Source organism: Pristiophorus japonicus, chromosome 8 (assembly GCF_044704955.1).
Source record: "Pristiophorus japonicus isolate sPriJap1 chromosome 8, sPriJap1.hap1, whole genome shotgun sequence".
In the NCBI taxonomy this organism is placed as follows: Eukaryota; Metazoa; Chordata; class Chondrichthyes; family Pristiophoridae; genus Pristiophorus; species Pristiophorus japonicus.
The window spans coordinates 44,219,576-44,363,754 of NC_091984.1; the positions used below are offsets into that span (position 1 = coordinate 44,219,576).

The following is a 144,179-nucleotide window of genomic DNA, read 5'->3' on the forward strand; positions in this document are numbered from 1 at the left end:
TATTGACATGTTGCAAAACGCACCCGACCCCATATGCTGACACATCGCATGTGAGAACTAGCTTTTTACCTGGGTGAAAGAAAGTCAAAACACTGTTGGAACACAGAAGGTTGCGTGCCTTATTGAAGGCACATTCCTGGGCGTCCCCCCAAAACCAATCCCGCAAAACCAATCGCATCCCTTCCTGAGTAGCACGTGGAAAGGCTCCAGCAGCGTGCATAAGTTTTGCATAAAGTTCCCAAAGTAATTGCGTAGCCCGAGAAAAGCGCGCAGTTCTGAGGCATTCTGGGGCCTGGGTGCCAGGCGAATTGCTTCTGTTTTGGACTCTGTTGGGCAGATTCCATCAGTGGCAATCCTTCTGCCCAAAAATTCAACCTCGGGTGCGAGAAACGGGCACTTGGATTTCTTGACTCGTAGGCCTACCTGATCCAACCGCTTTTGTACTTCCTCCAAATTACAGATATGGGAGTCGGTATCCCTGCCCGTGATAAGTATGTCGTCTTGAAATACAACCGTCCCCGGGATGGACTTGAGCAGACTCTCCATGTTGCGCTGGAATATGGCAGCTGCCGACCTGATGCCGAATGGGCATTGATTGTACATGAAAAAGCCTTGATGTGTGTTGATGGTGGTGAGTAGCTTGGATTCTTCGGTCAATTCTTGCGTCATATATGCAGATGTGAGGTCTAATTTTGAGAAGTTTACCTCCAGCCAATGTGGCAAATAAGTCCTCCGCTCTGGGCAGCGGGTACTGGTCCTGTAGGGAGACTCTGTTTATGGTAGATTTGTAGTTCCCACAGATTCGTACAGATCCATCAGGCTTCATGACTGGGACGATGGGACTTGCCCAGTCGCTAAATTCCACAGGTGATATAATGCCTTCCCGCAGAAGCCTGTCTAGTTCGTGTTCAATCTTTTCCCTCATCACATAGGGTACAGCTCTGGCCTTTTGATGGACCGGTCTAGCATCCTGCGTGATGTCGATTTTGACTTTAGCCCCTTTGAAAGTGCCCACACCTGGCTGAAAGAGATGTTCAAATCGCTTTATAACTGTTGAGCAGGAGGTCCGTTCCTCTAATGACATGGCATGGACATCGTCCCATTTCCAGTTTAGTTTTGCCAGCCAGCTTCTCCCCAGCAGTGCTGGGGGGTCTCCGGGGACAATCCACAGGGGAAGTCGGTTCACTGTCCCTTTGTGTGTGACAGAGAGCATGGCGCTGCCGAGGACTGGTACGATTTCTTTGGTATAGGTCCTTAGTTTGGTGTCGACCCCTGTGAGTTTTGGTCTGTCTCTTTTATGCGGCCACAGTTGTTCAAATTGTTGAGCCCCCATGAGAGATTGACTCGCTCCCGTATCCAGCTCCATGTTGACAGATATCCCGTTGAGTAGGACCCTCATCATTACAGGAGGCGTCCTGTTGTAGGAGCATCAGCCATTGATCGTGTTGACCCGCTGTACACCGGTGTCCCGGGTACTGTCCCCACCATCTTCTGATCCGCTTTCCGACCCATCCGATTCGTATACCAGCCGAGCTACCGTTTTTTGCACATGCGGGCCAAATGCCCTGTATATTCACAATTTCTGCAAACAGCCTGTTGAAATCGACATCCCCTTGACGAGTGCCGACCCCCACACCTCCAGCACAGACCTGTTCCATTGTTCAAAGAGTTCTCAAAGAATGAGCTGCATCTGGCTGATCTCTCTTGAGCTTCTCTCAGTTTGTAGTTGATTGCTCGCATTGTGGGTTGATGAGGTGTGAACGGCCGTTCCTGTGGCCCTTGATGGCTTCTGCCTGCTGTCGAGAACCTATTCTCCCGGTTTTGTCTGTGTGTGGGAGTAGCAGCTTGTTTAGTGCTGTGAACTTCTTGTTCCAATATTTCGTTAGTTGTCGTACCTGCATTGTAAATCAACCTCGTTTCTTCTTCCCCCACCAAGAATGTCTGTGCAACCCGTGCTGCTGCCTCTAAGCTCAGGTTCTTGGTCTTTATGAGCTTTCAAAATATGCCTGGTGGCCTATTCCTTCAATGAAAAAGTCTCTCAGCATTTCTCTCCTCAGTTCATCGGAGAACTCACACAAATGAGCCAACCTCCGAAGTTCCGCCACGAAGTCGGGTATGCTCTGGCCTACACAGCGTCTGTAGTTGTAGAACCTGTGTCTGGCCATGTCTAGGCTGCTCGCTGGCTTCAGGTGGTCTCTTACCAGTGTGCTCAATTCTTCAAACGACTTGCTTGCTGGTTTCTCGGGTGCCAACAGATCCTTCATTAAAGCGTATGTTTTCGAGCCACAGCTGGTCAAGAGATGGGCTCTTCTCTTGTCTGCCTTATCGTCGCCTAACCAGTCTTTGGTTACAAAGCTTTGCTGGAGCCTTTCTATAAAGTCCTCCCAATTGTCTCCCGCATTGTACTTTTCATCTGATCCATTGTTCGCCATTCTATGGATTCTGTAATCCCGTAACCCGTCGCCACTGTAAAGTCCTGTCCCCTCAGTACAGATTCTCACGAGGCATGTAGTGAAGTCAAGATCACTCTGGACCTGCACCTTTATTTCACAGCTCTGGAATGCTGCACATGCCTGAGCCCTGTCCTTATATAACTGTCTCTTGCAAGTGCACCCTGGTGGTTACAGGTCATATCTTATTACAGTCATGTGTAGCATGTTAGGATACAGTTATATATAATAACATAAGATACATGACAAGCGGCAGAGGAGAGGCGGCGGCAGTCGGAGAGGCGGGAGTTCGGGGCGTTAGTGAGGCCTTTAAAGGCCAGCTGCTGCAGCAGGAAGGGAAAAACGAAGTAGAAAGAAATCGAAAGGGGACGTCACAACCAAGGGGGTAAGTGATAGGCTAGTAATTGGTAAGTAGCTTTTCTTTTTTCTTTTCTTTACCAGTAAGTAATATTTAGCATTGTTATTGCCAAATTAAGTTTATCTAAGGGTTAAGTCATGGATAGCTCGGACACGTGTCATGCTCCTCCTGTACTATGGGACGTCAGGGACGCTTCCGGTGTCCCTGACGACTACGTGTGCGGAAAGTGTATCTGCCTGCAGCTCCTGACGGACCGCATTGCGGCACTGGAGCTGCGGGTGGATGAACTCTGGAGCATCCATGATGCTGAGAATGACGTGAATAGCACGTTTAGCGAGTTGGTCTTACCGCAGGTAAAGGGTACACAGCCAGATAGTAAATGGGTGATCAACAGGAAGAGCAGTGCAAGGAAGGTAGTGCAGGGGTCCCCTGCGGTCATCCCCCTGCAAAACAGATACACCGCTTTGGGTACTGTTGACGGTGATGACTCATCAAGGGGTAGCAGCAGCAGCCAAGTTCATAACACCGTGGATGGCTCTGCTGCACAGAAAGGCAGAAAAAAGAGTGGGAGAGCTATAGTGATAGGGGATTCGATTGTAAGGGGAATAGATAGGTGTTTCTGCGACCACAACCGAGACTCCAGGATGGTATATTGTCTCCCTGGTGCAAGGTTCACGGATGTCTCAGAGCAGATGCAGGACATTCTGAAAAGAGTGGGTGAACAGCCAGTTGTCGTGGTGCATATAGGTACCAAAGATATAGGTAAAAAAATGGGATGAAGTCCTACAAGACGAATTGGGGAGCTAGGAGCTGAATTAAAAAGTAGGATCTCAAAAGTAGTAATCTCAGGATTGCTACCAGTGCCACGTGCTAGTCAGAGTAGGAATCGCAGGATAGCTCACATGAATATGTGGCTTGAGAAGTGGTACAAAAGGGAGGGTTTCAAATTCCTGGGACATTGGCACCGGTTCTGGAGGAGGTGGGATCAGTACAAACCGGACGATCTGCACCTGGGCAGGACCAGAATCAATGTCCTAGGGGGAGTGTTTGCTAGTGCTGTTGGGGAGGAGTTAAACTAACATGGCAGGGGGATGGGAACCTATGCAGGGAGACAGAGGGAAATAAAAGGGGGGCAGAGGCAAAAGATAGAAAGGAGAATAGTAAAAGTGGAGGGCAGAGAAACCCAAGGCAAAAAACAAAAAGGGCTACATTACAGCAAAATTCTAAAGGGGCAAAGTGCGTTAAAAAGACAAGCCTGAAGGCTCTGTGCCTCAATGCGAGGAGTATTCGGAATAAGGTGGACGAATTAATTGCGCAAACAGCAGTTAACGGATATGATGTAATTGGCATCACTGAGACATGGCTCCAGGGTGACCAAGACTGGGAACTCATCATCCAAGGGTATTCAACATTCAGGAAGGATAGACAGAGAGGAAAAGGAGGCTGGGTGGTGCTGCTGATTAAAGAGGAAATTAATGCAATAGTAAGGAGGGACTTTAGCCTGGATGATGTGGAATCGGTATGGGTGGAGCTGCGGAATACCAAAGGGCAGAAAAAACTAGTGGGAGTTCTGTACAGACCACCAAACAGTTGTAGTGAGGTTGGGGACAGCATCAAACAAGAAATTAGGGATGTGTGCAATAAAGGTACAGCAGTTATCATGGGTGACTTTAATCTGCACATTGATTGGGCTAACCAAACTGGTAGCAATGCGGTGGAGGAAGATTTCCTGGAGTGTATTAGGGATGGTTTTCGAGACCAATATGTCGAGGAACCAACTAGAGAGCTGGCCATCCAAGACTGGGTGATGTGTAATGAGAAGGGACTAATTAGCAATCTTGTTATGCGAGGCCCCTTGGGGAAGAGTGACCATAATATGGTAGAATTCTTTATTAAGATGGAGAGTGACAGTTAATTCGGAAACTAGGATCCTGAACTTAAGGAAAGGTAACTTCGACGGTATGAGGCGTGAATTGGCTAGAATAGACTGGCAAAGGATACTTAAAAGGTTGACGGTGGATAAGCAATGGCAAACATTTAAAGATCACATGGATGAACTTCAGCAATTGTACATCCCTGTCTGGAGTAAAAATAAAATGGGGAAGGTGGCTCAACGTGGCTAACAAGGGAAATTAAGGATAGCGTTAAAACCAAGGAAGAGGCATATAAATTGGCTAGAAAAAGCAACCAACTTGAAGAGTGGGAGAAATTTAGAATTCAACAGAGGAGGACTAAGGGTTTAATTAAAAGTGGGAAAATAGAGTACGAGAGGAAACTTGCAGGGAACATAAAAACTGACTGCAAAAGCTTCTATAAATATGTGAAGACAAAAAGATTAGTGAAGACAAACATGGGTCCCTTGCAGTTGGATTCAGGTGAATTTATAATGGGAACAAAGAAATGGCAGACCAATTGAACAAATACTTCGGTTCTGTCTTCACGAAGGAAGACACAAATAACCTTTCGAATGTTCTGGGGGACAGTGGGTCTAGTGAGATGGAAGAACAGAAGGATATCCTTATTAGTCAGGAAATTGAGATGGGGAAATTGATGGGATTGAAGGCCGATAAATCCCCGGGGCCTGATAGTCTGCATTCCAGAATATTTAAGGAAGTGAACCTAGAAATAGTGGATGCATTGGTGATCATTTTCCAACAGTCTATCGATCTGGATCAGTTCCAATGGACTGGAGGGTAGCTAATGTAACACCACTTATTAAAAAAGGGAGAGAGCAAACGGGTAATTTGAGACCGGTTAGCTTGACATCAGTAGTGGGGAAAATGTTGGAATCAATCATTAAGGATGAAATAGCAGCCCATTTGGAAAGCAGTGACCGGATCAGTCCAAGTCAGCATGGATTTATGAAGGGGAATTCATGCTTGACGAATCTTCTGGAATTTTTTGAGGATGTAACTAACAGTGGACAAGGGAGAACCAGTGGATGTGGTGTATTTGGACTTTCAAAAGGCTTTTGACAAGGTCCCGCACAAGAGATTGGTGTGCAAAATCAAAGCGCATGGTATTGGGGGTAATGTACTGACGTGGATAGAGAACTGGTTGGCAGACAGGATGCAGAGAGTCGGGATAACTGGTCCTTTTCAGAATGGCAGGCAGTGACTAGTGGAGTGCTGCCGGGCTCAGTGCTGGGACCCCAGCTATTTACAATATATTTACAATGATTTAGATGAAGGAATTGAGAGTAATATCTCCAAGTTTGCAGATATTACTAAACTGGGTGGCGGTGTGAGCTGTGAGGAGGACGCTAAGAGGCTGCAGGATGACTTGGACAGATTAGGTGAGTGGGCAAATACATGGCAGATGCAGTATAATGTGGATAAATGTGAGTTATCCATTTTGGGAGCAAAAACACGAAAGCAGAATATTATCTGAATGACGGCAGATTAGGAAAAGGGGAGGTGCAACGAGACCTGGGTGTCATGGTTCATCAGTCATTGAAAGTTGGCATGCAGGTACAGCAGGCGATGAAGAAGGCAAATGGCATGTTGGCCTTCATAGCTGGGGGATTTGAGTACAGGAGCAGAGAGGTTTTACTGCAGTTGCACAGGGCCTTAATGAGGCCTCACCTGGAATATTGTGTTCAGTTTTGGTCTCTTAATCTGAGGAAGGACGTTCTTGCTATTGAGGGAGTGCAGCGAAGGTTCACCAGACTGATTCCAGGGATGGCTGGATTGTCATAGGAGGAGAGACTGGATCGACTGGGCCTTTATTCACTGGAGTTTAGAAGGATGAGAGGGGATCTCATAGAAACTTATAAGATTCTGACTGAACTGGACAGGTTAGATGTGGGAAGAATGTTCCCGATGTTGAAGTCCAGAACCAGGGAACATAGTCTTAGGATAAGGGGTAAGCTATTTAGGATGGAGGTGAGGAGAAACTTCTTCACTCAGAGTTGTTAATATGTGGAATTCCCTGTCGCAGAGAGTTGTTGATGCCAGTTCATTGGATACATTCAAGAGGGAGTTAGATATGGCCCTTACGATTAAGGGGATCAAGGGGTATGGAGAGAAAGCAGGAAAGGGGTACTGAGGGAATGATCAGCCATGGTCATATTGAATGGCGGTGCAGGCTCAAGTGGCCGAATGGCCTACTCCTGCACCTATTTTCTATGTTTCTATGTTTCGATGTTACCTATGTCATTTATAATGCTCCTTTTCCATCTACTCTTGCTTTCCGTTTGTATGTTTCTATGTTTCTACCTTCCATTTAAAGCAGAAGGTCTGATCATTTAGCCACTCTACATTTTGCCCACCTTTCTTCCTGCATGCCTGTCCTCCTTCCCTCACCTAAGCGCCACTCTTGTACCATTTGTGCTTTCAGGCAATGCCTGCCTGAGGCCCAGCCTTTGCCTGAGCGCTCCTCACCGCCCCCCCCCCCACCCAGTCTGCAGTGGGAAGAAATGGGGTAGGAGGAGGAAGAGGATGATCTAAGCATCGCGTCACTGCTTTTCAAACTCACATGCACCAGCTCAGATACTGGGAATACGCAGCCGTTGCAGTTGAGCTTCGGAGGGGTGTCTGCACTGGGTGATCAAGCTTGGGATGTAGCTCCCTGGAGGGCAAGTTCGTGCACAAGTTCTGTCCCACAGGACTCAGATGACGACCTCATTGCGGAGGCGTTTGAACAAAGGGTAATTGTCTTGAATTCTGACATGATAGGGGCAATGGCAAGGGTGCCCGCGAGCCTGTCGCGAGTGGTAAGGAGTGTGGAGGAGTCCGCCTCCCGCATTGTAGACCTTCATTGCTAGTGTGCAGATGATGGTGGACTCCTGGATATACCTTCCGGATCCAGACCTCATGAGGTATCTCATGTGCGATATGGCATCTTCAATTGTGGCACAGGCAGAAGCAACGTAACATCTTGCTGCTGCAATAGAGTCAATGGTTGCTCAGATTGCTACCATGCAGGCTCAGCATGATGCCATGCAACATCTTGGTGATGTCATACAGTCTCAGCAGCACGCTGTGTCCATCATAGTCCACCAGGGATCACACGGTGCCGCAGCAGCCTAGCAATCTGTGCTCCATCAATTGCTGTCATTCGCATCTCAAGCGTTAGGTAGAGGGGTGTGGTGCAATTTAACCTTCTGGGTGGTGACGAGATGATGCACACAGTGATCACAGAGGAGTGATGCCGGAGTGGGCGCAAAGGCGTAGCACCACCGGCGAACAAGCAATTCCACGTGGGTTGATGTGGCCACCCAACCCGCACGCTAATTCATTACTGCTTCGTTATTGCCAGGCGGAGTCGCTAACTGGCCCTGCCTAAAAGGGAAATCTCATCCCCCAAGTGTTTGCACAGATTAATAATCAGCCTAAATTAACTATTCTACTAATTCATATCTATTCAAGAGACAAGAATATCCCAATGCCCAATGGGTTGGTTAGCAAATTTCTAGATCTGTAATTCAGCATTGAAACTCTCTATTAATCAATTGCAGAAAAATCCCCCAAAAAAGCTGAAAACTAATCTTAGTTGTTTTTAATACATTCCTTGGATGTGGGTGTAGCTGGCAAGGCTGCCATTTATTGGCCATCCCTAATTACCCTTGAAGGTGAGCCACCTTCTTGAACTGCTGCAGTTCCTGTGGTGAAAGTGTTCCCACAGTGCTGTTAGGGAGTTCCAGGATTTTGACCCAGCGATGATGAAGGAACAGCAATATATTTCCAAGTCAGGATGGTGTGTGACTTGGAGGGGAACTTGCAGCTTGTGGTGTCCCCATGCACATGCTGCCCTTATCCTTCTAGATGGTAGAAGTCATGGGTTTGGGAGGTGCTGTCGAGGAAGCCGTGGCTTGTTGCTGAGTGCATCTTGTAGATGGTACACTGCAGCTATAGTACGCCGGTGATGGAGGGACTGAATGTTTAAAGCGGTGGATAGGGTGCCAATCAAGCCAGGCTAATTTGTCATGCATGGTGTTAAACATCTTGAGTGTTATTGGAGCTGCACTCATCCAGGGAAGTGGAAAGTAAGCATTCTATCACACTCTTGACTTGTGTCTTGTAGATAGTGGAAAGGCTTTGGGGAGGCAAGAGGTGAGACACTTGCCACAGATGACACAGTCTCTGAGCCGCTCTTGTTGCCACAGTATTTATGTGACTGGTCCAGTTAAGTTTCTGGTCAATGGTGACCCCCAGGATGTTGATGGCGGGGGATTCGGCAATGGTGGTGCCATTGAATATCAAGCGGCAGTGGTTAGACTGTGTCTTGTTGGAAATAGTCATTGCCTGGCATTTGTGTGGCAGAATGTTACTTGCCATTTATCAGCCCAAACCTGAATGTCGTCCAGGTCTTGCTGCATGCGGGCATGGGCTGCTTCATTATCTGAGGAGTTGCGAATGGAACTGAACACTATGCAATCATCAGCGAACATCTCATCTGATCTTATGATGGAAGGAAGTTCATTGATGAATCAGCTGAGGATGGCTGAGCCTAGGACACTGCCCCGAGAAACACCTACAGTGATGTCCTGAGGCTGTGATGATAGAATGGTTACACCGCAGGAGGTCATTCGGCCAGTCAAGCCCATGCCAGCTCTCTGCAAGAGCACTCTTGCACCCTTTCCCCGTATCCCTGCAATTTTTTTTCCTTCAGGTACTTAGACTCTGCCTCTGCCACCCTTTCAAACAGTGCATTCCAGATCTTAATCACTCGCTGAGTCAAAAGGTTTTTCCTCATGTTGACATTGGTTCTTTTGCTAATCACCTTAAATCTGTGTCCTCTGGTTCTTGACCCTTCTGACAATGAGAACATTTTCCCTCTATCTACTCTGTCCAAACCCCTCATGATTTTGAACACCTATCAAATCTCCTCTCAACCTTCTTTTTTTTTGTTTTGAAATTCAACCTTCTCTGTTCCAAGAACAACCACAGCTTCTCTGTAATGTTCCTAGAATTTCTCTAGACACACACTTCCTGTATGTGCGATTTTGTACATCCTCCTATTTAGGGTGGGATGACCTTGGATCTGGCCTGGAGGCAGCGGAGGTTGAAGAAATTCCCATTTGTTCTATAATTTAGCTCCACTCCCGCGGGGAGCTTGCTAAGAGTGAGATGAAGCATTGCAGCAAGGAAGATCGAAAAGAGCATTGATGCGATGATGCAGCCTTGTTTGACCCCGATCCGGACTTGGATCGGGTCTGTGGTGAATCCATTGGTCAGGATCACAGCTTGCATGTCATCGTGGAGCAGAGGGAGGATGGTGACAAACTTTTGAGGGCAGCCAAAATGGAGGAGGATGCTCCATAATCCCTCACAGTTGATAGTATCAAATGCATTTGTTTGACCAAAGAATGCTATGTACAAGGGTTGGTGCTGTTCCCTGCATTTCTCTGGTTATTGACGCGCAGTGAAGATCATGTCCATTGTACCCCTTAGTGGATGGAATCCTCATTGCGATTCTGTGAGGAGCTCTTCAACCACGGAGAAGACAATTGAGGGGGATTCTTGCGACGACTTTCCCTGTGGCCGACAATGCAGAGATTCCTCTGTCAGTTACCACAGTCGGACTTGTCCCCTTTTTTGAAGAGGGTCACAATTACGATGGCGACGGGATCTGCTGGCATTCTCTCCTCCTTCCAGATAAGAGGAATTTCATCTGCTCCTGTTGCCTTGTTATTCTTCAGCTGATGGATGGCTTTTTCTACCTCGTGCCGGGCTGGGGTTGTACTGAGATGTGGCGGGATGCTGCAGGCCAGATCCAAGGTCGTCCCATCCTCTATCCTTGAACTACAGTACGCAGACAACGCCTGTGTCTGCGCACACTCTGAGGTCGAGAGACAGACTATTATCTGAATGGTGACAGATTAGGAAAAGAGGAGGTGCAAAGAGACCTGGGTGTCATGGTACATCAGTCACTGAAGGTTGGCATGCAGGTACAGCAGGCGGTTAAGAAAGCAAATGACATGTTGGCCTTCATAGCGAGGGGATTTGAGTACAGGGGCAGGGAGGTGTTGCTACAGTTGTACAGGGCCTTGGTGAGGCCACACCTGGAGTATTGTGTACAGTTTTGGTCTCCTAACTTGAAGGACATTCTTGCTATTGAGGGAGTGCGGTGAAGGTTCACCAGACTGATTCCTGGGATGGCAGGACTGACATATCAAGAAAGACAGGATAAACTGGGCTTGTATTCACTGGAGTTCAGAAAAATGAAAGGGGATCTCATAGAAATGTTTAAAATTCTGATGGGTTTAGACAGGTTAGATGCAGGAAGAATGTTCCCAATGTTGGGGAAGTCCAGAACCAGGGGTCACAGTCTAAGGATAAAGGGTAAGCCATTTAGGACCGAGATGAGGAGAAACTTCTTCACCCAGAGAGTGGTGAACCTGTGGAATTCTCTGCCACAGAAAGTTGTTGAGGCCAATTCACTAAATATATTCAAAAAGGAGTTAGATGTAGTCCTTACTACTAGGGGGATCAAGGGGTATGTCGAGAAAGCAGGAATGGAGTACTGAAGTTGCATGTTCAGCCATGAACTCATTGAATGGCGGTGCAGGCTCGAAGAGCCGAATGGGCTACTCCTGCACCTATTTTCTATGTTTCCTAATCTGTCACCATTCAGGTAATAGTCTTCCTTCCTGTTTTTGCCACCAAAGTAGATAACCTCACATTTATCTACATTATACTGGATCTGCCATGCATTTGCCCACTCACCTAACCTGTCCAAGTCACTCTGCAGCCTCTTAGCATCCTCCTCACAGCTCACACTGCCACCCAGCTTAGTGTCATCTGCAAACTTGGAAATATTACATTCAATTCCTTCGTCTAAATCATTAATGTATATTGTGAATAGCTGGGGTCCCAGCACCAAACCTTGTGATACCCCACTGGTCACTGCTGCCATTCTGAAAAGCACCCATTTATTCTTACTCTTTGCTTCCTGTTTGCCAACCATGTCAATACATTACCCCCAATACCATGTGCTTCAACTTTGCACAATAATCTCTTGTGTGGGACCTTGTGAAAAGCCTTTTGAAAGTCCAAATAAACCACATCCACTGGTTTGCCCTTGTACATTCTACTAGTTACATCCTCAAAAGATTCTAGAAGATTTGTCGAGCATGATTTCCCCTTCATAAAGCTATGCTAACTTGGACCGATCCTGTCACTGCATTCCAAATGCGCTGTGCAAGAGAAGAATTTGGCATTTGGGGTACCAGCGGGACAAGGGTTAAAGTGCTGGTTCCTGCACTGACCCATAAGGAGGCACCAAAGCTCCAGAAGGTACTGTTATGGGTTGGGATATCAGATAATATTCCAACAAGAAATGTGTATGAGAGATCCTAAACAGTCCCCTGATAAGGCCTTGTGAAGAGGCCCGAGATAGACTTCATGGCACCAAAGGAAATGTGTAACAAATTCCAACCTAATGATACCATTCTGTATACGGTCTAAGATGGTCACTAGATCATGGCCTGTCAATCCAAGCTCATGGCCTGTCAATCTGAAGTAGTACTGATAAGGTAGTCCAATTAGAGATCTAAGGAGGTCTTGCCCGGGAACGGAGGGGTTTTTGAAATGTATAAAAGTTGTATGATTGTGCTGTTCGGGGAGCATCTCCACTCGCAGGTGGCTGTGATGAGGTGTTCGCAGACATTCGTAATAAAAGATCGTTATACTTTGCCATCCGTCTCTGTCTGCTAACTTCGAGAATTGCTACGTGGGCCGGGGCGAGCGTCGGTCCTTTATATGAGTGGGCCCGCTCTCCCCTCCCCTCTACATTTGGCGCTGTGAGCAGGGTACGGACTTCCCAAACGGGACAATGACCCAGCTGTTGGGGTGAATATGTTTTAATTTACCACCTTCAAGTTAGAGCTGTGGCATTGTAAACCACAAGGGAAGGATATCCGTACAAAGAACCATCTATAGCGAGTCCCGGAGGAACGGAGACGGAGGACAAGGACGATCTAGGAGTGGAGGGGGATCAAAGGTATATCCTAAGACGTGCGCGTGTAGGTAGCGCTGTAGTGTGAGGGTGCGATGCAAGGGAAGATTATAGGGGAAGGTCTATTGACCTGCAGCGGTACGAGCGCACGGTGCAGGGACAAGTGAGTGAGGACATAGAGACGACGTCCCCGCAGTGACAGGATATGTTGACCCAAAGCGTGGCAGTACGAGTGTACGGCGCCAAGGGAAGACACATAAATAACGTCCTGCATACCTAACACAAATTAAAAGGAGTATCCAAGACCCTCAGCCCCAAAGAAGATGGGTAACTCGGCAAGTAAAAGGACAAATGGAGCTAGTGAGGGAACGGGGACCCAGGCCATTAAACAAAGGAAGAAGGGAGAGTGTAACCGGGACCCGAGGGGGTCTCTACTAGAGTTACTAAGTAACAAATACACAACCTTAATGGAAGGAATGAAACGGAGAGGGCGACAGCCCACAGATGCCCCTAATAGGCAGAAAAAATGGTGGGATAGTCAGACCAAAAACAGGGTTAGAATGGCTCAGGCAATTATCCTCACCTATCGGGAACTAATAATGGAAATGGATACCCATGTTGAGCTGATTCAGTGATTAAATATGAAAATAGCAACCTTAGAAAGGGCTATAAGGAGAATGGTAAACCCCTACAGTGTACATCAGCAATACCCAACCCAAAGGTAGCCCCGATAACTGCTCCAATGTATCCCTTCCTGGAGGAAATACCAGTAGGAGAGCCTCCAGATGATGGAACGCAGAGAGAGCCCCCAGCATATGAATACATACAGGCAGCTCCCGTACGCATGACTACCACCCCTGCACACGGGCAGCAACCCGCTGTCATCACTATACAAGAAGTTCCCCTCACCCCGCATGAGACACAGACACTATTAAAGGATCTACCCACACCCAATCCCAATAGCAGAAATCGAGAGTTCTGGCAAAAGGTTGAGGAAATGTTCGATGCACATAACTTAACCTTAGGTGACATACACAGTTTGGTAAAGGCCAAAACCGGTAGTGTAAATTGGCAGAGGGCTACTCTAGGCATGCAAGATGGTGGCTGGATGACGATAGGGAACCGGACCAAGCCATAGCGGTTACTAGACCGAAAACACGGGATGGATGGATGTTAGGGACCTAGAAGAACTAACTGGAGCAGAATATTAAAGATAACCCAGAAGCTAAACAAAACTGTAGGAGAGTATGGGGAGCGGAAATGGCTCGAATACAAGGACCACGCCGGTGCTAATGACCCCGAGAAAGATGACGAGGCATTCCTAGAAATGTTTAAGGATGGGCTGGGGGAGGCGCATCAAAAAATAATTAAACTAGGATTCAAGATAGGGGGTGACTATGATGAGATCTTAGAATGTAGAGGATGTAAAGGCTGAGCAGAAGGAAAAGTGTCTAAGGTGGTGGCGGCAGCACTAGCAACAGAAGGAAAGGAAGGGGATGGGGACCTCCGCGCCGCCCCCTTGTCGTGTTACACATGTCATCAGGACGGACATTTTAGCAGAGAATGCCCGCAGAAGGAGTCTGGGAAAGGGACGTATAGACCCAGGTGCCATAATTGCAATAAACTGGGACATATAGCAAGAAGATGCCGGGCACCGGGAGGGGGGCGGAGGCAGGAAAGGGTCCCCAGCAAACTAGGAAACATACCCCCCAAACCGGGAAACAAACAGGGACGCCCTTTACCCGTGAGGAACTGGTGGAGATCCTCCAGCAAAAAACATTGCCCCCACCGGAGCTATCCTCTAATGAAGAGCTCCTCAACCTGCTCAAACTGACCAGTGGTGGCCGCTAGGGGTTACCGGCCCCCGAAGGAAGGTTGGAACGGCCAATGTTAGATCCCTGTATGTTTATTAGTGCAGTGTTAGGGGGCTGGCAGTACAACATGCTAGTGGACACGGGAGTGTCGGTATCCATAACCAACCTAGACCTCCCCCTTACCCAGACCACGGTCAATATCCAAGGGATGGGGTGGGGATTTTAAAAAGCAATATTGAGTGAAGTAGTACCTCGAGAGATACAGGGCATAATGATACCCACCCAATTCTGGTGCTACCCTAACCCAGAAGGCACCGTAGTAGGGATAGACACTTTGAGGGAAGTAGGGACACTTTATAGACCCCCAGCATAATCGGATTATATGGGGAGAAAAACATCAGACTGAACAGAAGTTCGATTGCCCGGGGCATCCGCAGCAGCGAGTAGCAAGGATAGTCCCAATGCAGCCCGAATGGGAAACGAAGTGCGTGTGGGGAAGTGTCTGCCAACTATACCCAACGCTGTGGGCACGGCACAAACAAGATTGTGGGCTGGCCCGAATGAACCTGGCCAATATTCCCGGGCCGGAGCAGAAGGCCCATAAACAATACCCTTTAAAACCAGAGGCTGATGCAGCAGTCCACCAAATAGTACAAGAGTTAGAAGCGCAAGGGGTAGTGAAGCAAGTAACAGCCACCACTAATTCACCAGTGTGGCCTGTGAAGAAACCCAATGGGACCTATAGGTTCACCGTTGATTATACTGCACTGAACAAAGTCACCCCAGGGGAATACCCAATTGTGGCGAGCCCTTCTACTGTGTTCAACGGCCTGAACCCAGGACATAAAATCTTCACAGTACTTGACATAGCAAACGGGTTCTAGGCCATACCTTTAGAGGAGGAGTCACAAAAGAAGTTTACCTTCACTCTAAAGGGGAGACAATATACGTGGATTAGGGTGTCCCAGGGGTTTCACAATAGCCCGGGAATATTTCACCGGGCATTGCCAGGGATCTTGGAAGCCCTGGACGTAGGGGAAGGAAGCACTGTACTAGGGTTGAAGGCTAACCCTAGGAAAGCCCAGGTCGGAAGAAGGGAGGTTACATATTTGGGATACTTAGTATCCCAAGGGAATAGACAAATGCCCGCCGATAGGAAGGAGACTATTAGAATTATGCCTAGACCAGGGACAGTGAGAGGGGTCCAACAGATATTGGGGTTATTTAATTATTGCCGGAACTTTATCCTAGAATATGCAGAAATGGCCCAGCCGATACAGGATCTAGTGAAAGGAGGTAAACCCTCCCAGGAGCCTGTAGACTGGGGCCGCCCCCAGGAGGTGGCATTCATACAGTTTAAACACGCCCCTATGAACGCACCCACCTTGGGGTTGCCGGATCAGAATAGGCCCTTCCACCTGTATATGTACAATAGTGAGACCCACTACAATGCAGTGGTAACCCAGGAACATGGGATAGACAAAGACCTGTCGCATACTACTCCATGAAACAAGGAGCGGTAGCCGCAGGGCTATCTCGATGTGTCGCAGCCCTTGATTGTGCGGCATGGGCCGTGAGGGCTAGCGAGCATATCATAATGACCGGGCAAATTATCCTGCATACACTGCATACCCTTGTGGAGCTGCTTAACACTGGGAGGCTAAGGACGCTATCCGACGCACGACGCGCCAATTGGGAAGCAATGCTTTTGTCCGCAAATGGCGCCTTGACTATAATAAAGGATAGCGGGAATAATTCCAGGCTGGATAGTCACCGAAGGCAAAGAGCACCAGTGTGACCCCACGGGAAGGGAGCCAGATTCGGGAAACCCCACTCGAAAGGGCAGATATGGATCTTTATGTAGATGGATCCCGTCGATATGTAAACGGAACCCCCCGGACAGGGTGGGCAGTCGTGGACAGCAATAGGCAAGTCAGGGGAAAGGGTGCCCTCGAGGGAAATCTATCGACTCAGGTAGCAGAATTGGTAGCCCTTACCAAAGCATTGAAACTAGCAGCAGGAAAAAGGGTCAACATATACACTGATAGCCAGTACGCCTTCGGAGTGGTGCACGATTACATGACTGCTTGGAAGAGGCGGGGATACGTGACTTTGGGAGGGGAACCCATTAGGCATGAAGAGATAGTCAAGGGATTGGTAGAAGCTTCCCTCCTCCCTCAGGAATGTGCAGTAATAAAAATTAAAGCGCACTTGAAAATCACAGACAGGCACCAGCAGGGAAATGCCTGAGCAGACGAAGCTACCAGACAGGCAGCTGAAGTAGATATGACCAGTAACACCCCGATTGACTCATGTACCACCCAAACAGAAGAAATAAATACTCTCAAAGTACAGGGAGAATCCACCCTGCAAGAAATAAAAGGGTGGGAACAGAACGGAGCAAGAAAGGGGGCGGATGGAGTGTGGAGGAGAAATGACAACGTGGTGGCCCCGGAATGTCTCCGACAGAATCTATTGGGTCTCTACCATGGGTACACCCACACTGGTAGGACCGGCATGATAAACTCCATGTCACGCTGTTGGTGGTGGGACGGAATGGGGAGAGACGTAGAAAACTATTGTAGGAGGTGTATAACATGCACAAAACACAACCCGGGAAACAAGATAAAGGTCCGGCTCGGACACCAACCTCGCCCAAAGGGACCCTGGGAAGCCCTACAAATAGATTTTACTGGGCCACTGCCCAGCCAGAGGGGAAAAATGTACTGCCTGGTAGTAATAGATCAATTTACAAAGTGGGTAGAAGCCTTTGCTACTAGGAATTGCACCGCCGATACAGTGGCTAAAATCCTGGCCGGGGAAATAATACCCAGGTGGGGGATGCCACTGCAGTTGGACTCAGATCAAGGTACGCATTTTACGGGGAAAATCATGAAACAAGCCTGTGCCCTGCTAAGGATTAAACAAAAATTCCACATCCTGTACCATCCGGAATCTTCCGGATTGGTAGAGTGGATGAATAGGACCCTAAAAACCGCATTAGCCAAAGCAATCGAGGAGACCGGGAAGGGGTGGGTGGAGTTACTTCCACAAATCCTAATGAAATTAAGAGCCACCCCGAGCTGAACTACCGGACTGACCCCCTTTGAGCTAATGACAGGAAGAGCCATGAGATTGCCAGAAGTATTAGTATCTGGAAGTAAGGACATAGGACCTTACAAGGACAAGATACAGAAGTTCGTCATGGAGCTATGTAAACAGCTACATGGATTACGAGCGCAAGCGAGGGACCAACAAACCATTAAAGATTTAGAAAGAGATACGAAGGAACAAAGGGTTCAGGTACCCCCCATAGGGAGCCAGGTCATGGTGAGGTTAAATCCCGAAAGACCTGGATTCTCACCAAAATGGATCGCACCCTACCAAGTGATCATGATCAGCGATACATGCGCTTGCATAGATATGGGGAGTATTGGTAGATGAAAGCACTGGACCCAGTTGAAACGATTTGGATTTAACCGACCCGTGGACACCGGAAACGTTGTGTTTTACAGGATCCTATTCCTCCTTGGAGCCGGGACGTCCTCCGACGAAGGAAGCTACAGACCCCAAGGCCTACACTATAAAACATCTGAAACTATTAACTGTGATTAGATAGCCTTGTTGGTGGTAGCTGGTACAACAGTAGATTTAAATTGTAGCATCGGACTAACGGGCATAACTCAACTCAATACGGATCTGAATCAACATTGGGGGTGGAACAACTAGGGCATAACAGTAGTAGTAAACGTGACCGCAGTGTGCTTCGTGCTACAGAAGAAACGGGAAAGTTGCACTTATAGGGAGGGGGCACAAATAAGGTGCTTGCCGGTCTTTGCCCAATTCTCAGGGAGACCTCAACCAGGGGATACCAGGTGGAGAATATGCCCGGCCTCCCCGTGTGTGGGTACAGATCAGTGGTGTTGGGACATTGGGGTCCAGAATAGATCCACCACTGTTGCTCCAACAACCACTCTGGGAACAACTCTTTATAGTACCACCACACATCCCCCTCCCACATGCCCATCCATAAAGACGGGAGTCACAGGGGGACTAGTAATAAAATAATCTAAGAGGATACATTTTGGGGTGCGGCAACGGCTACTTACGGTGGTCCTAAACCTCATTGATTATCATCCTTCCTAGCTTCTGTGGGAATGAGACTAAGTCTGTACCAGAATCTGACTCAGCGAATTCTTGAAGGCCCGGAATCCACAACCATGAGATTCAATATCAGAAAGGGGATAGAACGAGGTTGAACAAAAAGGGATACACTGGAAATGCTGGGCACGGGTTACGCTGCGGGCCTTGCAACAGTGAATACCATAGACCTGTAGCAATAGACGACAGGGTCAAGAACCTGACGCAAATCTTAAAGGGTTTATTAGGGAGGGACATAAATAACCAACCCCTGCAAGCGCGGTTGGGAGATGGCCCATTCATTACAGAAGCATGCCAAGACAATAAATTTGATCCACGCAATGGGGAACGATATAAGTAAACGATTACAAGCTGAGATAGTTTGCTCCGGGTATGGGACCTGGACATAATTTGGAGCAACTCCAGAATGGGGACATACCAGATTGGATCCCAAACAGCATACTTAACAATTGGACTCTAGATAAAAAAATGAATAACACATGCGCGGTACGAAGAAAGTCACACATGGGTGCCAAAATTCAGATGTATTACTGGGCGGGTGAATATGATCGGATTTGTGTTGCCCATACCACAGTATGATGTAACAAAGGGAGACCCCTTATACCAGATCGATAATATCGGTGAAGTGAGAAACCAAACTCGGTTATGTTACCATCACCCTGCCAGATGGGCGATTAAAGTTAACAATAGTACCAAAGGCATTGCCATAACCGACTGCTATAAAAATAACCAAGTGGTTTTACGTCGAGGTACGCCACGAATGACGAATGATGATTGTGGATTCCGCCAGATAAACGGATGTATGTTGAGTATCACTCCTCTTGAACATGATCTTGGGACCATCGCTGTCCCACAAGGAATGGGAGAGTGGTGCATGAGCACGGGGGTAGCCAACCTAACGATTAAGACCTGGGGAGGAGTCACCCCCTGTGTCCACATTAGTCCTAACTTCTGTTTCAGACCCAAGGGAGAAATAGACATAAACGGATATCACATACATCCCGAGAAAACAGAAATCATCCATGGAACAGTCACGAATACCCTGAGAGAGGGGTACAAGGAGGCGGTATGGGGACCGCAAGGCAAACGGATACCGGAATTAAATGAGGAACAATTATGTTTGGTGCAAGGAATCCAGAATCAAAGACGACAGTATATCCGGCTGATGGAAGAAATAGACAACTTAGAGAGAGACACTAACGCAATGCTGGCTGATCAGCCCTGGTACTCAAAGCTGTGGGACATTGGACTTAATATTCAAATTCACCCATGGAAAAGAATATCTCATGTACTTGTAGTAATACAGGGCCTGGTTCTGATGGTCATGATGGGATTAACATGTGCACGAACTGACCAAGCCAAACGACACGGTAGAGCACGCGCTATGATTAAGGCCATAAGGGATGAAAATTTAAGCAGTCCTACAGGAAGGACTTACCTTATGTAACTCTGCGGGAAAGGTCTCGGGGAGGTCCTGAAGCTTGGGAGATGGCCATCCAGGTGAACGGACCTATCTGGAACTTGCCTATCGGGAAATATGGCCAGCTTGGCGTATAGCCAAGGGCCAAAAGGGGGGAAATGGAAGAGAAAAATTTGGCAGCGGGACAAGGGTTAAAGTGCTGATTCCTGCACTGACTCATAAGGAGGTAAAAGGCCTTTCTTCTTGGCCTTGTACATTCCAGTACCAAGGCTCCAGAAGGTACTGTTATGGGTTGGGATACCAGATAGTATTCCAACAAGAATTGTGTATATGAGAGAACCTAAACAGACCACTGATAAAGCCTTGTGAAGAGACCCAAGATAGACTTCATGGCACCAAAGGAAATGTATAACAAATTCCAAACTAATGATACCATTCTGGGTACGGTCTAAGATGGTCACGAGATCATGGCCTGTCAATCCAAGCTCATGGCCTGTCAATCCGAAGTAGTACTGATAAGGTATTCAAATTAGAGATCAAGGGAGGTCTTGCCCAGGAACGGAGGGGTTTTTGAAATATATAAAAGTCTTATGATTGTACTGTTCGGGGAGTATCTCCACTCACAGGCGGCTGTGATGAGGTGTTCCCGGACATTCGTAATAAAAGATAGTTATACTTTGCCATCCGTCTGTCTGCTAACTTCGAGAATTGCTATGTGGGCTGGGGCGAGCATCGACCCTCTACATCAGTGGGCCTGCTCGTGGGAAAAGAAGCCTTCCCATTCTCCCCTTTATTACGTCTTTAATAATTGATTCCAACATTTTCCCCACTACCGCCGTCAGGCTAACTGGTCTATAATTCCCTGTTTTCTCTCTCCCTTATATAATTGTCCATCACCATGTATCAGTTTGTTTAGTGCATTATGATATTCCGGTCTTCAATATTAAGATATATTTTCCCTCACATGTCCCATTACATCAACACAAAATTTACTGGATATAACAGATTAAATTAAATGTCAAATCAGTTCAACAAATCAATGTTTTACAATGAAAAAAGTGAGTGGATGAGTGAAGAGCATAACCAACATATTTCAAACATTACCATTTTAAAATAAAATGAATTCAATGAAATTATTTGTGCGAAATTAAATATATGCCACCCAGTTCCAAAAACTGTTGCTATGTCCCTGAGTTGATCAACATCTACATGGAAGGTTCAGCTGTAAGCAGCTATACTTGAAAGGCTGCTCCAATCATTGATGTGGCTAAATGCCTCCCTTCTTTTGAGTAACTCTTTCCACCTCCCTCATAAAACGCAGGCAAAGTTCATCATGCCAAGGCAAGGCTACACACTGCACAGCTAATGGGAGACCAACAGCTCCTGATATACCCTGAAACACAAGAGAAAGAAAAACATCAAAATAAGATCATCTGCAACCTCCATCCTGCCTCAACTCTGATAAGCATCGCCATATGTGTTATTGCAAAGCTTCTATAGATGTGAAGAGAAAAAGATTAGTGAAGACAAATGTAGGTCCCTTGCAGTCAGATTCAGGTGAATTTATAACGGGGAACAAAGAAATGGCAGCGCAGTTGAACAAATACTTTAGTTCTATCTTCACGAAGGAAGACACCAATAACCTTCCAGCAATACTAGGGGACCGAGGGTCCAGTGAGAAGGAGGAACTGAAGGAAATCCTTATTAGGCGGGAAATTGTGTTAGGGAAATTGATGGGATTGAAGGCCGATAAATCCCTGGGGATGCATTCCAGAGTACTTAAGTGGCCCTAGAAATAATGGATGCATTGGTGATCATTTTCCAATAGTCGATCGACTCTGAATCAGTTGCTATGGACTGAAGGGTAGCTAATGTTAACACCACTTTTTAAGAAAGGAGGGAGAGAGAAAACAGGTAATTATAAATTGATTAGCCTGACATCAGTAATGGGGAAAATGGTGGAATCAATTATTAAAGATGAAATAGCAGCGCATTTGGAAAGCAGTGACAGGATTGGTCCAAGTCAGCATGGATTTATGAAAAGGAAATCATGCTTGACAAATCTTCTGGAATTTTTTGAGGATGTAACTAGTAGAGTGGACAAGGGAGAACCAGTGCATGTGGTGCATTTGGACTTTCTAAAGGCTTTTGACAAGGTCCCACACAAGAGATTGGTGTGCAAAATTAAGGCACATGGTATTGGGGGTAATGTATTGACGTGGATAGAGAACTAGTTGGCAGACAGGAAGCAGAGAGTCGGGATAAACGGGTCCTTTTCAGAATGGCAGGCAGTGACTAGTGGGGTGCCACAGGGCTCAGTGCTGGGACCCCAGCTATTTACAATATACATTAATGATTTGGATGAAGGAATTGAGTGTAATATCTCCATGTTTGCAGATGATACTAAGCTGGATGGCGATGTGAGTTGTGAGGAGGATGCTAAAAGGCTGCAGGGTGAGATGGACAGGTTAGGCGGGTGGGCAAATGCATGGCAGATGCAGTATAATGTGGATAAATGTGAGGTTAGCCACTTGTGACAAAAACACGCAGAATATTACCTGAATGGTGGCAGATTAGGAAAAGAGGAGGTGCAACGAGACCTGGGTGTCGTGGTACATCAGTTATTGAAAGTTGGCATGCAGGCACAGCAGGCGGTGAAGAAGGCAAATGGTACATTGGCCTTCATAGCTATGGAATTTGAGTATAGGAGCAGGGAGTTCTTACTGCAGTTGTACAGAGTCTGAGTGAGGCCTCACCTGGAATATTGTGTTCAGTTTTGGTCTCCTAATCTGAGGAAGGACGTTCTTGCTATTGAGGGAGTGCAGCGAAGGTTCATCAAACTGATTCTTGGGATGGCAGGACTGACATATGAGGAAAGACTGGTTTGACTGGGCATATATTCACTGGAGTTTAGAAGGATGAGAGGGGATCTCATAGAAATATATAAAATTGTGACGGGGCTGGACAGGTTAGATGCAGGAAGAATGTTCCCGATGTTGGGGAAGTCCAGAACCAGGGGACATAGTCGAAGGATAAAGGAGTAAGCCATTTTTTAGGACTGAGATGAGGCGAAACTTCTTCACTCAGAGAGTTGTTAATCTGTGGAATTCTCTACCGCAGAGAGTTGTTGATGCCAGTTCATTGGATATATTCAAGAGGGAGTTAGATATGGCCCTTAAGGCTAAAGGGATCAAGGGGTATGGAGAGAAAGCAGGAAAGGGGTACTGGGTGAATGATCAGCCATGATCTTATTGAATGGTGGTGCAGGCTCGAAGGGACGAATGGCCTACTCCTGCACCTATTTTCTATGTTTCTATGTAAAAAGAAAAGATAAACCATTGTCAAACCCTCCCTCCAAAATAATCTTCAATTTACCACAGCAGTCAGCATTTATGACCTCTATTTAAGATGGCCAATTTAGTCCCGTCACTAGGAATCTGACCAGAAGCTCAAACGTAATTGTATTGAGGAGGAGCAAGGTCAGAGGTGAAGAGAGTGTTCCTCGCCAACTTAGCTGTCTTTCATCTACACACATTTCCAGCAGCAGAAGGTTGAAATAAATAAAATAAATGAAATTAATTAAAATGCCAATTAAATATTTAAAACAAAAATGTCTTTTCCTGAAAATTTGTTTCATGTTTTAACAGGGTTTTTAAATGTAATGAGTGTCATTTTAATGTAATTTAATGAGCGATAACATTTTATTTTTCTATTCATTTAAAACTTTTACACTGGTAAAAGCAAGCCTTATGCCTGTTTTTACCAGGTGTAAGAATTTCAAGGGCATTCATTGGGCAGAAGTTGGCCAAATAGCCAATTCTCCACCCACGAATGCACTTGTCTTTCGGATTCGTACGATCTGTCAAGAGGATTCTTGATTGATCGCAAGTTTAGGGTTTCAGCGTATGCGGAGCTTGCGGGACCCGTGAGTGCTTGCGCACCTTGTACACACCCGCAGGGGCCCTCAAATGGTCAGTACTGGCAGCTTTAAAACTAATGCTGTGCACCTGCAGAAATAAGCAAAGCTCCAGTATTAAAAAGGTGCATCCTGCTGGCCTCCCATCACTAGGCAGCAAAGGTGCATCCTGCTGGCTTCTCGTCGCTAGGCAGCACAGAGGAATTCTCGGAGCAGAAAGCAGATGACTTCAAATGAATGCCTGAATGAGGCTTTCACTGTGGAGCAGTGCAAGCTGCCCATAGACAGCACAACCCCATCAGAAAACCCAGAGCTACTGACTATCAGCACAAAATAGGTGCAAGTCCAAAGATGTCTGTTTTCTATCCTTGAGCTGTCAGCACACGGGAATATTATTTCAGCCCCAGATACGTCAGCTCACACTAGAAACTGGCACCAGAGATCCAGATCGGTTTAAAAGCACGCCTACTAAATACATGCTCATTGAAGTGTTGTACCACAAAGTAGTAGGATGTGGCTATCAAACCTTAGGGAGAGGAAAACATAAACATGAAATAGTAGATGAGGTAACCTGGGCTGATCGCACATAAGTTATGGTTATGAGATGAGCCTTTCATTGCAGGGATTGTGAATCAGGGCTTACAATCAGATGCACTAACCTTTTTGAAAGTCTTGTCCCAGTGATCATTGCAGTACCCTACGTAGCCCTTCAGCTCCTCTTCGTCCTTCTCTGTTACTGTACTAACTGGTACAATACCAGCTGGGAAATTTAATAGGTTGAAAATAACCTTGTAGCTGGCTGAAGCTGTAGAAAAAAAATGTATGGTATCTTTACCTTCCATATTTTAATTTGTCTCAAGTGCATGGTAGATGTCAGGAGTGACTAAAATAGAAGCCATCATTACATTGTATTACAATGAAAGAAAAAAGCAAGAGCCATCAGCCTGTTGAGGTTAATTCCTCCAGTATTCAAGGTTTCATTATAGCTTCCAACAGTTTTTGCAACTCCCCAATAAGAATGCTTTTGCCATCTATAATAATCTAGTTACCATTAAAGGTCTTGATTCAAAACCCATTATTACAATTTGCTGTGGAAATTAATTTTTTCAGTCAGATCCTTTGGAGTTTTGGAGAGTGTAAAAATCTCTTGCTTTACCTATTCTCGCTTGACCATCAGTGATTAAGAATAAAAAAATCTCAGCGCTGGCACTCCTGATCACTATCTAGCAATCCTTGCTGGAATCCTTGTTGCCACTGAACGAGGACAGGATCAGATTCGATTGTGATATCCTACCGTAATCGAATAGCCTGCTCACACTGAACGTCAAAGCTCACAATACAACAATTTGCATTTATTTATAGGGCCTTTAACATCAAGTGTACCATCTACAAAATGCACTGCAACAACTCGCCAAGGCTTCTTTGCAGCACCTCCCAAACCTGCGACCTCTATCACCTAGAAGGACCAATGGCAGAAGGCGCATGGGAACACCATCACCATCACGTTCCCCTCCAAGTCACACACCATGCTGACTTGGAAGTATATTGCCGTTCCTTCATCGTCGCTGGAATCAAAATCCTGCAACTTCCTCCCTAGCAACACTGTGGGAGTACCTTCACCACACGGACTGCAGCAGTTCAAGGCGGCAGCTCACCACCACCTTCTCAAGGGCAATAAATGCTGTCCTTGCCAGCGACGCCCACATCCCATGAGCAAATAAAAAAATAGAAATGTCCCAAGTAAGGAAAATATAGCAGGAAAGGAGATGTGGAAGGGGGACGAAAAAGCTCACTTGATGAGTTTGAGATGTTTTTAAAAAGGTAGAGGGGGCAACATCTGCCCTTTTACCTCCTTCCATCCCACTGTCCAGGGCCCCAAACACTCCTTCCAGGTGAAACAGCAATTTACTTGTACTTCTTTCAAGTTAGTATACTGTAATCACTGCTCATGATGCTGTCTCCTCTACATTGGGGAAAGTAAATGCAGATTGGGTGACTGCTTTGCGGAACACCTCCGTTCATTCATTAACATGGCCTCGAGCTTCTGGTTGCCTGTCACTTTAATTGTCTGCTCCATTCCTGCTCTGGCCTTGGCCTCCTACACTGTTCGAATGAAGCTCAATCTGAGCAAGCAAAACAGCATCTCATCTTTCAATTAGGCACTTTACAGCCTTCCAGACTCAACATCCAGTTCAACAATTTCAGACCATAACCTCTGCCCGCATTGTTTTGGATGCCAGCTGTTGATGATTCTGCTAATCCCATTTCTACCTCTTCTAGACCCATCTTTTATTTCTTTACCTGTCCCACTACCATCTCCTTTCCCCTTGCACCATCATCCCTTTTGTCATTTAATCTCTCTTGCCTTCCACCCCATCACAGTCCTTCCCTTTTGTTCTTTCATCCCCTCCCACTGCCTTTGCACTTGCTTAAAACCTGTTGTATCTCTACCTATTTCCAGGTTGGATGAAAGGTCATCAACTTAAAAAATTAACTGTTTCTCTCTCCACAGATGCTGCCTGACTAAAGTATTTCCATCTTTTAACATCGCTTTGAATCACTGGAATAAACCTAGTCTGCCTGTTCCAGTGATTCAGGTGGATATTAAAGATCCTATTGCAATATTTGAAGAAGAGGAAGAAATTCTCCCAGTGCATCAGCCACTGAAACTTTTCTAAATCAATACTATCAAAAATAGATGAACCCGTCTTTCATTTGATTGATGTTGTATGACATTGCTTTGGGTAAAATGGTTGCTGTCTTGTTTGCCTAAATAACAGAGACAGCACTTCAAAAAGCAATTCAAAGCACTTTGGGCTTTTTGAGAAATGGCCCAATATTAATAACTGTGTCAAGATTAATTCAGCTCTTTTATTTCACTAAGCAGTAAGAGGGCCTCAGTAATCAGCAAGTGACCAAAAATATGTAAACCAACAGAAACAAAAGAGATAAACATTAATCACAATTACATCAAATTGCAATTATACAGCTTGGCTGTAAATCCAACTCCAGCAGTCCAACAAGAAGTCCATTATTGCTTACATGCTTGTGCAAAGCTCTGTTCCAGTAACGTTTAGGTGGTTTGAGAGTATACCTTCTTAAAACAATGAAGTTAGCTATACTTCCATTTATAGGTGCCCAGAAAGACCAACTGACCTGTGAGGTCTTGTTAAAACTAGGCTTGACACCTCGATAGAGTGACACTCTTCGCCAAGCTTCCAAATGGTGTGGCAGTACAACTGAACGCTTGTTTGGCTTTGGTTACCAGAAAGCAAATTATATGCTTTTGCCATAGACACTTAGGTGAGATTTTATTTTTGTGCATCACCAGCCTGGTTGAATGTGATATTATTGTAGTTTTCCTATAATACCTTTTTCTGATAAAGGGCTTATTCCTGAATTGTTACCTACCTGCTAGTTTTCCAGCATATCCAACACTGAAAGCAGGACCGAGAGCTGGGCAGAGCAGGACATCAAGATTCTCGCTTTTCCACAGGCCCATGTACTCCGCACAGTAGGCCTAGACAAAATATCAAAAGTTAGTTTATTTTACAGGTATTTTACAGCATGTAGACAACTGGAAGAAGCACTGAAAGTAGCAAGGGCATAGAATGTACTCTGGGTGGGGGACTTGGTAGCACCACTACTGACCAAGCTGGCCAAGTCCTCAACGACAGCTGGTGAGAGAACCAACATGTGGGAAAAATCTACTTAAAAACCTACTGACTGAAGGGCCGTTTCCAATGGGGCTCACTACTCAGGCCCTTGCTTTTTGTGGTATATATCAATGATTTGGACTTGAATATAGGGTTATGGTAAAGAAGTATGTAGATGATTCTAAAATCTACTGTGTAGTTTATAATGGAAGAAAGCTGTAGACTGCAGGAAGCTATCAATGAACTGGTCAGGTGGGTAGAAAAGTGGCAAATGTGAGGAAATGCATTTGGGGAGGGCTAACAAAGCAAGATCATACTCATTAAATGGTAGGACAGAGAAGTGTAGAGTAACAAAGGGACCTTGAAGTGCATGTCCACAGATCCCTGAAGGTAGTAGATCAGGTAGATAAGGTGGTCAAGAAGGCATACGGAATATTTGCCTTTATTAGCCGAGGCATAGAATACAAGAACAGGGAGGTTATGCTTGAACTGTATAAAACACTAGTTAGGCCACAGCTAGAGTACTGCGTGCAGTTCTGGTCAGTACATTACAGGAAATATGTGATTGTACGAGAGGGTACATAGGAGATTTACAAGGATGTTGCCTGGACTGGAGAAATTTAGCTATGAGGAAAGATTGGATAGGCTGGGGTTGTTTTCTTTGGAACAGAGGAGGCCGAGTGAAGACGTTATTGAGGTGTATAAAATTATGAGGAACCTAGATAGAGTGGATAGGATGGACCCATTTCCCTTAGCAGAGGGCTCAACATCCAGGGGGCATAGATTTAAAGTAATTGGCAGGAGGTTTAGAGAGGATTGGAAGAGAAATATCTTCACCCAAAGGATGGTAAAGGCAGAAATCCTCACCACATTTAAAAAGTACTTGGATGTGCACTTGAATTGCTGTAACCTACAGGGCTACAGACCATAAGAACATAAGAAATAGGAGCAGGAGTAGGCCATTTGGCCCTTCAATCCTGTTCCACCATTTAATAGCTGATCTGATCGTGGACTCAGCTCCACTTCCCTGCTGCTCCCCATAACCCATTAAATCGCTCAAAAATCTGTCCATCTCCGCCTTAAATATATTCAATGACCCAGCACTCTGGGACAAAGAATTCCACAGATTTACAACCCTAGAGAGAGGAAATTCCTCCTCATCTCAGTTTTAAATAGGCAGCCCTTTATTCTATGCCCCCTAGTTTTAGTTTCCCCTATGAGTGGAAATATCCTCTCTGCATTCACCTTGTCGAGCCCCCTCATTATCTTATATGTTTCTATAAGATCATCTCTCGTTCTTCTGAACAATGAGTATAGGCCCAATCTACCTTCATAAATCAACCCCTCATCTTCAAAATCAACCTCGTGAACCTTCTCTGAACAGTTTCCAATATATCCTTCCTTAAATACGGAGACCAAAAGTGTACACAGTACTCCAGGTGTGGCTTCACCAATACCCTGTACAGTTGTAGCAGGACTTCTCTGCTTTTATACTCTATCCCATTTTCAATAAAGGCCAACATTCCATTTGCCTCCTTGATTAAGCAGCTACAGCAAGTACTTACTTTGTGTGTTTCATGCACAAGGACTTCCAGGTCGCTCTGCACTGCAGCACTTTGCAATTTTTCTCCATTTAAATTATAATTTGCTTTTCTATTTTTTCTGCCAAAGTGGATAACCTCACATTTTGCCACATTATACTCTACCTGCCGATTTTCTGCCCACTCACTTAACCTGGATGGATGGGAGAGCAAATTGTCCTCACAATTACACTCGGTCCCTTCATTCAAGTCATCAATATAGATTGTAAATAGTCGAGGCCCCAGCAGCGATCCCTGCGGCATCCCACTAGTTATTTTTTGCCAACCGAACCAAGAGCTGGAAAGTGGGATTAGGCTGGATAGCTCTTTCTAGGCCGGCGCGGACACGATGGGCCAAAGTTGCCTCCTTCTGTGCTGTAAATTTCTATGATTCTATACTTGACCTCATCCTCACCAATCTACTTGTTGCAGATGAATCTGTCCATGAGGGTATTGATAGCAGGGACAATATCCCGGCTGTGGTGCTGAACACTTGTGCTCCAGACCTAGCCGTGCCTCTAGCTAAGCTGCTCCAGTACAGCTATAATATTGGCATCTACCCAACAATGTGGAAAACTACCCAGGTATTTCCTGTCCACAAAAGCAGGACAAATCCAATCGGCCAATTATCAACTCATCAGTCCACTCTCAATTATCAGCAAAGTGATGGAAAGTGTCGTCGACAATGCTATCAAGCAGCACCAATAACCTGCTCTGCATTGCAGCAACTCGCCAAGGCTTCTTCAACAGCACTGCCTAAACCCACGACCCATACCACCTAGAAGGACAAGGACAGCAGGCGCATGGATTTATAAAAGGGAAGTCATGTTTGACAAATTTGCTGGAATTCTTTGAGGATGTAACGAACAGGGTGGATAAAGGGGAACCAGTGGATGTGGTGTATTTGGACTTCCAGAAGGCATTTGACAAGGTGCCACATAAAAGGTTACTGCACAAGATAAAAGTTCACGGGGTTGGGGGTAATATATTAGCATGGATAGAGGATTGGCTAACTCACAGAAAACAGAGAGTTGGGATAAATGGTTCATTCTCTGGTTGGCAACCAGTAACTAGTGGCGTGCCGAAGGGATCAGTGCTGGGACCCCAACTATTTATAATCTATGTTAACGACTTGGATGAAGGGACCGAGTGTAACATAGCCAAGGTTGCAGATGATACAAAGATGGGTGGGAGAGCAATGTGTAAGGAGGACACAAAAAACCTGCAAAAAGACTTAGATAGGCTAAATGAGTGGGCAAAAATTTGGCAGATGGAGTATAAGGTTGGTAAGTGTGAGGATATGCACTTTGGCAGAAAAAAGTGGAAGAGCAAGTTATTATTTAAATGGAGAAAAATTGCAAAGTGCTATAGTACAGTGGGACCTGGGGGTCCTGGTGCATGAAACACAAAAGGATAGTATGCAGGTACAGCAAGTGATCAGGCAGGCCAATGGAATCTTGGCCTTTATTGCAAAGGGGATGGAGTATAAAAGCAGGGAAGTCTTGCTACAGTTATAAAGGATATTGGTGAGGCCACACCTAGAATACTGTGTGCAGTTCTGGTTTCCATATTTAAGAAAGGATATACTTGCTTTGGAGGCAGTTCAGAGAAGGTTCACTCGGTTGATTCCAGAGATGAGGGGGTTGACTTATGAGGAAAGGTTTAGATTGGGCCTCTACTCATTGGAATTGAGAAGAATGAGAGGTGATCTTATCGAAACATAAGATTATGAGGGGGCTTGACAAGATGGATGCAGAGAGGGTGTTTCCACCAATAGGGGAGACTAGAACTAGGGGGCATAATCTTAGAATAAGGGGCTGCCCATTTAAAACTGATGAGGAGGAATTTTTTCTCTCAGGAGGGTTGTAAATCTGTGGAATTCGCTGCCTCAGAGAGCTGTGGAAGCTGGAACATTGAATAAATTTAAGACAGAGATAGACAGTTTCTTAACCGATAAGGGAATAAGGGGTTATGGGGAGCGGGCAGGGAAGTAAGACCTAAGTCCATGATCATATTAAATGGCGGAACAGGCTCGAGGGGTTGTACGGTCTATTCCTGCTCCTATTTCTTATGTTCTTATTATCACCTCCAAGTCACACACCATCCTGACTGACTTGGAAATATATCGCCGTTCTTTCATCGTCGCTGGGTCAAAATCCTGGAACTCCCTCCCTAACAGCACTGTAGGAGTACCTTCACCACACGGACTGCGGTGGTTTAAGAGGGCGGGTCATTACCGCCACCTTCTCAGGGCAATTAGGGATGGACAATAAATGCCGGCCTTGCCAGCAACACCCACATCCCAGGAATGAATGGAAAAAAAAACTGCAAACATGTGGCCCTGATTTTAGCTCAACCCAACCTTGAAAGGGGAGCATGAGTGGTTAAAATTGCAAAAGTGGACTTATTCCCCAGTGACCGGCATGTTTTGTGTGGAGCCGATTCAGGTCACAAATGTACCCACCAGAAAGAGGCAATTGGTGTATGAATGAATTTAAATCGGATTGAAATCGGGTGCCGATTATGTCCTTTGGACCCTGATGCAATTTTAACTGGGCCAATCAGTAGTCATGCACAGAGACAAACACACTATGTAAAATATAGTGACAATTTGCTTTACAAACTGACTGACATGACTGGACACCGCATTTAAATGGTGCACTCACCTGTAGGCACTCAATACATTAAGATCCGTATGCCATCATGAGCAGTGCATTACCAAACCGGTTCGAAGCTTCCTGTTTGCTTCTTTCTAATTTTCCCCCCTTTACTTACCCTCATTAAGCACTTACTGGTTATCATGGGCCCTGGTTTTGCTTCACTCGTTTGGATGGATGAACAGTTGAAGGAAGAAGAGCAACAGCCTGAAGAATAAGGACAGGCAACAACTGGGCCCGTTAGAAGACAGCAGGCAAAGGGAGGTCGCTCATCAAAGGCCGTACCCAGTCCAGAGGGTTTATAGGTCAAGACCTACTTTCAAGGATATTTCTGATGAGCAGCACAGGAGGAAACTGCTCTTCACCAGGCAGGCTGTCACTGACCTGTGCAGCCTGTTGCAGCAGGACCTGCTGGACCAGGGGGCCATGCTGTGCCAGATGCTGTCAAAGTCATCAAGGCCACTACAGAGAACATCACCCACATCTCCCAGTCTGCAGTGCACAGCTGCATCAAACAGGTCACCCATGTCCTTCTTTCCAGAGCAAAGCAGTACATTAACTTTGCAATGGACGCCAGCAGCCAAAATGTGAGATCTTGGAGCTTTGTGGCAGCAGCCAGCTACTTGCCATGTGTCCAGGGTATAATAGACTGCACTCGTGTAGCAATCAGGACACCAGAAGGCGAGCAAGTAACGCAAGTCAACAGAAAGGGCTTCCACTCCATCAATGGTCAACTGGGGTGCACAAATCTCTCTGGCAGCTGTCATGACACCTTCATTTTGTGAAACGTACATCTCACACTTTTCCACCCATCCAGAACGTTAGAGAATGGTCGCTAGGGCAGAAGGGATATCCCTCTACAACTGGTTGATGATACCCCCCTTCATAATCCCCATCACGCCTGAGCAACGCAGATACAATGAGAGCATGGGGACCACCAGCAACATCACAGAGCATATCACTGGCATTTGAAATCAAGAATCAAGTGCCTTGATCAATCTGGGGGCTCCCTACAATATGGCTCCCTGACAAAGTGGGCCATATCCTCGTAGTTTGCTGCATTTTGCACTAGCTGCCAATGCACAAAGGATTGGAGTTGGAGGAGGCACGGCAACAAGAATCATCAGCAGACGAGGATGGAGGCGAAGCAGAACCACAAGAAGGGCTACCACGACACACTGCCGCTAGACAGGTCAGGGAATAACATATTTATATAAAGTCTTTAATGTAGTAAAGGCACTTCGCAGAAACGTTATAAAACAAAAAGCCATATAAAGGAGATATTAGGACAGAAGGTAGGTTTTCAGAAGCATCGTAAAAAGGAGGATAGAGAGGCGGAGAGGTTTAGGGAGGGAATTCCAGAGCTTGGAACCTAGGCAGCTGAAGGCTCGGCCGCCAATGGTGGAGTGATTAAAATCAGGGATGTGCAAGAGGCCAGACTTGAAGCAACTGATACAGCAGCACTTTCAATGACCTCCTCAATCCCCTTACCTCATTCAGATTTGAAAATATGTAAATTAGAAGCAAGAAATGCTGGAAATGGAAAGCAGATTGATCAGCATCTCAAAGATGCAATAATGGGTCTCACCTGTATTGCAACATGCTGCTGCCACAGTTCAGTGATTGATCTGCAAGAACATAAAAAGACGAGAAAGACAAAAAGAGAATGAAAGGTTTAGATTTATTGTATTCACTTAAAGTCTGGAATGCTCCAATATTGCTTAAAAATGCACAACATTGAAACAAATTTCAGTGAACTTAATTTTAAACCGATACATTCAGAATCATAGAAACATAGAAAATAGGTGCAGGAGCAGGCCATTCAAGATGATCATGGCTGATCATTCCCTCAGTACCCCTTTCCTGCTTTCTCTCCATATCCCTTGATCCCCTTAACCATAAGAGCCATATCTAACTCCCTCTTGAATATATCCAGTGAACTGGCATCAACAACTCACTGTGGCGGGGAATTCCACAGGTTAACAACTCTGAGTGAAGAAGTTTCTCCTCATCTCAGTCCTAAATGGCCTACCCCTTATCCTAAGATTTTGTCCCCTGATTCTGGACTTCCCCAACATCATATAAACATAGAAACATAGAAAATAGGTGAGGGAGTAGGCCATTTGGGCCCTTCGAGCCTGCACCGCCATTCAATGAGTTCATGGCTGAACATGCAACATCAGGAACATTCTTCCCGCATCTAACCTGTCCAGTCCCGTCAGACTCTTACATGTTATACATTATAATCCTTTGATTTTAATAATTAAATAATTAAGTATCTCACCGAGCTGCACTAAAATGAGTTTATTTAACTTACTGCAACGAGACCTGGGTGTCATGGTACATCAGTCATTGAAAGATGGCATGCAGGTATGGCAAGCGGTGAAGGCGGCAAATGGCCTTCATAGCTAGGGGATTTGAGTATAGGAGCAATGAGGTCTTACTGCAGTCGTACAGGGCCTTGGTGAGGCCTCACTTGGAATATTGTGTTCAGTTTTGGTCTCCTAATCTGAGGAAGGACATTCTTGCTATTGAGGGAGTGCAGCGAAGGTTCACCAGACTGATTCCCAGGATGGCAGGACTGACATATGAGGAAAGACTGGATCGACTGGGCCTGAATTCACTGGAGTTTAGAAGAATGAGAGGGGATCTCATAGAAACATAAAATTCTGACGGGACTGGACAGCTTAGATACTGGAAGAATGTTCCTGATGTTGGGGAAGTCCAGAACCAGGGGACACAGTCTAAGGGTAAGCCATTTAGGTCTGAGATGAGGAGAAACTTCTTCACTCAGGGTTGTTAACCTGTGGAATTCTCGACTACAGAAAGTTGTTGATGCCAGTTCGTTAGATATATTCAAGAGGGAGCTAGATATGGCCCTTATGGCTAAAGGGATCAAGGGGTATGAAGAGAAAGCAGAAAAGGGCTGCGGAGGTGAATGATCAGCCATGTTCTCATTGAATGGTGGTGCAGGCTCGCAGGGCCAAAATGGCCTACTCCTGCACCTATTTTCTATATTTCTATGTTTCTAGTGTGATGGGGGACAGATTATCTGAAGGAAGGCACTGCCCATATTATCGGGCACGGAGGCCTCAGACTTGCAACACACAAGGCACATAAAGCTGGAGCAGTTCCCCAGGCACACAGCTTCCATTTAGAAACAAGATTGAACAGGAGGCCCCAATTTTTAAAAAAGCCCTGCTCCACCTGCCACTTGTGCCCAGTGCCCCTTGATCTGTGCCACCTCTGTCCATGATTCTCCACCCCACACTGGAAACATCCCAATGGCACTTTATGGGCAACCAGCAGTCCTTAACCGACTGCTGGACCCCAAACGTCCGGTGAACAATGTGCCTGGAGCAGAATAACCTTCTAATGAACTGAGCTTGTGTTATGGAGTGAGATCAGCTCATTCTTGCACAGGTCATGCCGTGCCCAAACAGTGCCAGTACCAACAGTGCAGTGCAAGAGCTGTATTATTGGTCACATAATGTACAGCAGATCTACATCATCACCATTTCAATTAAAGAAACTATAGAAAAAGAATCAGTATTTATACAGTACTGATGTGCTATTACTTGATGGCACCTGTGTATTCAATACTAAAATCACACAAGGTGGACAAAGGCAAAACAGCATTGCTGCACTAAATTTGACTCTGAAAAGGAACATAAGAAACCAGGGGGGAGAAAATTGGTGTCATTTGCGCCTCCCTTAACGGAGTGCAAACGACTTTTTGCCCATGCGCGGCGCAGCTAATGACTCCCGCTAAATTCCGTGGGAGTTTAGCGCTGGCAGTAATGCCCGGTAGCGACATCATCACCGCGTGCAGCCTGGAACAAAAATTTGGTATCGTCCCCAAAACTGCCGGCAACAGCTTCAGGGGGCGCATACACAGCAGCCGGCCGCTCGCAGGATGCTAGTTAAAGGGGAGGTGGCGTACACGTAAATTTTTAAGAAAATCGGCCGAGTTACCCGTTGCCTCCCTGGACGCAGGGTCCGTGCACTCCGCTTGATGGCACGGCAGTCCGCACCCCGGTGGTCCAAGTAGGACCCCAGAGTCTGCAGCTTGGCCCTCCACTTCAGTAACCCCAATTTCGTGAGCAGGGCGGGACTTCCGCGCCTGTCGCAGGAACTCCCGCCTGGCGGACATAACCGCTCCCAAACTGGGTGCTACGCAAATTCCTGGCCCAGGAATGAGAAAAGGCCATCCACCTACTTTGTCAACATATGGGACTTATTCAAACCATATAAAGTCTCTCCTGCCTCGTCACCAAGCCCCACAACGCTCTACTGAGGATGCAGGAATCTATCCTTTTCTTGAATGATTCCAGAGTCCCATTCAATGTCCTTGGTCTGTTTCATAACGTAACGCTAAGTGTGAAGTCATCACTTCTTTGGTTGTCCTTGCTGACACTCATGTCCCCTTGTTCTTTTCTGGTTCAACACAAAGACCTTCTCCATGTCTATCCCCTCAATTCCCATTGTGATTTTATTTTTAAACTTCGATCTTTTTTCCATCCCTTTCAAAAGCAGCAATATTCACCTCAAACTCAGAACCAGAACTGCACTGGGGATCAAGCAGAGTGCTGGTGGTTTCCAAAAAGATGACATTTCCTGACAAAGTATCAACATTTTCAAAGATACTATACTGAATGAGTCGAAACAGAATACAAAATCAAAATAAGGAATAAGCCAGCGTGTTCCATGCCTTACCCTAATCCACACAGGCACTTGCAGACGTCCGCAAGTCTGGGACTCTATAAAACACAAAAAGGAAGGTTTAGTTATTATGAGAAAAGTACTGAAAGCAGCTAAGCCTGAAACCAACAATAATTATTCAGACCTACATCATTGCAAACCAACAGCTGATTAGTTGAACAGCATCCAGACTTGAGCCAAGTGATTGGCATGGGGGAGGGAGGGAGGGGAGGGGTGTAAATACAACAGAGACAGGAGTGGTGAAAGAAGGGGTATATCGTTCAAAAGTAAAAATGCTTCAAATGTTGTAGTTCCCAAAAAGGATTTTGAATTTGACTTTCCAAAATCCTGCAAGGGAGGCTCAAGTATCTCCCTGCCACTCCCAACCCACCTTTCTCTAGCCATCTAGCTCTCTCTATCCTGACAGCACACCCACCTTCCCAAATTAACCCACAAAGTTGAATGGCAACATTTGGATATTCTGATTATTAACCTATGTGCTGAAATATTGGCCCACATCGCTCAAGTAAAGTCAATGTGATGCACTGTGTCACTATGTTGTGGTCTCGTGAACAGGTCCCATTATATTATGACTTCTTAAAAAAAATTGGAATAAAAATGCCACCATTCCAGAAATTCCTCGGAATGCGGCTCAACTGCAACATATTTGTTTAAAATTCTAATTTTAAACAATTCCCTGTAATTCATGCACCCAGTAAATGTCAATGTGATTGGCACAACAGGGAGTGCGGAGTCAGAAGATATACAAACAGCTTTTATAAGTATGGAATAACTAAACTAATGATTTTCCCAGTGATTTTTGCAGCCAAGATGATGGTGTGGTGGGAGAGTAATGATTGAATATATTCTGGAAACTGGATTACTGTGGGGCCAGCAACTTAACTGATGTACTGATAATGATGCGAAGCTGGTAAATGTCACTATTGACAATAGTACCACCAGCAGCTGATTAGCGGTATTGCAGCTCCAAAGACTGACTATGTCAAATTCCATTTTTATTTCAAGATCACAAGATACTTAAAGATCCGGAAGGCCCATCTTAATTCACCTATTCAGAGAGCTCCTAAACTTCCCCTATTTCACCCTCTAATTGTTCCTCAAAATATTCCAGGGTTTTGCCTCCATGACCCGTCCAAGAAGTCTATTCCACATGTTGATCAATTTTGCTCTTGTATTTTCCTTTTACTATCTTGAACCCGTGTCCCCTCATTTTACTCTCACAATTTAATCTAAAGTCAAATTATGGATTTACCTTTCCCATTCCCATAACTATCTTGTATACCTCTGGAGGATCACCTCTCAAATGCCTCCTTTCTAGACTAAAAAAGCCTAAATCTCTCTATTCTTCCCTCATAACTCAGCCCTTTGACACTAGGGATCAGCCACATGTATCATCTCTGAACTGCTCCTTTGGTGGACCTAAGTGAACCACAGTGCACAAGGTGTTGTCTGATCAGAGCACCATATGGTTTGATCCTGGCATCCTCAGACTTGTATTGGACTGTTCAGTCAGTGTAGTTCAACATTTGAATGGAAATGAGTTAAATGGAAAAATGCACAGCGGAGTCGGGAAGTGGTAGCGTGTATATAAAGAGGGGGCCCCACTGGTTCAAAAAACAAAATTAGCTGACTGGCCAACGAGATCCCAAATTATACCTCTGCAACATGTTGAGCTACAGTGATGCCTCAATTTCTAGCCCTGATTTGCTGCAAAATAAAAGGAGAAAGTTTCTCATTGGAGGAGGAGCTAATCTTTCAGAAAAATAACCCAGTTTTCCTCAAGAGACACATTATGTAATGTTTAGCATACTTTGTTACTGGGTATAGTACTTGCCTATACACTGCACAGTACACTCCAGCACTGAAATAATACTCTGCAAAGATTAGCATGTGAGCAAGCAAGTTTATCCAGTATTTTAATGAAGGCATTAACTCTTTTATATAAAATAAGTTAATGCTTGTATTATACGAATTTCATAGGAAGGTACGGTGTTCATTCCTAATATTTGCAAAATGTAAGTTCAAAGCCTGTGTTTTCATGTGCCCAATTACTTTTCTACTTATCGATGTGTTTTCCGTCATATTGAATCATTTTTTAAATGGCTCACATATTTTAGGGGAATGTTTCACTTACAAAAGGCTTGAGGAGAAAGTACACGATCTTCTTTAGTATCCGAGGCATCTGATACATGATAAACAGATCTTTCAAATTAGGATCATACATGTCTCCTTTTCTGGAAAATACAAAGTAAAAGAAGAGAGTTTGTTACATTCACTTCTTTACATGTGGGCAGTCAAAGCATCTACTAACACTGCTGAGAAAGGTCAGGAGAATAAAGAGACCTTAGAACCCATCAAGTACTCACATATTAGAGTTATATCCTGTGGCATTGTGTGAAGCTTCCTAGTTCGCCCCAAATCACCCCTTCATTATACATACACGTCAAACAACAAAACAACAAAGCTGACGACTCAAGAAACAATTTACAACTGAAAAACAGCCTTGAATAAAAGTATATGACCAAGTAAAGAACGCCCTAGTTTCTCAAGTCTCTCCATCAATCCCTGATAAAATCCTATGGCGTCTATACTGTATTTTACCATTCCTTTTATATCCTATCCTTTCTGTAAAAGGGTGCCCAACAATGTATACAATACTCCAACTATGGCCCAAGATCTTGTACAAGTTCAACATTATCGCCTTGCTTTTCGATTTAATGTCTCTAGATATAAAACTATTATTCGGTTTCTCTTTTAATTGGCTTTATCTGCTTACGCAGCCACTTTCAATTATCTGCATATTTGCACAACAACGACCCTCAGCTCCTCGAAAACATTTACGGATGGATTTTCCGGTCCATTGTGCTCTGGGTTTCGCCCCGGAGCGGCGTGAAAGGCGGTGTTCAGGTCTCCTGCGCCCCGTCGCGATCCTCCAATCCCGTTTTGCGGCGGCGCTGAGTAGCACCGCAGGGAAAAGCTGCGCCGGGTGTGCAACGTCCTTGGTTGCGATACTGGCAGTAGTTTGGACTTTTGCCTGATCCGTCCGCCCAGAAGTGCGCCTGCAATGACCACCTGGGAAATCAGTGCGGTCCAGCATAGCCGGCAGTGTCGAGGAAGGTAAAGTGCTCCAAAGCTATGTGCGAGTGTTTTTTTTTGAGCAATGTATGTTGTGGTGGCGTGGGCAATGTTTTGGGAATGTTTTTGGCGGTTTGTTTTTTTTTTTTAAGGCCCCCCCCGCAGGCTTCCCTCGGAGTGTACATGGCCCGCCACTTTAGTTCCCGAGTTCTCCATCCTTGCACCACGGAAAGTGTACAACGCCTCCCTCAGCAATGTGCCCCCCTGATGCAGGGCCCAGATGCCAAAACTTCCTTACCAAAGCAAACTTTTCCCAGTGGTAACTTTCCCGCCCCGCCTCCATTTTCATCCCGAAAACAGAAAAGCCTAAAATCCAGCCCTTAACATCTTACAAGCCAAATTGTATTTCCTTTCTCTTATTTCCAAAATGTATGCTACCTATTTGCCCATCCTGCTAGTCTATGTCCTCCTGAGGTTTATCCATAATCTTTGTCACAATTTATCATACTTCCAAACTCCAAATTTGGTATCAGCAGCAAAGTTCAACATTGTACCCAGAAATCCTAAGTCTGGATCATTTATCTGTATCATAAATACGATTAGTTCCAATACAGAGCCCTGTAGAATACCACTCAACATCCTTTACCCTTTGCTTTCAGTTCTCCAACCATCGCTCCATGCATGCAAGTCATATTCCCCTTAATTCCATTATCTTTGCTATAAGCCGGTTATCAAATCAAGTCTCTTATCTTTATCAAATGCATTTTGAAGATCCATATAAAAATCACACTCATTACATACCCTTTATCAAGTCTTTTTTTTATTTCTCTAAAAAAAACCTCAAAGGTTAATCAAGCATTTTAGAATTCAATTTTAACAGGCTATGATTAACTTGTGTTTCTCCAAGTGTTGAGTAAATTTAATCTCATATTACATGTTCTGGTAGTTTACCAACAACTGAAATAATGCTAACAACTGGTACTTTCCTAGCCTTTCTCAGTCTCCTTAATCAAAGAGAAGTATCACATTTGCCACCCACTAGAGCATCCTCTGGCACAATTTTCCTTTCCAAAAGAATTTTGAAATGTTTTATAGTCAGAGCCTCTGACCATATTCCTTACCTTTGAACCCTACAACTGACCCCTGCAGCAGTGTAATCTTTATATTTCTCATTCAACCTGTCCTTGTTATTTCTGAATCTGAGTGCCAATTGAGATGGTCAGTTGGGTGCTATAAATTCATATCTACTCCGAAAAGACAATGTGTGAAAGGACTGCACCAGACAGCACCCAAGGTGTTTGGCAACACCTAAATCCTTAAAATGTGAGGATAATTGCTGACAAAGTTACATTTTTAAAATTGCACTGGAAAAATATTACCTACAATCCTTTCACCAAAATGAGACTTACAATCTTTCCAGGAGCATATTGCCACCATCTGCCCCGATACCCTTCATAACAAACTCCTTCACTGCATACGGAGTTCTCAGAGGGGTGAAGGGAACCAGCTGAAAGGAAGAGACGGAGAAAAGTTAGAGTGTAGGTGACCAACCGATGCAGGAACTGGCAAAGAGTAACAATTTAATCTGCGAGGAAGTAGCTATCATTCCTTTCACCAACCAAAATAATTTAATACTACAGCTGAAATCTGTAATTTGGAATTATTGAAACTAGTCCCATTTTTACATCTTAGAAAGTAAAATACATTGTTAAAGATCTAAAACATTGAGGGGGCAAAATTGCCCTCTGCCCCAAATGGACCACTGGACCACCATGGAGGGCTTCGGTTGGACCAGTGTTCCGGCACCCAAGAGGGGGTGCCAGGCTGCCTGTTGGTGGCCCAGCCAAACCCATGGCCTCCATTGTCAGACTTGGGAGTTGGCCGACAATTAAAATAAAATGTTAATTGTCGGCCGACTTTAAGGACGAACGTGCCGCCCAGCCACTGACAGCTTCCCGCCTGCCCCCCGGTCGGAAAGGCCTCTTAGAGGCAGTAATGGAACTTAAGGAGGGGGGCAATTTTGGCACCCAAGAATCAACTGAACTAATTTTCAAGGAAAACTGCCAAAGACATCGGGAGCAAAATTCGGCAATGCGGGACTTAAGAAATAGCAGGAGTAGTAGGACATTTAGCCCCTTGCACCTGCTCCGCCATTCAATAAGATCATGGCTGATCTGATCCTTGACTCAACTCCACTTCCCTGCCCTCTCCCCATAACCGTTGACTCCCTTATCATAGACAGATTTTTCAATCTCCACCTTAAATATATTCAATAGCCTCCACAGTTCTCTGGGGTCGAGAATTCCCAGATTCATGACCCTCAGAGAAGGAATTTCTCCTTGTTTCCATTTTAAATGTGCGACCCCTTATTCTGAAACTATGCCCCCTAGTTCTAGATTCCCCTACGAGAGGAAACATCCTCTGTGCATCTACCCTGTCAAGCCCCCTCAGAATCTTATAAGTTTCAATAAGATCACCTCTCCGTCTTCTAAGCTCCAATGAGTATCGGCCCAACCTGTTCAACCTTTCTTCATCTCAGGAATCAACCTCGTGAACCTTCTCTGAACTGCATCCAATGCAAACATATCCCTCCTTAAATAAGGATACCAAAACTATACGCAGTACTCCAGGTATGGTCTTACCAACACCCTGTACAGTTGCAGCAGGACTTCCCTACTTTTATACTCTATCCTCCTTGCAATAAAGGCCGACATTCCATTTGCCTTCCTAATTATTGCTGTACCTGCATGCTAAATTTTTTGTGTTTCATGTAGAAGGACCCCCAGATCCCTCAGTATCGCAGCATTTTGTAACCTCTCCCCATTTAAATAATAATTTGCTTTTTTATTTTTCCTACTAAAGTGGATAACCTCTCATTTTCCCACATTATATTCCATCTGCCAAATTTTTGCCCACTCACTTAATCCATCTAAATCCATTAGCATATTCTTAGCGTCCTCCTCACAACTTGCTTTCCCACCTTTCCTTGTAACATCAGCAAATTTGGCTACAGTAAAGTTGGTCCCAATCCTCTTCACGCTAATATATTAGTCCCAACCCCGTGAGCTCTTATCTTGTACACCTTAGAGTGCTTTCTGGAAATCCAAATACACAACATCTACTGGTTCCACTTTATCCACCCTGCTCGTTAAATCTTCAAAGAACTCCAGCACATTTTTCAAACAGGATTTCCCTTTCCTGAAACCATGTTGATTCTGCTTGACTGCATTATGATTTTCTAAATGACCTGCTATTACTTGCTTAATGATGGACCCCAGCATTTTCCCAATCTTCTTCTTAGGTGGTTCCTCGAATCAAGGATGACTTGCTTCCACACCAATAAGGGAGGAGTTCACAGGTGTTTCAATGAAGGGCTTGATATTCCAGGTCCCGAACTACATGTTGAAGGGTGGAAGATGCCTGGTTGCACATTGACAGAGCTAGGTCTTGGTTAATCCTTGCCACTGGACTAAGATGACTGGAGACCAGCTATGCTGCACAGAGCTTGTGCACACATATATTGCAGTGTGAGCTGGCCCAAGTTGTCCCAGGGCCCTCGCCTCAGCTGGGCCCAGAATTCACGCCTCTCCTGGCCCCCGATCATTTTTCCAACGACAGATGTTAGGCTAACTGGTCTCTAGTTGCCTGCTTTCTGTCTCTCCTTTCTTAAATAGGGATGTTACATTTGTGGTTTTCCAGTCCGCTGGGACTTCTCCAGAATCCAGGGAACTTGGTAGATTACAACCAATGAATCCATTATCTCTGCTGCCACCTCTTTTAAGACCCTAGGATGCAGGCCATCAGGTCCAGGGGACTTGTCCACCTATAGGCCCCTATTTTTCCCAATAAATATTACTGTCATCCACTTTGGTTCTGTCTTCACTAAGGAAGACACAAATAACCTTCTGGAAATACTAGGGGACCGAGGTTCTAGTGAGAAGGAGGAACTGAAGGAAATCCTTATTAGTCAGCAAATTATGTTAGGAAAATTGATGGGATTGAAGGCCAATAAATCCCCAGGGCCTGATAGACTGCATCCCAGAGTACTTAAGGAAGTGGCTCTAGAAATAGTGGATGCATTGGTGGTCATTTTCCAACATTCTATAGACTCTAGATCAGTTCCTATGGATTGGAGGGTAGCTAATGTAACCCCACTTTTTAAAAAAAGGAGAGAGAAAACAGGGAATTATAGACTGGTCAGCCTGACATCGGTGGTGGGGAAAATGCTGGAATCAATTATTAAAGATGAAATAGCAGTGCATTTGGAAAGCAGTGACAGGATCGGTCCAAGTCAGCATGGATTTATGAAAGGGAAATCATGCTTGACAAATCTTCTAGAATTTTGAGGATGCAACTAGTAGAGTGGACAAGGGGAAGCCAGTGGATGTGGTGTATTTAGACTTTCAAAAGGCTTTTGACAAGGTCCCACACAAGAGGTTAGTGTACAAAATTAAAGCACATGGTATTGGGGGTAATGTACTGATGTGGATAGAGAACTGGTTGGCAGACAGGAAGCAAAGAGTAGGAATAAATGGGTCCTTTTCAGAATGACGGGCAGTGACTAGTGGGATACTGCAAGGTTCAGTGCTGGGACCCCAGCTATTCACAATATACATTAATGATTTAGACGAAGGAATTGAATGTAATATCTCCAAGTTTGCAGATGACACTGAGCTGTGAGGAGGATGCTAAGAGGCTGCAGGGTGACTTGGACAGGTTAGGTGAGTGGGCAAATACATGGCAGATATGGTATAATGTAGATAAATGTGAGGTTATCCACTTTGGTGGTAAAAACAGGAAGGAAGATTATGTGAATGGTGACAGATTAGTAAAAGGGAAGGTGCAACGAGACCTGGGTGTCATGGTACGTCAGTCATTGAAAGTTGGCATACAGGTACAGCAGGCGGTGAAGAAGTCAAATGGCATGTTGGCCTTCATAGCGAGAGGATTTGAGTATAGGAGCAGGGAGGTCTTACTGCAGTTGTACAGGGCCTTGGTGAAGCCACACCTTGAATATTGTGTACAGTTTTGGTTTCCTAATCTGAGGAAGGACGTTCTTGCTATTGAGGGAGTGCAGCGAAGGTTCACCAGACTGATTCCCAGGATGACAGGACTAACATATGAAGAAAGACTGGATCGACTAGGCTCGTATTCAATGGAATTTAGAAGAATGAGGGGGGATCTCATAGAAATGTATAAAATTCTGACAGGATTGGACAGGTTAGATGCAGGAAGAATGTTCCCGATGTTGGGGAAGGCCAGAACCAGGGGTCACAGTCTAATGATAAGGGGTAAGCCATTTAGGACCGAGATGAGGAGAAACTTCTTCACTCAGAGGGTGGTGAATCTTTGGAATTCTCTACCCCAGAGGGCTGTGGCGTCTCAGTCTTTGAGTATATTTAAGACCGAGAACGATAGATTTTTGGATATTAAAGGGAATCAAGGGATATGGGGATAGTGCAGGAAAGTGGAGTTGAGGCAGAAGATCAGCCATGATCTCACTGAATGGCAGAGCAGGCTCGATGGGCCGAATGGCCTACTCTTGCTCCTAATTCTTATGTTCTTATCTTAACACACGTTTTTTTCCCTCATTGTTAGCGCCCCAAAAAAACAGCAGTTTCCCCAAATTTAAAGCTATTTTTAGCACCGTGCTACCAAAGTCCATTTCGGGGGGCAGTCCTTATAGTGTGCGCTGAAAATTCACTGCGCACGTCCTTTATTAAAAAAAAACACTGCGCATGCGCTGGCACATGCGTGGTTAAAAAAATGAAGTAAAGCGGGTTGTGTGCGAGGAAATGGATCTTCCAAATGGCGCAGTTTGTCTGGAGTTTTCTCTACGAAGGAAAAGGCTCTTCTTGATGTTGTGATGTGCCTGCAGCTTGGTCTTGGGGGCAAAGAGGATCCTCTGAATGTTTTGATGTGCCTGGAGGGATTTTTTTGAAATTTGCCTGGAGTTGATAATTCGAGGGAAAAGGCTGTTCTGGAAGATCTTTTTTAAATTTGCCTACCGTTTGCTCATCCATGGAAAAGTTTTATTTCTACGAGTTTATTTTTACCTGCAGTTATTTGTTCAGATAAGCATGGAGGATCTTTCGCCAGGGCCAAAGCTAACTCCCTCTTGAATATATCCAATGAACTGGCATCAACAACTCTGTGGTAGGGAATTCCACAGGTTCACCACTCTGAGTGAAGAAGTTTCTCCTCATCTCAATCCTAAATGGCTTACCCCTTATCATTAGACTGTGTCCCCTGGTTCTGGACTCACCCAACATCGGGAACATTCTTCCAGTATCTAACTGGTCCAGTCTCGTCAGAATTTCATATGTTTCTATGAGATCCCTTCTCATCTTTCTAAACTCCAATGAATACAGGCCAAGTTGATCCAGTCTCTCCTCATATGTCAGTCCTGCCATCCCGGGTATCAGTCTGGTGAACCTTCGCTGCACTCCCTCAATAGCAAGAACATCCTTCCTCAGATTAGGAGACCAAAACTGAACACAATACACCAGTTGAGGCCTCACCAAGGCCCTGTACAACTGCAATAAGACCTCCCTCCTCCTATATTCAAATCCCCTAGCTCTGAAGGCCAACATACCATTTGCCTTCACCACTTGCTGTGCATGCATGCCAACTTTCAATGACTGATGTACCATGACACCCAGGTCTCGTTGCACCTCCCCTTTTCCTAATCTGCCGCCATTCAGATAATATCTGCTTTCTTGTTTTTGCCACCATAGTGGATAACCTCACATTTATCTACATTATACTGCATCTGCCATTCATTTGCCCACTCACCTAACCTGTCCAAGTCACCCTACAGCCTCTTAGCGTCCTCCTCACAGTTCACGCCGCGACCCACCTTAGTGTCATCTGCAAACTTGGAGATATTACACTCAATTCCTTCATCTAAATCATTAATGTATATTGTAAATAGCTGGGGTCCCAGCACTGAGCCCTGCGGCACCTCACTAGTCACTGCCTACCATTCTGAAAAGGACTTGTTTATCCAGACTCTCTGCTTCCTGTCTGCCAACCAGTTCTCTATCCACGTCAGTATTACCCCAATATCGCATACTTTACTTTTGCACACCAATCTCTTGTGTGGGACCTTGTCAATGGCCTTTTGAAAGTCCAAATACACCACATCCACTGGTTCTCCCTTGTCCACTCTACTAGTTACATCCTCCAAAAATTCTAGAAGATTTGTCAAGCGTGATTTCTCTTTCATAAATCCATGCTGACTTGGACTGATCCGGTCACTGCTTTCCAAATACGCTGCTATTTCATCTTTAATAATTGATTCCAACATTTTCCCCTCTACTGATGTCAGGCTATAATTACCTGTTTTCTCTCTCCCTCCTTTTTCAAAAAGTGGGGTTACATTAGCTACCCTCCAATCCATAGGAACTGATCCAGAGTCTATCGAATGTTGGAAAATGACCACCGATGCATCCACTATTTCTAGAGCTTCTTCCTTAAGTACTCTTGGATGCAGAACATCAGGCCCTGGGGATTTATCGGCCTTCAATCCCATCAATTTCCCCAACACAATTTCACGCCTAATAAGGATTTCCTTCAGTTCCTCCTTCTCACTAGGCCCTCGGTCCCCTAGTATTTCTGATTTCTGGAAGTTTATTTGTGTCTTCCTTCGTGAAGACAGAACCAAAATATTTGTTCAACTGGTCTGTCATTTCTCTGTTCCCCGTTATAAATTCACCCGAATCCAACTGCAAGGGACCTACGTTTGTCTTTACTAATCTTTTTCTCTTCACATATCTATAGAAGCTTTTGCAGTCAGTTTTTATGTTCCCGGCAAGCTTCTTCTCGTACTCTATTTTCCCACTCTTAATTAAACCCTTTGTCCTCCTCTGCTGAATTCGACATTTCTCCCAGTCCTCAGGTTTGCTGCTTTTTCTGGCCAATTTATATGCCTCTCCCTTGGATCTAACACTAGCCTTAATTTCACCTCTTTTAAAGACCCTAGGATGCAGGCCGTCAGGTCCAGGGGACTTGTCCACCTTTAGTTTGCCTCGGTGCAGCAAGTGTGGAAGTCCTGCCGCGGTAGCTAAATTGGGCAATGTCACGCGCTCCACTTCCTCTTGGGGGCAGGACTGGTGCGCTAACGACGGAAATGTTCCAGCGCTACGCGGAAAGCCGCACAGCGCTGGCAGGAGCACAGGGCCCTCCCCTTCCATTAAAGGGAAGGGCATGCTGTGGACTCTGCATCGGAAAGACGGGACCACCACTACATCATTGGGGAACGGGGTGCCGTGGCAGCAGCCCAGCACAGAAACGGATTGCCGAGCTACAACATCACAGCACGGACCCCACGATTTCAAGAGGCAAAGGCCACGATCGGTAAGTCGGACATTTTTTAAAATTTCGACGCCGCACCTCCCCTTCAATTTTCGCCCCGCGTGCGGACTGAAGCCCGGTTCACGATCCGCGCGGCTGGTGCAGACATTGTCCGCTGCAGCCCCACGGGGAGTTACTGAATTTTCGTTCCGGGGTGAAAACGGTGATGACGTCATCATCGCCGACACAGCAGCCCGGGCGCTACCAGTTAGCACCTCCGCTAACTCCCATGGAATTTCACGGGAGTCGGTGGCGGCCCCGCTCACCAGGCGAGAAGTCGTTTGCGCCCCCGGGGGTGCAAACGGGAGGCTCAAACAATGCAAATTTCTCCCCCCTTGTCTTGACTAGATGTGATGTGGACTCTCTCTCTGAACTGGGCTACATGGTTCTTCTAAATGAAAACTGAATATGCTCCCGAATCCTCTCCTGCTTCACTTGCAGCCAGACATGAGCAGCACATGGATTCACCCTGCACGGTCTGTGCAAGGACTTGGTCACAAATTGAAATAAAATACTTGTAAAACATTTAAAAATACTGACCTTTTTGGCTCCAAGAAGGACAAGGCTTAAGCACAGTTTATCCAAGGTACTCCCCTAAAAGTTAGGTTGGTCAGATTTATGATCTGCATTGCATCAATCTGCTCACCTGTAGCCACCAATTTTGGTGCATCCTCAAAGGATTCCAATAGGTTATAAACTGATGGTTATGAACGCATTTTGACTCTTATTTATTGCTATTCCTCATATTAAAGAACAGAAATCTGATAGGCAGGTCAGCTATGATTTTATGGTAATGCCTGTAGCTTGTTTTACTAACAAGCAGCTATATCAGGATTCTCACACACTTATGCACTCATATTTCAGAGCTGTAACAAGTGGCTGTCCACATCCCCCGTTTAGAAATAAGTCATCTTTTTAGCAGTTTATTTAGAGAGTATTTTGAACCAGATATTCTTAACCTTGTGCTGCCATGTTGAAACCCAGCTTGCACCACTGAACTTTTCATCACTATTGCTTCTTCATGCAATGCATTATTGGATAGATTCCCTCATTGGTCAATATATGTTCTGTAGCTAGTTTATGGAAAATTATTATTGAGATTTGACTGAAACAAGACAGATTTATATTCTAGACAAACTTAGGAATTATTTTTGCCAATTGTTTCCCTTTATTTCTTTAAGGCACTGCTTCCTGCAGGGATATGTTTCGATGCAGACTGGTAGCCTTCTGGTACCTCATCCAAGTGATCAATTTTCATGTGCAAGTGTTGACACCATGACAGCAAGCTACCTGACTTGAGCACAATCATAGATAGTAATCAAAGAATGGGGACCCGGAGCTTGTTTTTAATCCTTCCCTGGTCTACAAGCAATGATGCCAATTGTGGTAACCAGATCAGCACAGGCCAGGTGTCTTTCTAGCATATATTACTTAGTGATAGAACCTTATCCACTAGATCACTGAAGAACCATGGAAGTTTTTTAAAATAATAGTTACACACCAGTCTTCCCAGAAAACATTGCATGAAGAACAGGTACTCTCAATGAAAAGAAAGTCCAAGTCAAAAGGTGGGTTTCTCTACAGACCACCACCAACTAGTTCAGAATGCTAGGATACTGAATATTTTACCTCAATAAACCACTGAAAAGGTGCAATTTAAAAAAACTAGAATCATAAAAAGTAGCACTCAATAAAAACAGATAAAGGGGTATTTTCAGTCAAGAACGAGACAAAATTGGATAAATACTTCATGGAGAAACAATTATAGGGACATGGGGAAAGAGCAGGGGAGGGGGACGAACAATGTTGGTGTTCAGAGAAATTTAGGTGTCCTTGTACAGAAAGTTAGCAGGCTGGTACAGCAAGCAATTAGGAAGGCAAATGGCATGTTGGCTTTTATTGCAGTAGAAGAGTAAGAAAGTCTTGCTACCATTGTACAGGGCTCTAGTGGGACCACACCTGGAGTGCTGTGCACAGTTTTGATCTCCTTATCCGAGAAAGAATATGTATAGCTTAGAGGCGGTACAACAAAGATTCACTGGATCGATACCTGGGATAAGAGGGTTGTCCTATGAGGAGAGATTGAATAGATTGGGTCTATACTCTCTGGAGTTTAGATGAATGGGAGGTGATCTCATTGAAACATAAGATTCGGAGGGGGATTGACAGGGTAGATGCTGGGATTGACAGGATAGATGCTGGGAGGTTGTTTCCCTTGGCTGGCGAGGCTAGGGGGCATAATCTCAGGATGAAGGGTCGGTCATTTAAGACTGAGGTGAGGAGGAATTTCTTCACTCAGAGGGTTGTGAATCTTTGGAATTCTCTACCCCAAGGGCCTGTGGATGCTGAGTCGTTGAGTATATCCAAGGCCGAGATAGATAGATTTCTGGACTCTAGGGGCATCGAGGTGGAGGATTGGGCCAGAAAGTGTTGAGGTCAGAAATCAGTCATGATCTTATGGAATGGTGGAGTAGGCTCGAGGGGCTGCATGGCCTTCTGCTCCCAATTCTTATGTTGTGTTCTTATGAACTGGATTGCTTCTTGAAATAGCCGGTGCAGACTCGATGGGCCTCCTTCTGTGCTGTATTATTCTATGATTCTAAAATACACTTCTTGTAAGGTAGAATCATCAAAGATTTGTTTTCGTTTACCATAATAACATTGTTGTGCCCGTTTCCTTAGACTAGCCTCTGCTATACATCTCCAAACCCACCGTGTGGCCAGCCTCCTCCAGCAGCTGTTTCGTTTCCATAACTGCACGCTTCATGCTGGCACTGGGGATCCAATACCCATCACTCTCATAATAACCTATCCTCAGCGGTGTAGAGCTGGAAAACACCTACAATGAAAGTAAACAGATCAAATGAGCCGAGTGAAAATTATATACTGAGCAGAGCAGCCTTGAGCTGAGCAGGCTGTTGCAATATAATGTCCGAAATGGGTTGATGAATCTGGATTCTGAGGAAGGAGAGATAGAAAGAATGAAAGAAACATCTCCCGCTGACAGTAGTCTGGGGATGGGTGGATTGTCCATTGTCAGGAATGGTGTAGACAGGCCCAGAAGTGAGAGAATATGCAATGGTCTCTGCCTTAACCAATACCATTTCATGTTTCAACAACACTCCGGCTGAAGAAACTTCTCCGAAGCTCATTCTCTTAGTGACCATTTTAAATTCATGACCCCTCATCACTAACTCCCTATAGTTTATCATCCCTGCAGTCAACCTGGTGAATCTACTACAACAACAACTTGCATTTATGTAGCACATTTAATGTAGTAAAACATCTCAAGGTGCTTCACAGCAGTGTTATCAGTCAAATAATCTACGCTGTACATCTTTAATGCCCTTTCTATAATGGCTTGCCCAAATTGTACATGGTATAACTGTGGCCCAACCAATGTTTTGTATTATTCACCATTACTTCTTTACTCTTGCACACTATATCCTTATTTACAAAATCTATATTTCTGCTGGTAATTTTTAATAGCCCTATTTACCTGCACTCACACTTTGTGAATTGTGTATTCAAATTCCTTGACTTCTCTGTTAATTCACACCCTTCAGTATTTTTCCATGAAATGTATATACCCATTTCTTGTTTTTTTTATTACTATTATTAATTTACACTTATCTCCATTAAATTGCATTTGCCACCTGTATGTTGACTTTGTAAACTTATTTATGTCATTCTGAAGTCTTTTCAGTCCTCCTCAATGTTCATGACTAAAAGGAACTCCATCTATAGAGGAACGTAAAAAAGGTAAATTTTCTGAAGCAGACATGTAAATAAAATTAGTTCCAACACTTATTCCAGAGGAAGGAGGGAAGAGAGATCACAATGGTTTATTTTTTGAAATGCAATTTTGTCTAATTACATCACTGAAGCAGTCATCTAAAAATCAAATTTCTACAAAAATTATTGGAATTAGAATTCAGCACAAATGTATAGCGCACCAGCCCAGATATTGGGTGAAATACCAGAAAACAACTTTCAACTCTGAAATCCAAACTAAATCAATGGAATGTTGTTTTCTTTTGTTAGCAAATGTAAGCTTCCTGCATATACTGGCAAAGAAATTGAAATGAGTCTGGGGTAGACTCAAGCCAGTCCCTAATGAGCGCAATTACATGACAGCACAAAACCACCCATAATTCAGCTCTCATTAGTAACCCAGTCAGTGAATGCACAAGAACGGCCTTCAGGGAAATGGAAATGTCTAGCGATACACGAAAGGATGCTTTTGTAAGGTGGTGATGAAGATGATTTCACTGGAGCAGTATAATGGAAAGTTCACTCTACAAGAGTAATTTTAAACTGGGAGCATGTATCAGGAATGAAGGTGTGCACTTCCCATGATTTTCTGCCCATTAAAAAAAAATGTACATGAAATCGTGGGGAGTACATGTCTGAAATCCGAATAAATGTTCGAGTGCATGAAGCTCCATGTTGAGACTGCAAATTCAAAAAAGTCCCCTTATATCGAACAGATAATTTATCCAATCTGGAAATGTTTGATGCTGTGGAAAAAAAAAGTCAAAAGACGTTAAATGATGAACACTGACATCACTCACCTTGAACAACTTATTGGCCCGGAATTTGCGGACAGCGGCAAACTCTGCTTACACTTGCCCACAGAATTTCTGTTGACTTTCATGCAACGATTTGTGGTTATCTGCGGTAAAAGCAGTGCGGCATCTTCTACAAGGGTTCTGGGAGCGGTGAAGGCAGAGCAAGCAACTATGTCGCTTCAATCAGATTCAAGAATTCTTACTGAGGCACGATTAGGCCCGAAAACGGGCATGTGGATGATGAGTGATCAGCCTGTGCCGTTTAAAGTAATGCAGGCTGCACGTGGCATTTGTGCTGCCTGCTAATTTTCATTATTGTAGCGTGCAGCCCAGAGCCGAGAGTGCTGCCGAGTGGCTGAGCACTCGGCAAGGGGCCCAAGTTCGTGCAAGGCGAGTTCTATTTAAAGCTAGCCTCCACTTTTTTTTTTTATAAACGCAGTCTGCAACTCTTAAAAGGGAGGTGCATTCTGCATTCAGCAGCTCACTGAACTGGTCGTCAAGGGAACTGTCGCTCAGTTATGGCTCAACAGGGCACCTAGGATCGCCAATGCAGCACTTGAGGCCTTGGTGCAGGGGGTAGAACGTAGGAGACAGGTCCTCTACACATAGGGGGCAAGGAGGCCCTCCAGAACCATGAAGGCAGTGGGAGCAGATAGCTGAAACGGTCACTGCCAGTAGTCTTGCTCCAAGGGCCTGGATCCAGTACTGAAAGAAGTTTAATGACCTCACAGCAGCTAACTGGCAGGGGGTGAACAAGCCTGCACATCCGGACCCAGCTGGAGCAGACCATGCTTGACATTATTGGAGAGGCCATCACTAAAGCAGTGATGATCAACAAGGCGGAAACCATTGAAGATGCTCATACCTAATCCTCCTGCTCACATTCCACTCCCCCCCCATCCCACAATCAGTTCTCACTTACAAGCTGCTGATGGTATAAGCATGCATATCTTGTTTTCCCTACCTCCCCTTACAATCCGACTCTTGTGCCTTTCTCCTTTCAGATACCCAAGAACTCCAAGCTTCCCAGACAATGCAGGAAGAGTAAGAGGAGAGTGATGGAGAAGAAGAGACAACGTCACGGCATCTGACACTCACCGACACCAGCTTAGAAACTGGCACTGCTCGTACTTTAGAGGGTAGTGGGGTCTGGATGTAGTGAGTCACTGGGCATGCAGCCTGCAGGACAAGAGGGTAGCACAGGTGCCAGCTCCCCAGAGGCCAAGGTCGCACACGGGTTCTGCCGCAAATGAGGACTTCGATGGAGCGGCCTTCAGAAGAAGGGTGATGGGCATGCCCACAGAGTTGCTTGGGGCATTGGTAGGCCTGCCAGAGAGCCAGCTGTCACCGTCAAGGAGCATGGAGGTGTCCGGCTCCAACCATGCACAGAGCTTGGAGTCCATGATTTCTAGGATGGAAGTGATGAGCAACTCCATCAGAGAACTTGTGGATCCAACCAGGATGGAAGATCTGCTGCCTTTGCTCCTCTCAGGATGACAGCATTCATAGTGTCACCACTGCTACTCCACCAGTGCCCTTACTGTTGCCCGCCAGCCAGCCCAGCCTGCTGCCGCCCATACCAAGGTCATGCAGTCCACAGCTGGGGATTCTAGGCCAAGAGCTGCACAAGATCGTCCTGTTGCCAAGCTGCAGCCACTGGGGTAGCACTGTGTAGGAGTAGGAGGACAGGTAAAATGACAAGGAAGACAGGCATTAAGGGAATGCACAAGGACGATTAGTTGATTTTGTTATGTAGAATTGGATTGAGCGATTTATAAATGTGGTATGGAATGTTTGTTTTGTGATGGCTTTCTTGTCATCATTGTGGCCAAGAGGACGCTGTAATGTTCCATGGCAAGGGATGGTAAGATGGGGATCTGTGATTTAATCCAGGGGAACAAGAGTCAGATGAGGCGTTCATGGACTGCCCAACCAGAACGTGAATATGCAGGCTGCCTTCCCTCTTCCTTCTCATCCTCCTTGAGGTGGCCACAGAACCCATGTGGCAAGGGCTGCATCCTCATGATGGCCAAGATGTGGAGAATGCAGCAGACCATCATGAATTGGGACACCCGTTCCAGCCTTTATTGGAGGGCTCCTCCCGAGCGGTCAAGGCTGCGAAACCATTGCTCGAGTGCCACAAGTGGTGGGGTTGCAAAGGGGAGTCATTGACCAGGTGTAGAGCAGGTAGCCTTTGTCGCGAACAGTCACCCTCAGTTCAACATGGTGACTAGAAGATTGCTGGCATAGCGGATTGGTGCAGGAGGAAGGCATCAAGACTGCTTCCAGGATAGCGGTAATTCACCAGCAGAATGTGCTGGAGTCAGAACGTTTTATTCTGCAGCTGTCCAGAAACTATTGGTAATTTTTTCAGTAACAGAAATTCTTTAGGTGATGGGACTGCTGCATCCAGCTAAAAACTGGATGATGATGATGAAGATACAATTATTAATCTATTAACATGATTTCCATCTGTGACACAATCTGAGGATGAAAAACAAATAATCGTGAACTAGTGGAATCACTTTCTGACCCACAGAGAGCAGCCAAGTTTTATCTGCTGTATTCGAAAAACAAATGGTCCGGCCTGCTACGAACTGAAACCTTCCGAACAGCGAGTGGAAATTGTGAAATGCGCAGCACTCCAGTAGATGTCATCCCAAGTCTTCGCAACCTTAAAATCGAGATGCATGGCAGCGTGGTGAATAACTGGTAGGATTCTCAAAGATTTTTATAAAGCATTTCAGATGCAGTAATATAGTTTATGTTAGAACAATGACTTGTTAGAGCTCAGTGTGCAAAATTAAAGCACATAGGATTGGGGATAATGTATTGGCATGGATTGAAAATTGGTTAACTGACAGGAAACAGAGAGTAGGAATAAACGGATCTTTTTCGGGGTGGTGGGCAGTGACTTGTGGGGTACCACAGAGATACATATATATACACACACACACACACACACACACACAACTAGGTGGGATTGTGAATTGTGAGGAGGATGCAAAGACGCCACAAGGCGATTTAGATAGGTTGAGTGAACGGGCAAACACATGGCAGATGCAGTATAACATTGATGAATGTGAAGTTATCCACTTTGGGTTGGAAAAACATAAGGACAAAGTATTATTTAAATGGTGATGGCTTGAGATGTGTCGATGTACAAGAGTGATCTGGGTGTCCTTGTACACCAGTCACTGAAAGCAAACATGCAGGTGCAGCAAGCAGTGAAGAAGGCAAATGGTAGGTTGGCCTTCATTGCAAGAGGATTTGAGTACAGGAGCAAGGATGTCTTACTACAGTTATACAGGGCCTTGGTGAGACCCCACCTGGAGTATTGTGTGCAGTTTTGGTCTCCTTACCTAAGAAAGGATATACTTGCCATAGAGAGAGTGCAGCAAAGGTTCACCAGACTGATTCCTGGGATGGCAGGACTGTCGTGTGAGGAGAGATTGGGTCGACTAGGCCTGTATTCACTAGAGTTTAGAAGAATTAGAGGGGATCTCATTGAAACGTATAAAATTCTGACTGGGTTGGATAGATTGGATGCGGGGAGGATGTTTCCCCTGGCTGGGAAGTCTAGAACAAGGGGTCACAGTCTCAGGATACGGGGTAGGAAATTTCAGACTGAGATGAGGAGAAATATTTTCACTCAGAGGGTGGTGAACCTGTGGAATACCACAGAAGGCTGTGGAGGCCAATTCACTGAATATATTTAAGAGGGAGATAGATAGATTTCTAGAAACAAAAGACATCAAGGGGTATGGGGAAAAAGCGGGAATATGGTGTTGAGATAGATCAGCCATGATCATATTGAATGACGGTGCAGACTCAAAGGGCCTAATGGCCTACTACTGCTCCTATTTTCTATGATTTCTTTGACATAAAGCCACTAATGGGGTTTATATACCGAAAACTAAGTAGCAACTGATTGTGATTAAGCGTTTATCTCATGATTTTTGAGAAGGTGAGATGGCATTACTGTATATATGCTTTAAGTGGTTTTTGTTGCATTTGTTGTTGTAAAGTTTGCTCATGGACAAAAAAGTCGCACTCAGGAGTTCGTGGCCCGTTCAGTACAAATAAAAATTAGTGCAAACATTGCTTACCACGCCGTTAAAAATTCATTTATACTTGAATGGACAAGCCCTAACTTTTTCTCATGAGTTTATTGGCATCTAGTGGGTCAGTATCACAACTTCACGCCCTTCATGTGCTTGAATGCCGAATTTCTCGACAAGATAACCATGTAGCAAAGCTTGTGGAGGAGCAGGGCAAATCAGACAGCAACTTCCCGATTTCTGCGTTTGACTGCACATATGCAGACCAAATTACTCCCTAATAATGGTGAGTGCACATAGCCTCAGTCTTATTGCTACTGCAAAATCCGGTCCAATATAATTATTGGGAGGAGGAAAGCAGGAACAAGCCCACCACAATAATCCTCCTCCTCTGCTGCAGGAATCACCTTTGGAAATCCCACATGAAGGGTGGGGGGCGTGGGCGGCGGGAGGGAGATACAAAGTATAAGATAAAAATATAGTTCACTTCACACAATACCTTATCATTGAAGGGAACAGGCGGCACTGTGGGATCCGCCTGGAACATGTCTTCACATAACAGAGCTTTCATGCACAATGCCAAGCTATCCACATCTCTGGCTAGTGGGCCGACTGCCGCCTCAACTAGAAGACAAATGAAGATTGCGTTACTCAATAACATCTGGAGTTGTGTCGTGTCACTGATTGGACCTATACATAGGTCCAGAGTGCACAGGTAATCTACCAGTTCTAGAGGGAGACTAACATTTTAGGACATGTGTTTTAAGACATGTTTTGTCCTCCAACGTAGAAAATAAAAATGAAAGTTTTATAGTATTGGAGACATTCTATTTTATTAAAATAAAGTCTAAAATGAACAGGAACCAACCTACTCTTTCCCAATACCATGCTCCCCTCTGGGTGCCTTTTTTCTTTCTTTCCATCTCTATTTCTTTATTCATTTTCCATTTTTCCTACCCAATAATGTTTTATTTGCGTTCTTTACTCTTCCTTCTGGTGTCTACTCATCATTTTTGGACATGGAAGCAATTTAGCCCAAAAACTGGGTTTTCATTGGCTGAAATGTTAGAAGAGAAATGGCTGTACCAGAGCTGACTTAGAGGAGGAGCAAATTGGGACTTCATAAAACAAACATTCACTATTCTCAAGAGAAATATAATCGGAGCACATGCACAGGTACAAGCTGGCACAGGCACGCTGGACAGAATGGCCTCCTTCTGTGTTGTATGATTCTATGCTACGACTCTATGTAGATTGTCCCTTTCTAACAATTTCAATGGGACTGTAAACTAGATTTTGAACCCATTCATAATAAATGGGCATATCGCTTAACATAGCGGTTTCTAGTGTGTATTCTGCGATAGTGAGGAAGCTCGAATATCTCTGTTGCACTATTCTATGATTCTATGTCTAACTGCTGGCATTCATTTTCTAAAAATAGCTTCTTACATTGTGTTGTAGCATTGTCAGTGTTTCATAAAATAACCTGTAACAAAATTGGTATCCCACTCCAAGAACAATTCTATGATTTTGTTACACATAATTTACAGAGGAAATCTTCCTCCTCCAGGTGATTTGGAAAAAAATTGTCCCTTTTATTAACCAGTTCTAGAGTCAGTTAACGAACATGGAAAATGGGCTTGCTCAGAAAAAAAATTCTTCATATAAACATTACTAGTTCCAGGCACCCAGAACTACTCTTGGGCACCTTAAGTGCTTCATCAATTTGTGTGAAAGAGATCATTTTCTTCTCTTGCCTGCTGTGCTTTTACAATGAGTCAGCTGGCCTCCCAACGTTGCTGCCTCAACAAGAGAGACCTACGACATGCAATCACAGCAAGGCTACCCAATCCTCCCTATTGCTCTGAAATCATTCTGTTCCCTGTTGTGAGAATGCACATTGGGATTGCTCTGCTTCCTGAGTAGTTTTCATTGAGACCCCAAAAGCAGCACAGCCCAGGACACCTGGATGCACACCAGAGGATACACAAAGTCAAGTGCACAGGGCTCTGGTGAGACCACACCAGGAGTACTGTACACAGTTTTGGTCTCATTATTTAAAGGAAGGATATACTTGGCTTAGAGGTGATGCAACAAAGGTTCACTAGATTGATCCCCGAGATGAGGGTTGACCTATGAAGAGAGAGCGAGTAGATTGGGCCTATGCTCTCTGGAGTTTAAAAGAATGAGAGTGATCTCATTAAAACATACAAGATTCTGAGGGGAATCGACAGGGTAGATGCTTAGAGGTTGTTGCCCCTGGCTGGAGTGTCTAGAACTAGGGGGCGTAGTCTCAGGATAGGGGGCCAGCCTTTTAAGACTGACATGAAGAGGAAATTCTTCACTTCGAGGCTTGTGGATCTTTGGAATTCTCGGCCCCAAAATGTTGTGGATGCTCAGTCGTTGAGTATATTTAAGGCTGAGATAGATAGATTTTTGGACTTGAGGAATTAAGGGATTTGGGGATAGGGTAGGAAAGTGGAGTTGAGGTTGAAGATTAGCCATGATTTTCTCAAATGGTGGAGCAGGCTCAAGGGGCCGTATGGCCTACTCCTGCTTATTTCAAGATATTGGCCTGGAGAGGAAACTAGGAAATATGCATGGAGCTGTACAACACTGTCCAAAATTTGGCACTAAGTTGTCCATCCCACTCAAGGATGCCAAGTTTGAGATATAGACACTAGTTTAATAGGTGATGCTTGTCTAAGAATTTGGTTAAAGTCAGAGGTAGAGGAAGCTTTACCCCAGCAACTTCTCTTAACAGACATGTGAGGCCATGGTACAATGTTAAAGTAAAAGGCTGTTATATATGTACACTATAGATATACACTCTGTGTAGTCACTGTATAGTTGCATAAGATGGAGATTTGTTTACCGGAGGTAACATCAACAAGGTTCACACTGTATACACTATGCTGGCACCACCAGAGGGTGCAACTGGTGGAGGCCCAGAACCACCCCTGTACACCACAGGTACCCAGGTATAAAAGGGAGTCCACCATGTGGTATCCTCACTCTGGAGTTATATTAAACGGACTAAGGTCACTACAGTTCAAGTGCAATACTTTGCCTCGTGGAGTCATTATCAGAGCATCTAAAGACATAACAAAGGCAAATAAAGTATTGGCATTTATTGGTAGCAAGATAACATACAATTAAAAAGATGCTAGGTTATAGCTGTTTAAAATGCTCAGAATACTGTGTGCAGTTCTGGTTAGCTATTCATGGATAGGATATTATAATCCTTGAGTGAGTACAGAGACAAGCAAGAGATGATTTCAGGTATCTTGAATCAAAATGATGATGAAAGGTTAAGCAAGTTGTCCTTGTTCTTTTTGGAAAGAATTAAACTTTGAAATGATCCAGCAGAAAGAACAAATGGGAATTAAAGTGGTTTCAGGCAAATTGTTGACAATGATGAAAGATTCAAATATCAGGCAAAATAAAGGAAACAAATTGAAGGTCAGTTGGAATTTTGGAACAAAGTGTAATCAAGATCTAGAATAAGTTACCAGGGAAAGCCACAAACATAACAGTCTAAAAATATTCAAGAGCAATTAGATGTGTTATTGTTGAGGGAACAAATTGTGGGACATGGCAAGATGCACCACATTCATAGAAAATTACGAAACAGAAGGTGGCCATTCGGCCCATTGTTTCCGTGACGGGTGCATTTGGTAAGTGCGTTAGATGGGCTTGTTAGGCCCAATGACCATTTTCTTTTATTAGGATAACATTCTTACTTAGGGGAAAAACATTGACAAAACTCACCAGCTCTCTGTCCAGGAACGGATGTTCTCGCTCCTTTAATGCTGTATAACATATTGACAAAACTGTTATTAAAAGAACCAGATTCCTCTTCATAAACATTATCTAATGGTTCATTTGAGGGGGTATAATTTAATTTCAAAGCAAACACGTGCACACAAACCTAAAAACAGAATTCCTGGAGCATCCTTCACTAACTGAACCACTGGGTTGAATCGGAGCCCCCAGAAACGGGTGGGTTGGTGTCAGGTCAGACATTAAAATTCAAAAAATCTGAAACAAGAACCCAACATGTCTCAAATCCGCCCATTTCCGGTTTCAATGGAGGCAGGAAGAGAAGCGGGCGACCAATCCGATTGCAGGTGGTGGGCTGGTCATTTCAATATTATAATTAAACTGTCTGTCTTCATTATAACAGTCATTCTATTTTTAAACTCATATCCGCTGGGTTTCCCAGGCCTCAGAAAACCCGGCAGGTGTAAGGAGCTGAGAAGGGCTGAATCCATCAGGTAAGTGGCTTAAGAGCACGACTTGTGGGCCAGGAGGAGCAGGAGTGCTTCCTCCAGGGCCAACAAGCTACTCAGTAAAGACCCCCTCCACCTCCCTACAATCTGTATGCTTCCCCCACCCCGACCAACATCTACCCTATCCATGCAATCGAAACGCATCCACTTCCCCAGCCCACTAGACCTACCTGCTCCCAGCCCAGCTCAGCTGTGGCCTTGTGCTGTAGGCTTCCACGCCTGACAATCAGGCTGGCTGTGGGTGAGAAACCAAGAGAAGAGAGCGTAAAGAGACCCACTGTTTTCAACTGCAGGATGTTCGGGAAACATGCTCTTTCAGGTTTCCCAAACGCAAAGCATCCCCTCCCCACTGCATGGAACGTGCCTCCAGTGTATCTACAGAATCACAGGTAGGCCATTCTGTTCCCTTGTAGCAGATTAAAGATATTCTATAAAGTCCATTTATATTGTGAAGAATAATTTGGCTAGCTGTGTTTCAAGAATGTAATTATTCAGAGAGAAACTATAAAAATTGTCATGTGACCTTCTCCACCCCAAATGTACTAGTCAGCTGTGGCTCTCTGGGTAGCACTCTCAACTCGGAGTCAGAACGTTGTGGATTCAAGTCCAACTCTAGGGACTTGAGCACAAAAAAAATTTAGGCTGACACTCCAGTGCCAAGAGAGTGTTGCACTGTGGGAGGTGGCATCCTTCAGGTGAGATGTTAAACCGAGGCACTGTCTGCTCTCTCAAGTGGACGTAAAAGTTCCCATGTCACTATTTCAAAGAAGAGCAGGGTCGCTTTTCCCAGCCAATATCTATCCCTCAATTAATTAACAAAAAAACAGATTATCTGGTCATCATCACATTGCTGTTCGCAGGAGCTGGCTTGTGTGAAAATTGGCCGCCGCGTTGCCTACATTACAACAATGACTACACTCCAAAAGCACATCATTGGCTGTAAAGCGCTTTGGGACTTCCGGAGGTCATGAAAGGTGCTATATTTCTTTCTATTACTGTCTTGTAAAATATTACAGCCTCTGTTATCCCTATACATTGGAAAAATTATGCCTACATTGCCGCCAAAGATCTTTTCAATGGATAAAAAAAAATTGTGTTTTCTTTAGTGTTCACGGTGTATTATGGATTCAACAAATATGAAAACAGACATCAACAGAGAAGGCCCTTCTCCACCCACAGCCATGCACAAGAGGCACAAAGCTGTAATGCACATTGGGGCCTTGGCTCCCAGCATATTCCCTGTTGGAGTGCTGAAATGTGGACTTGTGCACCATTCTCCATAAGCTCGGTCCTGTTTCCAGCCACAAAGAAGTACTAAATAGATATCAGGCATGTCCTTTCGGGAGGGAAAACTCAACTTGGGCTTTTCTTGCATGTCTTCATGGTCACCTTCAGAGCAGAACCGATAGAGGCCTAGAACTAGGTGAACCCCACTCTCGAGCTGGGATGGTACACGAGGGCCATGAGCATAGAACATAAGAACATAAGAATTAGGAACAGGTGTAGGCCATCTAGCCCCTCGAGCCTGCTCCGCCATTCAATAAGATCATGGCTGATCTGGCCGTGGACTCAGCTCCACTTACCCACCCTCTCCCCGTAACCCTTAATTCCCTTATTGGTTAAAAATCTATCTATCTGTGACTTGAATACATTCAATGAGCTAGCCTCAACTGCTTCCTTGGGCAGAGAATTCCACAGATTCACAACCCTCTGGGAGAAGAAATTCCTTCTCAACTCGGTTTTAAATTGGTTCCCCCGTATTTTGAGGCTGTACCCCCTAGTTCTAGTCTGCCCTACCAGTGGAAACAACCTCTCTGCCTCTATCTTGTCTATCCCTTTCATGATTTTAAATGTTTCTATAAGATCACCCCTCATCCTTCTGAACTCCAACGAGTAAAGACCCAGTCTACTCAATCTATCATCATAAGGTAACCCCCTCATCTCCGGAATCAGCCTAGTGAATCGTCTCTGTACCCCCTCCAAGGCTAGTATATCCTTCCTTAAGTAAGGTGACCAAAACTGCACGCAGTACTCCAGGTGCGGCCTTACCAATACCCTATACAGTTGCAGCAGGACCTCCCTGCTTTTGTACTCCATCCCTCTCGCAATGAAAGGGAGAAAATACCACTATTAAATTTAAAGGGATCTTGGGAAAACATTTGATAAGCTTTTTGTTCATCTTTATTTTCAAACAAAGTAACAATTAACAAATTTAAGTAACTGTAGCGCTATTTGTATCACAACACCATCACAGCATGCCATGATGCTTCATTTTAAAAACATTTTGATGCCTTCACTGCAAGATTAAATCGCCTAAAAAATACAAATCGTCCCCATACTGTGAACAATTGAAAGCAAGTCAGAATAGTAGTCACATTTTTATGATTTACATTATACAATTAAGCAGAACCCGGTTTTCCAAATTAGAAATCTGATAGGAAAGGAATTAGGACGCAAAACTACAATTCATTACTGAGAAATATAAAGGTTATAGTTTGTGTACAGAAAAATATTGGTTTTGAATTTTCCACAAATGTTGCAAAGACCAGAAAGTCAAAAGGACAACATTTTCCAAGACTCAAGGATTATTGGAAAAAAATCACCCGTATTAATGGGGGTGAAATTTTGGTTCGTCAAAAGCAAAAATAACGGCTTAATTTTTTTTTTTACCTTAGTCGTTTTCCAGTTGGTTTGAAGCCACAGATTCCACAAAATGAAGCTGGCACCCGGATGCTGCCACCGATATCACTTCCAATGCCAAGGATGGAGCCACCAGCTGCGATCAGGGCAGCCTCGCCACCAGATGACCCGCCCGGCGTCCGCTTCTTATCAAGTGGGTTGAGAGTTTGCCCAAATATGGGGTTACAGCACTCATAGCTTTGGCAAAGAATAAATCATTATTTTTTTAATCACAAATTGTTTTATATTTTTCTGCCTCTCCCTTATTTTGGACTCCTACAACTGTCAGCATACCACAGCTGAGGTGGTGGGCAAGTGACCCTTCCTAGGTTGAGCCAATTTTATTCAATAACCAGGGCATGGAGGGGATTTCCCCACACGTACGGCTCTCTCCAAGAAAGCATTGAGCCTCTGATTGACTTATACCCCAACAACATAGGTGAGATTAATGTGTAAAAAAATAATTTGCATTAAATAACAGATTGAGAATGAATGTTTATGTTCATCAAGTTGACTGATCTCACTGAGAAATGGAAGATTCATCCATTTGTGGCACTCAATGTCAGCATCAAGAATTCTCAGATCAGGAATAACATAGGGAGCAAGGACACAGTTCTTTCACACTGTCCCAATCAAGACATTCCAGGCCCGGTAGAGCTCAAGTTAGATGCAGAGAAATGTTCCCTGGGGTAGAATTTCATGTTCGCCAGCAGAGTTAACGGCCGCTGAAAATGGCCACAATGCTAACAGGGCAACATTGGTCTGGGGGGGCTTGGAGATTGCTAGCGCAGCGCTCACCTTCCATGCAATGCCATCCTGGTGGTGCTCTTGGAGGTATTCGAGACAAAGTTCCTCAGCAGGAGCAGCGTTGGAGCTTCCCACAGCCTCTGGAATTGAGGCCGTGGAGCCCACAAGGAATTGTGGGTAATGAAGAGGTCTGAGAATTAAAGGGGCCATGCACACTGAAGCAATACAAACTAAAATTAAGTAAAACAATGCAGGTTTCAGCCATTTCTGTCTTTTAAAAAATATTTAACATTAAAAAGTCCCAAATGTGAGCATTGAGCTCTTAAAGTTGAATTACCTTCGGAACATCAAAAATGGGAAAACTGCCCCAACACAAATGGCTCAGCAAGCCAGGGAAGGGGCAACCAGGATCTCGCACGCAGCACTCCAGCTTTGTGAAGGGAATCAACACTGCAAAACAGGCCCTCTACCCATAAGGGCTAGGGGGCACTCAAGAAAGAAGGATGTGGGAGTACATCACCGAGGCTGTCACTGCCAGCAGTTTCGACCCCACCAACTGGCTCCAGTGCCTCAAAAAGCTTCATAAGCTCAGACCACTGGTTAAGGTCAGTGAATGCACTTTCAAAAACCGTCTCCTATCAACTGCACCACTAGTATCACACTAGCTCAATGCATGACCCACTCGCTCAACTATTAACAAGCTGCACCAATCAAGAGGCACATCTCCCATTCCTAGCCTCATTTCACCCCCTTGGAGGTGACTGTGCAGGCCATTCTTGGCAGGGGAATGGGCTGCCATTAGCCAGTGGCAAGGCTGAAAGGATACAAAATGCTGGCATTCTCAAACGTTATCCATGGCACCAGTACTGGGGAAAGAGTGAGATGTTCTGTTGAGACGGGCTCCACTTGAACCTGGCTGGAACCAGTGTCCTGGCGAATCGAATAACTAGGGCAGTAGACAAGGATTTAAACTAATGAAGGGTGGGTGGGAGGATTCAGGAAAGAGTAAATTTAAAAATAGTCAAGGCTCTGGAGCAGAACAGAGTTTTGGGTAAAAATAAGTAGAGTGGATCAGGATGGGATAGAAAGAGTAACAAAGGTAATAGGGCATCACCAACTAAGGTGACATCAGGGAAAAATAGAAAAAAGTCAAAGCTAAAGGCACCATATCTGAATGCGTGAAGCATTCACAACAAAATAGATGAATTAATAGCGCCGATAGAAATTAATAGGTTTGATCTAATAGCCATTACAGAGACGTGGTTGCAAGGTGGCCAAGGTTGGGAACTAAATATTCCAGGATACTGAACTTTTAGAAGAGATAGGCAAAATGGAAAAGGAGGAGGGGTAGCCCGGATAATAAAGAATGGGATAAAGACAGTAGAGAGAAAGGATCCTAGCTCGGAAAATCAAGTAGTAAAACCAGTTTGGGTGGAGCTAAGAAACAGCAAGGGGCAGAAAACATTGGTGGGAGTTGTTTATAGGCCCCCAAATAATAGTGGTAATGTAGGCACAGTATAAATCAGGAAATTAGAGGAACATGCAACAAGGGTAATCATGGTGGACTTTAATCTACATATAGACTGGGCAACCAAATGTGCAGTAATACTGTAGAGGATGAATTCATGGAATGTATACAAGGTGGTTTTCTAAATCAGTATGCTGAGGAAGCAACTAGGGAACAGGCTATTTTAGATCTAATATTGTGCAATGAGAAAGGGTTAATTAATAACCTTGCAGTAAAGAGACCTTTAGGGAAGAGTGACCATAATATGATAGAATTTTATATTGAGTTTGAAAGTGATTTAGTAAAATTCAAAACCAAGGTCTTAAATCTAAACAAAGCAAACTACATAGGTATGAGGGGCGAGTTGGCTAAGGTAGATTGGGAAACGACATTAAAAAGGTATGATGGTAAACAAGAAATGGCTAGCATTTAAAGAATTAATACATAATTTACAACATACATTCCTTGAAGCTACAAAAACCCGACAGGAAAAAAGTGGTCCAACCGTGGCTAACAAGAGAAGTTAAAGATAGTATTCGATCAAAGGAAGAGGCTTATAATGTTGCCAAAAAGAGCAGTAAGCCCCAGCATTGGGAGGATTTTAGAATTCAGCAAAGGAGGACCAAGAAATTTATACAGAAAGGGAAAATAGAATGAGAGTAAACTAGCGAGAGACATAAAAACAGACAGTAAAAGCTTCTATAGGTATGTAAAAAGGAAAAGATTAGCAAAAGTAAATGTGGGTCCCTTACAGGTGGAGACAGGAGAAATTATAATGGGGAATAAGAAAATGGCAGAGACATTAAACAAATACTTTGTGCTGTCTTCATGGAAGACGACATATAAAAAACTCCCGGAAATAGTGGAGAACCAAGGGTCTAGAGAGAATGAGGAACTGAAAGAAATTAGTATTAGTTAAAAAAATAGTACTGGAGAAATTAATGGGACTGAAAGCCGATAAATCCCGTGGACCTGTTGGCCTACATCCTAGGGTTTTGAAAGAGGTGGCTATACAGATAATAGATGCCTTGGTTGTCATCTTCCAAAATTCCATAGATTCTAGAATAGCTACCTTCCAATCTGTGGGAACCAATGTAACCCCGCTATTTAAGACAGAAGGGAGAGAGAAAATGGGGAACTACAGACCAGTTAGCCCAAGATCATTCGTAGGAAAACGCTAGAATCTATTATAAAGGACATGATAACAGGGCACTTAGAAAATAATAATAGGATTGGGCAGATTCAACACGGATTTAAGAACATAAGAAATAGGAGCAGGAGTAGACCATTTAGCCCCTTGAGCCTGCTCTGCCATTTAATAAGATCATGGCTGATCTGATCATGGACTCAGCTCCACTTCCATGCCCGCTCCTTATAAACATTATCGCTCAAAAATCTGTACCTCTCCGCCTTAAATATATTCAATGACCCAGCCTCCACAGCTCTCTGGGGCAGAGAATTCCACAGATTTACAACCCCCATTAGAAATTTCTCCTCAATTCAGGTTTTAAATGGGTGGCCCCTTATTCTAAGACTACATCTCCCAGTTTGAGTTTCCCCTATGAGTGGAAATATCCTCTCTGCATCCACTTTGTCGAGCCCCCTCATTATCATAAGTTTCAATAAGATCACATCTCATTCTTCTGAATGCCAATGTGTATAGGCCCAACCTATCTTATAAGTCAACCCCTCATCTTCAGAATCAACCTAGTGATCGTTCTCTGAACAGCCTCCAATGCAAGTATATTCTTCCCTAAATATGGAGAACAAAACTGTACGCAGTACTCCAGGTGTGGCCTCACCAATACCCTTGCCTTGTTAGCCCTCCCCAAATGGATTACCTCACACTTTTCCGGATTGAATTCCATTTGCCACTTTTCTGCCCATCTTACCAGTCCATTGTTATCTTCCTGCAGTCTACCGCTTTCTTCCTCACTATCAACCATACAGCCAATTTTTGTATCATCTGATAACTTCTTAATCATCCCCCCTATATTAAAGTCTAAATCATTGTATACCACAAAAAGTAAGGGACCAAGGACTGAGCCCTGCGGAACCCCACTGGAAACATCCATGGACCATTACCCTTTGCTTCCTGCTACTGAGACAATTTTGGATCCAACTTGACACTTGGATGCCATGGACTTTTACTTTTCTGATCAGTCTGCCATGTGAGACCTTGTCAAAAGCCTTGCTAAAATCCATGTACATTGCATTAAATGCACTACCCTCATCAACCCTCCTATTACCTCCTCAAAAAATTCAATCAAGTTAGTCAGACACGAGCTTCCCTTAACAAATCCATGCTGGCTGCCCTCGATTAATCCATGTCTTTCTAAATGACAATTAATACTGTCACTCAGAAATTTTTCCAACAATTTGCCCACCACCGAGGTTAGGCTAACTGGCCTGTAATTACTCGGTCAATCCCTTGCTCCCTTTTTAAACGATACATCAGCAGTCCTCCGGCACCGTACCCATAGCCAGAGAGGATTGGAAAATGATGGTCACAGCTTCCCTTGCTTCTCTTAACAGCCTGGGATACATTTCATCCAGGACTGGCGATTTATCTACTTTCAAAGATGCTAAATTCTTTACTTAATGCTTCCTCTCTCACGATGTTTATCTCACCTAATATTACACACTCCTCCTCTTCTGCATTAGCCCTCTCTTGTGAAGATACGCACAAAGTATTCATTAAGAACCATACCCATGTCCTTCACCTCCACACACAAGCTTCCTTTTTGGATTCGAATAGGCCCAACTCTTTCTTTAGTAATCCTGCTGCTCTTTATATATTTATAAAATATCTTTGGGTTTTCCTTGATTTTACTTGCCCTCTCTTTGCTTTCCTGATTTCCTTTTTAAACCCCCCCTGCACTTTCTATAGTCCTCTATTTAGCTCTCGGTATCTGACATAAGCTTCCCTTTGTTGTCTTATCCTACCCTGTATGCCCCTTGACATCCATTGGACTAGATTTGAGAGTCCCACCCTTTTTCTTTGCGGGAATATATTTGTTCTGAACCCTCACTATCTCCTCCTTGAATGCTGATACTGATTTACATTAAAGTAGCGGTTTCCAGTCCACTTTTGCTAAATCACATCTCGGCTTAGTAAAATTGGCTTTCCCAAATCGAGTACTTTTACTCCTGATCTATCTTCGTCCTTTTACATTACCCTAAATCAAACTGAATTTATGATCACTGGCACCAAAATGCCCTCCCACTAATACCCCTTCCACCTGCCCAACTTTATTCCCTAAAACTAAGTTCAGAACCACCCCCTCTTTTGTTGGGTGTGTTATGTACTGCCTAAAAAAGTTCTCCTGAATGCAGTTTAAGAATTTTGCACCCTCTATCCCTTTTACACTGATTCTATCCCAGTTAATATTGGAGCAGTTGAAATCCCCTACTATTACTGTCCTATTGTTTTCAAACTTCTCAGAAATGTGCCTACATATTTGCTCCTCTATCTCCCTCCGATGATTTGATGATCTATAGTACACTCCCAGCAGAGTAACTGCCCCTTTTTTGTTCTTCAGTTCAACCCATATGGTCTCATTTGATGACTTTTGAACATCTCAGCTGTAATTGTTTCTTTAACCAATATTGCGACTTCCCCTCCTTTTTTTATCCCCCTCCATCTAGTCTGAAAACCCTGTAGCCAGGAATGTTGAGCTGCCATTTCTGCCCTTCTTTCAGCCATGTTTCCATATCATATCTCCACATGCCTATCTGCACCCTCAGCTCACCTGCCTTATTCACTGGTGTCCCTGCATTGAAGTATATACATTAAGCACTGCCAAACTCCATTGTTGTCTATTTTCTAGCTATTAATCTGCTATATTATAAATATGATATATTCACATACACAAGAAAGGATTTTGACTACTCCACTTCATTCACAACATAATTTGTGTTAAAAATATGGATTTCCTCTCGCTGTCGAGAGATCGAGCAGCCTTTAACAGCAGCTCAACAGTATATTACCTTAGCATGGTCTGAGGGACATTAGTTTTCAAAAAAGGAACAGCCCCTTGTCTCTTCAGCACTTGGACCACGACGCTGTCCTCAGCCGCAGGCTGGTTTAAGAATTTCCTAAGTCCACAAGTTGAATCATGACCCTGTGTTTAAAAAAAAAAGGGCTTAGCAAAAATATTTTTTACGGTTTTACTTATATAATAGTGGAAAACTGCGAAAAATCATGGGGGGGGTTTGATGTAGAGGTTGGGGGGGGGGAGGGGACGGAGAGAAGCGATGGCCCACAGTTTTAATGTGGAGAAGCACTCCTGGTCCAGCTAGCCTCACAGTCAAGTAAGTATTTTTAACAAACTTACCTTTATGGTGGCAGCCTGCAGCAGTACTTTAAGGACCACTGGTTAGATCACATATAGACTCACCCATCAAATTAGACACTTTTAAACACCTGTTAAATGAGAGCAGCCTCTGCGATATTCTAGGCCAGTATGTTTCTATACATGAGGACCAGACAAATTCTCATCTCAAGTGATTTTTCACTCCATGAACTCCTTTCAGAGCCTTGGCAAACTATCACAGTTCACATTATCGTGCACGGCGTGACAGGCCCAACCCATCAACTTGCCACCCCAGTGGAGCCTCATATTTCATATCAAGTTGCATAATGAGGGCCTAGCAGGTGAAAGTTAGAAGAGACCAGAGTATTCTTTATCAGAAATGTTCAAAATGCATAAATTAGTCTGTTTAGGATGCATGATTTAATGTAGGAGTAAAAAGGGCTGAGCCAAAGAGAGATGATATCAGTAACTGCAGAGAGATGCAATTCACACAGTAAAACATGCAAAGCATTAAGTGAAGCCATGGAGCTAGAATTTACCTTTCCATTTAATATTACGGTGAAAAGCTGGATATTTTTGTTTAAACAAAATACATCACATTTCAAACTGGGGTTGTCACCACAGATGGTAGAAAACTCTTTCCCCACTCTTACTCAACCATTCCCTACAATGCCTTACACTCTCAACTAGGTCAAAGTTAACTTTTCCTGCTCCCTTCCCTCTCCACTCAATTTCAGCACTCTCAGCGGCCTGCTCAATCACCATCGTGTCTCGCTACCATCGTGTCTCTCTACCAACACACTTTCAGACCAAGTTATCACTGCTATCAAGTCACCCTGTACCTTGCAGTCAATGTTGTCCTTAATGCTGACGGGGATCCCATAAAGCAGTCCTTTCCTCTTCCCCTGGAGATCCTGAAGCTGTGTTCGACATTCAGGAAGAAAATCCGTGAGGCAGTTCAGCTGCTTCGTGACTTCCAAAGCCTTCAAAAGAAGAAATGTACAAATCTAGCATGACAGAGCAACTATAAAATAGTAGGTGCTTTAAATAAGCCAAGGATGCAGATTTTACCTTGAGAATCAAACTATGGGATAAATATAGGCTATATATGGTTTACAAACATTGCATGGGGTTCTGCACACTTCATCACAGCATGTTCATTGCTTTAAAATAAATAAGTATCATACTCTGACAAGGAACCCTGTAAATTGGATTAGTAAAACTGTTAGATCATCAAACAGAATATAAATAAAGTGAATTAGATGGTATTTCGGTCTTCCCATCCTATGTACTCTCTCTCCCCCAAATCTCCTCGTTTCCACTACTCAAGTTCCCCTAGCTCCATCAGTTGGTGCATTTGAGCCCCAATTACAAGTTGACGACAAGTTAACGGTTTAAATTGCCATTACCCCTCCCCCCACCCCCTGCTTTCTGCTTCTCACGGAGTTGCTGAATTATCTTCTCAAATTTGCTTTCCGAATTCCCGGACTTCTCTGGACATCAAGACTATGTTTCTGCGTTGGACTACACTGGATTATACCATGACACTTCTGCACTGGACTGCACAGTAAAACTCATGTGCTGCGTCTCTGATTCCGCTCCTAAAATTTGATCTTTGCTACTGTGGCTGTATCTCTGCTGAGCTGGTTTTTCCATATTTGTTGGCTAGTAATTTTACATTTTCTCCGGCGCTTCTGATCTCCGGTTACCTCGAACTTCACGTCAACTTCGCCATCATCTTGCTGCACCGCAACCGCAACCGAACCAATACCATGGCAATAACCTCCACCCTCCAGTTCTCTACCCTTCAAATAGCTTCTGTGTTTCACTTGCCCGCTGCACCCATCTCTGAACTTGGACAACGCTTTGTCGCTGCTCCATGCCAACTCCATCCTACCCATGTAAACGGTTTCCCTCCACAGGGCCTCCGACTTTAAAGCTGGACTCCCTACTATTGTCACCAACTTATTCCATGTTACTACCAGGAAATATGCCTCCCTATAATTGCTACAAAACCAGGCCCTTGTAACTTGATCTTTTCCGTGTCGATTTGCTGCTCCGGACCCGAACTGTTCACTTCTATTTCCATTTTTTTTTCTCCCCTTTTTCTTTTCTCTCTATCCCTCCCTGGCCGCTCTCTCCTGTCATGTCGCCTTTCATCCCTCCTCTCTCAGATACTCTATCCTCCCAAATCCCTACCCCCAACCCTTCATTATTCTTTGACCTTCCTACTCTCCTGCCGCCGTTCCAGGCTCGACTCCCTCGGAGATAAGCCTACAACTTCCCTCTGTGCCTCTCATGGCATCCCCCAAGAGGCACTCATCACTGCTTCCTCACGAGTAGCAACACCAACTGTCCCATCCTACTCTCTTACCAACCTTCCCGGCCAGCATGCCCACTGGGGGCTAACCTTGTCGATCTCCTCCCCATCCAACTCACCCCTCCCAGTGGACTCTGGCACTGGATCAAACATCACCGACCCTCTCTGCATCTCCACGCAAAATGTCTGTTCACTTGCAAACAAGGTCCTTGCCATCCATGAGCTTATCGTGGATGATTGCATCAACATCATGGCCCTGATGAAAACTTGACTGAGGGGGAATGACATCTTACCCTTAAATGACGATGAGATTCAACACCGCCTCCAGTGCGCCAGTGCAGCCTTCGGCCACCTGAGGAAAAAAGTGTTTTGAAGACCAGGCCCTCAAAACTGCCACCAAGCTCATGGTCTACAGGGCTGTAGTAATACCCGCCCTCCTGTATGGCTCAGAGACATGGACCATGTACAGTAGACAGCTCAAGCTGCTGGAGAAATACCACCAACGATGTCTCCACAAGATCCTACAAATCCCCTGGGAGGACAGACGCATCAACATTAGCATCCTCGACGAGGCCAACATCCCCAGCATTGAAGCACTGACCACACTTGATCAGCTTTGCTGGGCAGGTCACATTGTCCGCATGCCAGAAACGAGACTCCCAAAGCAAGCGCTCCACTCGGAACTCCTTCACGGCAAACGAGCCAAAGCTGAGCAGAGGAAACATTACAAGGACACCTTCAAAGCCTCCCTGATAAAGTGCAACATCCCCACTGACACCCGAGAGCCCCTTGCCAAAGACCGCCCCAAGTGGAGGAAGTGCATCCGGGAGGATGCTAAGCACCTCGAGTCTCATCGCCGAGAGCATGTAGAAATCAAGCGCAGGCAGCGGAAAGAGCGTGCGGCAAACCTGTCCCATCCACCCTTCCCCTCAACGACTATCTGTCCTACCTGTGACAGGGACTGTGGTTCTTGTATTGGACTGTTCAGCCACCTAAGGACTCATTAAGAGTGGAAGTAAGTCTTCCTCGATTCGGAGGGACTGCCTATGATGATGATGATGATGATGATGATGACGACGACGACGACAACTTGGGCGGGCGGTATACACCTTCCACCACTTGCCCCGCCCCAGACCGCCGTGGTAACAATGTGGCTCTCATCACCAAATCACACCTTGGTCTGTCCCCCTACTCCTCCTTTAAGCCCCTCACCTTGTTCCAGCCCTCATGTAACATTCTCATTCTCCACAACCCACCCAAGTACCATACAATTTTTATCACTGAGCTATCTTCATTGCTTTCCTCCCTCAGCCTTGGCACCGAGCAACTTCTCATCCTCATTTCAACCTCCATCTCAATTCATCATGCTCTCTCCTCTCTACGTTCACTAGCCTCTTATCCTCCCTTAATCTCTCCCTCTGTGTAAACTCCCCAACCCATATCCACCCCCTTGACCTTGCCATCTCTCGTGGCTTCACTACTCCTATCATGTCAGTCACACATAACACCATCTCTGACCATTTCCTCATATCACTCTCCACCCACATTCCCCTTCCAACTCCCCCCAACCCTACCTCATTCTGTGTCCTCCCCTGGAAGAAACACTCTTCCAACTCTCTTATAACTGCACTTACGAAATCCCAACTGTACCACCATTCACCATGACATATCTGCTCACAACCACTTTCGGTGCCCTGGTACCTTTTAAAACACTTTCTCCTCTCTCGCTCTCTCGCTCTCATCCTGGCCGTTCCCCCTGGTACGGCCCTCATCTTCGCTCTGAAGTCCAAGGGACATTGCCATGTCTGTTCAAGTCTGACAACTGGTTTAGCCATTCAGCGCCAGATCTGGCTGCACCGCATAAAGTATTAACGGGTCCAACTCTCATCTGCCAAAACTGCTCTCTATCCCAGGATCATTCTAATTGCAAAGATAATCACCAGCTTCTATTCTCTACTGCTAACTATCTTCTTAAGCCCCTCTCCCGTCTCCTTCACCCTCACATCCGACAACAAGTGTGAGGAGCTCATGGACTGCGTTGTCTTGAAGATTGAGACCGTCCGATTAGCTGGCTCTGTCACTTCCCTTTCCTCCCTTAGCCCATCGGGCCAAATTTCCTCTAAGGTTTCCCCCTTGCTCTAGCCCTGAACTCGCATCTTTCTCCAGTTTCTCCTTGATCCCCCCTCATGACCTCTCCATGCTCATCTTGTCCATGGTTCCCACTTCCTGCTCCCTCGACCCTATTCCCACTAAACTGCTGACCGCCCAACTTCCTTTTCTGGCTCCCATGTTAGCTGACATTATTAATGGTTCGCTATCCTCAGGTACTGACCCCATCACCTTCAAATCAGCGTCATCATCCCTCTCCTCAAAAAAACCACCCCTGCCCTTGTCCCATCTCCAACTTCCCTCTCAATTCTGCCCCTGCCACAGTACCGAAACAGCTTTCATGAAGGTCAGAAATGACATCCTTTGCCCATCTCTGCCCTTACCTCAGCTCATCTGCTGCTGAAACCCTCATCCATGCCTTTGCTACCTCTAGACTTGACTATTCCAACGCACTCCTTCTTGACCTGTCTGCAGCCTTTGACACGGGTGGCCACTCCATCCTCCTCCAACGCCTCTCCACCATCATACAGCTGGGTGGGACTGCACTCACCGGATTCCATTCTTATCTATCTAATCATAGCCAGAAAATCACCTGCAATGGCTTCTCTTCCCGCTCCCGCATCGTTACCTCTGGTGTCCCCCAAGGATCTACATGCTGCCCCTTGGCGACATCATCCAGAGACACAGCATCAGTTTCCACATGTACACTGACGACACCCAGCTCTACCTCACCGCCACTTCTCTCGACCCCTGCATGGTCGCTAAATTGTCAGACTACTTGTCCAACATCCAGTTCTGGATGAGCAGAAATTTTCTCCAATTAAATATTGGGAAGATCGAAGCCATTGTTTTCGGTCCCCACCACAAACTGTGTTCCCTAGCCAACAACTAGATCCCTTTCCCTAGCATCTGTCTGAGGCTTAGTCTGTTCTCAACCTTCGTGTCATATTTAACCCTGAAATGAGCTGCCGACCACATATCCACGGCATACCCAAGACCACCTATTTTCATCTCCGTAACATCGCCCGTCTCCGCCTCTGCCTCAGCTCATCTGCTTCTGAAACCCTCATCTATGTCTCTGTTACCTCTAGACTTGACTATTCCAACACACTTCTGGCTGGCTTCCCACATTCTACCCTACGTATACTGATCATCTAAAACTTGGCTGCTCGTGTCCTAACTCGCACCAAGTCCCGTTCACCCATCTCACCTGTGCTCGCTGACCTACATTGTCTCCCAGTTAAGCAACGCCTCGATTTTAAAATTCTCATCCTTGTTTTCAAATCTCTCCATGACCTCGCCCCTCCCTATCTCTAATCTCCTCCAGCCCCACATCATCAAATGTGATCGACCACAATATGGCTGTAATGCAAACCATTTGAAATTACATTGGTATACCTTCTCCATGTAAGCATGCAGCACGCCATCGGGAGAAAGTGTGTCATTCTGCAATTGCTCACAGAGCTCCAGAAGGGATAGAGACAGAATCGATTCAGCATCTCCAGACCTGCCCTAAGAAGAGAAGGTTTTTGTTACATTTTGAATGAAAGCAAAACTGTATTTATCTGTGTCCCTGGAATGCAAGTTACTTGCTATATTAAGTAAAGAACTTGCTTGAAAAATGTGAGCAGGCCCCAGGTTCAATTTCTGGTCTGCTCAGTTGTCTCATCTCAATTAGGATGTTGTAGTTGTCCTGAGAACCTCAACTAGGAAGAGGGAAAAAAAATACGTTTCTCACTCCTGATTGCTGTTCAAGCTGAAAACTATATGTATGTGGATGCTGTTGAGGACAATATTGGGCTTGTCCGTGATGCTCTTCATGAGGTAGCACTCTCGCCTCAGAGTCAGAAGATTGTGGGTTCAAGTCTCACTCCGGGAACTTGAGCACAAATATCTAGGCTGATGCTCCAGTGCAGTGCTGAGGGAGTGCAACACTGTTAGAGCTGCCGTCTTTCGGATGGCCCATTAAACACAGGCCCCGTCTGCTCTCCCAAGTGGACGTAAAAGATCCCACGGCTTTATTTCAAAGAAGAGCAGGGGAGTTATCCCCGGTGTCCTGGCCAATATTTATCCCTCAATCAACGTAACAAAAAATCAGATTATCTCATCATTATTATATTGCTGTTTATGGGAGCTTGCTTGTGTGCAAATTGGCTGCCAAGTTTCCTACATTACAACAGTGACTACATTTCAAAAGTACTTCATTGGCTGTAAAGTGCTTTGAAAAGCACTATTTAACATAGAAACATAGAAAATAGGTGCAGGAGTAGGCCATTCGAGCCTGCACCAGCATTCAAAAAGATCATGGCTGATCATTCCCTCAGTACCCCTTTCCTGCTTTCTCTCCATACCCCTTGATCCCCTTAGCCGTAAGAGCCATATCTAACTCCCTCTTGAATATATCCAATGAACTGGCATCAACAACTCTCTGCGGCAGGGAATTCCACCGGTTAACAACTCTGAGTGAAGAAGTTTCTCCTCATCTCAGTCCTAAATGGCTTACCCCTTATCCTAAGACTATGTACCCTGGTTCTGGACTTCCCCAACATCGGGAACATTCTACCCGCATCGAACCTGTCCCGTCTCATCAGAATTTTCTATGTTTCTATGAGATCCCCCTCATCCTTCTAAACTCCAATGTATAAAGGCCCAGTTGATTCAGTCTCTCCTCATGTCAGTCCTGCCATCCCGGGAATCAGGCTGGTGAACCTTTGCTGCACTCCCTCAATAGCAAGAACATCCTTCCTCCGATTAGGAGGCCAAAACTGAACACAATATTCCAGGTGAGGCCTCACCAAGGCCCTGTACAAGTGCAGTAAGACCTCCCTGCTCATATACTCAAATCCCCTAGCTATGAAGGCCAACATACCATTTGCCTTCTTCACTGCCTGCTGTACCTGTATGCCAACTTTCAATGACTGATGAACCATGACACCCAAGTCTCATTGCACCTCCCCTTTTCCTAATCTCCCACCATTCAGATAATATTCTGTCTACGTATTTTTGCCCCCAAAGTGGATAACCTCACATTTATCCACATTATACTGTATCTTCCATGCATTTGCCCACTCACCTAACCTGTCCAAGTCACTCTGCAGCCTCCTAGCATCCCCCTCACAGCTCACACCACCACCCAGTTTAGTGTCATCTGCAAACTTGGAGATATTATACACAATTCCTTCATCCAAATCATTGATGTCTATTGTAAAGAGCTGGGGTCCCAGCACTCCACTAGTCACTGCCTGCCATTCTGAAAAGGACCCATTTACCCAGATGCTCTACTTCCTGTCTGCCAACCAGTTCTCTATCCATGTCAGTACATTACCCCCAATACCAAGTGCTTTGATTCTGCACACTAATCTCTTGTGTGGGACCTTGTCAAAAGCCTTTTGAAAGTCCAAATACATCACATCCACTGGTTCTCCCTTGTCCACTCTACTAGTTACATCCTCAAAAAATACCAGAAAATGTGTCAAGCATGATTTCCCTTTCATAAATCCATGCTGACTTGAACCAATCCTGTCACTGCTTTCCAAATGTGCTGTTATTTCATCCTTAATAATTGATTCCAACATTTTTACCACTACTAATGTCAGGCTAACCGGTCTATAATTACCCACTTTCTCGCTCCCTCCCTTTTTAAAATGTGGTGTTACATTAGTTACCCTCCAGTCCATAGGAACTAATCCAAAGTCGATAGACTGTTGGAAAATGATCACCAATGCATCCACTATTTCTAGGGCCACTTCCTTAAGTACTCTGGGATGCAGACTATCAGGCTCCGGGGATTTATCGGCCTTCAATCCCATCAATTTCCCTAACACAATTTCCCGCCTAATAAGGATAAACTTCAGTTCCTCCTTCTCACTAGACCCTCGGTCCCCTAGTACTTCCGGAAGGTTATTTGTGTCTTCTTTCGTGAAGACAGAACCAAAGTATTTGTTCAATTGGTCGGCCATTTCTTTGGTCCCCATTATAAATTCACTTGAATCTGACTGCAAGGGACCTACGTTTGTCTTCACTAATCTTTTTCTCTTCACATATCGATGGAAGCTTTTGCAGTCAGTTTTTATGTTCCTGGCAAGCTACATCTCGTACTCTATTTTCCCCCTCTTAATTAAACCCTTTGTCCTCCTCTGCTGAATTCTAAATTTCTCCCAGTCCTCAGATTTGTTGCTTTTTCTGGCCAATTTATATGCCTCTTCCTTGGATTTAACACTATCCTTAATTTCCCTTGTTAGCCACAGTTGAGCCACCTTCCCAGTTTTATTTTTACTCCAGATAGGAAAATACAATTACTGAAGTTCATCCATGTGATCTTTAAATCTTTGCCATTGCCCATCGACCGTCAACCCTTTAAGTTTCATTTGCCAGTCTATTCTAGCCAATTCACGCCTCAAACCAAAGTTACCTTTCCTTAAATTCAGGACCCTAGTTTTTGAATTAACTGTGTCACTCTCCATCTTAACAAAGAATTCTACCATGCTATGGTCACTCTTCCCCAAGGGGCCTCGCACAACAAGATTGCTAATTAGTCCTTTCTCATTACACATCACCCAGTCTAGAATGGCCAGTTCTCTAGTTGGTTCCTCGACATATTGGTCGAGAAAACCATCCCTCATACACTCCAGGAAATCCTCCTCTGCCACACTGCTACCAGTTTGGTTAGCCCAATCAATATGTAGATTAAAGTTACCCATAACTGCTGTACCTTTATTGCATGCATCCCTAATTTCTTGTTTGATGCGGTCCCCAACCTTATTACTACTGTTTGGTGGTCTGTACACAACTCCCACTAGTGTTTTCTGCCCCTGGCTATTCCGTAGCTCCACCAATACCGATTCCACATCATCCAAGCTAATGTCCTTTCTTACTATTGCATTAATTTCCTCTTTAACCAGTAATGCCACCCCGCCTACTTTTTCTTTCTGTCTATCCTTCCTAAATGTTGAATACCCCTGGATGTTGAATTCCCAGCCTTGGTCACCCTGGAGCCATGTCTCCGTGATGCCAATTACATCATACCCGTTAACTGCTATCTGCGCAGTTAATTCGTCCACCTTATTCCGAATACTCCTTGCATTGAGGCAAAGAGCCTTCAGGCTTGTCTTTCGAACACGCTGTGCCCCTTTAGAATTTTGGTGTAATGTGGCCCTTTTTGCCTTTGGTTTCTCTGACCTCCAATTTTACTTTTCTTCTTTCTATCTTTTGCTTCTGCCCCCATTCTACTTCCCTCTATCTCCCTGCATAGGTTCCCATCCCCCTGCCATTAGTTTAATTCCTCCCCAACAGCACTAGCAAACACTCCCCCTAGCACATTGGCTCCGGTCCTGCCCAGGTGCAGACCGTCCGGTTTGTACTGGTCCCACCTCCCCCAGAATCGGTTCCATTGTCCCAGGAATTTGAATCCCTCCTTTCTGCACCACTCCTCAAGCCACATATTCATCTGAGCTATCCTGCGATTCCTACTCTGACTAGCACGTGGCACTGGTAGCAATCTTGAGATTACTACTTTTGAGGTCTTACCTTTTAATTTAGCTCCTAGCTCCCTAAATTCATCTTGTAGGACCTCATCCCATTTTTTACCTACATCATTGGTACCTATATGCACCATGACAACTGACTGTTCACCCTCCCTTTTTAGAATGCCCTGCACCCACTCCGAGACATCCGTGACCCTTGCACCAGGGAGGCAACATACCATCCTGGAGTCTCAGTTGCAGACGCAGAAACATCTCTGTTCCCCTTACAATTGAATCCCCTAACACTATAGCTCTCCCACTCTTTTTCCTGCCCTCCTGTGCAGCAGAGCCACCCACAGTGCCATGAACTTGGCTGCTGCTGCCCTCCCCTGGTGAGTCATCCCCCTCAACAGTACCCAAAGTGGTGTATCTGTTTTACAGAGGGATGACCGCTGGGGACCTCTGCACTACCTTCCTTGCACTGCTCTTCCTGTTGGTCATCCATTCCCTATCTGGCTGTGTACCCTCTACCTGCAGTAAGACCAACACACTAAACGTGCTATTCACGTCATTCTCAGCATAGTGGATGCTCCAGAGTGCATCCACCCACAGCTCCAGTGCCGCAATGCGGTCCGTCAGGAGCTGCAGGCGGATGCACTTCCTGCACATGTAGTCGTCAGGGACACTGGAAGCGTCCCTGACTTCCCACATAGTACAGGAGGAGCATAACATGTGTCCGAGCTGTCCTGCCATGACTTAACCCTTAGATAAACTTAAATTGGCAACAATGCTAAATGTTACTTATTGATAAAAGAAAAAAGAAAAACTACTTACCAATCACTTACCCCCCTGGCTGTGACATCACCTTTCGATTTCTTTCCAAAGTCTTTCGTTCGTTCCCCAAAGTCCATGGGGCGACGGGTAGGCATTTAAAAATCACCAGGTCAGTTGCCTGTCCTGAAGCCACTGGGAGCTGACCGTTTGTAATTTTAACATACTCTGCCCAGCAGGTGACCAGGACACCTGCCCAAAGCTGACAGGATCCTTTACACATGCTGAGTGGCTATCACCTGTTTTACACTATCGCACCAAGTCATGATCTACTCCAGATGACATCATTGGGACCCGATCGCCAATTTAAGTGGACGGCCTGAGTGGGAAGCCACTTTGGCTCTCCTGCCAGGTGAAGGCAGTAGGCAGCACGAGCCAGGGACAAATGAATCCCAAACAGCTTTGTTATTTTATAGTGCTGTCGAAGAAGCCTTGGTGATTTTCTGCAGTCCATCTCCAAGACTTCTTCAGCACCTCCGAAACCCGCAACCTCTACCACCTCGAAGGACAAGGGCAGCAGGTGCATTGGAACATCACAACCTCCAAGTTCCCCTCCAAGTCACACACCATCCTGACTTGGAAATATAATCGCTATTTCTTCATAATTGCTGGGTCAAAATCCTGGAACTCCCTCCCTAACAGTACTGTGGGAGTACTTTCACCACAGGGATTGCAGCGGTTCAAAAAGGCAGCACAGAATTTTGAGCGATAAGGGAATAAAGCAACTCGCCAGTAACAGTGACGGTGAGCCTGAAGTAGCAGGAGCGGTGATGTGGAGCACAGGCTGGAACAGAAGCCAGGAGCTGTCATTGGGAGCGGCGCACTGAGCTTTGCACAACACCAAGAAGGTTGGCGGCGGCAGCAGCCTGGTTGACACCTCTCCCCAGTTTTATTTCCATTGGCTTCAAGGCGAGCGGCCCGCACTTGGGTTACACTCTCGCACCAAGTCAGCATCTGCTCCAGAAACAAGCAGCAGCACCCAGCAAACCCAGAGTGCGGCTCCAGAACCCTGGCCATCTGCTGGGACCGGCTCCAACTCTGCTCAGCGATCCCGCTCGGTCACTCGAGCCCGCCCACCAACACTTGGTCCAGTAAATCCCGCCAGTGAAGCTGGCTCAATCCCTACAGCCTCACCGACTCTTTCAACTCCAGCACCGCCCTTTCCATTTTCCGCAAGGCTTTCTCCCGGTTTGCACGAGCTGTTTCCATCTCCGCAAGACAGCTCCTTCTTTCCATCCATCTCAACAGTTTAAACAAGACAACAGTGCAGCAGATCAAGCCAGTGATTGCTTGATAAGTCTGGGGCACCAGAACAAACTCATCCCACAGAGACATGGTACGCACAGTCCACTCGACTCACAAATATGGAAGGCCGCCCCCAGCACACGTCAAATGCTGCTGTGCAGGACTGCTCGTAAATCCAGACATGGATTAATGCACCAGATGGATTGTGGGTTCTATTGCAATACAAATCTTCTAATCCTTTGAGAATTACCGTTAAAGGCAATCCAATGCACCTGCAATCAGGGGCGCACGAGCACACGGGGCTCTGGGGCCATGTTCAGGAGCCACAGTCATATGTGGGGCCCTGGTAAAAGTCACCATAAAAACTGCATCCCTCTGCTGGACCAGATTAATTTAACCATGGTATGTTGTGCTACGATTTGCTTTATTATTAGTGCAGTATGGAAATATACACAGAAGACAGGCTGTACAGAGTGGGGCCGAAATTAAGTGCAACTAGAAAACTGGTGGTGTTGAGGCCTTTTTCCCCTGATTTGTGCCGGCCATTGGATCCAAATCCAGCTTTTTAACCACCAAAAAACTGTTCCAGTCTTGTTAGCCCTTCAAAGCTGAAAGTTTACAGTTGTAATTCGGGTGTTATTCCCACGGGAAATTCACCCTTCGGGTGATGTGGCAGCTGCCATTGCAGCAAAGGCGCGAGGGAATGAGCGTATTCAGTGCTGCTTTGGAGAGGATGGCCATGGCTCTGCAAGAGTCGACGGAGCGTCTAAGAGCTGTTATTTCTGGTGGCTGCTTGCTTGCAGTCTCAGCTGGATGCCCCCTAAGACCTTAGTGCTGCTTTCGCAGGTGGGTCCACCACGGGCCACAGGGGACCTTCCAGTGTGGCGCCACAGCACTGAGCTGAGCTCCTTTTAGATTGGTGGTGGTGGTAATGTGTAATGAGTTATTCAGGCTCCTCAAGCCAGGATATGGATGATGCACTCCCTCGCAGCATTCCTGGCCCCAGGCCTGTCACTCCTTCAGTGCCTCCACGCATGGCCTCGCCCGAGCCAAGTCAGACTGAACCCTCCCAGGAGGGTGTTGACCTGTCTCCAGCCGGCCCTTCCAGGCCCAAAGCTGCTCGAGGGCATCCTGGAAGGACATCTGCAGCTTCCACACAGGGAACACAGCAGCCTTCCCAGACCCATGAGGCAGCCATAGGGGAGACACTGAGGCGAAGTCGCAGGTTAGGCACGCATAAGATCATCAAAGGCAGTCCCTCAAAGTCGAGGATGACTTGCTTCCACTCTAAAAGTGAGTTCTCAGGTGGCTGGACAGTGCAATGCTGGACCTAAATTCTCTGTCACAGGTGGGCAGTGATTGAAGGAAAGGCTGTCTGTGCTTGGTTTCTGCATGCTCTCGGCGACGAGACTTGAGCTGCTCAGTGCCCTCCCGGATGCTCTTCCTCCGCTTTGGGCAGTCTTGGGCCAGGGATTCCCAGGTGCCGGTGGAGATGTTGCACTTTATCAAGGAGGCTTTGAGGGTGTTCTTGAAGCATTTCCTCTGCCCACCTGGGGCTTGTTTGCTGTGTCGAGGCTCTGAGAAGAGTGCTTGCTTAGGGAGTCTTGTGTCAGGCATGTGGACGATGTGGCCCGCCCAGTGGAGCTGATTGAGCTTGGTCAGTGCTTCGATGCTGGGGATGTTGGCCTGAGCGAGAACACTGATGTTGATGAGTCTGTCCTCCCAATGTATTTGCAGGGGATCTTGCGGATGCAGCATTGGTCGTACTTCTTCAGTGCTTTGAGGTGTCTGCTGGAAATAGTCCACATCTCTGAGCTATATAGGAGGGCAAGTATCACTACTGCCCTGTAGAGACTTGGCGTGGTGCCAGATTTGAGGTCCTGGTCTTCAAAAACTCTCTTCCTCAGGCGACCAAAGGCTGTGCTGGCACACTGAAGGTGATGTTGGATGTCATCAGCGATGTCTTGACAGTAGGCTCCCGAGCTTTGGAAAATGGTCCACATTGTCCAAGGCCTCACTGTGGATTTTGATAATCGGGGGGTGCAGTGCTATGTGGCAGGGTCAAGTTGGTGGAGTACCTTTGTCTTGGTGTAAGGCCCATGCTTTTGTACACCGCGGTGTAGGTGTTGACGATGGCTTGGAGTTTGGCCTCTGCGTGTGCGCAGGCGCAAGCGTCGTCTGTGTACTGTAGTTCGCTAGGACGACCTTGGATCTAGCTTGGACGTGGCGGAGGTGGAACCGATTCTCATTTGTTACCGCTCGGAATGCTGAGCTGGGGCAACGGTTCCAGTCTGAGCCCCTGGTTTGAGATTTGAATTTTCTCTCTGTGAATCTCGGGATCTCTATTTTTCTCTCTCTCGTTTTTTTTCCCCTTTTCTCTTTCTCTATTCCTATTTCTCCCTTTCTCTCTCTCTCACAATCAAATTTTCTCATTCTGTTTCTCATTCCCTTTTTTCTTTCTCCTTTCTCTTTTACTCCTCTCTCTCCCCCTCTCTCCCCCTCTCTCTCCCCCTCCCCGAGTTCTGTGCTGAACTCCTCCGGTCCATTGAAGAGGCTCCTGGACATGTTGCTGAGCAATACGGATCTCGCCCTGTCCGGAGCTCGCTGATCTAACCCAGATGATCTGTTATCGGACTTCTCTGTGAGTCCAACTCAGCTGCTATTACTTCGAGGGGTTTGGAACTTATCTTTTTGTCTCTATCCGCTCCCACGGCTCCGAGAGCTGTGCCACTCTGCACCGGCCCTAAAAGCTGGCGGGGGCACCGTCAGCTGAAGGGCTGGCTTCTTAACGGTGAAAATGGGTCCGGGGCGGAGCGGCAGCGATGCGCACTTTTAGCGCGTCACTACTGCCGCAAGCCCCACACCGCCACGAGAGTCGGTGGTGGCCCACACCGCTGCAAGACCTCCCAGGCCGAATCTGTGGGCAGTAATGGTCCTTCCCTGGTCCTAACCGGGGCGCTTCCAGACAGATTGCTAAATTGGGAATTTGGAGAGAGTGTGGGGCCGAAACTGCCCCTTTCTATAAGAGCCATGACTGCACAAAGAGGCTACCACGGGTCGGTAAGGACTCACCGAGAAGTCGTCACGGTGGGGCCGCCATCTTGAAAATTGCCCTTCTTTATTTTTGGAACGGTGTATGGGACCGCCTGGCCATTTTCCCGCCCCGTCGGATCCATGCTGACCCCTTACCAACTGGCGGCGACCACTTTTCCGCCTCGCATGGGAACTTGCCCTGCAGGAGTGGATCAGCCACCCGGTGCCCCCGACAGCTCTCCCCGGCAGAAAGCTTCTTGTGGCTGGACGGCGCTTCCGCCCTTAAAGGGGAGCTCGCACTGCCACTGTTATGTATTCAACACATTATAACCAGCATTCTACCGCCACCAGAGGGCGCATCTATTGGAGTCCCAAGGGATCCGAGCATCTCTTGGGAGCACTGTATATAAGCAGGTCTGCCATACTGTGCCAGTACTCTGGAGTCAGAATAAAGAGAATAAGGTCACACTTACTCAAGTCTACAGTACTCAGTCACATTGCTTTATTTGAGACATAACAACTGGTGATGAGTAATAGATAACGAACCATCACACGAAAATACAGAGAACTGTTGGTATCCTGGAGAATTTCTCAGAAGGTGACAATTGGGAAGCCTTCATGGAGCGACTCGACCAATTCTTCGTGGCCAACGAGCTGGAAGGGAATGAGAACGCTGCCAAACCGTCTGCTGGGCAACAACTTACAGGCATGAAGAATCTTCTTGCTCCAGTGAAACCAACAACCAATCGTATAAAGAACTGTGTACGCTGGTCCGGGAGCACCTAAATCCGAAGGAGAGCGTTCTGATGGTAAAGTATTGATTTTACACATGTCAACGGTCTGAAGGGCAGGAAGTGGCGAGCTACGTTGCCGAACTAAGGCGCCTTGCAAGACATTGCGAATTCAGTGGATTCCTGGAGCAAATGCTAAGAGACGTTTTTGTGCTTGGCATTGGCCATGAGGTTATCCTTCGCAAACTATTGACTGTTGAAACACTGAACCTGAACAAAGCCTTAATGATAGCCCAGGCATTTATGTCCACCAGCGATAACACCAACAAATTTCGCAACATAAAATGCGTCGGCAAGTACTGTACACAAAGTAACGTCGTTTTCAGGCAGGAATGCATATGGCAGAATGTACACGCCTGCAGCTGCATGACCTCTGATGACTCAGAGTCCACCATCAAGTGTGAATGCGAGGCAATTAACACCTTGTTGGCGCTGCGGAGGTGATCATCGAGCTCATCAATGCCGCTTCAAACAGTATGCGTGCAAAGGCTGTGAAACAATGGGACACCTCCAGCGAATGTGCAGATGAACTGCAAACCCTGCAAACCACCACATTGCAGAGGGAGACCGATCCATGACGGATCAAACTGAACTAGTGACTCGAACCGAGGAGGCAGAAGTGTACGGGGTACACACCTTCACCACAAAATGTTCACTGATCATGTTAAAAGTTAAACTGAACGGAATTCCAGTATCCATGGAATTGGACACAGGTGCGAGTCAGTCTATCATGAGCAAAAAGGCCTTCGAGAGGCCGTGGTGCAACAAGGCACAAAGGCCCAAGCTGAGCCCTATTCATACCAAGCTGAGAACTTACACTAAAGAGCAGATCCCTATAATTGGCAGCACAGCAGTAAAAGTCTCCTATGATGGAGCAGTGCACGAACTACCACTATGGATTGTACCAGGAGATGGCCCCACACTGTTCGGCAGAAGCTGGCTGGGAAAAATCCGCTGGAACTGGGACGGCATCCGAGCGCTTTCGTCCGTCGACGACGCTTCATGTGCCCAGGTTTTGAGCAAGTTCCCGTCGTTGTTTGAGCCAGGCATCGGAAATTTCTCTGGGACGAAGGTGCAGATCCACTTAGTTCCTGGTACACGACCCATCCACCACAAGGCATGTGTGGTGCCATACATGATGTGAGAGAAGGTGGAGATCAAGCTGGACAGGCTGCAACAAGAGGGCATCATCGCGCCGGTTGAGTTCAACGAGTGGGCCAGTCTGATTGTTCCAGTTCTCAAGGGTGATGGCACGATCAGAATTTGTGGGGACTATAAAGTAACTATTAACCGTTTTTCGCTGCAGGACCAGTACCCGCTACCCAAGGCAGACGACCTATTTGCGACGCTGGCAGGAAGGAAGACATTCACCAAGTTGGACCTGACCTCGGCCTACATGACTCAGGAGCTGGCAGAATCTTCGAAAGGCCTGACCTGCATCAACACGCACAAAGGTCTGTTCATCTACAATAGATGCCCGTTTGGGATTCAAAGGAACATGGAGAGTCTGCTAAAGTTGGTAATGCGCACTGTGGTTTTCCAGAACGACATATTGATCACAGGTCGGGACACCATTGAACACTTGCAGAACCTGGAAGAGGTTCTAAGTCGGCTAGATCATGTGGGACTCAGGTTGAAATGCTCGAAGTGTGTTTTCCTGGTGCCAGAGGTCGAGTTCTTAGGGAGAAGAATCGTGACAGATGGTGTCAGACCCAACGACGCCAAGACGGAGGCCATCAAGAACACGCTGAGACCACAGAATGTGATGGAGTTGCGGTTGTTCCTGGGACTCCTCAATTATTTTGGTAATTTCCTACCCGGGTTAAGCACCTTGCCAGAACCTCTATATGTGTTGCTAAGCAAGGGAGATGATTGGGTATGGGGGAAATCACAAGCGACTGCTTTTGAGAAAGCTAGAAATCTGTTATGTTCCAACAAACTGCCTGTTCTGTATGACCCATGTAAACATTTAGTACTAGCTTGCAATGCGTCTTCGTATGGGGTCGGGTGTGTGTTTTTTGAAATTCGTAGCCAATCGTTCCAATTCTTTGTCAAATCACAAACGCCAGAGGTCACCTTGCACACGCCAAGGATCACTCTGCGCCAATGCTCTTAGCCAAAAGGCCTAGAGCCACTGCACCGTTCCTGGAAGTACTGCAATACCAGGTTCGTGCCATGGAGATGGATGGGTCAGGTCCCCCACACACCTCCGTGGAGGTGGATGGGTCAAGCCACCCCACCCACCTCCTGTTTCCAAAAAAGCAAGCATATACCTTCCTGATCCAGGGAGAACCACCCGGAGGTCATGGTGGCTGGTCAGGTCAGTTACGCATGATCTTAGCCAAAAGGCCGAGAAGCCTGTTGCCCGTGAACAACAATGGATTTTGTCGGGTGTGTGTTGCAACAAGCAAACGAATCGGGAACATTGCAACCGGTCGCTTATGCTTCCAGGAGTTTGTCCAAGGCTGAAAAAGAAGCTCTGGCATGCGTTTATGGGGTGAAAAAAATGCACCAGTATTTGGGCTTAAGTTCGAGTTAGAAACTGACCATAAGCCGCTCATATCGCTATTCTCAGAGAGCAAAGGTATTAATACCAATGCCTCTGATCGCATTCAAAAATGGGCGTCATGCGATCTGCATATAACTATGTAATTCGCCACAGGCCAGGCACAGAGAACTGCGCTGATGCTCTCAGTCGGCTGCCATTGCCTACTACCAGGGTGGAAATGGCACAGCCTGCAGACTTGTCCTTGATGATGGATGCATTTGAAAACGAAAAATCACCCGTTACGGCCCGTCAGATCAGGACCTGGACCAGCCAGGATCCTTTACTGTCCCTTGTAAAATAAAAAAACTGTGTCCTCCATGGGAGCTGATCCAGCGTCCCAGCGGAGATGCATGAAGAGATCAAGCCGTTCCAGCGGCGCAAAGACAAAATGTTTATGGGGTAAACATAGGCGGACTGTCGTTTATGGGGTAATCGCGTGGTTTTGCCTCAAAGGCAGGGAAACGTTCATATGCGACCTACATAGCACCCACCGAGACATAGTTATGATGAAAGCTATAGCCAGATCCCATGTGTGGTGGCCCAGCATTGACTCAGATTTGGAGTCTTGCGTGCGCCAATGTAACACTTGCTCTCAACTGAGCAATGCACCCAGGGAGGCATCGCTAAGTTTGTGGTCATGGCCCTCCAAACCGTGGTCTAGGATCCATGTTGACTTCGCTGGCCCGTTTCTAGGCAAAATGTTTTTGGTTGTTGTAGATACTTATTCAAATTGGATTGAGTGTAATAATGTCTGTAAGCACGTCCACTGCCACCATCGAAAGCCTACGAGCAATGTTTGCCACGCACGACCTGCCTGATGTCCTTGTCAGCGACAATGGGCCGTGCTTCACCAGCGCTGAATTCAAGGAATTCATGACCCGCAATGGGATCAAGCCCGCATTTAACGGCCAAGCAGAACGGGCAGTCCAAACCATCAAGCAAAGCTTGAAACGCGTGTCAGAAGGCTCCCTGCAGACCCGTTTGTCCCAAGACCTGCTCAACTACCGCACAGGACCCCACTCGCTCACCGGGGTTCCCCCTGCCGAATTGCTGATGAAAAGGGCACTCAAAACAAGGCTTTCTCTAGCCCACCTTGATCTCCATGATCATGCAGAGGGCAGACGGCATCAACAAAGTATGTACCATGATCGCGCAAATTTGTTACGTGATATTGAAGTCAATGACTCTGTATTTGTACTCAATTATGGACATGGTTCCAAATGGCTTGCTGGCACTGTCGTAGCCAAAGAAGGGAGTAGGGTGTTTGAGGTCAAACTTGCAGAAAGCATTTGGACCAAACTAAACTGTGATTCACAGACAGCCATGAGCAACCTGAAGAGGACACCACCAACTTCGACCCTCCGCTACACACACAAGTGGCAACCGACATCACGGTTGACCACGAAGCTGAACTCATCATCCCCAACAGCCCAGCAAGGCCAGCTGTGCAGCAGCCCAGCGAAGGCCCAACCAACTGTGTTTGTACTGAGACGATCGACTAGGGAGTGGAAAGCCACAGATCATCTCACCGTGTAAATAAGTGTACTATTGACTTTTTGGGGGGGAGTGATGCAACACCTTGTAACCGCCACCAGAGGTCGCATCTGTTGGACTCGCAAGGGATCCTAGCATCTCTTGGGAGCACTGCATATAAGCAGGTCTCCCATGCTGTGCCAGCACTCTGGAGTCAGAATAAAGAGACTAAGGTCACACTTACTCAAGTCTACAAGGGAAATTAAGGATAGTGTTAAATTCAAGGAAGAGGCATATAAATTGGCCAGAAAAAGCAGCAAACCTGAGAACTGGGGTAATTTTGTAATAGAGCAGAGGAGGACAAAGGGTTTAATTAGGAGGGGGAAAATAGAGTATGAGAGGAAGCTTGCTGGGAACATAAAAACTGACTGCAAAAGCTTCTATAGATATGTGAAGAGAAAAAGATTAGTGAAGACAAACGTAGGTCCCTTACAGTCAGATTCAGGTGAATTTATAATGGGGAACAAAGAAATGGCGGACCAGTTAAACAAATATTTTGGATCTGTTTTCACAAATAATCTTCTGCAAATATTGGGGACCGAGGGTCTAGTGAGAAAGAGGAACTGAAGGATATCCTTATAAAGCGGGAAATTGTGTTAGGGAAATTGATGGGATTGAAGGCGGATAAATCCCCGGGGCCCGATAGTCTGTATCCCAGAGTACTTAAGGAAGTGGACATAGAAATAGTGGATGCATTGGTGATAATTTTCCAACAGTTCCTATGGACTGGAGGGTAGCTAATGTAACACCACTGTTTAAAAAAGGAGGGAGAGAGAAAACGGGTAATTATAGACTGGTTAGCCTGACATCAGTAGTGGAGAAAATGTTGGAATCAATTATTAAAGATGAAATAGCGCATTTGGAAAGCAGTGACAGGATCGGTCCAAGTCAGCATGGATTTATGAAAGGGAAATCATGCTTGACAAATTTTCTGGAATTTTTTGAGGCTGTAACTAGTAGTGTGGACAAGGGAGAACCAGTGGATGTGGTGTATTTTGACAAGGTCCCACACAAGAGATTGGTGTGCAAAATCAAAGCACATGGTATTGGGAGTAATGTACTAATATGGATAGAGAACTGGTTGGCAGACAAGAAACAGAAAGTTGGGATAAACGGGTCCTTCTCAGAATGGCAGGCAGTGACTAGTGGAGTGCCACAGGGCTCAGTGCTGGGACCCCAGCTCTTTACAATATACATTAATGATTTAGATGAAGGAATTGAGTGTAATATCTCCTAGTTTGCAGATGATACTAAACTAGGTGGCGGTGTGAGCTGTGAGGAGGACGCTAAGAGGCTGCAGGGTGACTTGGACAGGTTAGGTGAGTGGGCAAATGCATGGCAGATGCAGTATATTGTGGATAAATGTGAGGTTATCCACTTTGGGGGTAAAAACACGAAGGCAGAATATTATCTGAATGGCGGCAGATTAGGAAAGGCAGAGGTGCAACGTGACTTGGGTGCCATGGTTCATCAGTCATTGAAAGTTGCCATGCAGGTACAGCAGGCGGTGAAGAAGGCAAATGGTATGTTGGCCTTCATAGCTAGGGGATTTGAGTATAGGAGCAAGGAGGTCTTACTGCAGTTGTACAGGGCCTTGGTGAGGCCTCACCTGGAATATTGTGTACAGTTTTGGTCTCCTAATCTGAGGAAAGATGTTCTTGCTATTGAGGAAGTGCAGCAAAGGTTCACCAGCCTGATTCCCGGGGTGGCGGGACTAACATATGAGGAGAGACTGGATCAACTGGGCCTTTATACACTGGAGTTTAGAAGGATGAGAGGGGATCTCATAGAAACGTATAAAATTCTGACGGGACTGGACAGGTTAGATGCGGGACGAATGTTCCCGATGATGGGGAAGTCCAGAACCAGGGGCCACAGTCTTAGGATAAATGGTAGGCCATTTAGAAATGAGATGAGGAGAAACTTCTTCACTCAGAGAGTTGTTAACCTGTGGAATTTCCTGCCGCAGAGAGTTGTTGATGTCAGTTCATTGGATTTATTCAAGAGGGAGTTAGATATGGCCCTTACAGCTAAGGGGATCAAGGGGTATGGAGAGAAAGCAGGAAAGGGGTACTGAGGGAATGATCAGCCATGATCTTATTGAATGGTGGTGCAGGCTCGCAGGGCCAAATGGTCTACTCCACCTATTTTCTATGTCGATGTTTCTAGAGCACTCAGTCACATTGCTTTATTTCAGACATAACAGCCGCGGCCGCCATTTAAATTTAATTGTTGGACGACTGCAAGGTCGGCCCGACAATGGTGGCCGTAGGTTCAGTCTTTTGGGTACAGGGTCGCTGGCCCAGCCGAAACCCTCGCTAGTGGCCCAGTCTTTGCCACTAAAGTGGCTGCAGAGTTCGCAGCAGCCCTACCCTTTAACTGAAGGAGCGCTGATGACTCTGAGCGATGGTCGTTCCTGCCCGCACTTCTGCCTCATTGATGACACCACATCCACCCCACTGCAAAAAAAATAAAGAGCTGAATTTCGCCAGATTCTCCACCCCATGCATTGAGGTGGAGAAAACATTTTAAAAAATGGTAAGCGCTCACCGTTTGGGGCAAAGTGTAATATGTACTAGGTAATTATTAGCTGTATTATCTGTAAAAAGTGGAATTTAGTTGAACTCTGAGCGTTCGAGTGGAAGGAAGACGTGGAGAAAGAAGAAACATCACAAGGTGAGTCCCCTCAAACTCGAGTGGCCCCCATAACCGCACTCGGCCCAGACACCATATTAGAACATAAGAAAATAAGAAATAGGAGCAGGAGCAGGCCGTTTGGCCCCTCGAGCCTGCTCCGCCATTCAATAAGATCATGGCTGATCTATCTTGGGCTCAGCTCCACTTCCCTGCCTGCCTCCCGTAACTCTACCCTTCCTTATCAATAAGAGCATAAGAAATAGTGACCGTGAGCCCAGCTGGGGGGATCCTGTGCCCGAACGCATGATCGCACCCGCTCCCGCGGCAAATTTACAACCCAGGGATGGGGCTCGGGCCCGGGAAGGGAAAACAGAAGGAGGGAGCGGAGGCGTAGGCAGACACGGAGGTCTCCCTACCTTCACGTCCCTCCGGACTAAAAAGGAGACCCCACTCCTTGGAGACGAAAGAGGACCAAGAGGAGGGAGGTACCTCTGTGCAGGAGGAGCTGGCGCCCTGCATGGGTCCCTCTGCCCCCCCTCCGAAGCCATTACAAAACGCGCCATCGCCGGGAGTTGCCTGACCCTCGGGAGGGTGAAACAGCTACGTCTGTCCAGCCTGTGCTTCCCGGGGATAGGGAAGAAGCCCGGTCCGTGGGGGCGGGGGGGAACCCCCCCGCTTTAAAATATCACGACCATCACTCGTCACAGGGTCAGACGTCTGGGGGCTTGGGCGGGCGAGGCCGATGAGGCTGAGCTCACCCAGTCACACCCCAACATCTCCCAGGAACTGCTCGATCTAGGTGAAGATTTTAATAAAAACACCCCGCCCGCTGGGTCAGTGGGTGGTAGCGGGAAGGGGGGGGGCCCCCTGTCTCCGTCCCTGACTATGGGGCCGGGTGTGTTGGATGAGTTGGGAATGGTTTTCTCCAGGTTTGTTCGTACAGCCCAGCCCCCCGGGGCACAGGGGCACCCCAAGCCACTGCTACCTCCCCTGGCCAAGCACCCCCAGCGGAGCCCAGGGAGGACTCCTCTGCCGTCGATTCTGGGGATGGGATCATGACAGAGGCAAGGCCAGCTGGTGTGGCCACGCCATTCACCACATCCTGTGCGGTGGATGGGTCAGCCGCTGGCGACGACCTCCCGGAGGAGGACGGGGGCTCGGTGGAGGACACGGGATGAATTGGGCTCCATCACCAACGAGGCAGTGGATACTCTCATGTCCCCTACTGAGCCTCCCCTTATCCCCATTGCAGAAAATTGAGAATTTTTGTCGGAATGCCTGGGTCGCCGAAACAAAATCCAGCTGGTCCTCGACAGGTGGTCGGAGCCGGCGCTGCTCATCAGGTTCATCCGCGGCGCTGTCGAGACCATGGCTGCGGACAAGGACACGGGCCATCGCAAGCTGCGCCAGTTCAAGATGTTTCTCACTGGGCTGCTGAGTGAGTGGAGGATAACACAAGACTCCACTCCTTCCCTCCCTGAAGTTGTAGATAAGTAGAAATTGCACTGTGCTCTTGTCATAAAGATAAACATAGCCAGCCTCAACATCAACGGCAGCAAAGAGGCGTGCCGCAGATTTAATCACTTCTCGATCCTAAAGGAAGGGAAGTATGCAGTGTTCTTCCTGCAGGAAACCCACACCGTTCTGGGAGACGATGCTACATGGCTCCTGGAATGGCAAGGCGAGGTCTGCATGAGCCACCTCTCCGCCATCTCATTTTCAGCTAGAGATCTTGGGGGTAAAGGAGGCTGTGCCAGGCCGCTTGCTCCATGTTACTGTTCACCTGGGGGACGTGCCGCTCCATCTAGTGAATGTGTATGCCCCCCAGACCAGTGCGCAGCAAGTGCGCTTCTTTGAAGAAGTGTCTGCTCTTTTCGGCTCCAGCGACGTAGGCGAGTACATTATCCTCAGGGAAGATTTCAACTGCGTCCTCGATGTACACAGCGTGGCGGCGATGGGGAAGTTCAGGGACTTGGTCGGGTCCTTCGATTTGGTGAAGGTCTGGCAGAATCTCCCTCACAACTCCAGTGCCTTTACTTGATTGGGCCAGCAAGGATGCATGCAGAGTTTTTGTGGTAAGGACTACCCGAAAGTTGGCCCAGAGGGAGCCGAACAGCTGGATGCTATACTAAGCCTGGCGGAGCCGACCGGTGCCTTCAACACCGGCTCTCGAGGGGCAAGTACCTGGGGCTGGACGGGTTGTCCATGGAGTTCTAGGATGTCTGCGGGGTGACTACGCGCAGGTCCTGGTGGAAAGTCTGGCGACCGGCGAGATGCTCCTCTCTTGGTGCAGGGCGTTCGTCGTCCTGCTGCCTTAGAGGGGCGATTTCCGCCTACTTAAGAACTGGCACCCGGCCTCTCTCCTCAGCACGGATTACAAGATTTTTGCCAGGGGCATGTCTGCTCGCATTGGCACCGTGCTGGCCTACATGATCTAACCCGACAGTCCTATATGGGTCCAGGCTGGACGATCTAATCCATCTGGTCCGGTACCTAGTCCACCATTCCCAGAGAGCTGGTCTGTCAGTCGCCTTCCTTTCACTAGACCAGGAGAATGCGTTCAACAGGGTGGACCATAAATATTTTTTCGAGACTCTGTGCTCATTCGGATTCGAGACGCATTTCGTCTCCCGGATCCAACTTCTGTACGCCACCGCGGCATGTCTGATTAAGGTTAACGAGTCTTTGACGGCGCCCCTTCGCTTTGGGAGAGGGGTGCGCCAGGAATGCCCCATGTCCAGCCAGTTGTATGCTATCTGCGTAGAGCCTTTCCTGCGCCTCTTGCGGAAGTAGTTAACAGGGCTGTCTCTGCAAGGGCCGGGAGTGGAGGTCGTACTCTCGGCTTACACCGATGATGTGCTCCTCATGGTCGAGGATCCCATTGACCTGTGGAGGATGCGAGTGCCAGATTTACTCGGCCGCATCCTTCGCCAGGATCAACTGGGAGAAATGTTCCAGATTCCCGGTGGGTCAGTGGTGGGTGGACTCCCTGCCGGAGGAGCTCAGGCCTTTTGCCTGGAGCACGACCCATCTCCTCTATCTGGGAGTCTACCTTAGTCCCGACAAGGAAGCCTGGCTGGCGAACTGGAGGCCAAGGTCACCGCTCGCCTAGAGCGCTGGATAGGACTGCTCTGGGTGCTGTCCTACAGGGGTCGAGTACTAATCATAAACTAACTGGTAGCCGCTATGCTGTGGTACCGGCTGGTCACTTTGACATGTCCCCCTGCATTTGTCGCCAAGATACAGGAGAAGCTGGTGGACTACTTCTGCTGCGGTTTTGAGTCTCCCGCTTAGGGAGGGTGGTCAGGTGTTGGTGTGCGTCAGCACCCAGCTAGCGACTTTCCGTCTTCAGACCCTGTAGAGATACCTCTACGTCGAGCCTCCTCCCAGGTGGCGTGCGCTGGTGATGTATTTTTTCCACCAGCTGTACAGCCTCAATTACGACACGTAGCTCCTGTTTGTGAGCCTCAGGGGCATTAGGGCCGCCATGCGGGGGTTGCCTGTCTTTTACCAGGAACTCATCAGGGTCTGGAACAGAGTCGCCACCAAGCGCAGCTCTCCACCGTCTGGAGTGACGGCTGTCCTGCAGGAGCCACTCCTCAGGAATCCGTACCTCCACGACCACGGTGTTAGGTGACAGGTGGATGAGAGGGCTGTGGCTGGCGAGGTGACCAGGGTCAGGGATCTGCTCGATGGCGGAGGAGCGGGCTGGATGGCGCCAGACGTGCTGGCATGGCATCTAAACTGGGTCGACGTCCTGGGCGTGGCCAATGCCATCGAGTCGCTAAAAATAGCGCTGGGCCCTGACCCCAGTCCGGACGGAATTCCTCATCGGCGCCAAGCCCCGAAACCTCCCTCAGGAGCCAGCGCCTCACATTGTCGACGAGTTACAGATCACGAACTTTCACGCGATAATGGCTGCTGTTAATATTCTTGAGAGATTTGTTGAGGGTGATGATTGGGAAGCCTTCATTGAGCGTCTCGAACAGTACTTTGTGGCCAACGAGCTGGACACGGCTGAGACTGCGTTCAAGCACAGCGCGATTCTCCTCACCGTATGTGGGTCTTCGATATATGGCCTCGTGAAAATCTGCTGGCACTGGTCAAACCAACGGACAAGACTTACACAGAGCTGTGCACGCTGGTTCGGGAACACCTCAAGCTGAAGGAGAGTATCCTAATGGCCAGGTATCGCTTTTAAATGCACCATCGCTCTGAGGGCCAGAACGTGGCAAGCTTTGTCGCCGACCTAAGATGCCTTGCAGGACAGTGCAAATTTGCCAGATCTTTGGGGGAAATGTTGTGGGACTTTTTCATGCTTGGAATCAGCCAAGAGGTCAATCTTCGGAAACTGCTGTCTGCTGAATCCCTAGATCTGAACAAGGTCATCACAATAGCCCAGGCTTTCATATCCACGAGCGACAACACAAAACAGATATCTTCACAGCATCGAAGCTCACCGGCAAGTAATGTGCATAAAATAATGCCTTCAGCTGGCAGAACTGTACATGGCAGGGCCTACACGACCATAGAGGCCAGGCCTAAGGTGACTCAGAGGCCACTGTCGTGTGTAAATGCATATCCATTAACACCATTTTGGCGCTGCGGGGGCAGTCATAGAGCCCATCAATGCCGATTCAAGCACAATGTGTACAAGGGCTATGGAACAATGGGGCACCTCCAGCGAATGTGCAAATAACCTCTGACTCACCATGTGGCAGAGTCAGCAGAGGATGACCAATCCAGCGCAGATCACGCTGAACGAGCAGAAGAGGCAACTCAACCTGAGGATGAAGAGGAAGTGTATGGGGTATACACCTTCACCACCAAAAGTCCTCTGATAATGTTAAAAGTTAAACTTAACGACATTCCAGTCTCCATGGAATTGGACGGGGGTGAGTCAATCAATCATGAGCCAGAAGGCTTTTGAGAAACTGGGGCAACAAGGCACAGAGGCCAAAACTGAGCCTGATTCACACAACGCTGCGCACTTACAGCAAAGAACTCATACCTGTTATCGGCAGTGCGGCAGTGAAAGTATCGTACGACGGAATGGTGCATGATTTAACACTATAGATTGTACCAGGCAATGGCCCAATGCTGTTCGGCAGAAGCTGGCTAGGAAAGATCCCATGGAATCGGGATGACATCAAAGCTCTGTGTTCGGTGGATGCCGCCTCGTGCGCCCAGGTGCTAACCTGCGCAGATAGCTGTTAACGGATATAATGTAATTGGGATTACGGAGACATGGCTCCAGAGTGACCAAATCTGGGAACTCAACATCCAAGGTGTTATATATGTGGACTTGTAGTTACTCTGTACAACCACCAGAGGGCTCATCCCCCTGGAGTCCCAAGGGAACCCATAATCCATTGGGAGCACAGGTATTTAAGGAGGCTTCACAGGTTGGAGAGGCACTCTGGAGGCCTGCAATAAAAGACTAAGGTCACACTTTACTTTGAGCTCACCGTGTTCAGTCTGACTCTTTCTCCATCACACAAGGGTATTCAATATTCAGGAAAGATAGACTGAAAGGAAAAGGAGGTGGGGTAGTGTTGCTGGTTAAAGAGGAGATTAACGCAATAGTAAGGAAGGACATTAGCGTGGATGATGTGGAATCTGTATCGGCAGAGCTGTGGAACACCAAAGGGCAGAAAACGCGAGTAGGAGTTGTGTACAGACCACCAAACAGTCATAGTGAGGTTGGGGATGGCGTCAAACAAGAAATTTGGGATGTGTGCAATAAAGGTACAGCAGTTATCATGGGTGACTTTAATCTACATATAGATTGGGCTAAACAAACTGGTAGCAATATGTTGGAGGAGGATTTCCTGAAATGTATAAGGGATGGTTTTCTGGACCAATATGTCAAGGAATCAACTAGATAGCTGGCCATCCCACACTGGGTGTTGTGTAATGAGAGAGGATTAATTAGCAATCTTGTTGTGTGAGGACCTTTGGGGAAGAGTGACCATTATATGGTAGAACTCTTCATTAAGATGGAGAGTGACACAGTTAATTCAGAGACTAGAGTCCTGAACTTAAAGAAAGGTAACATCGATGGTATGAGACGTGAATTGGCTGGGATAGACTGGTTAATGATAATTAAAGGGTTGACGGTGGATAGGCAATGGCAGACATTTAAAGATCACATGGATGAACTTCAGCAATTGTACATCCCTGTCTGGCGTAAAAATAAAACAGGGAAGGTGGCTCAACCGTGGCTTACAAGGGAAATTAGGGATAGTGCTAAATGCAAGGAAGAGGCATATAAATTGGCCAGAAAAGGCAGCAAACCTGAGGACTGGGATAAATTAAGAATTCTGCAGAGGAGGACAAAGGGTTTAATTAGGAGGGGAAAAATAGAGTATGAGAATAAGCTTGCAGGGAACATTAAAAACTGACTGCAAAAGCTTCTACAGATACGTGAAGAGAAAAAGATAAGTGAAGACAAATGTGGGTCCCTTACAGTCAGAATCAGGTGAATTTATAATGGGGAACAAAGAAATGGCAGATCAAGTGAACAAATACTTTGGTTCTGTCTTCACTAAGGAAGACACAAATAACCTTCTGGAAATAATAGGGGACCGAGGGTCTAGCAAGAAGGAGGAACTAAAGGAAATCCTTATTAGTCAGCAAATTGTGTTTGGAAAATTGATGGGATTGAAGGCCGATAAATCCCCAGAGCCTGACAGTCTGCATCCCAGAGTACTTAAGGAAATGGCCCTAGAAATAGTGGATGCATTGGGGGTCATTTTCCAACATTCTATAGACTCTGGATCAGTTCCTATGGATTGGAGGGTAGCAAATGTAAGCCCACTTTTTAAAAAAGGAGGGAGCGAGAAAACAGGGAATCAGCCTGACATCGGCGGTGGGGAAAATGTTGGAATCAATTATTAAAGATGTAATAGCAACGCATTTGGAAAGCAGTGACAGGATCGGTCCAAGTCAGCATGGAATTATGAAAGGGAAATCATGATTGACAAATCTTCTAGAATTTTGAGAGTGTAACTGGTAGAGTGGACAAGGGGTAGGCAGTGGATGTGGAGTATTTAGACTTCCAAAAGGCTTTTGACAAGTTCCCACACAAGAGATTAGTGTGCAAAATTAAAGCACATGGTATTGGGGGTAATGTACTGACGTGGATAGAGAACTGGTTGGCAGACAGGAAGCAAAGACGAGGAATAAACGGTCCTTTTCAGAATGGCAGGCAGTGACTAGTGGGGTACCACAATGTTCAGTGCTGGGACCTCAGCTATTTACAATATACATTAATGATTTAGACGAAGGAATTGAATATAATATCTCCTAGTTTGCAGGTGACACTATGCTGGGTGGCAGTGTGAGCCGTGAGGAGGATGCTAAGAGGCTGCAGCGTGACTTGGACAGATTAGGTGAGTGGGCAAATGCATGGCAGATATGGTATAATGCAGATAAATGTGAGGTTATCCACTTTGGTGTTAAAAACAGGAAGGCAGATTATCTGAATTGTGACAGATTAGTAAAAGGGGAGGTGCAACGAGACCTGGGTGTCACGGTACATCAGTCATTGAAAGTTGACATACAGGTACAACAAACGGTGTAGAAGGCAAATGGCATGTTGGTCTTCATAGCGAGAGGATTTGAGTATAGGAGCAGAGAGGTCTCACTACAGTTGTACAGGGCCTTAGTGAGGCCACACCTTGAATAATGTGTACAGTTTTGGTCTCCTAATCTGAGGAAGGACACTCTTGCTCTTGAGGGAGTGCAGCGAAGGTTCACCAGACTGATTCCTGAGATGACAGGACTGACATACTGAAAGACTGGATCATCTAGGCTTATTTTCAATGGAATTTAGAAGAATGAGAGGGGATCTCATAGAAACATATAAAATTCTGATGGATTGGACAGGTTAGATGCAAGAAGAATGTTCCTGATGTTGGGGAAGTCCAGAACCAGAGTTCACAGCCTAAGGATAAGGCGTAAGCCATTTAGGACCGAGATGAGGAGAAACTTCTTCACTCAGAGAGTTGTGAGCATGTGGAATTCTCTACCACAGAAAGTTGTTGAGGCCAGTTCGTTGGAGATATTCAAAAGGGAGTTAGATGTGGCCCTTACGACAAAAGGGATCAAGGGGTATGGAGAGAAAGCATGAATGGGGTACTGAAGTGCATGATCAGCCATGATCATATTGAATGCTGGTGCAGGCTCAAAGGACCGAATGGCCTACTCCTGCACCTATCTTTTATGTTTCTATGTAAACAAATTCCCAGCGCTATTTGAGCCAGACATCGACAACTTCACAGGCGCCAAGGTGCAGTTCCATCTTGTTTCTGGGGCATGGCCCATTCATCACAAAGCCTGAACAGTCCCATATATTATGCGAGAAAAAGTCGAGATCGAACTGGACAGACTTCAATGAGAGGGAATCATATCGCCAGTCGAGTTCAACGAGTGGGCCAGTCCAATCGTGCCGGTGCTAAAGAGTGATGGGACAGTCAGAATCTGCAAGAACTACAAGGTAACGATCAACCGAGTCTCCTTACAGGACCAGTACCCGCTACCTAAAGTGGAGGACCTATTCGCAACGCTAGCAGGTGGAAAGTCATTCACCAAGCTTGATCTAACCTCCGCTTACATGACACAGGAGCTGTCTGAACTGTCAAAGAAATTGACGTTACATCAACACGCACAAAGAACTGTTCGTGTACCACAGATGGCCCTTTTGGATTCGCTCGGCTGCGGCCATCTTCCAGAGGAACATGGAGAGTCTGCTGAAATCGGTTCCATGCACTGTGGTATTCCAAGACGACATCTTGATCACTGGTCGCAACACCACCAAACACTTGCACAACCTGGAAGAGGTTCTAAAGCGACTGGACAGAGTGGGACTCAGGCTGAAACGCTCCACGTGTGTTTTCCTGGCGCCAGATGTCGAATTTCTGGGGAGAAAGATTGCGGCAGATGGCATCAGACCCACGGACACCAAGACAGAAGCCATCAAGAATGCACCCAGACCACAGAATGTGATGGAGCTGCATTCATTCCTGGGACTCCTCAACTATTTTGGTAACTTTCTACTGGGGTTGAGCACTTTGCTGGAACCCTTGCATTTATTGCTACGCAAGAGTGACGACTGGGTTTGGGGTAAATCTCAAAAGACAGCCTTTAATAAGGCTAGAAACCTGCTATGCTCTTAACAAGTTACTTGTATTGTATGACCCATGTAAACGTTTAGTACTAGCTTGTGATGCGTCGTTGTACGGGGTCAGTTGTGTGTTACAGCAAGCGTGTCAGGCAAACTGCAACCAGTTGCGTATGCGTCCAGAAATTTATCCAAGGCTGAAAGAGCCTACAGTATGGTTGAGAAAGAAGCGTTAGCATGTGTATGCGGGGTTAAGAAAATGCACCAATACCTATTTGGTCTCCGGTTCAAGCTCGAAACCGACCACAAACCGCTTACTTCACTGCTCTCAGAAAGCAAAGGTATCAGCACCAATGCTTCGTCACGCATCCGAAGATGGGCACTAACATTGTCTGCGTATCACTATGTAATCCGTCACAGACCAGGCACTGAGAACTGCGCTGATGCCCTCAGTCAGCTATCATTGCCCACCACCGGGGTGGAAATGGCGCAACCCGCAGACTTGTTTCTGGTAATGGATGCTTTTGAGAGTAAGGGGTCACCCATCACATACATAAGAACATAAGAATTAGGAGCAGGAGTAGGCCATCTAGCCCCTCGAGCCTGCTCCGCCATTCAACAAGATTATGGCTGATCTGGTCGTGGACTCAGCTCCACTTACCCGCCCGCTCCCCATAACCCTTAATTCCCGTATTGGTTAAAAATGTATCTATCTGTGATTTGAATACATTCAATGAGCTAGCCTCAACTGCTTCCCTGGGTAGAGAATTCCACAGATTCACAACCCTCTGGGAGAAGAAATTCTTTCTCAACTTGGTTTTAAATTGGCTCCCTGTATTTTGAGGCTGTGCCCCCTAGTTCTAGTCTCCCCGACCAGTGGAAACAACCTCTCTGCCTCTATCTTGTCTATCCCTTTCATTATTTTAAATGTTTCTACACGATCACCCCTCATCCTTCTGAACTCCAACGAGTAAAGACCCAGTCTATTCAATCTATCATCATAAGGTAACCCCTCATCTCCGGAATCAGCCTAGTGAATCGTCTCTGTACCCCCTCCAAAGCTAATATATCCTTCCTGAGGTAAGGTGACCAAAACTGCACACCAGGTGTGGCCTCACCAATACCCTGTACAGTTGCAGCAGGACCTCCCTGCTTTTGTACTCCATCCCTCTCGCAATGAAGGCCAACATTCCATTCGCCTTCCTGATTACCTGCTGCACCTGCAAACTAACTTTTTGGGATTCATGCACAAGGACCCCCAGGTCCCTCTGCACCGCAGCATGTTGTAATTTCTCCCCATTCAAATAATATTCCCTTTTGCTGTTTTTTTTTCCCAAGGTGGATGACCTCACATTTTCCGACATTGTATTCCATCTGCCAAATCTTAGCCCATTCGCTTAACCTATCTAAATCTATTTGCAGCCTCTCTCTGTCCTCTACATAACCCGCTTTCCCACTAATCTTTGTATTATCTGCAAATTTTGTTACACTACACTCCGTCCCCTCTTCCAGGTCAACTATGTATATTGTAAACAGTTGTGGTCCCAGCACCGATCCCTGTGGCACACCACTAACCACCGATTTCCAACCCGAAAAGGACCCATTTATCCCGACTCTCTGCTTTCTGTTAGCCAGCCAATTCTCTATCCATGCTAATACATTTCCTCTGACTCCGCGTACCTTTATCTTCTGCAGTAACCTTTTGTGTGGCACCTTATTGAATGCTTTTTGGAAATCTAAATACACCACATCCATCGGGACTTGTCTACCTTGAGATCCATTAGCCTGTCCAGCTCTACCCCCCTAGTGAGAGTGATTATCTCAAGGTCCTCCCTTCCCACATTCCCGTGACCAGCAATTTTTGGCATAGTTTTTGTGTCTTCCACTGTGAAGACCGAAGCAAAATAATTGTTTAAGGTCTCAGCCATTTCCACATTTCCCATTATTAAATCCCCCTTCTCATCTTCTAAGGGACCAACATTTACTTTATTCACTCTTTTCCATTTTATATATTGGTAAAAGCTTTTACTATCTGTTTTTATGTTTTGCGCAAGTTTACTTTCGTAATCTATCTTTCCTTTCTTTATTGCTTTCTTCGTCATTCTTTGCTGTCGTTTAAAATTTTCCCAACCTTCTAGTTTCCCATTAACCTTGGTCACCTTATACGCATTGGTTTTTAATTTGATTTGATTGACCAGCCAAGACCCTGTGCTATCACAAGTAAAAAGCTGCATCCTTAATGGGAGCTGGTCGGCGGTTCCGGGGAAATGCAAGATGAAATTAAGCTGTTCCACCGATGTAAGGACGAATTGTCCATCCAATCGGATTGTCTCCTATGGAGGAATTGCGTGGTGTTGTCAAAAAAAGGCAGGGAAATGTTTATACGCGACCTACACAGTACCCACCCAGGCATAATCATGATGAAGGCTATCACCAGGTCGCACGTTTGGTGGCCCGGTATTGACTCCAAATTGGAGTCATGCGTACACCAATGCAACACTTGCTCACAGTTGAGCAACACACCCAGGGAGGCCCCACTGAGCCTGTGGTCATGGCCCTCCAAACCACAGTCCAGGGTCCACAGAGATTTTGCTGGCCCTTTTCTGGGAAAGATGTTTCTAGCAGCAGTGGACGCTTACTCTAAATGGATTGAATGTATAATAATGTCATTATGTACATCCACTGCCACCATTGAAAGCCTCAGGGCCATGCTTGCCACCCATGGTTTGCCCGTTGTCCTTGTTAGTGACAATGGACCATGTTTCACCAGCTCGGAATTCAACGAGTTCATGATCCGCAATGGCATTAAGCATTTCAGGTGTGCCCCATTTAAGCCCACATCCAATGGTCAAGTGGAACGGGCAGTCCAAACCATCAAGCAGAGCTTGAAACGTGTAACGGACGGCTCCTTGCAGACCCGGCTATCTTGGTCCTGCTCAGCTACCGGACGCGCCCCCACTCTCTCACCGGGGTTCCCCTGGCAGAATTGTTAATGAAGAGAGCACTCAAAACCAGGCTCTCCTTAGTCCACCCGGATCTCAATAATCACATAGAAAGCTGGTGGCACCGACATAAAGTTTACCACAATCGCGCGACTGTATCGTGTGATATTGAGGTTAATGATCTTGTGTTTGTTCTCAACTACGGTCATGGTCCCAATTGGATTGCTGGCACTGTTTTAGCCAAGGAGGGAATAGAATGTTTGTTGTTAAACTGTTGAATGGGCAAACGTGCAGAAAGCACTTGGATCAGACCAAACTGTGATTCACTGACAACTAAGAACAGTTTGAAGACTTTACCATCTACGATCCACCAACACACACCCAACCAGCAATCGATCTCGCTGTCAACCATGAGGATGAACCCACCATGCCCGACAATCCGATCAGACCAGCCGCGCTGCCGTGCAGCAATGATCTGACCAACTCACCCATGCCAGGACTTCAACTCAGGCGATCGACACGGGAACGCAGAGCACCAGATCGCCTCAACCTGTAAGTAACTTGTACATAAGACTTTGGGGGGGGGGGGGTGACGGAGTGATGTTATGTATGCACACTTCACCAATGGCAATATTTGCCACCAGGAGGCACACCTATGTAGACCTAAAGGTCACCTGTGTACCCTGGGCAAGCAGGTATAAAAGGCAATCCACCATGATGCTTCCTCACTTTGGAGTTACATTAAAGAGACCAAGGTCACAATGATTTGAGCTTACAACATAGTCTTGTGGAGTTGTTCTGAACACAATAATCACCGATTTCGTTTTTTCCCAGCTTGTTAATGCAGCAGTCATAAAAACAGCTGTGGTGGTCTCACAGTATCTTTCCTCGCCTTTGTAGGCTAAATTAGTCTGTCCTTTCCTAGGGTGCAGCATTCTAAGTCCACATTGTTTATGTATCAGGCCTATTCCAAAGTCTTTACTCACTTCAGTAGTCTCTATTATCCAGTACACTTCCCAAGGTCGACTCCCATTCTTTGTTGACAAGAGTGGCAGTACCAGCGGTATAATTTCCTCATCCCTGCCCTCAGCTTGGAAGGACAAAAATGCCATTCCCATCTGGTGCACCATTTTATAGTCTGTGTCGTGGTTCCTTTGAACTATTTTCTCAGTTGCTCTTCATGAATAAACAAAGAGATTTGATTATCCTCTATGTAGTCCAGTCCCTTCTGTACCACATTCATCACAAATGTCCCATGGAGGCTACACACGACACCTCTAGTAAGGTGCTGATTCTGATTAGCTTCATTGTTTCCCAATGATCTTTTTAATTACCTCTTCATTACCTTATCGTCTTCCCACGTACTTTCTATCTCTATTCTGTTTACTCCTGCTAACCTTGCCATGACTTTTATTCCTACCTATCCTGTAAGCTATTGAGTTCTTTGCGATTTAAACTGATTCTCCTGATGTTCCCCATCTTCGCCAGCCCTTGGTTTCTGTTTTGTATTTGTTACTAATACATCCTTTACTAATTCTCCTACCATTTTGTCTATTAATTGTGAATAACTCCCTTCACATTGACAGATTGAAGCTCATGTTTAACACTTTCGATTCCAATTAACAATGTCAACATAAAATTCCTGCTTCAATTACTTCTAGTCCATTAACATTTGGATTATTTTGCTGGATCGGACAGGTAGAGTTCTTTTTGTGAGGTGGGATGTCTTTTTTAGTCCCACATACGTTTTAGTGTTATGATGATCACCATCAGCATTTGTACTTGGCAAACCAATAGTTAACATTACTTATCAACACAAGACATTCCTTACTTTAAAATAACCTGCTGTCATTACCTTTTAAGGTTGAATTGAAGTATTTTACAATATTCTTGGATCACTTTTTCTCCTAGTTCGATACTAACTCTTAAACTAAACCCGATTAATTCCGTGACTAATTTAGTGTTTGGGGTCAGGGTGTGTCCCGTCCCATCTGGTTCAGGGCAGTCTTCCTGGTCTCCTACATACGGGACTCCCAATCTTCCCAAGGAACCCGCTTTAGGGTTCTTTCTCTATTACCACTGAAACTATGCTTTGGAGAGGCTATACATCGGTTTATCACTGATTCCAAACCTGATCATTTTGAGGTTCTCTGCTCCCTCATGGAGGTCATCTCACACTTGGATCCATGTTTTGTTATGCAACCTGTAAGGTGTGGCCGCCTTGTCTCCCACCTTCAGCTTGTAGCTGATGTATATACAACCATGGCCACCTTGTCCAGCCTCAGCCTCCCTGATTGTTTTTTTTTTAATCTCCCTACAAACTTTCTTTGTTCAGTATTTAGTGGAGGCCTTGAAACCGATGACCAGTCTAGCTGTAAGGAAATCCTAATTTGATCAGCATTGCCTTTACTTTTAATTTGAATGTCTCTGGCAGGTAGCAACGTGTTTAACTCTATCCTGATTATTTCAATGTCAGTTTCTCTATGGAGAATGTGTCCTGGCTAGTATCAGTAATGGTGACCATGAAATTACCAGATTGTCAAAAAAAAGCCCATCTGGGTCACTAGTGTCCTTCAGGGAAGGAAACCTCCTGTCCTTACCCAGTCTGGCCTATATGTGACTCCAGACCCACAGAAACTCTTCTTGGCAACTGAGTGGCTTGCTGGCCATATCAGAGGACATTTAAGAGTCAACTACATCCTGTGAATGAATTTTTCAAAATTAAAAATTGTTTCACTCTCCTGAGCCACATTAGCCATTTCATGTTGTGCTGTTGTCGATAACTGAGCATGTCTGAGACTCATTCATTCACACACACACAACGGTATCCCAATATCTTGCCACACATACACCTGATTCAAGCCATTCTCAGGCTTTCATAATTTCCTTCTATCATTGTGGGGAAATATCCACTCAACATTAAGAAACTTACATTTAATAATGCCCCATATCGATTTACATTCAACAATACAAAAGTGGTTCCTTGCTGAATTAAGAAAACAGCTGTCAGCAGAAAGGGTTAACTTCTTTCCAGGTTTATAAGAAGGTGGAGCAAAACATTGTCTAGTATCATTATGTCACTTCATGTAAATTTAAGATAATTTTCTTATACAACCAAACTCCATCTTTTTTATTTTTTCAAGCAAAAATTATCATCAACATCACTATTAACTTTAAACATGCTGTGAACCAATTCTGTTCCAACTATAGGGTGTCTTCCCCTTTTTTCTCAATCTGAACGTCTCATGTTTGGAACTAGTGACCCTCACACAATTTTAAATAACCAAAATTTCACTGTGACCAAAATGAAAGTTGGATTTTCACCATTTAATAAGTTAGTTAAACTTTAATAATTCCAAATTAATTCAGACCAACATTTTGACTAATAAGCCCGTGCTTATAGTAAATTATATCTTTCCTTTTCTTTCTTCAGGTGTCTTTCCAATGTCTGTAAAAATATTGAATACAACTGAACCAAAAAATTAGTTTTTTCAGTAAAACAAAACTATTAACACTCTGACACAAAATGGAAAAGAGGGCGGAGCCAAGGTGTCACTAAAACTTTCACACAAGTTTTGCACAGAGGCAGTATACTAAAATTTTGCAGCATTTAACAATAGGATGGGGTCAGAATCTTTCCCTTTCTCCTTCTTTGTTCCATCATAGATGGATAGAAGTGGGATGGAGTCATCGTCGTTCTCAATCATCAGCGGAGTGGTGATGATGTCATGACGCGTGTGCATCACCACAGCTCTCCCCTTCACATAAAGGGGAGAGCCTTCGGCATTTAAAAATTTCGGTCCACTGAGCCACCAGGGAGCGTTTTTTTTTGGCGACCCGGCTGATCCCAGGGGTATAATTGTTGACCCGACCCGGCAGTCAGCTGACAAAAAAAACATGGCGGCCGCAACAGTGCACCCTCCCCTTGAAGGACCGTCGCATTGCCATGGCTCACACACTGAAAGCAAGGTGCACTGACAGAAAAAGCTGCGGCAGATCAAAGATTTTTGGAGCTAAATGTAGCTGGAGGTGCGGGAGATCGGCGGTGCGCTCTTTGATGACACACTTCGGATGAGTCAGCAGCAGCGGGGCGGAAGTGGGGACCACCGGAAAACCCCCCGAGGTGAATTTCGCTGGCAGTGGCCATTCGACCACAAATCTGTGGCAACTCGACTCCAACGCTGCATTCCGACGGTAAGAGGCTTTTTCGGGAGGCTGAATATCGGCCCCAACTGCTCCAAGCAGAATTAATCAACACTTCAGGTGCAGATGTGTGGAGACAGAAGATAGAATGATTGGATGAATGAGAGGGAAGGGAACAATCAGAGACATGGTTTATATAGTTAAGGTAAACATCACCATAAAGCTTCTCCAGACTTTATGAAAAAAGTACAACAGTTGAAGAGCAAAAAGACAGGATGGATTTTATGTTTTAAAGAGTAATTTTCTTTCCATTACCCTCAGGCATAAGATCAGAACTAAATGCAGGCTTCCCACATTATCAGCAGGATAGAAGTAAGACAACTGGCAACAACAGAAAAGTGGTGAATATGGTGCCAGAGCCTGATCTGATACTGGTCAGAGCAGCTATTCTTGAATCAAACTGGCTGAACTTTGCTATAATGCTAATAAATGAGATGAAATATCCATGATATTGTGTGTCTCAAACTTTGCAAACAATTGTTTATAAAATGTACCACAAGACAATGCAAATTAGATTTATGCTCAGGATGATATTGTGACCAAAATCCAACACCACTCTTCTGACTACAATTTAACAAGGTAGAGCAGAGGTTGCCAAACACTTTTTATTTAAGGCAGTGTCTATTTAAAGGCAGAGTGTCAACCAATTATCTGTCTAATGCCCATAATGCATAATTATCCAAAACTGATCAAGCATGCATTACACTTTTAAGTGGTTTGGAGGAAAGAAAGAATAAAAGGTGAAAATTGTTTCTGGTTCTTCAGTTTAATACAATACAGAGATCAACAGACATCAAGATGCCGAAATTTCCCCGCACTGGGTTTGGGGCGCATAATTTGAATTAAGTGAAAAGTTAGCGCCGGCCGAGATGGGCAGGAGGAAGTTTGTAATTTCGGCACTTTGTTTCGCAAATCGTTCCGTTGCGTTGTTGGAGCGTTAGGGTTGATGGAAGACAGGGGGCTCATCCGTTTTCCTCCAGCTGGGAGGTCCGCTCCACAGCTTCGCAGAGCTCTCTGGGCAGAGGTGGCTGCCGAGGTGTCGGGTACCTCCACACCCACAGTGTCGGAAGAGGTTCTGAGACCTCACTCGTCTGGTCAAAGTGAGTACATCTTCCCCCAACTCTTACCCATGATCTTGTGAGCCTCTGTCTGTTCCCACAACTCATACTATGAAGCCTCTGTGCAGACTCAGCAAACCAGCATTTAACTCCGGATGTATGCCGACTCACAGTTATTGCCTCATTAGATGCTTTGCTTAGAATTATGGCTGTTTTAGCTGCCCATGCATTTCTTCCATATACATAACTGCAATGTTACTCACCAAGCTTCCTTTCTTTTGCAGGTCAAGATGGCACATAATCGGCTGCAGCAGCAGCAAAAAGGAGTGTGGGGGCGGGTGGCAGCATGGGGGATCCTGAACTGCCCCAGCACACAGACCTGGAGGAGCCCATGGCAGTGGGGACCGCTGAGCTCGCTGGGGCCAACATTGGTAAGTGAAACCCTTCCTCTCAAATTGCAAAGTGCTGCAGTACAGAGGGACCTGGGAGTCCTTGTGCATGAAACACAAAAAGTGCATATGCAGGGACAGCAAATAATCAGGAAGGCAAATGGAATGTTGGCCTTTATTGCAAGGGGGATAGAGTATAAAAGTAGAGAAGTCCTGCAACAACTGTACAGAGTATTGGTGAGGCCACACTTCACTGTGTACAGTTTTGGTCTCTGTATTTAAGGACGGAGATACTTGGAGGCTGTTCAAAGAAGCTTCACGTGATTGATTCTGGAGATGAGGGGGTTGACTTATGAGGATAGGTTGAGTAGCTTGGGCCTGTACACATTGGAGTTCAGAAGAATGAGAGGTGATCTTATTGAAACTTCTAAGATAATGAGGGGGCTCAACAAGCTGGATGCAGAGAGGATGTTTCCACTCATAGGGGAAACCTAAATTAGGAAACATAGTCTTAGAATAAGGGGCCGCCCATTTAAAACTGAGGTGAGAAGACATTTCTTCTCTAAGGGTTGTAAATCTATGGAATTCTCTGCCCAGAGAGCAGTGGAGGCTAGGTCATTGAATATATTTAAGGCGTTGATAGACAAATTTAAGCGATAAGGGAGTAAGGAAGTGGCCCTAGAAATAGTGGATGCATTGGTGGCCATTTTCTAACATTCTATAGACTCTGGATCAGTTCTTTTGGACTGGAGGGTAGCTAATGTAACCCCACTTTTTAAAAAAAGGAGGGAGAGAGAAAACAGGAAATTATAGACCGGTCAGCCTGACATTGGCGGTGGGGAAAATGTTGGAATCAATAATTAAAGATGTAAAAGCAGCGCATTTGGAAAGCAGTGACAGGATCGGTCCAAGTCAGCATGGATTTATGAAGGGGAAATCATGCTCGACAAATCTTCTAGAATTTTTTGAGGATGTAACTAGTAGAGTGGATAAGGGGGAGCCAGTGGATGTGGTGTATTTAGACTTTCAAAAGGCTTTTAACAAGTTCCCACACAAGAGATTAATGTGCAAAATTGAAGCACATGTTATTGGGGGTAATATACTGATGTGGATAAAAAACTGGTTGGCAGCCAGGAAGCAATGAGTAGGAATAAACAGGTCCTTTTCAGAATGGCAGACAATGACTAGTGGGGTACCACAATGTTCAGTGCTGGGACCTCAGCTATTTACAATATACATTAATGATTTAGATGAAGGAATTGAATGTAATATCTCTAAATTTGCAGATGACACTAAGCTGGATGGCAGTGTGAGCTGTGAGGAGGATGCCAAGAGGCTGCAGGGTGACTTGGACAGGTTAGGTGAGTGGGAAAATGCATGGCAGATGCAGTATAATGTAGATAAATGTGAGGTTATCCACTTTGATGGTTAAAAAAAAATGGATATTCTTGTCTCTTGAATAGGTATGAATTAGTAGAATAGTTAATTTAGGCTGATTATTAACCTGTGCAAACACTTGGGGGATGACATTTCCCTCTTACGCAAGGCCAGTTAGTGCCTCCGCCTGGCACTGTTAGATCTCTTAATTTTCAATGAAATGCGAACTCCGGTTGTAGTTTTAATGTAATTTTATTCTAGCAGCTGCAACAAGCTCTCGGCTTTAAGCCAGGGCTTTGTCCTTCTGAGACCACATGGCCAAAATGGCTGTTCTTATGACTGACTCAGTTTACAGAAAAGAACGTGCCTTCTTTGACCATATTGGCTCAATTGATATATTGTTAACCTTTAATTGGCTTGCTACCAAAGGTTCTAAAATGTCAAGTTGATTGATGAGTTAATGTAACATGCTGAGTTGCACATAGCAGCTTTGACTTGGGGTCTGTGAATTCTTACATCCTGTCTGAATGCAGCCTGTTTGAATTCTCTATCAATCTCCCCTTTGATTCTTTCACAAACTGAATCATAAAACATCAGCTATCACTGGTTAAAGATTCTACAAAATAATTTCATACATGTTAATAGAATTTCCTTCTAAAATTTGTTGATGTGTTTCGCCACATGTCCGGACTAGTAGCTTCCACACAAATTTACACCAACCCGAATTCCAGCGTGGCCACAATGGAAGTCTGGTTTTAGTAGGTTAATTAACCTTATTCCAATTTAATCCAAATCAATATCTTAATTCAACCAGTAAACAACCTTCCCTTAAGCATAACATACCCCTGTGCCACATACAGATGGTCTGCTGGGACCTGCTAGGTGTCTCACCTGCGGGACAGCAGCTACAGCCGCCTGGTCGCAACAACATTTAATCAACATAAACAAACAATATAAAAGTAAAATAATTACAACGAATAGAATTAAACCTTCCACCAATGAAGTTCCTATTGAACCTAGCCATTCAGTGGCTCCGCTCCACAAAGTGAATGATGGGGGTTGCTTAAGTTTTTCTACCTCCTTTTGGATATGCTCCGCTAAGTGGGTAATTTCTTCGGAGCTATCTGGGATATATGTGCAACACTCCATTCCGAGTAGGGCGCAAGTACCTCCCTTTTCAGCCAGGATGTAATCAACGGCCAGTCTATTCTGTAGGGCTACTGTGCGGATTGCTACCATTTCTGCATTGATTTTAACTAGGGCCTCTGAGGTATCATTGGCTACCCGTTCCACAACGGATGCCATGTTAATGGATTCCCTTGCCAGTCTGGCGGTCCCATACCTGGGGATCAGAATGGCAAAGAACCTCTCTGTTACTGTGATAGCTCTCTTAGGACGGTGTAAATGTTCCGACAGTGACTTTATATGATACATATAAGGCACAATATAGGCTAAATAGCAGGATCCCATCCAATTCTGGGGCAGCCAAGGGTAGGCCTTGTGGCCACACACCCAATAGGTGCCATTATATGCAATGAAGGTTAGCTGTTTCTTTGTCAGCAACACTCCGGGGCCTGTCCAGGCTTTTCCATCTGTTTTATTCAGAACTCCCACATCGGCCCAGTTTGGACGGTTCCATGGCTTGATTATATTATAATTCCAGGAGCAGTTACTATACCCCATATTTTGGCCTCCTTTGATGTTTCTAATCAGACAGACCGATTCCCCCGGTCTTCCTATTCCCGTTGTATTAGTGATAACAAAAAATGGGGGCCATTTGGAATTATTGGTATCCCCCTTCAAAGGTAGTCAGATTGTAACCTGCTGACTTCCATTTACGTGCCAAGTTTTCCGTATCCTGAAACGCATTGCCTGTTTTGTTTTGATTAATTATCCACTCCGCCATTTCCGAGATATTCAATGGAACTGGCCTCAAGGGAATCCCTCCCTTTGAGTGAATAGGAATATGCACACACACCCAACAACTAGAAATGTTACCTTGTTTGGCATAAATGTATGACATATATAAAAAGGTGTTTACATGTAATTCCCTTGCTACTCTACTATTTCCCTTTGGTGCAGAGGGTCGGCTAGTAAGAAGTAGGCAAATGCCTAGAATACCTACAATCGGTAATACAGTAAATTTATACATTTTGGCAAAAAGTAATTGTCCTTATTAGATTTCAACTTTAATTACGGGTGCTTGTTTAACATGTGAAGCGTGGATCCAGGCTTTCTTTCCTTGGACTTTAACAGCTGCCTGGGTGGTCAATAACACTTGATAAGGTCCCTCCCACTTGGCATCCAAAGGTTCTTTATTCAACTTTTTCACATAGACCCAGACTCCCGGGATGATGTCGTGTCCTCCTTCAGGTGGATTACCCCAAGCTGCCGATACCTGTCGGGAAACAGAACTAATAGCATTGGTTAGGTTCTGACCGTATGATAACAAAGTGTCACTCATTAAGTGAGCATCAGCTTTCTGTAAATCGATAGTTCCTGGCAGCGACATGGGTCTTCTTGTTATAATTTCAAATGGGCTTAGACCTGTAGTTCTGTTTGGGGTTGCCCTAATGCTACATAGCACTATTGGTAGTGCCTGGGGCCATGTTGTTCCTCCTTGGTGAAATTTGGCAAGCCGTTGTTTCAGAGTTCGATTCATTCGCTCTACTTGTCCTGATGATTGTGGATGATAAGAATACGTAATGTTCAGTAACCTACAGACTTCTTGGCAGACAGCACCTGTGAAGTGTTCCCTGATCTGAATCAATGCTACTTGGGACTCCCCATCGGGGAATGTAATCCTTACACAAGACCTTTGCAGTGTGATTGGCTGTGGCTCTTTTAGTTGGGACAGCTTCTACCCATCTAGAGAATCTGTCGACCATGACAAGAATGTTAGTGTATCCTTGGCATAAAGGAAGAGATAGATAATCAACCTGCAGATGCTGGAATGGTCCAACAGGGGCAGGGGGCCTCAGTTGGGGTATTACCGTGATGGGTCCTGAATTATTTTTCTGGCAGACCAGTGGTCTGCTACCAGCTGGGCATGTTTTTTAAATCCCCGACCCCACCAGCTTTTCTGGAACCGTGCCGTCATCTGTTGTGAGACCAAGCGTCCCCACGATCATGTCGAATAGCAGAAGGACAGACAATGTCTACACAGATTCGCGTTATGCTTTTGGAGTCGCTCACGACTTTGGTCTGTTATGATGTATGTTATGCTTAAGGGAAGGTTGTTTACTGGTTGAATTAAGATATTGATTTGGATTAAATTGGAATAAGGTTAATTAACCTACTAAAACCAGACTTCCATTGTGGCCACGATGGAATTTGGGTTGGTGTAAATTTGTGTGGAAGCTACTAGTCCGGACATTTGGCGAAACACATCAACAAATTTTAGAAGGAAACTCTATTAACATGTATGAAATTATTTTGTAGAATGTTTAACCAGTGATAGCTGATGTTTTATGATTCAGTTTGTGAAAGAATCAAAGGGGGGATTGATAGAGAATTCAAACAGGCTGCATTCAGATAGGATGTAACAACTCAGCATGTTACATTAAGTCATCAATCAACTTGACATTTTAGGACCTTTGGTCACGTGCCAATTAAAGGTTAACAATATATCAATTGAGCCAATAAGGTCAAAGAAGGCATGTTCTTTTCTGTAAACTGAGTCAGTCATAAGAACAGCCATTTTGGCCATGTGGTCTCAGAAGGACAAAGCCCTGGCTTAAAGCCAAGAGCTTGTTGAGCTGCTAGAATAAAATTACATTAAAACTACAACCGGAGTTCGCATTTCATTGAAAATTAAGAGATCTAACAGTGCCAGGCGGAGGCACTAACTGGCCCTGCGTAAGAGGGAAATGTCATCCCCCAAGTATTTGCACAGGTTAATAATCAGCCTAAATTTACTATTCTACTAATTCATATCTATTCAAGAGACAAGAATATCCAAATGCCCAATGGGTTGGTTAGCAAATTTCTAGATCAGTAATTCAGCATTGAAACTCTCATCAATTGAAGAAAAATCCAAAAACAAAGAAACTGAAAACTAATCGTTTTTTTATTATATTCCTTGGATGTGGGTGTAGCTGGCAAGGCTGTCATTTATTGCCCATCCCTAATTATCCTCTTGAACTGCTGCAGTCCCTGTGATGAAAGTACTCCCACAGTGCTGTTAGGGAGTTCCGGGATTTTGACCCAGCGACGATGAAGGAACAGCGATTATATTTCCAAGTCAGGATGGTGTGTGACTTGGAGGGGAACTTCGAGGTGGTGGTGTCCCCATGCGCCTGCTGCCCTTATCCTTCTAGGTGGTAGAGGTCGCGGTTTTGGGAGGTGCTGGCGAAGAAGCCTTGGCGAGTTGCTGCAGTGCATCTTGTAGATGGTACACTGCAGCTAAAGTATGCCAGTGGTGGAGGGACTGAATGTTTAAGGCAGTGGATAGGGTGCCAATCAAGCCAGGCTCCAATGTCCTGGGTGCTGTTGAGCATCTTGAGTGTTATTGGAGCTGCATTCATCCAGGAAAGTGGAAAGTAAGCATTCCATCACACTCCTGACTTGTGTCTTGTAGATGGTGGAAAGGCTTTGGGGAGTCAAGAGATGAGACACTTGCCACAGAATATTTAGCCTCTGACCTGCTCTTGTTGCCACAGTATTTATGTAACTGGTCCAGTTAAGTTTTTGGTCAATAGTGACCCCCAGGATGTTGATGGTGGGGGATTCGGCAATGGTGGTGCTATTGAATATCAAGGGGCAGTGGCTAGACTGTGTCTTGTTGGAAATAGTCATTGCCTGGCACTTAAATGGCAAGTAACATTCTGCCACATATCAGCCCAAACCTGAATATCGTCCAGGTCTTGCTGCATGCGGGCTTGGGCTGCTTCATTATTTGAGGAGTTGCGAATGGAACTGAACACTATGCAATCATCAGCGAACATCTCGTCTGATCTTATGATGGAAGGAAATTCATTGATGAAGCAGTTGAGGATGGCTGAGCCTAGGACACTGCCCTGAGGAACACCTGCAGTGATGTCCTGGGGCTGTGATGATAGAATGGTTACACCACAGAAGGTCATTCAGCCAGTCAAGTCCATGCCAGTTCTCTGCGAGCACTCTCGCACCCTTTCCTTGTATCCCTGCAAATTTTTTTCCTTCAGGTACTTGTACAATTCCATTTTAAAAGCAATAATAGACTCTGCCTCTACCACCCTTTCAGACAGTGCATTCCAGATCTTAACCACTCGCTGCGTCAAAAGGTTTTTCCTCATGTCGACATTGGTTCTTTTGTTAATCACCTTAAATCTGTGTCCTCCAGTTCTCGACCTTTCTGCCAATAAGAACATTTTCCCTCTATCTACTCTGTCCAAACTCCTCATGATTTTGAACACCTCTATCAAACCTACTCTCAACCTTCTCTGTTCTAAGGAGAACAACCACAGCTTATCTGTAGTGTTCCTATAATTTCCCTAGACACACACTTTGTGTGATTTTGTACATTATCCTATTTAGGATGGGACAACCTTGGATCTGGCCGAGGTTGAAAAGATTCCCATTTGTTCTATAATTTAGCTCCACTCCAGTGGGAGCTTGCTATGGGTGAGATGAAGCATTGCAGTAAGAAAGAGCATTAGTGCAATGACGCAGCCTTGCTTGACCCCGGTCCGGATGTGGATTGGGTCTGTGGTGAATCCATTGGTCAGGATCATGGCTTGCATGTCATCGTGTAGCAGGTGGAGAATGGTGACAAAGTTTTGAGGGCAGGCAAAACGGAGAATACTCCACAATCCCTCACGGTTGACAAGTGTCAACTGCCTTTATGAGGTCAAAGAATGCTATGTATTAGGATTGGTGCTGTTTCCTGCATTTCTCTTGTTGACGTGCGGAGAAGATCATGTCCGTGTACCCCTTAGTGGACAGAGTCCTCATTGCGATTCTGGAAGGAGCTCTTCAGCCACAGGGAGAAGACGATTGAGGAGGCTTCTTGTGATGACTTTCCCTGTGGCCGACAACGCGGAGATTCCTCTGTAATTATCGCAGTCGGACTTGTCCCCTTTTTTGAAGATGGTCACGATTACAACATTCCTGAGATCTGCTGGCATGCTCTCCTCCTTCCAGATAAGAGAAATGAGGTCATGTGTTCATGCCAATAGTGCTTCTCCATCATGCTTTAGTGGGAATTTTATCTGCTCCTGTTGCCTTGTTATTCTTCAGCTGACGGATGGCTTTTTCTCCCTCGTGCCAGGTTGGGGCTGTGCTGAGATGGTGGCGGGTAGCATGCTGCAGGATGCTCCAGGCCAGATCCAAGGTCGTCCCATCCTTTTTCATTGAACTACAGTATGCAGACGACGCTTGCGCACTCTGAGGTCAAACTCCAAGCCATCGTCAACATCTTCACCGATGAGTACGAGAGTATAGGCCTTAAGCTAAACATTCGTAAGGCAAAGGTCCTCTACCAACCTGACCCTGCCACACAGCACTGCTCCCAGATTATCAAAATCCACGACAAGGCTTTGGACAATGTGAACCATTTTCCATACCTTGGGAGCCTGTCAGCAAGAGCAGACATTAACGACGAGGTCCAACACTGCCTTCAGTGCGCCAGTGCAACCTTCGGTCGCCTGAGGAAGAGTATGTTTGAAGACCAGCACCAAGCTGATGGTCTACGGGGCAGTAGTGATACCCACCCTCCTATATGGCTCGGACACGTGGACTATATACAGGAGACACCTCAAAACGCTGGAGAAGTACCACCAGCGCTACCTCCGCAAGATCCTGCATATCCATTGGCAGGATAGACGCACCTACGTCAAGTGTTCTTTCTCAGGCCAACATCCCCAGCATCGAAGCATTGACCACGCTTGATCAGCTCCCTTGGATGGGCCACATCGTCCGCATGCCCAACATTGAGATTCCCAAAGCAAGCGCTCTACGCGGAGCTTCGACACAGCAAGCGAGCCCCAGATAGGCAAAGGAAACGCTTCAAGGGCACACTTAAAGCCTCCTTGATGTGCAATATTCCCACTGACTCCTGGGAATCCATGGCCCACGACCGCCCAAAATGGAGAAAGAGCATCCAGGAGGGCACTGAGCACCTCGAGTCTCATCGCCGAGAACAAACAAAAAACAAGCGTAAACAGCGGAAGGAGCGTGTGTCAACCCAGACTCCCCACTGTTTCCTCCAACTGTTGTCTGCCCCACCTGTGACGGAGATTGTAATTCCCGCATCGGACTCCTCATTCACCTGAGAACTCACTTTTAGAATGGAAGCAAGTCATCCTCGACTCCGAGGGACTGCCTATGATGATGATGATATCCTATTTACAAATGGGACTAATGGACCAACAAAATGTACAGAAACCATGAACACCACCCATAGATTCCTCATTTGTATTTCCAGGAATTTGCAATCTAATATTGTACTTAAATATCTAATTTATTGTTAACTGCCATGTCAACATCTCCAAACTATCCACATAACAAGTCCCTCATCCCTGGAACCATTCTAGTAAATCTTTCTGCACTCTCTCTAAAGCGTTCACATCTTTCCTAACCCTGCCCGGAATTGGACACAATAGTTGAGGCTGAGCCAGTGTTTTATGAAGGTTCATGATTGGCCTCCAACAACCACAACCATCTTCCTTTGTGCTAGGTATGACTCCAGCCAATGGAGAGTTATCCCCTCCAATACCCATCGACTTCAATTTTACTCCTTGATGCCACACTTGGTCAAATGCTGCCTTGATGTCAAGGGCAGTCACTCTCGCGTCACTTGTGGAATTCAGCTCTTTTGTCCATGTTTGAACCAAGGCTGTAATGAGGTCTGCAGCCAAGTGATTTTGGTAGAACCCAAACTGAGCACTGGTGAGCAGGTTATCGGTGAGTAAATGCCACTTGACAGCACTGTCAACGATGCCTTCCATCACTTTGCTGATGATGGGGCGGTAATTCGCCGGATTGGATTTGTCCAGGTTGTTGTGGACAGGACATGCCTGGGCAGTTTTCCATGTTGTCGGGTAGATGCCAGTGTTGTAAATGTACTGAAACAGCTTGGCTAGAAACAAGTCTTCAGCATGACAACCCGGATGTTGTTGGAGCCCACAGCCTTTGCTGTATCCAGTGTGTGCAGCCGTTTCTTGATATCACGTGGCGTGAATCGAATTGGCTGAAGACTGGCTTCTGTGATGGTGGGGACCTCCAGGAGGAGGCCGAGATGGATCATCCACTTGGCACTTCTGGCTGAAGATGGTTGCAAACGCTTCAGCCTCATCTTTTGCACTCGCATGCTGGGCTCCTCCCATTAGTTGTATAATTGTCCACCATCATGGTATCAGTTTGTTTAGTGCATTATGATATTCCTGTCTTCAATATTGAGAGATATTTTCCCCTCATATGTCCCATTACATCAACACAAAATTTACTGGATGTAACAGATTAAATTAAATGTCAAATCAGTTCAATAAACCAATGTTTTACAGTGAAAAGTGAGTGGATGAGTGAAGAGCATAACAAACATTTTTCAAACATGTTAAACACATTAAAAAAAACTAAATTCAAATAGTAATCTTAAATGAAATTATTTGTGCCAAATTAAATATATGCCACCCAATTCCAAAATCTGTTGCTATGTCCCTGAGTTGATCAACATCTACATGGACGGTTCAGCTGGAAGCAGCTATACTTGAAAGGCTGCTCCAATCATTGATGTGAATAAATGCCTCCCTTCTTTTGAGTAACTCTTTCCACCTCCCTCATAAAACGCAGGCAAAGTTCATCATGCCAAGGCAAGGCTACACACTGCACAGCTAATGGGAGACCAACAGCTCCTGATATACCCTGAAACACAAAGAAAAACAACGAAATAAAATCATCTGCACATGAGATGACAAGTATGCAACCTCCATCCTGCCTCAAATCAGATGAGCATCGCTATGTGTCATTTCCTTTTAATATTGAAAGTGACATTTCTTTTCCAAAAAGAAGAAAAGGTAAACCATTGTCTCCCTCCCTCCCTCCAAAATAATCTTCAATTTACCACACCAATCGGCATTTATGACCTCTATTTGAGACGGACAATTTAGTCCCGTCGCTAGGAATCTGACCAGAACCTCAAAAGTAATTGTATTGAGGAGGAGCAAGGTCAGAGGTGAAGAGGGCGTTCCTTGCCAACTGTGCCAATTTAGCTGTCTTTCATCCACACACAATTCCAGCAGCAGAAGGTTCCAGACTTAGTCGCAATATTGTGAGCACTCAGGAGCTCAGACCTGCTTCGGGCACACCAGCAGCAGAAGGGTATTGTGCCCAGTGCATGTTGGGCTGGCAGTGCATAGGGTGAGCTGCCCCAGGTTTTCTGCTGTCCCCTCACATTTAAATGTAACTGTTGCACTCCCAGCATGTCATCCATCGCACATTAGGACTGCAGATGTTGCCATTTCCTGGGCAGGAGCAGCTTCTTGAGGCGCAGGTGGCAAAGGATGAAGTCAGACATTTTCTATGTATTATGCTGAGATAAGAAAAGAAAGGTTTGCATTTATATAGTGCCTTTCATGATCGCAGGACAAAAGGGAACCAATAAAATTCCAATCCAAAGAAAGAAGCAATGGTGCAATGGCAAGAAACCAACAATAACAAGCAAAGATGAGGGGTAGAAATTGCGGATGGAGGCTTCCCGCGGGCATTCCGACCTGCAAAAAATCCACAAATTCACCTGGTGGTCCGGGAGGTTGGTAGATTTGCACTCCTGGGCCTCTATGCGTGGAGGCTCACGTATCCCAGGAGCGATGCGGTTCACTGGCGCCCCATGGATCATGTGGGCTTGCTCAACCAATAAAAGAAGGGAATCTCCATTCATACTTATGGGGTTCCCGTTTGTGCGGAATCACCAGAAGTATGAATGGGAATCACTTAAAAAAAAATACATGAACACATAAAATAAATAAATATTACATATTTATAATTAAAATGCCATTTAATTAAATATTTTAAACAATGTATTTTCTTGAAAATTTGTTTCATACATTTTAACAAGGCTAAAAATAAACTTAACCTATTGGACAGGGTTTTTAATGTAATGAGTGTAATTTTAATGTGATTTAATGAGTGATAACATTTTATTTTTCTATTCATTTAAAACTTTTACACTGGTAAAAGCAAGCCTTACCAGGTGTAAGAATTTCAAGAGCATTAATTGGGCAGAAGTTGGCCAAATAGCCAATTCTCCACCCACGAATGCACTTTTCTTTCGGATTCGCACGATCTGTCAAGAGGATTCTTGATTGATCGCAAGCTCTCTGGGTTTCAGCGTATGCGGAACTTGCGGGACCCGTGGGTGCTTGCGCACCTTGTACACACCCGCAGGGGCTGCAAATTCAGCCCCGACAGCTCTCTTCAAATGGTCAGCATGGCAGCTTTAAAACTAATGCTGTGCGCCTGCAGAAATAAGCAAAGCTCCAGTATTAAAAAGGTGCATCCTGCTGGCCTCCCGTCGCTAGGCAGCACAGAGGAATTCTCGGAGCAGAAAGCAGATGACTTCAAATGAATGCCTGAATGAGGCTTTCACTGTGGAGCAGTGCAAGCTGCCCATAGACAGCACAACCCCATCAGAAAACCCAGAGCTACTGACTATCAGCACAAAATAGGTGCAAGTCCAAAGATGTCTGTTTTCTATCCTTGAGCTGTCAGCACACGGGAATATTATTTCAGCCCCAGATACGTCAGCTCACACTAGAAACTGGCACCAGAGATCCAGATCGGTTTAAAAGCATGCCTATTAAATACGTGCTCATTGAAGTGTTGTACCACAAAGTAGTAGGATGTGGCTATCAAACCTTAGGGAGAGGAAAACATAAACATGAAATAGTAGATGAGGTAACCCTAGATGATCGCACATACGTTATGGTTGAGATGAGCCTTTCATTGCAGGGATTGTGAATCAGGGCTTACAATCGGATGCACTAACCTTTTTGAAAGTCTTGTCCCAGTGATCATTGCAGTACCCTACGTAGCCCTTCAGCTCCTCTTTGTCCTTCTCTGTTACTGTACTAACTGGTACAATACCAGCTGGAAATTTAATAGGTTGAAAATAACCTTGTAGCTGACTGAAGCTGTAGAAAAAAATGTATGGTATCTTTACCTTCCATATTTTAATTTGTCTCAAGTGCATGGTAGAAGATGTCAGGAGTGACTAAAATAGAAGCCATCATTATATTGTATTAGAATGCAAGAAAAAAAACAAGGGCCATCAGCCTGTTGAAGTTAATTCTTCCAGTATTCAAGGTTTCATTATAGCTTCCAACAGTATTTGCAACCCCTCATTAAGAATGCTTAAATAATCTAGTTATCATTAAAGCTATTGATTCAAAACCCATTACTACAATTTGTTGTGGAAATTATTTTTTTCAGTCAGATCCTTTAGAGTTTTGGTGAGTGTAAAAATCTCTTGCCTTACCTATTATTGCTTGACCATCAGTGATTAGGAAAGAGTAAAAGAGAAACTCAGGGCTGGCACTCCTGATCGCTATCTAGCAATCCTTGCTGGAAGGGAGTGTGTGTTGCCACTACATAAGGACAGGATCAGATTCGACTGTGATATTCTACCATAATCGAATAGCCTGCTGACACTGAATGTCAAAGTTCATAATACAACAATTTGCATTTATTTATAGGGCCTTTTACATCAAGTGTACCATCTACAAGATGCACTGCAACAACTCACCAAGGCTTCTTCGGCAGCACCTCCCAAACCTGCGACCTCTATCACCTAGAAGGACCAAGGGCAGCAGGCGCATGGGAACACCACCACCTCCACATTCCCCTCCAAGTCAGATACCATCCTGTCTTGGAAGTATATCGCCGTTCCTTCATCGTCAAAATCCTGGAACTCTCTCCCTAGCAGCACTGTGTGAGTACCTTCACCACGCTGTGATATCTTCACAGAACACAAGCATACACAGCTCCTAACATGGCAGGCAGCTCTCTCGGAAGCCTCCGGAATCTGCCTGGTTCTGGTTAATTATTAACTCTGCAGTTGCAGTACACAATACGTCCACATCCACAGTGTGGAGCTACAAACATTATAAGCTTACAGACATTACACTTCTCCCTCCTTAATGAAGAAGTTATTATAACAACATCATACAACTTTCATGTTTATACATAACACAGGATATAGACTTATTTTTTTTCCATATTTACAAATTTAACTTTACCACATGTTTTGTTTCGAAGAGGATACCTTCGCTCTCGAACAGAATCTTCCAAACCTGGCGTCGATTTCACACTCATTCGAGGCTCATCCTGAGGATTGTTTACCTCCATGGAATTTCCTTGATTTTCATTTGAACTCAATCTAACTTCAAGCTCTTTGTTTTCCTGACTCGGACTCAGACTTTCATTCTGATTCTCTCCTGGATTTGTTTCCAGTACTTTGGACTTAGGATTTGCTAATGGTTTATCAAAACTATCTGATGAGTCAGAAATAATTGAATCATTCCCATCTTCAACTCCTTCCACATCTGTAGGTAAAATATCAATATGAGCAAACCTAACCTGTCCATTATCAAACATCTTTACCAAATATATGCAAGGATCACATCTTCACCACTCTTCCTGGTAACCACTTTAACCATTTATGGTGATGGTTCTTCACTCACCTTCTGGTTTAATTTCACTGTTCTCTCTTTTAATCTACCTCTATCATGATTCTCTTTCTGTCTTAATTGTGTCCCTTCTACGGACTGTGACAAATTTGGCTTTAACAACGAGAATCTGGTTCGTGGCTGTCGTTTGAGAAACAACTCTGCTGGTGTTCTACCAGTAGTTGTATGAGGAGTATTTCGATATGTAATCAAAAAATTAGCCAATTTGTGATTCAATGACAACTGTCGTTTACTTGGATTTGGATCTAACATTTGTTTTATGCGGGCACATTTTACAATTTGTACAGTGCGCTGTGCTGCACCATTTGAAGCAGGATGGTATGGTGGAACCTTGGAATGTTTCACACCATTTTTGTTCGTGAATTGTGCAAATTCTTCTGAACAAAATAGTGGTCCATTATCTGAAACAATTTCTTCAAGGAGGCCAAATGAAGAAAATAATTTTTGTAAAATGTCCAATGTTTTACTTGTTATTTTCCACATTGGAAACACCTCAACCCGCTTCGAATGGCTATCAATCACAATGAACAATTGTTGTCCTTCTTACTCAGCAAAATCAATATGTAACCTTTGCCACACCCTGGGAGGCCATTTCTATGTCTGTAGTGCTTACCGATTGACATGTCGTACACTGACTCACGATGTACTCTATATCTTTATCAAAACTGGCCACCATAAATAACTGCGTGCAAAACTCTTGGTCAAGCACATTCCCAGGTGCTGGTCATGGAGGTCTCCTAATAATTTGGACCACTCTTGCACTGCACATGATACAATCTTTATCGACTGATAATTCATTCCTACGAATGAAGAATGGATGTGTATCTTTGTCTGTTACCTGGTTTGGCCATCCATTTGCAATATATTCATACACCTTTGACATCACTGGGTCACGGTTGGTTGCTCTACCAATCTCTTCAGCTGTGACTGGCAGTTCATCAATGTATGAAAAATAAAACACTTCTTCCTTATCGGTTGTAACTTGTGATGGGGAAGGCAATCTAGACATTGCATCAGCATTACTGTAATCAGCTGATCGTCTGTATTCAATATCATATGTATATGCTGACAAAATCAAAGCCCATCTCTGCATTCGGGCTGCAGCTAATGTTGGAACTGGGGACTTTGGATGGAGGATTGCTGTTAGGGGCTTATGATCCGTAATGATGGTAAACTTACGACCATACAAGTATTTGTGAAACTTCTTGACCCCCAAAATTAATACCAAAGCTTCCTTTTCAATTTGCGCATAATTACTCTCACTGGCACTGAGTGCGTGAAGCAAAAGCAATTGGTCTGTCCTCCCCACTACATGATACATGAGATCACTGCCCCAACTCCATATGGAGAGGCATCACATGCTAGCTTAATCTCCTCAGATATGTCATAGTGAACTAACATGGTGCTCTCTACCAATTTGTTTTTACACTCCTTGAATGCTGTATCGCATTATTTTGACTACTTCCAATGGACCTGTTTTTTCAAAAGTTCATTCAGTGGATGTAATACTGTAGCCAAATTTGGTAGGCACTTCCCATAATAGTTCAAAAGCCCGAAGAATGAACGAAGTTCAGTGACATTCCTGGGAGTGGGTGCATTTCTAATTGCATCCAATTTTTCCATTGTTGGATGTAGACCATCTTTGTCTACTCTGTACCCTAAGTACTCCACTGAGTTTTTAAATAACTCACACTTACGAGCAGACACTTGTACTCTGTGCTTCTCTAGCCATTTGAGAACTTCATTCAATATATTATTATGAATTTGCATATTTGGTGCTGAAATTAGTATGTCATCCAAATAACATACTACCTCTTCAATACCTTGCAAAATCTGGTTCATCATCCCTTGGAATATGGCAGGGGGCGGAAGACACTCCAAACGGTAGCCTATTAAATTGATATAGGCCTAGATGAGTATTTATAGTCAAACATGACTTGGACTCATCTAGTTCAAGCTGTAAGGCATTCGTAAGATCCAGTTTTGAGAAGATCTGACCACCTGTCAGTGTTGTGAACAAATCTTCTGTATTTGGCAATGTATTGGGGACATTACCCTCTAGAACCTGGTTTACAGTTACTTTATAATCACCACACAATCTTACCTTACCATCGGACTTAGAAACATAGAAAATAGGTGCAGGAGTAGGTCATTCGGCCCTTCAAGCCTACACCGCCATTCAATAAGATCATGGCTGATCATTCCTTCAGTACCCGTTTCCTGCTTTCTCTCCATACCCCTTGATCCCCTTAACCGTAAGGGCCATATCTAACTCCTTCTTGAATATATCAAATGAACTGGAATCAACAACTCTCTGCAGAAGGGAATTCCACAGGTCACCAACTCTCTGAGTGAAGAAGTTTCTCCTCATCTCAGTCCTAAATGGCCTACCCCTATCCTTGGACTGTGTCCCCTGGTTCTGGACTTCCCAACATCGGGAACATTCTTCCCGCATCTAACCTGTCCAGTCCTGTCAGAATCTTATACTTTTCTATGAGATCCCCTCTCATCCTTCTAAACGTCAGTGAATAAAGGCCCAGTTGATCCAATCTCTCCTCATATGACAGCCCAGCCATCCCTGGAATCAGTCTGGTGAACCTTTGCTGCACTCCCTCAATAGCAAGAACGTCCTTCCTCAGACTAGGAGACCAAAACTGAACACAATATTCCAGGTGAGGCCTCACCAAGGCCCTGTACAACTGCAGTAAGCCCTCCCTGCTCCTATATTCATCCCCTAGCTATGAAGGCCAACATACCATTTGCCTTCTTTACCGCCTGCTGTACCTGCGTGCCCACTTTCAGTGACTGATGAACCATGACACCCAGGTCTCGTTGCACCTCCCCTTTTTCTAGTCTGCCGCCATTCAGATAATATTCTGTCTTCGTGTTTTTGCCCCCAAAATGGATAACCTCACATTTATCCACATTATACTGCATCTGCCATATATTTGCCCACTCACCTAATCTGTCCAAGTCACCCTGCAGCTTCTTAGCATCCTCCTCACAGCTCACACCACCACCTAGTTTAGTGTCATCCGCAAACTTGGAGATATTACATTCTATTCCTTCATCATCCAAATCGTTAATGTATATTGTAAAGAGCTGGGGTCCCAGCACTGAGCCCTGCGGCACCCCACTAGTAACTGCCTGCCATTCTGAAAAGGACCCGTTTATCCCGACTCTCTGCTTCCTGTCTGCCAACCAGTTCTCTATCCACATCAATACATTACCCCCAATACCATGCGCTTTGATTTTGTACACCAATCTCTTGTGCGGGACATTGTCAAAAGCCTTTTGAAATTCCAAATACACCACATCCACTGGTTTTCCCTTGTCCACTCTACTAGTTACATCCTCAAAAAATTCCAGAAGATTCGTCAAGCATGATTTCCCTTTCATAAATCCATGCTGACTCGGTCCGATCCTGTCACTGCTTTCCAAATGGGCTGCTATTTCATCCTTAATGATTGATTCCAACATTTTCACCACTACTGATGTCAGGCTAACCTGTCTATAATTACCCGCTTTCTCTCTCCCTCCTTTTTAAAAAAGTGGCATTACATTAGCTACCCTCCACTCCATAGGAACTGATCCAGAGTCGATAGATTGTTGGAAAATGATCACCAATGCATCCACTTCCTTAAGTACTCTGGAATGCAGACTATCAGGACCCAGGGATTTATCGGCCTTTAATCCCATCAATTTCTCTAACACAATTTCCCACCTAATAAGGATATCTTTCAGTTCCTTATTCTCACTAGTCCCACTGTCCCCGAGTACATTCGGAAGGTTATTTGTATATTCCTTTGTGAAGGCAGAACCGAAGTATTGGTTCAATTTGTCTGCCATTTCTTTGTTCTCCATTATAAATTCACCTGAATCTGACTGCAAGGGACCTACATTTGTCTTTACTAACCTTTTTCTCTTCACATATTTATAGAAGCTTTTGCAGTTTTTATGTTCCCTGCAAGCTTCCTCTCGTACTCTATTTTCCACTTCTTAATTAAACCCTTAGTCCTCCTCTGTTGAATTCTAAATTTCTCCCAGTCCTCAGGTTTGTTGCTTTTTCTAGCCAATTTATATGCCTCTTCCTTGGTTTTAATACTATCCATAATTTCCCTTGTTAGCCATGGTTGAGCCACCTTCCCAGTTTTATTTTTACTCCAGACAGGGATGTACAATTGCTGAAGTTCATCCATGTGATCTTTAAATGTTTGCCATTGCTTATCTACCGTCAACCCTTTAAGTATCCTCTGCCAGTCTATTCTAGTCAATTCACACCTCATACCGTCGAAGTTACCTTTCCTTAAGTTCAGGACCCTGGTTTCTGAATTAACTTTGTCACTCTCCATCTTAATAAAGAATTCTACCATATTATGGTCACTTTTCCCCAAAGGGCCTCGCACAAGAAGATTGCTAATTAGTCCCTTCTCATTACACATTACCCAGTCTAGGATGGCCAGCTCCCTGGTTGGTTCCTCGACATATTGATCTCGAAAACCATCCCTAATACACTCCAGGAAATCCTCCTCCACCGCATTGCTACCAGTTTGGTTAGCTCAATCAATGTGTAGATTAAAGTCGCCCATGATTACTGCTGTACCTTTATTGCAAACATCCCTTATTTCTTCTTTGATGCTGTCCCCAACCTCACTACTACTATTTGGTGGTCTATACACAACTCCCACTAGCATTTTCTGCCCTTTGGAATTCCGCAGCTCCGCCCAATCCGATTCCACATCATCCAGGCTAATGTCCTTCCTTACAATTGCATTGATTTCCTCTTTAACCAGCAACGCCACCCCAACTCCTTTTCCTTTCTGTCTATCCTTCCTAAACGCTGAATACCCTTGGATGTTGAGTTCCCAGCCTTGGTCACCCTAGAGCCATGTCTCCGTGATGCCAATCACATCGTATCCATTAACTGCTATCTGCGCAGTTAATTCATCCACCTTGTTCCGAATACTCCTCGCATTGAGGCACATAGCCTTCAGGCTTGCCTTTTTAACACACTTTTCCCCTTTTGAATCTTGCTGTAATGTGGCCCTTTTTGCTTTTTGCCTTGGGTTTCTCTGCCCTCCATTTTTACTATTCTCCTTTCTATCTTTTGCTTCTACCCCCCTTCTATTTCCCTCTGTCTCCCTGCATAGGTTCCCATCCCCCTGCCGTATTAGTTTAACTCCTCCCCAACAGCACTAGCAAACACTTCCCCTTGGACATTGGTTCCGATCCTACCCAGGTGCAAACCGTCCGGTTTGTACTGGTCCCACCTCCCCCAGAACCGGTTCCAATGTCCCAGGAATTTGAATCCCTCACTTCTGCACCATTTCTCAAGCCACGTACTCATCTAAGCTATCCTGCAATTCCTACTCTGACTAGCACGTGGCACTGGTAGCAATCCTGAGATTACTACTTTTGAGGTCCTACTTTTTAATTTAACTCCTAACTCCCTAAATTCGTCTCGTAAGACCTCCTCTCGTTTTTTACCTATATCGTTGGTACCTATATGCACCACGGCAACTGGCTGTTCATCCTCCCTTTTCAGAATGTCCTGCACCCGCTCCGAGACATCCTTGACCCTTGCACCAGGGAGGCAACATACCATCCTGGAGTCTCAGTTGCGGCCGCAGAAACACCTATCTATTCCCCTTCCAATTGAATCCCCTATCACTATCGCTCTCCCACTCTTTTTCCTGCCCTCCTATGCAGCAGAGCCAGCCACGGTGCCATAAGAACATAAGAATTAGGAACAGGAGTAGGCCATCTAACCCCTTGAGCCTGCTCCGCCATTCAATAAGATCATGGCTGATCTGGCCGTGGACTCAGCTCCACTTACCCATAAACTGCTGCTCTCCCATGGCGAGTCATCCCCCTCAACAGTACCCAAAGCAGTGTATCTGTTTTGCAAGGGGAATGACCGCAGGGGACTCCTGCACTACCTTCCCTGCACTGCTCTTCCTGTTGGTCTTCCATTCTCTATCTGGTTGTGGACCCTTTACCTGCGGTAAGACCAACTCACTAAATGTGCTATTCACATCACTCTCAGCATCGTGCATGCTCCAGAGTGAATCCACCCGCAGCTCCAGTTCCGCAATGCAGTCCGTCAGGAGCTGCAGGCAGACACATTTCCCACACACGTAGTCGTCAGGGACACCGGAGGCGTCCCTGACTTCCCACATAGTACAGTAGGAGCATAACACGTCTCTGAGCTCTCCTGCCATGACTTAACCCTTCGATACACTTAAATTGGCAACAACAATGCTAAAAGTTAATTACTGATATATATAAGGACGTGAGAGTGGAGAGCACCAGTTCCAACTGTCGCAGGACGTGAGAGTGGAGAGCACCAGTTCCAACTGTCGCAGGATGGGAGAGTGGAGAGCACCAGTTCCAACTGTCGCAGGATGGGAGAGTGGAGAGCACCAGTTCCAACTGTCGCAGGATGGGAGAGTGGAGAGCACCAGTTCCAACTGTCACAGGATGGGAGAGTGGAGAGCACCAGTTCCAACTGTCGCAGGATGGGAGAGTGGAGAGCACCAGTTCCAACTGTCGCAGGATGGGAGAGTGGAGAGCACCAGTTCCAACTGTCGCAGGATGGGAGAGTGGAGAGCACCAGCTCCAACTGTTTCAGGAGAGAGAGTGGAGAGCACCAATTCCAACTGTTGCAGGACAATTAGGTACAACAACAATGGGTGTAGCCCAATTACATTGATCTATCTTACAAATAATGTTCTCAGTCTCTGGTCTTTTGAGTTCTTGCTCAACTTTCTCCTTGAGTGCATATGGTACGGAACATGGCTTGTAGTAAACAGATCTAGCATCCTTCTGTACCCTGACACTCGCCTTGAAGCCTTGGATCGGACTGCCCGTTTTGCAGAACACCTTTATATATACTTCTTGATAACCTCATCAGTTGATGAAAATCTCACTTCCACACAAAAAATCTTACTCCAATCCAGCTTCAGTGAGCTCAACCAATTTCTTCCTAGTAAGGCAGGCTTGTCTCCTTTCACTACTATTAGAGGCAAGTTCTGAAATTGATCTTTATATTTCATCGGTACGGTGATACGACCTACCACAGGAATTTTCTCTCCCGAGTAACCTCGCAGCTCTATCTTGGATTTCTCCAGTTGGAAATCACACAATTTGTTGAGGTACAGCGACTCCGGTACTACACTCACAGATGCACCCGTGTCAATTTCCATTGGTATCTTGAATCCCGCAACATCTATGTGGATTTTGATGCTTTCCGAATCGCTGTCCGTTAACCTCGTGCTCCTGATGACATGTAACTCTAACATCTCCTCATCCTGTTGTTCTTCCATGCTATGTAGTCTCTTGGAATTTCTAATCATAGCTTTGAACGCTGGACTCATACCTTTGAAAGCTGATTTACCCTTCAGTCGGCATGCCTTCGCAAGATGCCCAGTCTTTTTGCAGAAGAATCACTCTGCCTTCACGTATGGACAACTTTGAGCAATGTGTTGTCCCAGGCACCTATAGCACAACTTCGACGCTCTGTTAGAATTTCCAGTTTCTGAGACTTTGGACCCTCACCATCTTTTACTTTGGACCTGCAGGTGATTTACCTCGGTTGACTGACGACTGTAATTATTATTTAATTCTCAGGAATATTGTTCGGCCATGTCCATCGACCTCGCTGTCTGACAAGCAATCTCAAAAGTCAAGTCATCCGTCATCAATAACTTCCTTCTGATCGCATAATTTTTCACCCCACAAACAAAACGATCCCGTAATGCGCGGTTTTCAAAGTTTCCAAAATTACAGTGCATCGATAGCTTTTTTAATGCTATGATGTAATCACTGATAATTTCATCAGTCTTTTGATTCCGAATCCCAAAATGATAGCTTTCAGCAATTTCTAACTGTTTGGGGTTATAGTGCTGCTCCAGCTTCGTTAAAATCTCTTTAAGCGTTGTGTCCTTTGGCTCGTCGGGTACAAGCAGATTTACAAGGGTTTCGTACAATGCCGGACCTGCCACTGATAAGAAGATTGCTTTCTTACGTTCCAACACAGCCTAGTCTGGACTGCATTGTCTGGAACTTCGATTATGTTATTTGCAGTGAAATACATTTCTAGCCGGTCCACATATGCTTTAAAACGTCCCTGGTCGTGTCTATATTCCCCCAAATATCTGATTATACCTGTCATTTTAATCTCTAGCTGTATTTTACCTCGGATTTTGTAGCTTTTTTCCAAAGACAGAAATTTCCAAAGTCTCTGTCGGCTGGCTGAATCCTTCACCAACAAAATTTAAGCTTTAAATCATCCAAAAAATCCCATCTCATCGCCAAATGTGATATCTTCACAGAGCACAAGCACACTCAGCTTCTTACATGGCAGGCAGCTCTCTCGGAAGCCTCCGGAATCTGCCTGGTTCTGTTTATTATTAACTCTGCAGTTGCAGTACACAATATGTCCACATCCACAGTGTGGAGCTACAAACATTACAAGCTTACAGACATTACACCAAGGCACTCCTGGCTGGCCTCCCATATTCTACCCTGCGTAAACTTGAGGTCATCCAAAATTTGGCAGCCTGTGTCCTAACTCACACCAAGTTCCATTCACCCATCACCCCTGGGCTCCTCGACCTACATTTGCTCCCGGTTAAGCAACGCCTCGATTTCAAAATTCTGTTTACAAATCCTTTCCTGGCCTTGCCCCTCCCTGTCTCTGTAATCTCCTTCAGCCTCAACCACTGAAGATATCTGCGACCCTCAAATTCTGCCCTCTTGAGCATCCCTGATTATCATCGCTCAACCATCAGTGGTCGTGCCTTCAGCTGCCTGGGCCCTAAGCTCTGGAACTTCTTCCCTAAACCTCTCCGCCTCTCTACCTCTCTTTTCTCCTTTAAGACGCTCCTTAAAACCTACCTCTCTGTCTGCCGTAATTTCTTCTTATCTGGTACGGTGTCAGATTTATTTTTGTGAAGCACCTTGGGACATTTGACTGTGTTAAAGGTGCTATTATAAGTACAAGTTGTTGTTGTTGTTGTAATAATAACTTGTATGTGGCCACAGCAATAGCATTCTGTTCAGTCAACAGATACAAAAGTCTGATGAACTTGCAGACTTCCTAAGAGCACAGAATTCCCAATTTGAAAACTTAAAGGGGAAAAAATGCCTGAACATTACAAATTATTTAATTTCTCAATTACCTCGATCCAGAAAGTAAAGATAACCAACCAGGGACTGCAGTTCACATCTGTGATTTCAGCCTTGGTCCAAATATAGACAAAAGGTGAATTCCAAAGGTGAGTTGAGAGTGACTGCCCTTGACATCAAGGAGCCCTAGTAAAATTTAAGTCAATAGGAATCGGGGTGAAATTCTCCACAGGCTGTACAAAGGAAGATGGTTGTGGTTTTTGGAGGTCACCATGGCTAAACACTTCTTCCCACTCCTCCACCCCCATCTATCCCCCTCAGCCATGTAATCTCCTGGGAGAAACAAAAATCCAGAGAAAATTCCCATGGTTAGTAAGGGAAAAAATTACTCTGGAAAATTCTTTTCCGACCCCCTCAGACGATCAAAACCAGTCCACGAGATCACATGGACCAAATGTTATCTATAAAGACTCTTACCTTCTATATGATGTGATCTCTACCTCAATCAGGAACCGGTCCAGCTCCCTCTTGAAGGCACAGAGAGAGTCAGCACCCACTCACCAGCTGGCAATGCATTTCAGAGGCTCATAATTTTCTGGGAAAAGAACAACCTTCTAACATCCAGTCTATTCCTACTCTTACATTGTTTAAATACTGGTCTTCCACAATCTGGTAAATGGGAATAAATTATCAATTGGCATGCTATTAGCCCTTTAATTATTTTATAGACCTCTATCAAGTCACCTCGAAGTCTGCACTGCTCTAAAGTAAATAGAGCAAGGTCATTGAGCCTATCTGAGTTGCTGAGATTCTTTCCTTGACTCCGAGGGTCTGCCTAAGAAGGAGGCTCTTTAAGCTAGGCATCATTCTTGTATTTCTCCATTGGACCTTTTCTAAGCCATTATATCACCCACCATGTAGGGGGACCAAAACTGGGCACAGTGCTCTAGGTGCGGTCTGACCAGCAACCTATATAGTGCCAAAATGTTGTTCTAAACAGAGCCTTATATAACTGTAACATAACTACCATCCCTTTGTATTCCAGCCCCCTTGAGATAAAGGCCAACATTCCCCTAGCCTTTTTAATTATTTTTACAAAAGTGCAGAGTGTGGCACACATTTTGGTATCAGGGTAATGGATTTGTTTCTCTGCTCATTGATATCTGACGTCACCCTAAGTGATCCATTATATCACCTAAGCCCAGTGATTTACACAACAAATCTATATAGTGTATCTCAGAGCAATTTACAGGGGAGAAAATCTGGACACCAAGAAGTAATTTAGGGAACTATGTAAGAATCCTGAGAAATTTCCATTTCAGATTCTCACTTGCTAACATGGACAAAATTAAATAAGCATTATTAGTTGTAGGTTTCAGTTTATACTTGAATAATCGTGCTTTTAAACGAGTGTAATATGCCTTGAGTAGACTAGTTAGATTTTAAAATGGAAGAGGAATGCATGACCAAATATTAAAAATGCAAACTTCAACCAGCCTTGTTAGCAAAGAGACAGTCTGTGAGAATTAACGGAATTCCAGAGATGAGATAAGAGGCAGGACCTGTACAATTGTTATGAATTACATGGTAGTTGTTTTCTTTGAATATTTGTTTTCTATCTTTAGTGATATAATCATCAGTAATAGATTTTTAATTGTGTGTAAGAATTAAATATAAAAGTCTGCAATCATCAACTGTATACAATTATAACCTGAATTATTATATGACATGTAACCCTTTTGCTTATAGTTAAAAGTCTGAGTAAGCTGTAACCAGACAACCTGGGGTGAGAAAGAGATTGCCATAGTCGAATAGACTGCAGTTAGCCTGGGAACCAAGGTTAGGTGCCGTTACCATTGTGCTGGAATGTTATAACATCCTCAGTGAATTATAGAAACAAATTACAACAGCAAGGACCATATCTCAAACTATGGAGACATTTTCCTTTTGTATTGCTATAACTACCTCAGATATGAGTCTTGGTGGTCAAAAACAGATGACATAGGAATGTCATAAGACTAAACATAGAAACATAGAAACATAGAAAATAGGTGCAGGAGTAGGCCATTCGGCCCTTCTAGCCTGCTCTGCCATTCAATGAGTTCATGGCTGAACATGCAACTTCAGTACCCCATTCCTGCTTTCTCGCCATACCCCTTGATCCCCCTAGTAGTAAGGACTTCATCTAACTCCTTTTTGAATATATTTAGTGAATTGACCTCAACAACTTTCTGTGGTAGAGAATTCCACAGGTTCACCACTCTCTAGGTGAAGAAGTTTCCCCTCATCTCGGTCCTAAATGGCTTACCCCTTATCCTTAGACTGACCCCTGGTTCTGGACTTCCCCAACATTGAGAACATTTTTCCTGCATCTAACCTGTCTGAACCCATCAAAATTTTAAACGTTTCTATGAGTTCCCCTCTCATTCTTCTGAACTCCAGTGAATACAAGCCCAGTCCTGCCATCCCGGGAATCAGTCTGGTGAACCTTCGCTGCTCTCCCTCAATAGCAAGAATGTCTTTCCTCAAGTTAGGAGACCAAAACTGTACACAATACTCCAGGTGTGGCCTCACCAAGGCCCTGTACAACTGTAGCAACACCTCCCTGCCCCTGTACTCAAATCCCCTCGCTATGAAGGCCAACATGTCATTTGCTTTCTTAACCGCCTGCTGTACCTGCATGCCAACCTTCAATGACTGATGTACCATGACACCCAGGTCTCGTTGCACCTCCCCTTTTCCTAATTTGTCACCATTCAGATAATAGTCTGTCTCTGTTTTTACCACCAAAGTGGATAACCTCACATTTATCCACATTATACTTCATCTGCCATGCATTTGCCCACTCACCTAACCTATCCAAGTCACTCTGCAGCCTCATAGCATCCTCCTTGCAGCTCACACTGCCACCCAACTTAGTGTCATCCGCAAATTTGGAGATACTACATTTAATCCCCTCGTCTAAATCATTAATGTACAATGTAAACAGCTGCGGCCCCAGCACAGAACCTTGCGGTACCCCACTAGTCACTGCCTGCCATTCTGAAAAGTACCCATTTACTCCGACTCTTTGCTTCCTGTCTGACAACCAGTTCTCAATCCATGTCAGCACACTACCCCCAATCCCATGTGCTTTAACTTTGCACATTAATCTCTTGTGTGGGACCTTGTCGAAAGCCTTCTGAAAGTCCAAATATACCACATCAACTGGTTCTCCCTTGTCCATTCTACTGGAAACATCCTCAAAAAATTCCAGAAGATTTGTCAAGCATGATTTCCCTTTCACAAATCCATGCTGACTTGGACCTATCATGTGACCTCTTTCCAAATGCACTGCTATGACATCCTTAATAATTGATTCCATCATTTTACCCACTACTGAGGTCAGGCTGACCGGTCTATAATTCCCTGTTTTCTCTCTCCCTCCTTTTTTAAAAAGTGGGGTTACATTGGCTACCCTCCACTCGATAGGAACTGATCCAGAGTCAATGGAATGTTGGAAAATGATTGTCAATGCATCCGCTATTTCCAAGGCCACCTCCTTAAGTACTCTGGGATGCAGTCCATCAGGCCCTGGGGATTTATCGGCCTTCAATCCCATCAATTTCCCCAACACAATTTCCCGACTAATAAGGATTTCCCTCAGTTCCTCCTCCTTACTAGACCCTCTGACCCCTTTTATATCCGGAAGGTTGTTTGTGTCCTCCTTAGTGAATACCGAACCAAAGTACTTGTTCAATTGGTCTGCCATTTCTTTGGTCCCCATTATGACTTCCCCTGATTCTGACTGCAGGAGACCTACGTTTGTCTTTACTACCCTTTTTCTCTTTACATATCTATAGAAACTTTTGCAATCTGTCTTAATGTTCCCTGCAAGCTTCTTCTCGTACTCTATTTTCCCTGCCCTAATCAAATCCTTTGTCCTCGTCTGCTGTGTTCTAAATTTCTCCCAGTCTCTGGGTTCGCTGCTATTTCTGGCTAATTTGAATGCCACTTCCTTGGCTTTAATACTATCCCTGATTTCCCTTGATAGCCACGGTTGAGCCACCTTCCCTTTTTTATTTTTACGCCAGACAGGAATGTACAATTGTTGTAGTTCATCCATGCGGTCTCTAAATGTCTGCCATTGCCCATCCACAGTCAACCCCTTAAGTATCATTTGCCAATCTATCCTAGCCAATTCACGCCTCATGCCTTCAAAGTTACCCTTCTTTAAGTTCTGGACCATGGTCTCTGAATTAACTGTTTCATTCTCCATCCTAATGCAGAATTCCACCATATTATGGTCACTCTTCCCCCAAGGGGCCTGCGTAAACCAGGGAGCTTGGAACGTGGCATCTTTATGATTGGATTTTGGGTTTGGGTGTCAGCCAGTGATTGGTTCAGAAGGACTCCATAGGTTTTGGATGAGAGTAAGGGTATTAGAAGAGAATCTTAACACCCACAAATGGTAGAAGATTGCAGGACGAATCAAGGAGACACCCAAGAGACGAAGAGACACACACACACACTGCAGCTTACTCACGGTTGCGGCTTCTACCCAGAGTTTAAGTGGTAACATAAGTCTCAATTACATTCGGTAAACTGCTGCTCAAATAGTGTAATGTATTAAGTCTTTCTTGTGCTGAATAAAGTGAAATCATTGTCCCCAGTACAGGGCAATCTCGAATCATTTGGAACCAGGGTCCCTCTGGGATCTTATACCTATATGAGAAAGGAGGTACAGGAAAATACTCTGGGAAATTCCTCCCTAACCCAAAGGGCATTCAAGCAAGATCTAGGAGACTGCAGTAAGAGCGAACACTAGAGACTTCTAGCCCTACCTACCTTCTAGAACACAAGCTTTCTTCCATATGCAAATACTCATCCCGCTCTCTTTAGAAAGCCTGTAGCTTATCCATACTCACTGCACATCGTGGCAATCTATTCCAGAGGTTGATGACTCTCCGCGAAAAGTACTTCCTGGCATCAAATATAACGGTATGTTTCTTAATTTGTATTGATGGCCCCTACTTTTAACTTTCCTATTTAGTTCAAATAATCTATCCACTCAAGCATAATCTATTCACATAATTGTGTTAAAGACCTCAATCATATCCCCTTGAAGTCTATGGCCTGAATTTTAATAGTTTGGCGGGTTGGGAGTGGGGGAGCGGGAGGGGGTGGGGGCTCGGAAAACCCGGGAGAACGGGTTTCCCACAGGCCCTGCTGAATTTAATGGAAAGGTCTGATTTGCATTGGAAACCTCTGCCATCCACAGCCAGACATATTGAGGCTGGCTGGCTGCAAGCAGGTAGGTATGTGGCAATAGACCATAGAGAGGAGGGAGGGAGGGATCAGGTGGATGTTGGGAGCTCATCAGTGGCTGGGGCAGCTGATTTGAGTTCCAGAGGAGCGGGGGGTGAGGGTCCAGAGCAGATCGGAAGGATCATCGGAGGAGTAGGGGGAACCACGAGTCAGACGACATCAGGAGGCTGGAGCAGCATGGGGAGGGGAGGCCTCATGGTGGAATTGGAGGCCGGGGGATAACATAAGAACATAAGAATTAGGAACAGGAGTAGGCCATCTAGCCCCTCGAGCCTGCTCCGCCATTCAACAAGATCATGGCTGATCTGGCCGTGGACTCAGCTCCACTTACCCGCCCGCTCCCCATAACCGCATGATCGGCAGCCTCGTGGGGGGGGGGGGGCGGGGGTCCCTGATCACCAGAGGGTGGGTTACGCAGGGACGCTGGATCCAGAAGATAAGTGTAAAGGCACTTCCCTCGAGGATCCAGCACTCCTCGCCTTCCATTAGTTGCCGGGTTTCATGAGGCCTACAAAACCTGACCAGCCACTGTTAAATTTTAAATTATAGTTAAATCTCAAACATTTCAGCCTCATTACAATATTTAAATGGACGACCCACATCCTGGGAGCGGGTTGGCTGCTTGTCCCGCATTCCGCCTCTGTTAAAACCGGAAGTGAGTGGTTTGGAGGCGGTTTCTAAACGGGAATCAGATTTTTAACAGTTTAACTTCCCACTGATTCACTTCAGGTGATATCAAGAAACGGCTGAGCTCACAATACAGCAAAGGCAATGGGCCCCGACAGCATCCCGGCTGTTGTGCTGAAGACTTGTGCTCCAGAACTAGCCACATCTCTCGCCATGTTGTTCCAGTACAGGGAGACTTATGACAGATACCGAGGGCTAAATACTGCATAATCTCTAGAGGAGTATAGAAAGTCCGGGAGTGAAATTAAAAGGGATATTAGGAAAGCAAAGAGAGAGTGAAAAATTCTTGGCAAGTAAAATCAAGGAAAACCCAAAGATGTTTTATAAATATATTAAGAGCAAGAGGATAACTAAAGAAAGGGTAGGGCCTTTTAGAGACCATGAGGGTAATTTGTGTGTGGAGGCAGAAGATGTTGGTATGGTTTTTATTGAATGCTTTGTGTCTGTTTTTACAAAAGAGAGGGGCATTGCAGACACTGCTGTCAAGGAGGAGGAGTGTGAAATATTAGCTGAAATAAACATAGCGAGAGAGGAGGTATTAAGGGATTTAGCAGCTTTGAAAGTAGATAAGTCGCCAGGCCCGGATGAAATGTATCCAAGGCTGTTAAGCGAAGCAAAAGAAGAAATAGCAGAGGCTTTGATCATTTTCCAATCCTCTCTGGTTTCAGGTGGGATGCCAGAGGACTGGAGGACTGCAAATGTGGTACCTTTGTTTAAGAAGGGAGAAAAGGATAGACCGAGTAATTGCAGGCTCGTCAGCCTAACCTCAGTGGTGGGAAAATTATTGGAAAAAATCCTGAAGGACAGGATAAATCTACATTTAGAAAGACATGGATTAATCAAGGACAGTCAGCATGGATTTGTTAAGGGAAGGTTGTGTCTGACTAACTTGATTCAATTTTTCAAGGAGGTAACCAGGAGGGTCGATGAGGGCAGTCCGTATGATGTAGCGTATATGGATTTTAGCAAAGCTTTTGATAAGGTCCAACATGGCAGACTGGTCATGAAAGTAAAAGCCCATAGGATACAGGGCAAAGTGGCAAGTTGGATCCAAAATTGGCTCAGAGACAGGAAGCACAGGGTAATGGTTGGGTGTTTTTGTGATTGGAAGGCTGTATCCAGTGGGGTTCCACAGGACTCAGCACTAAATCCATTGCTTTTTGTGGTATACATCTGTCATGTATGGACATGCTATTTGTAGCATGGCGTTATTGTTGGAGGCCACTGAGCAACACGCACATGGTGCTGCTCTGGTATAAAAGGCCAGCCATTTTGTGAGTGAGTCACTTTGGGACTAAATAAAGCACAGGCAAGGTCATACCTTGCTTAGTTAAACATATTCAGTTCGAACCTTTATTGCAGTGCATGGCGACGAGAATACAAGAACCTTTGTTTGCAAAATGAGCACAATTGGATTTTTAGAGCAATTCGTGGAGGGAGAAGATTGGGCAGACTTTGTGAGCAGTTTTAACCAGTACTTCGTGGCCAACAAAATGAAGGGGGTCGATGATGCAGATCGGCGCCGGGCCGTGTTCCTCACTGTGTGCGGTTCAAAGATCTACAATCTGATAAAGAATCTACTCATGCCTAGTGATCCAACAGAGAAAACGTACAAGGCGTTGTGTACATTGGTATGGGAGCACCTCAAGCCAGACGATAGCATCATCATCATCTCGAGATACAAGTTTTATACACACATTCAATCGGAGGGCCAGAGCACGGCGAAATTCGTTGCCGACCTGAGACGTCTAGCGGGACCGTGCAAGTTGGGGACGGGGTGGGCAGACATGCTGCGGGACTTCTTTGTTATCGGTATCAACCACGAGGTGATCCTGCGCAAACTTCTGGCGGTGGAGGAGTTGGATTTAAAAAGGGCCATCCAGATCACTCAATCATGTATGATGATGGACAGGAGTTTCAAGCAAATGTTGAAGAACCGAACCTTGGGAAGAAAATGCGATTGATTTGGCGTCGGCAGAGCGGCACATGGCAGGGCCTATCCGGCTGTGTTCGCGAATGATTCGGCATTTGGTAGAGTGGCACATGTCAGGGCCTATCCGGCTGCGTTCGCGAAACCTGTGGCTGCCCAAAGTCCGCCAATGGGAATGTATCCGACTTCTCCGTGTTGGCGTTATAGAAACATAAAAAATAGGTGCAGGAGTAGGCCATTCAGCACTTCGAGCCTGCACCATCATTCAATAAGATGATGGCTGATCATTCACCTCAGTACCTCTTTCCTGCTTTCTCTCCATACCCCTTGATCCCTTTAGCCATAATGGCCATATATAACTCCCTCTTGAGTATATCCAATGAACTGGCATCAACAACTCTCTGCGGAAAAGAATTCCACAGGTTAACAACTCTCTGAGTGAAGAAGTTTCTCCTCATCTCAGTCCTAAATGGCTTACCCCTTATCCTTAGGCTATGTCCCCTGGTTCTGGACTTCCCCCCAACATCGGGAACATTCTTCCTGCATCTAACCTGTCCAGTCCGTCAGAATTTTATATGTTTCTATGAGATCCCCTCTCATCCTTCTAAACGCCAGTGAATACAGGCCCAGTCGATCCAGTCTCTCCTCATATGTTGGTCCTGCCATCCCGGGAATCAGTCTGGTGAACCTTCGCTGCTGTCCCTCAATAGCAAGAATGTCCTTCCTCAGATTAGGAGACCAAAACTGAACACAATATTCCAGGTGAGGCCTCACTAAGGTCCTGTACAACTGCAGTAAGACCTCCCTGCTCCTATACTCAAATCCCCTAGCTATGAAGGCCAACATACCATTTGCCTTCTTCACCACCTGCTGTACCTGCATGCCAACTTTCAATGACTGATGTACCATGACACCCAGGTCTCGTTGCACCTCCCCTTTTCCTAATCTGCCACCATTCAGATAATATTCTGCCTTCGTGTTTTTGCTACCAAAGTGGATAACCTCACATTTATCTACATTATACTGCATCTACCACACATTTCCCCACTCACTTAGCCTATCCAAGTCACCCTGCAGCCTCTTAGCATCCTCCTCACAGCTCACACTGCCACCCAGCTTAGTGTCATCTGCAAACTTGGAGACATTACACTCAATTCCCTCATCCAAATCATTAATGTATATTGTAAAGAGCTGGGGTCCCAGCACTGAGCCCTGCGGCACCTCAGTGCCTGCCATTCTGAAAAGGACCTGTTTATCCTGACTCTCTGCTTCCTGTCTGCTAACCAGTTCTCTATCCCCATCAGTATATTACCCCCAATACCATGTGCTTTGATTTTGCACACCAATGTCCTGTGTGGGACCTTGTCAAAAGCCTTTTGAAAGTCCAAATACACCACATCCACTGGTTCTCCCTTATCCACTCTACTAGTTACATCCTCAAAAATTCTAGAAGATTTGTCAAGCAGGATTTCCCTTTCATATACCCATGCTGACTTGGACCGATTCCATCATTGCTTTCCAAATGTGCTGCTATTTCATCCTTAATAATTGATTCCAACATTTTCCCCACTACTGATGTCAGGCTAACCGGTCTATAATTATCTGTTTTCTCTCTCCCTCCTTTCTTAAAAAGTGGTGTTAAATTAGCTACCCTCCAGTCCATAGGAACCGATCGAGAGTCGATAGACTGTTGGAAAATGATCACCAATGCATCCACTATTTCTAGGGCTACTTCATTAAGTACTCTGGGTTGTGGGGGAAATCATCGGCACGAGCAGTGCCGATTAAAGCAAAATAGTTGCAAAGGCTGTCTGACAGTGGGGCATCTCCAGCGCAAGAGTCCGCAGATGAGCAAGCGAGCTGTGACAAACCACGTGGAGGATGAGAGTCAGATTAGTGCAGATCCGGATACGCAATCTGAAATGCCAGGGGAGGAAGTGTATGGACTGTACTCTTTCATAACCAAGAGTAAACCAATTTTGATTCATGTGAAGTTTAACGGGATACGGTATCGATGGAACTGGACACAGGGGCGAGTCAATCAATCATGAACGAGAGGGCATTTAATAAACTGTGGGATGTTAAGAATGCGAGGCCCAGGCTGAGCCCTGTTAACGCCAAGCTGCGCATGTACACCAAAGAACTGATAAAGTTCATTGGCAATGCACAAATTAATGTATCGTATAACAGTGCAGTTCACAAGTTACCGCTGTGGATTGTTCCAGGCAATGGCCCAATGCTGCTCGGCAGGAGCTGGTTGGAGAACATCAGAGCCGACTGGAACGACATAAAGGCGTTGTCATCGGAGGAAGATACATGTGCCCAAGTATTGAGCAAGTTCCCCTCGCTGTTCGAACCAGGTATCGGCAACTTCATGGGAGCCAAGGTGCAGATCCACGTGGACTCAGATGCAAGACCCACCCATCATAACCCTCGGGCGGTGCCATATATGATGAGGGAGAAGGTCGAAATTGAACTGGGCAGACTCCAGCGTGAAGGGATCATATCACCGGTTGAATTTAATGAATGGGCCAGCCCCATTGTTCCTGTGCTGAAAAGTGATGGCATAGTCAGAATCTGGAGACTACAAAGCTACGATCAACAGGGTTTTGAAACAAGATCAGT

At 45.4% G+C, this 144,179-nt stretch overlaps 1 protein-coding gene and 1 pseudogene across 1 annotated transcript; both read right to left on the minus strand.

Moving 5' to 3' along the window:
• Window positions 1–18,888: 18,888 nt before the first annotated feature.
• faah (fatty acid amide hydrolase) lies at window positions 18,889–82,329 on the minus strand. The gene is made up of 15 exons (XM_070886053.1): window positions 82,094–82,329; window positions 76,065–76,178; window positions 71,080–71,220; window positions 69,912–70,045; window positions 63,659–63,865; window positions 60,468–60,508; window positions 57,196–57,320; window positions 50,778–50,903; window positions 41,119–41,216; window positions 38,769–38,868; window positions 36,629–36,672; window positions 33,501–33,540; window positions 27,431–27,539; window positions 24,679–24,824; window positions 18,889–21,496 (listed from the first exon to the last, which is right to left on the minus strand). The coding sequence occupies exons 1-15, from the start codon at window positions 82,292–82,294 to the stop codon at window positions 21,371–21,373; spliced, it is 1,752 nt and encodes a 583-aa protein (XP_070742154.1). The 5' UTR covers window positions 82,295–82,329; the 3' UTR covers window positions 18,889–21,370.
• A 5,828-nt stretch (window positions 82,330–88,157) lies between these two features.
• On the minus strand, window positions 88,158–88,389 carry LOC139269991 (U2 spliceosomal RNA; annotated as a pseudogene).
• Window positions 88,390–144,179: the final 55,790 nt, after the last annotated feature.

Coding starts and splice junctions, on each gene's coding strand:
- faah (XM_070886053.1), bottom strand. CDS start 82,294: ATGTCTCTGTGGGATGAGTTTGTTCTGGTGCCCCAGACTTATCAAGCA. Junction 71,221..76,064: donor TGCATGCTTACATGGAGAAG/GTATACCAATGT, acceptor CTTCTTTTGAAG/GCTTTGGAAGTCACGAAGCA. Junction 63,866..69,911: donor GTCCCTCAGACCATGCTAAG/GTAATATACTGT, acceptor TCTTTGCCAAAG/CTATGAGTGCTGTAACCCCA.